Raw genomic sequence first — 144,179 nt, 5'->3', positions numbered from 1 at the left:
ACTCCCAGTGGTGTTGGAAGAGATGTTGTGTTCTACTAACAAGTGGTCCTAAGATCCTGGGTATGCTAGAAAGCCTGGGAGTGGAGACTCCTCTGGGGGCCTTGGGACTCTCTGCCACCTTTGCACCCAAGATCAAGCATTGAATTTTCATCACAGGTTGCCAGTCCTATCTTCTCCAAACATATTTTATAAACACTACATCACAAATCTTCAGGCAAATTAACATCCCTGGCTCCTTTACACATGCTTGCTCCTAGAATGTTTACTAATGCACATTTATTGTTACATTGGTCTTTTGCACAGCCTAGGCTTCTATAGTACAACATTTTAATGTTTTTGACAGTTCTCAGGCTTTGTTCTTTGCAGTCCTTCCTGACAGAAATTTTAGTCTTGTTTTGACCAAAACATAAAAATAAATAAATAAATAAATAAATAAATAAATAAATAAATAAATAAATGTAACTTCTGTTTTTTAACCTGTGGTTTAAAGAGAAAAGTTCTTTCTAATTGTTGTCTTTAAAAATGTATGGCTTCTGGTTGCAAAGAGCCTATGTCTTTCCTCTTACTGACCTGTGTTGTGTTTGCTCATATTAACCATTCTTGATCTTCACAGCTTGACATGGTCAAAGGCTCTGTCCCTTTGTCACTTGCATGGCTGAAACTTTCTTGTTTGCTACCTCCCAGTGGTAATCTTGAATTTCATTAACAGTAATCTTCCCAGAAGGTCCTACTTCCTCTCCTTGCTCCATCGTACCCTAGGGGAGTCAGCAGACACTTCTTCACTGGTCCATTATTGTTTTCTATTTGCTCTTTCTACTAGTAATCTAACATTTTTTGGTATCTTCTCCTTCACATGCAGTACACTTTCTCCAGCTACCTCATATTCCAGTAACCCTCAAGTCTATGTCTCTTGTCCCATCTGATCTTCTAAACTCAGTTCCATATAGGTACCACCTGAATATTTCCAAAATGGATATCCTCCAGATTCCATACACATAGTGTGTCTAAACGGGAAAACTGAAAATTGTATCCCCTGCTGTGTAACCACTGCTTACTTTCTCTGTTTTTTAGTTACTAGGTCAAGCTGGACTTGATTAGGCATTTCAATCATCTCCTGCTATTCACTGTTATACTGGAATCTCATAATTTCCAACTGTTATTGTCATGTTTACCAAATATCTTCCAATTAACTTCTTCTCCAAAATCTCTCACTAGTATTTGCTTCTCTATGTTTAGTTACTATCTTTAACTTGAAGTATTGTTTTTCTGTTAATTTTACTACCTATGCTAGCAATGCCAGATAACTATTTATAAAGCATGCCTAGAAGGTAAGTTTTCTCATTTTATAGTATCTATAAGAAAAGTAAAGAGCCAGTGGGTACTTGTCACCAAGCCTGATGACCCAAGTCCAATCCCTTAGGCCCACATAATAGAAGGAGAGAATCAACTCCACAAGTTCTTCTCTGACCTCACATATATTCCATGGTCCACACAGATGAACAGGCATACATAGAATAAATAAGTAAGTAAGTAAGTAAGTAAATAAATAAATAAATAAATAAATGTAAAAATGATTTTAGTAATCAGGATCAAAATAAAATTTAGAATTTTATAACAATGTATACTAAGTTGAAGAATTTAGAAAACACTGAGACATAATCCTCACAAGTTTGAATGGACCTGACCAAGAGAACAAAGAGAACATGGGAATATGTGTATATTTAGTACCTACCAATCTCTCAATGGATTCAGTAAATAGATTACATATGAGCCAAGTTTCTTACAATTGAATCTGAATATGTAATCCTATATCGTGGGTTGTAGCTGAAGTTTGAAGGAGCAGATATTACTTATCATGTCTACCTTATGTGCTATTAGGACCTCCCTATTAGAAACTAAGTAGAAAAGCATTTAATTGGAGGCTTGCTTACAGTTTAAGTGGTTTAAGTCCTTTATCATCATGGCAGGGAGCATGGTGGCAGGCAGGCAGGCATGGTGCCAGAGCAATAGGTGGGAATCTTGATCCACAGACATAAGAAAGCAGATAAGGAGATACACTGGGCCTAGCTAGCATGGGCTTTTGAAACCTTAAAGCATACCCCAGAGACAACTCTTTTTAAAAGGCCACACTTAATCCTTTTAACACTTCCAAACAGTTCCACATCCTGATAATTAGGCATTCAACTATCTGACCCTATGGGGACTATTCTTATTCAAACCACTACAATGACGTATAGCAAGCAATTAGCTATCAGGTAAGCACATTTCAGAACTATAATACCAGGTAGTTGTACATGTGAAACCTGGGTTATGCACCAACTATAGATTATAGCTGTGTTTTAGAGGCACACTTAAACATAACTAAAGGAAACAGACTTCAAAGTCAAACAGGACTACATATACCTAGTGCATTGGCAAGCACCAGAAGTATGTATGTACAAACACACACACACACACACACATTGCTGGATTAAAATTCCTTTACAATTCATAACAACATTTAAATTACCCGAAATACTAAAGAAATTATTCTACTTTATTGTTTTCTAGCATGGTAAAGAAATAAAAGGCAGTTGTTAAAGGACAGAAATCACTTTTTTTGTGGCATGAATAGAGGGAAAATGGAGAAAGAATACATTTACAATCAATATCCTTTGGGAGTTTCTCTCTCTCTCTCTCTCTCTCTCTCTCTCTCTCTCTCTCTGTGTGTGTGTGTGTGTGTGTGTGTGTGTGTGTGTGTGTGTATGTGTGTGTGTGTGTGTCTGTCTGTCTGTCTATCTCTCAATATCTCATTTATCCTAGCACAGTATTGAACAGAAAGACAACATAAGCAAGAAAGATCTACCAGCAACAGCTCTATAAGAGATTTAAAATAACTTATTGCAATGAAGACAAGCTACTGTGATTCCTGATTGGCTGCCACTATATGGCCAAAGACCTCATATTCCTACCAATGTGTGTCTCATGTTTTCCTCTCCATGACCGTGAAATCATCTGAAAACATGAGCTGAAACAAAGCTGCCTTCCTTTAGGTTATTTCTGGAAAGGGTTTTGTCACAGGAGTAGATGCTGTAAAATCTTATCCTGGTGATTCTTGGACTTTTATAACTGGTTTACGGGAGGAGCGCTGAAGAGGTTACAGCTGTACTCTAAAGAAGCTCTTAAAGTCTGCAAGTAGAACTTAATGGACCATTCTAGTGGAAGTTTGAAAAACCAAGCTGTTGATAAGAACACAGATAGTTAAGGCTCATCTCATGAGGTTTCAGAGAAAATCAACTCCCAGTCATGAATTTGTGTTAACAATTTAACAGACAGTCTAGAGAGATCCTTCCAATGGTGTGAAGATTAGAGAGACTGGGTTCTAAGTTGGTTCACTTCACAAGGGAAACTTGAAGGCAGCACAGAACCAGCCAAAGGCATGGGTGCTGCTTAATGATATGACGAATTATAGTGCGAGGGAGAACAAGGCATATAGAAAGGGGGAAACACGTTGTCCATGAGCACAAGTACATTTCCGACTTCTGAAAAGTTCAGTGTAGGAATTGTATTATTGTAGGGAATTGTTAGGTAAATTAATGTTTTGAAAAAGAAATGAAACACTGCCCAGGTATTATAGGAACAATGACTTGAGTCACCGCCCTACCTATAGAAGTGTGAGTTACTTTCATTTAAAAAGGAAATGCTCCCTGCAGTTCCTGCTGGTAACCTAGGAAGGGCTTTCTCAGATTTAGCCCTGCAGCACACAGAAATGCTGCTGCCATGCTCAGAGTAGGACAGGCCCATTTAAGCAGCAGCAGCAGATTGTGGCATGACCATAGAATGCTCACTTATAGTATAGCAGATCCAAGAGTGACCAGACCATTAAAGTTTGCATCAAGATTTCAGAAAAAAAGCTTATTAGGTACAGTAATATGTTGCAGGGTTAGGTGCCTGGTTTATAGCTCCTGACATGAGTGCTATCTGAAGCTGTGCAGATGAAGGCTAAACTGCAGTGGAGATCTCAGAGTGATAAAAATTCTAAGAAGTACAACTGGCTTAAGAGAAAAGTTATGTGCTTCATGAAACAGGGTCACACAGTAGCAGAGCCATCACAACACAGGTGATGCCATCTCATGTCCCATATGCAGACATCTATATCCAGGAAATGTTTCCTGGTTGATAGTTTTGCTTTGGCCTTCTCTTTAAATGCTATACTTCTGATTCTCATTTATTGAATAGGAACATTTACTCTATACTATTTTGTATTGGAGGAATCAAATTTGTTTGTTGCTCGCTTGGTTGTTTGTTGTTGTTGTTGTTTTAATAGGGGCTAACAGTTAAAGGACTGCCATGAGACTCAGCAGAGACTATGAACTTTGGACTTCATAGTGATGATGCAAATGTAAAGCTGTGAGGAGTCTTAAAGTGAAACAAATGTTTTCTACTTTATGAGCCTCTCGAGAGCAGTTACCGGGATGCCATAGTTTGAATGTGAATTGTTCGACACAACATAATGTGTAAAAAATTGATCTCAAAATAGTTACTCCATTTTTGACAGTATCTGGACATCTTTGAGACACATACCCTAGCTAACAGCAGAAAATCATTTGGGAGTAAGCCTAGAAGATAATATAATATAATATAATACCCATTTTTGTGTCTGACACGAACTCTTTCCTGTAGGCTACTGCAATGGTCAACATTAGATAAACACATGCTTATATCCCTCAAAAATTTTACAGTTAAACTGAAAATGCTTACTTACTTTTTTTTCTTACTTATATCTAGTATCGATAAGAACTGTCCCAAAGGACACTTCAAAACAAGTAACAAATATCATACATGGGTAAAAAAAACATTAAAGCAATTTTACATGGTTCTAAGTAAGTTCTATGAACCTTATGACACAACTTTTTCCTGCGTAATGTTTAAGAACTGATCCTAAATGTTGGCAATGGCTATGTTGTGTTCAATTCTAAATTCTGAAAATAATTTTATGACATTATTGTTCGAATTTGAGGTTCCTGTTTACTTGCATTATTAATTATCCTTTTAGAAGCTCCTCGACGGGATTTTTACATCAGTTGGTTAACTCACAGAAATTGAAGGAAACACGAAAAGAAGAAAATGAACAATGAAATGAAGGAATGCTGAACAAGAGATGAGAAAGGTTTTAGATTTTTATCAAATTGATCTTAGAACTTAAAACATTGCACTAGATCACAGTCGAAAGGCCTTGAAGCAGCTCACTTAGGACATCTTCAGTAGCAAAAGGAATCAGATTACGATTCAGGTCATCTTTGAAGCCAAGAGGAAAGACAGATGCAAACCACAGGGAAAGACCACAAAAGAGCAAACTTCACTAAGAGCTTTTAGTTTGGTCATGTCACCTTTAGTTTCTCCATCGTTTATAGCCATAACTCATGCTGTAAAAGACGTCCCAGAGATGGTACAGAAACTTAGACTGTAAAGTCACAGAGGATACCAGTTATCCTAACCCTGACATTTTTTCCATAGTGACTGTATGTTGTGAAATTCCAAATATGTTTTGTTTTCTGTCACATCAATAATGTAATTTTGTAGGAAAACATCTTTATTCTACAACAAAGACTGAGAAATTAACAGAGTCAACTAGCACTCACAAAACGTCTATGAAATGCTCTTACTACACAATACTCAGCTCAACAGATTGCCAGAGAGGAGACACAGTGATCAAGAGAGGTGATGAGGAGGAATTTACAAATAACCTTGAATGTTGTTGTGCACATCTAAGGGGTGGAAAAAAATGACAACCCATGCTGTCAGGGTTCCAACCAAAAAGCCCTCCTGGTGAGTGACTTTGTCCCTCTCTGTCTCATACCTGTGCTTAATATAAAATCAATATTTTTGATTCTTAACATTCTCTGACTGACAACTCTAAATTTTCTGGCAAGTCTTGGATGGCAGTGATTCTCCCTGTAGATACTGATTCTGCAGCATGGGAGAGAAACAAAAGTTAGAGTAATTTAAAACATATATCTAGGTTTCTGCTAGATGGAAAAGTAGGAAGGCTGTTCCCAAAGGGAGAACCAACGGAGTAAAGTGGGGAGGGGAACTCCTGGGCATTGATTGGTTTTCATCAGCTTAATGCAAATCTAGACGCATCTAGAGAGAAGGGATCTGAAATGAGGAACCATCATTGGTAAAATTATTCCAGAAATAAGTCTGTGAGGAATTTTCTTGATTGATGGGAAAGGCCCATCCTACTTTGTGTGATGCCATCCCTGGACAGGTGTGTAAAAAGGAAAACTAACCGGCCAAGAGGAGCTAACCTGGAGCATTTATCACTCCTCTATGGCCTATACTTCAGGTCCTGCTTCCAGGATTCTGTCTTGAGTTTCTGTCCTCGAGTCCTGCAACAGTAGATTGTGAACTAGGAACTATAAGATGAAATAAACCATTTCCTCCCCTAGTTGTTTTTGTTCCTGTTCTTTATCACATCAATAGAAGCCCCAACTAGGACAACTTTCTTCTTCTCACAGTGAAACCTCCTGTGCCCATGACATGGCACTATGAAGGAAATGAAGATACAAAAGATTTCCCATACAAAGGGTCAACTGTTCAATTTGGCATTTATTGTTAGGGATTCAGCTATGGTAATGAAGTGAAAGGTTCCTACAACATGAGAAATGAAATGGATTCCACTTAAATAAACATACAAGAACAAAAAAGCTAAAATAAAGGATTGGTTTGTTGAGTTTGGAAAAAAGTCTAAATAACATTTTAAAACTATTTTTATTTATTCTTTGATAATATCATAGATTAATACAAGGTATCATGATAATATCTAACCCAAATATCGCTTGTCACTCTGGCCAGATCCCACCAATACTTCTCCTTTCCATTTTTATGTCTTCCTGATCCTCCTATTCTCCTTTTCTGCTTTTATTCTTGTTTTATAGCCCACTGATTGCAGTTAGTGCTGCCTGTGTGTGCCTGGGTGTGGGGTCATCCATTCTCAACATGGATAGTGATGGCTTCTTAAGAAGGGAGTTCATTTTTTCTTTCTGGGCAATGGTTTCTGAACTTCCTTCCTAAGAAGCCATCACTATCCATAGCTAAATCTACATCATTTGAACTGCTGTGAGAAGCATCATTTCAAGGTATTCTCCTTCATCTTTCAGCTCTTAAGATTTCCTTTTTCTCTGAGCCTAGTAAAGAAGTTGTTATTAAAAATATCACATTTAGGGAAAAGCATACAACACTCACTTCTTAGTACCTTGACCACATAACTGGAGCCCTCAAAAGACAAGCTCCAAATACTACTACTTCCTCTGCTTAAAATCCTGTCTGTCAATAAATGGAGAGGGCAATGAGAGTCTGTTAAGACTAATCGTGCAAATACTGTATAAATCCCTTTATAACAGAAGAAGCAAGAATAGAAATAAAAGAATAAAAGCATCAGCAAGAAAATAGCACATTGGAAAAGCCCACAACCATGGATAAGACCCTGCAGAAGAAATCTAATCAAGCACATTGCCCTAGGTGTTGAGTCTCTTACCCCACCATTAGCTCTTGTTGAGAACCTGTGCCCTTTGTTCTATGGAAGTAAGATCGAACTGATTAAGAAAAGTGCTGGCTACTCCATCTCTCCAAGGGCTATAAGAGACTGACTGAGTGAGCATGATCTGTAGGCCTTTGAAAGCATTCACTGAAAATAAATTTTGGTCTACAACAGCTGATGATCAACAGGAAATGTTGAAACTACATGAGCTCTTAAAAAATAAACTTGGGCCAGGCGGTGGTGACACACACCTTAAATCCCAGCACTTGGGAGGCAGAGGCAGGCAGATTTCTGAGTTTGAGGCCAGTCTGGTCTACAAAGTGAGTTCCAGGACAGCCAGGGCTACACAGAGAAACCCTGTCTCAAATAAATAAATAAACAAACAAACAAACAAACAAACAAACAAACAAACTTGGGAAAATACCAAATAACGTTTTCTCTCTCAATTTTCAAAGAGAAAATTTCCAAAAATGATGTCCTCATAGGCATTTCACTGAAGCTTGAGGAGCTATAGTCATGAACTGGTGTGTGTGTGTATGTGTGTGTGAACTGATTTTATAAAACTCCATTCATTATTAAAAACATTTTTGAAAAGTCAGTGTTCTTATGCCAAAGCATTACATTTTCAGTTTCTCCATAAATCTCTGTTCAATGTCATGAATAGTTCATGTTATACAGCATGAATGGTGTAAAGTTCAGATCACTTTATTCCTATACTTATGAACCTTAAGCGTTTTGTTGAGGTGAAAGACATCTAAAAAAATAGCTGTGATATAGGCAGGATGTGATAATGGCAAGAGGAAAATAAAAGCAAACTACAGATGAAACTTAAGGAAACAGAAATTGTTCCTGTAGCATAGAGGTGAGGGGTGGCAGACAAGATAAATATTTGTAGAATGATATCTCTGAGTTGGGCCTTGAGAGATACACATGATTTCTACATCTGTGCATAGAAGCTGATCGCATACCAAGTGAAAAAAATCATGCAATAAAAAGAACAAATGGAGAACATCTGGGACAGGGCCCTACTGGCCTACATCTGCAGCCAGGACATGGAGCTGGTCCTCAGTCCTCTGTGCACCTTCCCTGCCAGAGGAGAGCTTGTCTCCAGGAAGCACTCTGACCCTCGGGACTCAGGGGAGATCTCTATTTTCTCTCAAGTGATTCTCTAAGGCCTGTCTACTCAGGACGACACAGGACTCAGAAGCAGCAGAGCTTCTGGGACAGCGTCCTACATCTGCACCAAGGAGGTGAGGCTGAACCTCAACCCTCTGTGCACTTTCCCTGCCAGAGGATAGCTTGCCTCTGACAACGGGACTCAGGTGAGATCTCCATTTCTTTCCAATGACTCTCTAAGGCAGGTTCACCCAGGAGTTCAAAAGCTGCAGAAGCAGCAGAGCAGTGGGGAAAGTGTCCTACAGGCCTACATCTGCACTCAGGAGGCAAGGCTGTTCCGCAGCCCTCTGTGCACTGGTCTTGCCAGGAGAAAGCTGGTCTCCTAGGAGTGCTGAAAGAGGCTTACAGACTCACAGGAGAAACAAGCTCCAGTCAGTGACAGCAAGAGTATCTAACACCAGAGATTGCAAGATGGCGAAAGGCAAACACAAGAATCTTACCAACATAAACCAAGACTACTTGGCATCAGCAGAACCCAGTACTCCCACCACAGCGAGTCCTGAATACCCCCAACACACTGGAAATAAAAGATTTGGATTTAAAATCATATCTCATAATGCTGGTAGAGGACATTAATAACTTCCTTAAAGAAATACAGTTAAACAGGTAGAAGCCCTTAAAGGGGAATCCTATAAAGAATTACAGGAGAACACAGGTAAACAGCTAGAAGCCCTTAAAGAAGAAACACAAAAATCCTGTTAAGAATTACAGGAAATCACAACCAAACAGGAGAAGGAATTGAAGAAAACCATCCAGGATCTAAAAATGGAGGTAGAAACAATAAAGAAATCACAGACAGAGACAACTCTGGAGATAGAAAACCTAGGAAAGAAATCAGGAGCCATAGATGTAAGCATCAGCAACAGAATAAAAGAGATGGAAGAGAGAATCTCAGGTGCAGAAGATTTGATAGAAAACATTGACACAACAATCAAAGAAAATGCAAAATGCAAAGAGATCCTAACTTGAAAGATCCAGGAAATCCAGGACACTATGAGAAGACCAAACTTGACCATAATAGGTCTAGATGAGAATGAAGATTTTTTAAGTTAAAGAGCCAGTGAATATCTTCAAGAGAATTATAGAGGAAAACTTCCCTAACCTAAAGAAAGAGATGCCCATGAACATACAAAAGCCTACAGAACTCCAAATAGACTGGACCAGAAAAGAAATTCCTCCTGTCACATAATAATCAAAACACCAAATGCACTAAACAAAGAAAGAATATTAAAAGCAGTAAGGGAAAAAGGTCAAGTAACATATAAAGGCAGACCTATCAGAATTACACCAGACTTCTCACCAGAGACTATGAAACCAGAAGATCCTGGACAGATGTCATAGAGACCCTAAGAGAACACAAATGCTTGTCCAGGCTACTACAGCCAGCAAAACTCTCAATTACCATAGTAATTTGGGAAACCAAAGTAATCCACAACAAAACCAAATTTACACAGTATCTTTCCCCAATCCAGCCCTTCAAAGGATAATAAAGAGAAAACTCCGACACAAGGTAGGAAACTATGCCCTAGAAAAAGCAAGAATGTAATCTTTCAGCACACTTAAAAGAAGATAGCCCCATGAACAGACCCAACTCTAACAAGAAAAATAACAGGAAGCAATATTTTCCTTAATATCTCTTGATATCAATAGGCTCAATTCCCCAATAAAAAGATATAGACTAACACCTGGTTACATCAACAGGACCCTACATTTTGCTGCATACAGGAAACCAACATCAGGTACCAAGACAGATACTACCTCAGAGTAAAAGTCTGGAAAACAATTTTCTAAGCAAATGGTCCCAGGAAACTAGCTGCAGTAGCCATTCTAGTATCAAATAAAATCAACTTTCAACAAGTTATAAAAAAAGACAAGGAGAGACAGTTCATACTCATCAAAGGTAAAATATTCCAAGAGGAACTCTCAATTCTGAACATCTATGCTCCAAATGCAAGGGCATCAACATTCATTAAAGAAACTTTAGTAAAAATCAAAGCACACATTGCACCTTATACAATAATAGTGGGAGACTTCAACATCCACATCTCAGTAATGGACAGATCATGGAAACAGAAACTAAAGAGAGACAAGGTGAAACTAACAGAAGTTATGAAACAAATGGATTTAACAGATATCTATAGAAAATTTTATCCTAAAAGAAAAGGATATATGGTATTCTCAGCACCTCGGGGTACCTTCTCCAAAACTGACCATATAATCGGTCACAAAACAGACCTCAACAAATACAAAATTCTTGAAATAAGCCCACACATCCTATCAGATCACCACTGATTAAGGCTGATCTTCAATAACAACATAATTAATAGAAAGCCCACATACACATGGAAGCAGAACAACACTCTACTCAATGATAAATTGGCCAAGGAAGAAATAAAGAAAGAAATTAAAGACGTTTTAGAGTTTAATGAAAATGAAGCCACAACTTACCCAAACTTTCCAACACAATGAAAGCAGTGCCTTAGCACTCTAAAGGAAAACTCATAGCACTGAGTGACTTCAAAAAGAAACTGGAGAGAGAATACACTAGCAGCTTGACAGCACACATAAAAGCTCTAGAACAAAAAGAAGTAAATTCATCCAAGAGGAGTAGACCACAAGAAATAATCAAACTCAGCATTGAAAACAGCCAAGTGGAAACAAAAAGAACTATACAAAGAATCAACCAAACCAGGAGCTGGTTCTTAGAGAAAATCAATGAGATAGATAAACACTTAGCCAGACTAACTAGAGGGCACAGGGACAGCATCCTAATTAGCAAAATCAGAAATGAAGGGGGAGACATAAGAACAGAAACTGAGGAAATCCAAAAAAATCATCAGATCCTACTAAAATCATATACACAACAAAACTGGAAAACTGGGATAAAATGGACAATTTTCTAAACAGATACTGAGTACCAAAGTTAAATTAGGATCATATTAACATTCTAAACAGTTCCATATGCCCTAAAGTAATAGAAACAGTCATTAATAGTCTCCCAACCAAAAAAAAAGCCCAAGACCATGTGGGTTTAGTTCAGAGTTCTATCAGACCTTCAAAGAACACCCAAATCCAATACTCCTCAAACTATTCCTCAAAATAGATAGAACCCAATTTGTTCTACAAAGCCACAATTACTCTGATACCTAAACCACACAAAGACTGAACAAAGAAAGAGAACTTCAGAGCAATTTCCCTTATGAATATCAATGCAAAAATACTCAGTAAAATTCTCACAAACTGAATCCAAGAACGCATCAAAATGATCATCCACCATGATCAAGTAGACTCCATCCCAGGAATTTAGGGATAGTTCAATATATGTAAATTCTACAATGTAATACACTATATAAACAAACTACAAGAAAAAAAACATATTTCTCATGTGGCTGAGAAATCATTTGACATACTACACCACCTATTCATGATAAATGTCTTGGAAGGATCAGGAAATTTAAATCAGAATTTAAAGCCTATACCTAAACATAATAACAAGCAATACACAGCAAATGAGCACCCAACATCACATTAAATGAGAAACTTGAAGCAATGCCATTAAAATCAGGGACTAGACAAGACTGCCCACTTTCTCCCTACCTATTCAATATAGTACTTGAAATCTTAGCCAGAGCAATTACACAACAAAAGTAGAACAAAGGGATACAAATTGAAAAGTAAGAAGTCAAAATATCACTATTTGCAAATGATATGATAGTATACTTAAGTGACCCCCTGAAATGCCACCAGAAAACTCCTAAACCTGATAAACAACTTCAGTGCAGTAGCTGGATATAAAATTAAATCAAACTAATCAGTGGCCTTTCTCTACAAAAAGAATAAACAGTCTGAGAAAGAAATTGGGGAAACAAAACCCTTCACAATAGTCACAAATAAAATAAAATACCTTGGTGTGACTCTAACTAAGGAAGTGAAAGGTCTGTATGATAAGAACTTCAAGTCTCTGAAGAAAGAAGTCAAGGATCTGAGAAGATGGAAAGATCTCCCATGTTCATGGATTGGCATGATTAATATAGTAAAAATGCCCATTTTGCTGAAAGCAATGCACAGATTCAATGTAATCCCATTCAAAACTCCAACTCAATTCTTCACAGAGTTAGAAAGAGCAATTTTCAAATTCATCTGGAATAACAAAAAACCTAAGACAGCAAAAACTATTGTCTCAACAATAAAAGACACTCTGTTAGAATCACCATCCTGGAACTCAAGCTGTACTACGGAGCAATTGTGATAAAAACTATATGATACTGGTACAGTGACATACAGGTAGATCAATGGAATAGAACTGAAGACCAAGAAATGAACCCACATACCTATGGTCACTTGATCTTTCACAAAGGAGCTAAAACCATCCAGTGGTAAAAAGACAGCACTTTCAACAAATGGTGCTGTCAGCTGGAAGTTAGCATGTAGAAAAATTCGAATTGATCCATTCGTATCTCCTTGTACAAAGCTCAAGTCCAAATGGATCAAGGACTTACACATAAAACCAGATACACTGAAACTTATAGAGGAGAAAGTGGGGAAGAGCCTCGAAGATATGGGCACAGGGAAAAAAAATTCCTGAACAGAATAGCAATGGCTTGTGCTGTAAGATCAAGAAACAAGAAATGGAACTTCATAAAATTTAAAAGATTTTGTTAGGCACAAGACACTGTCAATAGGACGAACAGGCAACCAACAGATTGGGAAAAGATCTCTACTAATCCTACAACTGATAAAGGGCTAATATCCAATATATACAAAGAACTCAAGAAGTTAGACTCCAGAGAAACAAATAACCCTATTTTAAAAATGGGGTACAGAGCTAAACAGAGAATTCTTAACTGAGGAATATCAAATGGCTGAGAAGCACCTAAAGAATTGTTCAACATCCTTGGCCATCAGGGAAATGCTAATCAAAACAACCCTGAGATTCCACTTCACGCCAGTCAGAATGGCTAAGATCAAAAACTCAGGTGTCAGCAAATGCTGGAGAGTTTGTGGAGAAAGAGGAACACTCTTCCATTGTTGGCAAGATTGCAAGCTGGTACAAAGAGTCTGGAAATCAGTTTGGCAATTCTTCAGAAAATTTGACATAGTACTACCTGAGGACCCAGCAATACCACTCCTGGGCATATACCCAGAAGATGCTCCAACATGTAATAAGGACATATGCTCCAGTATGTTCATAGCAGCCTTATTTATAATAGCCAGAAGCTGAAAAGAAACCAGATGTCCCTCAACAGAGGAATGGATACAGAAAATGTGGTACATTTACACAATGGAGTACTACTTAGCTATTAAAAATAATGAATTTATGAAATTCTTAGGCAAATGGATGGATCTGGAGAATATCATCCTAAGTGAGTGAAAAGTTCAGCATAGGAACTTTGGGAAGGTCATGAAACACTCACCCCTCTGGAAGGGAGAGGCTAATTAGCATTTCTCAGACCACAGGGTTGGAATGGACCTTAGGGTAGGGACACATTCTGCAGGGCTGACCTGTCTAACAGTTGTTCACCTTCCGACAAGGGAAGTCAAAGGGTGCACTGTTCTGCCAATCATACTGTGCCTAGTTGCTGATGCTCTGTTCAGCCCCTGGAAACCATATAAAAACTTGCTGAACAGGTGCTGGGGGGTGCTGTCTATCTTTTGGGTCTGGGACAACCCCAGTACACTAGAACAATAAATTCCTCTTGCTTTTTGCATCGATCCTGCCTCCGCGTGGTTCACTCAGGGGGTCCCTAGTAAGCTAAGGCTCCCCGGATTCTAACATGAGGTAACCCAATCACAAAAGAATGCAGATGATATGCACTCTGTGTTAAGTGGATATTAGCCCAGAACCTTGGAATACCCAAGATACAATTTACAAAACACATGAAACTCAAGAAGAAGAAAGATCAAAGTTCGGATACTTCGATCCTTCTTAGAAAGGGGAATAAAATACCCATGGAAGGAGTGACAGAGACAAAGTTCAGAGCAGAGACTGAAGAAATGACCATCCAGAGACTGCCCCACCTGGGGATCCATTCCATAAAATTCCACCAAACCCAGACACTATTGCGGATGCCAACAAGAGCCTGATAAAGCTGTCTCCTGAGAGGCTCTGCCAGTGCCTGACAATTACAGAAGCAGATGCTTACAGCCATCCATTGGACAGAGCACAGGGTCCCCAATGAAGGAGCTAGAGAAAGTACTCAAGGACCTGAAGGGGGTTGCAGCCCCATAGGAGGAACAACATGAGTGAACCAGTACCTGCAGAACTCCCTGGGAGTAAACCATCAATCAAAGGAAACACAGGGTGGGACTCATGGCTCTAGCTGCATATATAGCAGAGGATGGCCTAGTTGATCATCAATGGGAGGAGAAACCCTTGGTCCTGTGAAGGTTCTATGCCCCAGTATAGGGGAATGCCAGGGCCAGGAAGTGGTAGTTGAGGGATTGCTGAGCAGGGGCACGGAGAGAGGAGGTAGGGGGTTTTCTGGAGGGGAAAGGAAAGGGAATTTGAAAATGTAAATAAAGAAAATATCTAATAAAAAAAGAAAGAAAAAAGAACTAATGTTGAAATCTTCTTCTCCAGAAATCATAAAGCTTAGCCTAGAGACCTAACTTGGCCTTCCATTTAGCCGAATTGAAGACTTGAATTTCAACAAGGTTAATAGTTTTTCCAAATTTACAGTTTCACTTGTGAAGGACTGAAGTTTTTTTCCTCTCCCATAATAGCTCTCTTCATTTGCAATCTCTCCCCACCCCCTCCATTCATGTCAAAGTGTATATTGGTCCACAACCTGATCCAAGCAGTTTGAGTTTGAGACAGGGACAGGGTATGTTCTCTGTGAGATGATAATTGATTCACACAGGAATTTGCCTCTCCCTTGGCCTCATGAGTTCCAGATTCTTAGCAAGTCCTGGCCTCAGTCTTTATTAACTGAGAGAGTCAAAGCAGATTGTCATCAAGGAAAGGAATTCATGAAAATAGCCAACAGTACTCGAAATCCCTCAAACACAACTTCCTTAGACTTGACTCCCTCTAGAGCATGTTGTAGGAAAAGACTTCATCATTAATTTTTTTTTTCTCAATGCACAGGTCAAAATGGGAAGTTTGTGTGTTAAAACCAACCCTCCTCCAAACACAGCTGAGTAGAAACAAAGCAACTGGGGTCTTTCTTAAAGACTAAACTCAAGTGATTTAAATCTCTGTCTCATTCGAACATTGGTGCCAGCACTAGAGATCTCTGTTGTAAAGTCATTAATGACTGTCTGTGTGATTTAAAGTCTTAAAATTCCAAATTCACAATAATAGCTTTAGCATGAGACTGTTAGTTTCTGTTATCAGCTCATATTTAATAAATTCTCTCAAATCAGATAAACCTATCATCATGAAGGATTTATTTCTCCAATTTGAAATACACTAACCCAGTTCTCTGAGATACAGCTTCTATGAGCACACATATTCATTTGTAAGTGTATAAATATCAAGTGTCGTCTTTTTTACGGCCAGCATGCTTTTATTAGTTCCATATTGTGAAGGAATACAACAGGAACTTGATTAATTCTCACAAACATTAACACTAGAATGTATTTTAAAGTGTTCTTTCATTTGCTTAGCATGTTAAATCTTAGTACATTTGTTAAACATGAAAAAAATGTCAGTGACCCTGAAGCAGATGTACCACACATCATTCAAAACAGAAATATATCTAAGAATCACAGGACTCCATGGCTAAGTAGTCAAGTTCATCAAATTATTTTGGACTTCCAGTCATATAGGGAGCCTGTAGATAGATAAATAAATATGTATATATGTATATGTTATAAATAATATTTTATAGAGATATATACATTTATATATAGCAATCATTTTGAAGAAACCTATTAACTTACCACAGTAGACCTGATTGTAATTACAGAAAAGTACAGACAACCACAGAATTCCATTACATAAAGAAATTTGTAATTAATAAGAAAGAAGAAACCATAACAACTAGTGTAACTAGTAACAGTCATCTGAATTTATTCAAGAATTCCTTTTCTCTTAAACAAAATGAAAACACCACACACTTTATTTTTGGCAAAAAAATGACACCTTATGTCATTCTTTCTCAATAATGCTCTTCTGGCAAAGGAAGCTCGTGTTACTCTTTACGTCCTCAGCTATAGTTGATATATTAAGTACTTTGACTTGTCTACTTATATTAATAATTAACTTGATTGATTAATATACATTAAAGGAATAAAGCAAAGTCATGCTGGTGGGAAACTGTAACCGATTGGTTATTTATTTGAACACCAGGGCTGATTAGGAGTTCATTTTGACTCCCCTGAATACTGAAGGCAGATAATTACACACCTTCTAAAGAACTGAGGGAGGAGGGGGAAAATTCCAGTTTTTCACAACTTGCAAAATGTAGTGACTAATCTTTCTAATATTGTATGACATAGTCTTGTGATGTCCCCCGATAGTAGTTCACCATCTCCCATTCCACAGACTGGACTCGCTTGACTCTCTGTTTATTTAACTGACACTTGTTTGAAAGGCTGGGTGCTTCATATCCCTTTGAGTCACACACTGAGTCTGGGAGCCTCTGCTCTGGCACTTTTAGCACCTCATTAATTACTAACTGTAGCAAAGTCCTGCTGTTTTGCAATCCCACTGCCTTTGTTGGGAAATCACAAGCCCTTGCTAAAATGAGAAGGCAGAACAAGAGTTATCAGCCAAATGTTCAGTTTGGCTGCTTCTTACAAAGGCTAATTATCTTGAGGTCTTGTACTTTCTGTAGATATTCAAGCTAGATAAGCTTATTCATTGGCATTTGGGAGTTCCTTTAAGTTAAGCACCAGGGCTATCTATGAAGTACTGTTTTTTTGTTTTGTTTTGTTTTGCTTTGTTTCCAGTAAGACCCAAGAGTTAAATAACCATCAAAGTTATACCTGAGAATTGAAGAGGAAATAGAAAAGTGCCACGGGTTCCCACAGGCCAGGCTGAGAAGGACTCAGAGCTTGACCACAGGCAATTAGAGAACTCATGGTGTCCTTAGCACTTCCTGCCCAAGTCTCTCATTTGGCACTTGGATCTGTGCTCTCGGTTGGGTTGCTGTTTACTTGTTGCACATACAAGCCTTGACCCCTCCCCACAGAAAATAAATCAACCTATAAACCCTTCAAAAGCTGTACTCTTTAGTGTTGCATACTATCTGTAGCACCTTACCACGTGGCCCACATACTTTTGTAGGGAGATACTTGAGATACATGGCATGTTTCCCACAATAAAATAGTCATAAAAATAACACTATTAATCAATGACTGATATTGAACAAATTCTTGAGAGAAAACAAAGTTTTTTCAAGAATTACCTATCAAACTAACTAGATATTCAGTGGCAAGGGACAGATAGATTGAACTAACACAGTAAGTAATTTTTCTATTACTCTTAGAAATGCATTGCCCTTGTGTGTCATGTGTTCTTGGAGTAAATATTCCTTCCTCTGACAATCACATAAAGATGAATCAGACCTAAAAGTTAGCAGTCCATGACCTGAAGAACAGCTCCTCTTTCTCTTTGAATCATAAGACTTTGCTAATCATTCTGATTAAAACAATTCTACCCAGTGGTTTGCTATCATGTTTTAAAGGGCCCATTCCAGCAGCTGTTTTCCAAACAAGGAGAGCCTCTAGGATTCTTTGTTCATCTAGGTGTATCAGGAATTCTTGGTCATGAGCTAGTGATTTGGCTGACTGGAGCCCCACCTCCTCACTCGTCCCCACCTATCAGGTAGTTTGGAATCTTTATCTTATCCTCCATTCTCTCAATTTCATGTTTCCCTCTTCATCTTTTGTCACCTGATGAAGATTGCAAGGACATAGACCATGATGCGCACCTTAAAGGTCACTAGAATGAAACAACCTGAGATACAGGTAAATACACAGAAAACAGCGTTCTCTACAAAGTCAGACTTAGGATGCACTGGTTCTAGCAAAATAGACTCTGATCCCCCACCCCATCTTCCTCACTTAACAAGTCACTTAAGTTGCCTTTAGGTCCATTTGAGCATGAGTAGAGCAGTGAGTTCCAACCCTGGGTCACACTCAGTTCTCCTGGGAAGCGTTTAAATCACATAGACACCTATTCACCATTCACCAACTCTGACTTAATTATGCTGTAATGGAGCTCAATCTTGGTGTCTGTCCATGTTCTTGGGTGGGGGTATGTGTCAGGACACAGCTACTTTAACTTTAAGTTCTGTATAAACCCTGAAGGAAAAGGGTTTTAAATTGTCTGAATATATAATGATTTAGCAGGGCTATGGTAGAGCTTGTGACTATGAGACTCTTAGCTAGTTTCCAGTTGTTACTGGTCCTGAAGAACCTGGGACCACCTATAAAGTATATTGAACAGAGTGCTTGGAATTGGAGCCTGAACTGAAAATACTACCTCCTTCAACCTCCATTCTTTTCTCAAGTGTGCAAACACACACACACACACACACACACGTATATGGGATTTATAAGTCATACATTTCTATAAGTACTAAAAACATTATTGCATTTGTGCAACCTATCAGTGCATTAACCCTGAATACCCAGTTACTTTGATGGGTAATTCCTTATTTATTTATTTATTTATTTATTTATTTATTTTTGTAATAAGATGTTTCCTTTATTTACATCTCAAATGTTATCCCCTTTCCTGGTTTCCCCTCTGAAAACCCCCTATCCCCTCCTCCCTCCCGCTGCTCACCAACCTAATCACTCCCACTTCCTGGCCCTGGCATTCCCCTATACTGGGGCATAGAACCTTCACAGGACCAAGAAGCTCTCCTCCCATTGATGACCAACTAGGCCATTCTCTGCTACATATGCAGCTAGAGCCATGAGCCCCACCATGTGTTTTCTTTGATTTGTGGTTTAGTCCTAGGGAGTTCTGCAGGTACTGGTTCACTCATGTTGTTCCTCCTATGGGGCTACAAACCCCTTCAGGTCCTTGAGTATTTTCTCTAGCTCCTTCATTGGAGACCCTGTGGTCTGTCCAATGGATGACTGCAAGCATCTGCTTCTGTATTTGTCAGGCACTGGCAGAGCCTCTCAGGAGACAGCTTTATCAGACTCCTGTCAGCAAGCTCTTGTTGGCATCTACAATAGTGTCTGCGTTTGGTGGATGTTTATGGGATGGATCCCCAGGTGGGGCAGTCTCTGGATGGTCATTTCTTCAGTCTCTGCTCTGAACTTTGTCACTCCTTCCATGGGTATTTTATTCCCCCTTCTAAGAAGATTAAAGTATCCACACTTTGGTATTCCTTCTTCTTGAGTTTCATGTGTTTTGCAAATTGTATCTTGGGCTAATATCCACTCATCAGAGAGTGCATATCATCTGTGTTCTTTCATGATTGGGTTACCTCACTTAGGATGATATCCTCCAGATCCGTCTGTTTGCCTAAGAATTTCATAAATTCATCACTTTTAATAGGTGAGTAGTACTCCATTGTGTAAATGTACCACATTTTCTGTATCCATTCCTCTGTTGAGGGATATCTGGGTTCTTTCCAGCTTCTGGCTATTATAAATAAGGCTGCTATGAACATAGTGGAGCATGTATTCTTATTACATGTTGGAGCATCTTCTGGGTATATGCCCAGGAGTAGTATTGCTGGGTCCTCAGGTTGTACTATGTCAAATTTTCTGAGGAACCGCCAAACTGATTTCCAGACTGGTTGTACCAACTTGCAATCCCACCAACAATGGAGGAGTGTTCCTCTTTCTCCACAAACTCTCCAGCATCTGCTGACACCTAAGTTTTTGATCTTAGCCATTCTGACTGATATGAGGTGGAATCTCAGGATTGTTTTGATTTGCATTTCCCTGATGATTAAGGATGTTGAACATTTCTTTAGGTGCTTCTCAGCCATTCGATATTCCTCAGTTGAGAATTCTCTGTTTAGCTCTGTACAGCATTTTGTAATAGGGTTATTTGACTCTCTGGAGTCTAATTTCTTGAGTTCTTTGTATATATTGGATATTAGCCCTCTATCAAATGTAGGATTGGTAAAGATCTTTTCCCAATCTGTTGGTTGCCTTTTGTCTTAATGACAGTGTCCTTTCCCTTACAGAAGCTTTGCAATTTTATGAACTCCCATTTGTCGTTCCTTGATCTTACAGCACAAGCCATTGCTGTTCTGTTCAGAAATTTTTTCCCTGTGCCCATATCTTCGAGGCTCTTCCCCACTTTCTCCTCTATAAATTTCAGTGTATCTGGTTTTATGTGGAGGTCCTTGATCCACTTGGACTTGAGCTTTGTCCAAGAAGATAAGAATGGATCAACTCGAATTCTTCTACATCCTAACCGCCAGTTGTGCCAGCACCATTTGTTGAAAATGCTGTCTTTTTTTCCACTGGATGGTTTTAACTCCTTTGTCAAAGATCAAGTGACCATAGGTGTGATTGTCCATCTGATGAATGGTTAGATGCTCAGCATAAGCAAGAAGCAGACAATAACCTGTAAACCTACAAAGTAGATAAATGAATGTAATGCCTGTGACATAGCCCAGATCCTCAATCATGGTTTAGTATACGTATTCTCAGAAAATGAGAATATTCTAACCAGCTCTATATAGAGATCGGCTCTTCAGTTGTTTTGGAGGAGACAATAAGAATTGCTCTATACATTTGCCCTTGGAAAGTAATAAGTTCAACATCTGAACTGGCCTTTTCAAAACTGCCATCAGATTTAGACTTAATGGTTCATAATCTAATTTAAGATTCAAGGCTTCGGAAATGACACCTTGATTGCATTGACTTAGTTCTGCTCGTTTTCTTTCATGGTTGAAGAGCACCTTCTTTTTTAGTCACAAAAATTTGATACAGAAAAATGTATTTATTGTAAATAAGTTCTAAAGCTTTCATCATAAATAATGTTAAAGCTGCCGAACCCCATGCTCTTTATTTCCTTGGTTTCATTCTCACTATTAATATTTATAAGCTTATTATTCACTTAGTCAAGACCCAGCTTGATCTCTGGTGGGCAGTGTAGAAATAGAATCCAAGTGAGTTTTAGTCATCATAGTTTTTTTTTAATAAATAAGTAAATTTAGCAATACAAAAATAAATAATATATAAGCACAATGCCTTATTTTTCAAGTATGTTATTTTTTCATTAAGTTCAGCTTAAAAATAAAAACAGAATCAGTTCCAGAATTTTCATATAGATTTTGTTTGTCACAACAACAAATACAGCCTTTAGTTACTAAGCTGCATGCAAAAATACTGCCTCCTCTCAATTATATTCACAAGTCACCTGACCATAGACTTTACAAAGGCAAAGGGTATGAAAGCCAGTAATCAATTAATAGAGAGAACTAGAATTAAAGTGTTGTCCCCAAGAAACCTTGAAAGGATAATGGAAATGAGGGGCAGGGTCAAAACAGCCCTGTAGTATACAAAGGCTAGAACAATGAGAGTGGACAGGTGGGTTGCTTAAGGAGTGACCCTCTCTCAGGCACCAGAACTGCAGTAGAAGATTGCAAACTTTTAAAGTAGAAGATTGATGACACACCATGTATGTCATCACACACACAGATATGTAAGGGAACAGTTGACCCAGGTGTGGTCAGCAGTGTTCTAGCGGCAAAGAGAGGTCTTACCAAGAAGTGTCAAGAGAATCACTCGATCTTTTAGGTAGTAGTGACCATATTCAAAATGACATGATAAATGTTAAATGGCTAAATGGTCTCCTCTAAAACTTTCAGTTCTATTCAGGGTATCCATATACAATCCTAATTGATCTCGAACTTGTTATGTAGACAAGTCTGGCCTCAAATTCATAGATACACACCCGAGTTGCTAAGCCACCATACCTGGCTTCCTATGAAATTTCAGGTCATTAGAGAAGCCTTATGTTGGCATGATTTGCCTCTCATGAGAAATTAACTTTATTATTATTATTTTGGAAACATTCTAAAGAGGAATCAGCATTCTCTTACCACAGACTCATTAAGAGCATGATGTACTTTGGCTTCTCAAGTGTTCCCTATCTCCTACCCCCAGTTCAGGTTGCAAGCCTGTTTTCTACTGTCTTCCAGCTCCTACGAATTAGCAGAGACTGCACACAGCACCCATATAAAGGATTAGGAAGCTCCCTGCAGACTTGGTATGATAGAATCCTGAGATTATATTAGTAACAGCATCCAAAGGAAGGAGATGTAGGCCAGACTGAAGTATTTGCCAAGTAGGAAAGATTAATTTTTCTTTACAGGTCTCATGTTTTCTGAAACACATGCAACTCAACTAACTTTGGCATGTGCTTTCTTCCCTGTGGATTACATAGACTTTAAGAGGTGATAGGTGCTGGAAGATCCTTAGATCACTAGGAGCTATCCTTGACAGTGATTGTGGTAGTCATCCTTGGGGCCTCTAAGTCCTGTGACAGGAAGTTGTTAGAAGACCAAGCCTCACTCTGATACCAACATAATCAACTTATCTCCCTCTCCCTCTCCCTCTCCCTCTCCCTCTCCCTCTCCCTCTCCCTCTCCCTCTCCCTCTCCCTCTCCCTCTCCTCTCCCTCTCTCTCTCCTTTTTGCATGCTCTTGTCATGAACCAAGCTGATGCTGTGAACAGTCTTATAAAGCTCTAGTCTTCATAAAGTTGGCCTGTTTCCAGTATTCCATTATAGTGATGAACATTGTAAGACTACAGAAAATCATTATTTAATGATAGGATAGCTGTGGTTGCACAAATGTATAATCTCAGAGTTTAAATAAAAATAAAGCAGGAAAACCAGGAATTCATTGTTAACCTTGGCTAGAGGAAAGGAGAAACTGTCTCAAAACATAACAAGAATAGCAACAAACAAAAACAATAGCAAACAAAACACACTTCACATAAAATAGATCATTGAACTTTTAGAGCTGGTCATTTAGTAGCAGTGGACCTATTTTTTTTTCCAAAGAAGTCAACTCTTCTATCTTTCAGACATTCTTGCCCACTTGTCAATGAGACCTTTTGAATATATTCTTTCTTTATGTTTCCTTATCAGTTCCTTATTTTTAAAGTTTTATTTGCTCACATGCTGCATATCTGTTGGTTTATATATGCTGGAGCCTATTCAGAATGAGGGATTCCAAACCTGACAAGAGAAATATTAGCAGCACAAGGGCCACACAGCTGTGATTCTCACCCATGCTCTGTCCAGTCAGGGACCTCATCCAAGGCATCCTATGTGTTGCCATGACAATAGTAGCACTCAAATGAGAATGTCATGGATTCAATCCCGACTCTTGAAGTATGTTTCTTAAAGTAACTAATGCCAGGTTTGTTCTCCTTTCTTTCCAATTTATACCTCATGCGTAAAGAAGTGGTGGGAAATGTGAATTCTACCTGTGTCCAGAAAGCCAAGAGCCAGAGGCAGAATTGTGCAATTCAGTGAAGTGTTACAGGGAGGCTCTTTCTGTCTCTTTTACTTACACATTAGTGGTAAACAAGATGCGTCTTGCTTCCAGAAACACTCTGTTTGAAAAAAAAAAAAAACCCAAAAAAACAAAAACAAAAACAAAACAAACTATCAATGCCAAGCAGCACAGTAATAAATGTCAGTGCATCTTCGGAAGTCCGATTCCAAGTCTGTCATGTACATGGTAATTCTTGACTCCGCAGAGAAAATATGCATGAAGGATTAAATGTCAAGAAACTTGGATCTGCCTTCTTTGGTCTGCATTCTGTTCTCTCCCTCCATATGCAAAAAGGTTTCCTACTCTCCTCTGACAATGATATGTTTGAATCATTCAGTGAATTGTTCACTGTGCTGTGCCTTTTAATGAAGTTACATAGACAACTTAGCACATATATATATATATATATAAAACATGACTATAGAAATCACAAAAACATCCCTGATGAGACTTATCATGAGAAGTCCAAGAAAAGTACCTTTGAAACTCAAACCAAAACAACAACTCTATAGTCTGTTGGATAATGACACTATTGTCCTTCAAAGAATAAACAGCTGTGATTCTGCAGAAGAGTAATTACAGGACAATATAATTTGGGGGAAACAAAAGTACTTCTATTTCAAGAGTATACGGTAAAATCTTTTTCAATAACTGGACCATCCTTAATTTAGAATATAATATAGTTATTAGTATCCAATCAGGCGTATCTGTGTGTTCACACTGAGGGTTGCCAATAGGAACCATTTAGATATTGGTCACAGAAGACAAAAAAAATAATTTTATATAATCATTAATAACATACAAATCACAGGAGAAATTTTTATGAGTTTAGAAGAAAATAGTCAGGATGCAAAACTTGTGTAGTGTAGGTCTTCTATCATGTTCAGGAGTGTGTACTGCTTTTGGTTCTCATGTGCTTCACAAGTCCTTTCCAAACACACCAACTATCAGATGGATCAGATTAGACATATCTCTCAAGTACATCTGATAAAGCTCTGCTAAGATAGACCTCATCCGTCTCCTGCCAAATGTCAAAGATCTGTTTGGAAGAAAATGATGTATTTAAATAATGTACTTGCCCTTAAGTTTCTTAGGTCTATTTGTTTTTAACATAAATTTTGTTTGTGATGATTTCAAGTGACATGTGTGATAACTATAAGTAATTTTAACATGAAAACACAGAGGGAAATACAAATATACATTCACTCACATGGAAGAAGAGAGAAGAAAAGTAAGCTATTTTTAAAATTATTTGAGAAAAAAATCCTGAAAGGATTATTATTAGAAACTAGCCTGGACTTGTATATAAGTATATGATGTGTCTGTTATTTCTGCTATAAGCAAATATTTCAGGACGGATAATCTATTTTTTAGTATTCTTTTTCCCTTTGAGAATTTCATGCAGTGCTTAAAAAAAATCCTATTCTTTTCACTTTTCTCCCATTATTCCTCCCAGATTCACACTCTATCCAACCACCTCCTCTCAATGTTGGTCATTTATTTTTTTAATACTCTACAGAGCCGATTTGTGCTGCCTACATACTCATGAGTGTTGGGCCAGCCACTAGAGCAGTGGTTCTCAACCTGTAGGTGGAATCCTTTTAGGTGCTGAATGACATTTTTTACTAGAGCACCAAAGACCATTAGAAAACTCTGATGTTTATATTATGATTCACAATGGAGGCAAAATCACACTTAGGATTGTCAATGAAAACAATTTTATGGTTGAGGATCACTACAATATGAGGAAATGGTCACAGCATTAGGAAGGTTGAGAACCTCTGCTCTAGAGCATGCTTGAATCTCTAGGGGCCACATCCTTTGAGAAAAGTGACACTGTGTCTCACCCAGAAGTTGTCAGGTGCTCAATAGCCCCTTAGCTAGGTGTGAGGTCTCTGGGGCTTTTCCCTTCTTTGTGCTAGGTTGTTGACTGGCTTTGTTTTGTGTAAGTCTTATGCAGGCAACCACAGATGCTATGGTTTGTGAGCATAGTGGGTCTGTCATCTCTAGAGGACAGCGCTGTGCTCCTTCCTATCCTCTGGCTTGAAGGGTTTTTCTACCCCCTTTTCCACAGTGGTCCCCAAGTCTTGGTGGAGAAGGATATCAGGTGTCCCATTTCTACTGAGTGTTCACTGACTCTTGTTCTTTACATTTCACCAGCTGTGACTTTCACAGTTAACCACCAAAGATTGGTAATTTATAGACAACAGGAAGTTGTTGCACACAGGATGGTAGAATGTGCAAATTCAAGGAGTCAGTATGATGATTGTCCATCTACTTTCAAAATGAAATGAAAGTACTTTTTGGCTAAGTTGTCACATAGATAAAAGGACAAAAATATTATCTAAACTTTCCTTTATAAGTCACTAGTTTGAGTTAGGAGGTAAGGTATATAGGGTTGGTCTGATGTTGCTTGTATTCAAATGCTAAATTCTGTACCCCAAGATTTGGTTGCTCTAAGACAAGGAGATCTTCAAGTACACCAGCTTTTGTTGTGTAAACCTTGCCCTCTGTTATCCCTGATTGGTTAATAAAAATGCCTACATCCTGGCCTGGGTAGATGAGAAGGGACAGAGTGAGATTCCCAGGTTTGGGGTCTCAAGCAGAGATCACAAGGAGTAGAGGGAAGAGAAGGAAGGAAGACACCATGGGGTAATGTGAATCATGAGCACATGGACATGAAGGCTGACCTGTTGGAGTTAGAGTTGTCCAAGAGGAAAATGGCAAGTGATAACTCAGGGTTATTGGCAGGGAAGAAGACAAAATAGCAAAGAGGGTTTATATCTCCCCAACTCTAGTGTCTTAAGGGTTATAATAAATATAAAGATTTTTATGTCTTCTATTTGGGAACTAAATTATCTAAGGTGGGGTAGAAACCCCCAAATAATCTTTACCACAACGGGAGGTACTCACATGATTTAATTATCTCCCCCAAACCCACCTTTATTAACATTACTTGATGATTGAGTTTCAACATACTAATAGAATGGAGCATACTCAGACCACATAAAACAATATAATAAAAGCTGGAAGAAACCATATTATACAATGTTGGAACATGATCCAAAAATGGAGTTGTGTGGGGGGAATTTTGAGTGTTTGTGAGAAAATGCCAAGAAAACTGGACAATAGTTTTGTGACCTTAGCTTCTTCAAAGGTTTTCTTACGCCTCAGGATGTAAATTGTCTGATGCTCTGAATAAAGTTGGCTATTGCATGTGACTTTAGTACTACTCATTTTAGGCTCCACTACCTTTAGCGTGGTAAACACTTCAATTATTGAATATAAATACCACAGTAATGAACTCTCAATTAAGTCAGAATATCAAGTAGTACTGAGGGAGTAAAGTCACAGCTTCCCTTGTTTCCTTTCCTAAACCCTTAAGGCAAATCTATTATTAAATAAAAGTAACCCTTCCTAAATTTCAAGGTTACAGAACATAATATGTTCAGGTCTGACATTGACTTTTAGTGGGTAAAAGGAAGTCTGCCTGGCAGGAAAACATTCATATTGAGGCTCCTATCCACAGGGAGCTTTCTCTCAAGAAAAGGAGAGAGGAAAGAAATCACAGGCTAAAATTCTATAGGGAGAGCCTTACAATGCCCCCCAAGATAAGGTGGCATTGAAGGTTTTTTTCCACTTGAGTTCCAAACTATAATTTCCTTTGCTTGGGAACCTACAACACAAAACCACAAAGTTATATTATTTTATTCTAAGGCCTTAAATCTAGAACTGAAACTCAATCCAGAACAAGAACTAATCTAGACCATGAAAGAACTCTGTTGGCAATCAGATAAAGTGAGAAATAAATAACAAAGAGTGACAGATGGACTAGCATCCGTAACAAAACATCATCCTTGTTCATTCTCCATAATGGACACATCTCACAGACCCATGGGAAAACAGAATATGCTCAGGATAGAATGGATTATGTGGATAGAAAGAAGGAAAGATCAGAAGGGTTAACCAACCCTTATCACTAACAGGAACAAAGAAGGAGTGGCAAAGTCTGGAACGTCTGGCATGTAGATAACTGGAAACTAAATGGTATAAACTACAATTTACTCAATGTCAAATTTTCTGATGGTTCAAAAAAAAAATGAAAAGCATGACCACATGCAAAGGTTACTATGTACATTAGCTCTGTAGTATATTAAAGACAGCTGACAATTCTTTCTATCTCATCCTATCAAAGATTGGTATCTACTGAGTAAACCTTGATGGGATCTACTGGGTAAACCTTGAAATTTAGCCTGGTGCTATAACTTGCTTAGGCCAAAAATCAAAAAATAGAATAAAAGTGACATTAAAGGCACCCCTTGAAGTTTTTCTGCTTCTAGTTCTAGATCCTAGACAGCCTTGTACTCTAAAGATAAATAAATATCTGTTAAAAGAGATCTGCCGTCTCCCATTCTCCACCTGATGCCACACCTGAGGAGCCTGTGGGAAGTCAGGGTAGCTAGTTCTCACATCAGGTTGTGAGAAACCATAAAGATCTGGCATTTAAGCCACTCTGCTTGGGTGTTGTTTGTTGTACAGCAATGTGATACTGACTCAGGCTCCCTAGGAAGAGAAGTCTTTGCTCCCTCTCTCTTCTTGCCAAATACTATTATTTTTTGCTGAGCCCCACCTGCCAAGTACGGAAGAGTGACAGATGGACTAGCGTCCCTAACAAAACATCATCCTTGTTCATTCTCCATAATGGACACATCTCACAGACCCATGGGAAAACAGAATATGCTCAGGATAGAATGGATTATGTGGATAGAAAGAAGGAAAGATCAGAAGGGTTAACCAACCCTTATCACTAACAGGAACAAAGATAGAGTGGCAAAGCCTGGAACGTCTGGCATGTAGATAGCTGGAAACTAAATGGATAAGACTCAGCAGGGCAGACTTTGATAATGGATGTGCAATGTCCTGTCTGGAAGCACCATGCCATAGGTAACAAGCAAAGTTACACAGAGGAATAGAAAGCATGAATAGGGGAGATTAGCTCTCTAAGAAGATCAATTTCCATTTCTTTGTCAGTGGCTCTAAATTCCTTCAAACACTTCTAGGAAAGAGGAGGGATGGATGAGAGGTCTTTTTTCCCCCACATGATAGAACTCTGCTCCAGCTACAGTAAATGGGTCAAATCATTAACCTATAGAGACCCCAGCACTGTGTATCACCTTTAACAGTCCTCCCACACAGTTAACAGAACACGGTCAATTGCCAGAGGATGGGGATATGTCACCAGTGGAGTATGGCTGCCTTCCTGGCAAACAGGAAGCCAACCACAGCCTTTTCATCCATAAAATAAGGAAAAAGAAGTGCTTTTTCTCCAGCACTGAATCAAAGTTCATGTAAAGCAGAGAAAGGGACCCTTCACTATCTATAGTAGAATTCATCATCTATATGCTAAACCCTGTCTGATCCGCAGACACTGTCCCTCTTTCCACAGCTTTCTTCCCATAGCATACATAGGCATAGCTCTTATCACTTATCACATGGAAGCTTTAATGATTGATCTGTCTGCCTCCTTCACTGAGGGCAACTTCATGAAGACAGCATCCTATTCTTTTCAGTTATTTGTCTCTAGGACCTAGGTGGCATTTGCTACACTGTTTAGTCAATGTTGAAAGAAGAATAGCCAGTTGGTCAAAAGTTCCTATGCGAATGCATAGCAGTAACAAATGAATAAGTGAAGGATATATATAGGTGGAGAGGCTGTTGTTCTGTCATTAAAGGTACCTGCTACTCTAAAGACATGCTTCCTAAAACATGCAGAAAACAGCCTCACGTTCTCTGTAAACTGTTGAAGTTTCATCTAAACCCTAACATTGCTTTCAGTTAGAGACACAGAAACCTCATAATATCAGCCCTTTTAATAGATTAAAAGATGATACACAGAGACTCTACTTTGTTGTCTGTCTTAGTCAGGGTTTGTATACCTACACAAAACATTCTGACCAAGAGGCCAGTTGGGGAGGAAAGGGTTTATTCAGCTTATACTTCCGAATTGCTGTTCATCACCAAAGAAGTCAGGACATGATCTCACATTGGGTAGGAACTGATGCAGGGGTCCTGGAGGGGAGCTGGATTTCTTCCTCTGGCTTGTTCAGTTTGCTTTCTTATAGAACCTGGGACTACCAGCTTAGGGATAGTACAAGCCACAATGGGTCAGGCCTTCCCCTTTTGACACTAATTGAGAAAATGCCTTACAGCTGGATCTCACGGAGGCAGGAGGCATTTCCTCAAGAGGGGCTCCTTTCTCTGTGATAACTCCAGCTGTGTCAAGTTGACAAAACCAGCCAGTACAGTCTCTAAAGTAGAATTACTCGTAGAAAGCACCCACTAACTCTGTGTAAGATGAGTAGCTGGCTGACTTACAGCTTCCTGCCCTTTGTCATAAGGTACTTTTACTCACTGGTGGAGGAGATATTATTAGCCTATAGGTGAGAGGGGTAAGGGGGAGTGAGAAAGTCTTCGTGAAAACATGCCTCAAAACCAATGCCAGCTTTCACTTTTGCTGCGGCTGTTTCCTGGCTGCTTTGCTCTTTCCCTTCCTGTTTGTCCCCTCTCATCCTATTGCCTAGGTTTAATTTTGGACATGAACTCTGCTTTGCTATTGCCATTGTGATTCTGGTAACTGACACTGATTGAACCCATGACATCATTGATCTGATTTGTGTTGCCTGCTCATTTTGTTACCTGTAGGATTTCCCTCCCACCCTGGAACTCTCTACATAACCCAGGTAGACTTCAAATTCATGGAGATCCTCCAGCTTCTGCTTCCACTGTGTTGAAGTTAATGGATGCGCCACCATGCTCAGCTAAGTCCTCATAAGCAGATGTTCCTCAGGAAAAGTGGAACGAGATGGGAGGGATGCCAGTGTTTTCAACCAGACCGCCTAGCTTTGACAATTTCCTGTCACTTAGGGACTTAAGAGAGATCTCCAGAAAATGTTACTGTCAAATAAAAGCATAACTACTATAGGCAAGGCAAAAGGATTCAATGAGAAATGTTGATGCACCCAGAGATTAGTAGAAGTTAGAAGGTATTTCTACTGTTAGGTTCAAAATGTAGGTAGATCCTATACCTCTCTGCTATTAAAACCTAATTGAGAATGACCTGGAGCCATGGAAAAGATGCTGCTCCTCAAAGCCGTGCCCATTCCCAGCAGAGCGCACCAATTTCCAGAACTATGCCAAAGCAGGAAGAGAGAAGAAACAACCTTTGCTCCTATGCACTGATTTAACTGGAAATCAGTAGAAAAGAGTTTTGGTAATGTAATTTAAAATAGTCAACTTCCTGGGGGCCAATATGGTACCAAAATCAGACCTAGAGATAATGTTAATATTAATGGTACTTTCTACATGAGCCTGGCCATATGTGGCAATGATTTTCTGGTCCCAGATGTCTCCTCCTGGAAACCGTGTGCTCTGAGATCTGTTCTAGGGTGGTATGTGCCAGTATAACATTTTCTCATTAACAACCCCTCTTCTATAGTCCTCCATATACCATAATACTTCCAGGTCTTTGATAGCAATTCCTCAACCTAAAGGTGCTAGCACAGTCACTCAGGCTACACTGTGAACCTTCTGAAGAGTCTCCAGGGGCAATGGAAACATGGATATACAACCCTATAAAAAGAGAGACACAAAGGGGAAAAATTAAAGCTTTTTTTCTTCTGTCTTTTCTCTGAAAAACTAAAGTGACATGAAATTAAAAAACAAAACAAAACAAAAAACCCTACTCCTTAGAGTCCGTCCTTACCACCCCCCTCCCATGGTAAGATCCACAAATCAAACTGAACCAGATGGGTGTCTCCATGAGATATAGCAGTTCATATCTCAGCTTTTTATAGGAGTATGCCCAGAATTGGGAGGTTAAAATGTACACTTGCTTGGGATCTCAAAGTCTGCAGATACAGAGGCAGATAAACTAGTCCTGGGTTTATCTTTGCTAGACCAGAGTCCTTTAGGATTCCTGTAAGAAGCTAGACATTTCCAGCAGAGTGACGCATTCAAAAGCAGATTTCTAAATCTGGACCTATTCAGTTAAACACAAGTCTGTAAGTGCGAAGTGTGATGTCATACAGCTAGAAATAGCTTCAACATTTGGAATTACAAGCCTGTCTCTCTCCCTTTCTTGAAGGTATTGTTATTATAGTCAGTACATTCAGAGTCTTTGGAAATTACTTGGTTGAATTTCATTCTTCAAATAAAGAAATCTGGGAAGCAATAAAGATGCAGAGGCAGGACTTGCCATGGTGCCCAGATTTCTAAGCCTGTACCTTAAAAGTAAAAACCCTATAATCCAGCAAAATATCCTAAGGTGTTACAATGAATACTGCTGGGTATTTAGTTAAATGATGCCATGAGAGAAATTAGTTTTGAAATAAAAACACACCAGACAATGTTCAACACGGTTTTATAAATGTCCCATAACTTCATAGAGAAGGAAAAACATTCTTAACTGTTGACAGACAGTCCTCTGTCTATCTATTCAAGATTTCCATTTTCTTATTTTGTTAATGCGAATCACTTCTTACATTGGTCTAGTAATCCTATCTTTGTGTAAAAGGGTGGTTAGACTCCATCTACTAATTTCAATGGCTTTTAAATAATCTATCTGCTCCATGCTCCTGAGATGGTTTCTGACTACATTAGTAACACAGACTTTGCCAGCAGTACCCTGTTTGATTTACTCACTCACATGCATCCAGATCCGGGCAACTGGCGAACAGAGCATTTTCTGAATCTGCATATTAGCTCTATGGCATAGTGACTGATGTCAGTTCCAACTTTGCCAAACATCTCTCATCACTACAAGCTGTACCCCATTCCAAAGTCTTAAGTCTGCTCTCTCTTTTTCTGGAGCAAGCTCCCTTCCACATATTTGCTATATGGATTCAACAATGTGACAATCATGTTTGTTCCTTAAAGTGCTCCTGCTGCAGTGGATAAAAATAACTTCTTACTGTTGCCTTTGCCTGGTTGAGGGAGGCAGTGTGGAAAGATGAGAAATTGCAGCCACATTTTGGATATGTTTATCTCTCCATGTTTATCCAAACCCACACTATTCTTTTACCCTGAGTCTCCAACTCTTAATCCTAGCATGATGTGACAAATGTAAAATCATAAGAAAATTTCCAACTTTGCGCTACACCCGTGGCTTCTAAGTTGTTTTAGTATGGCGGTTCAGTGAGGCACTGTCAGCTTCTATGAACATTATTTTAATCTTTGCTGAATTGGAAAACTAGGTGCTTTATTGCACAAAATAGTCTATGGCATGCCTTCTGTAAGCTTCTGGAACAGTTGAGGGAATGTAAGACACAGACAGGCAAGTAAACACACATTTAATACTAAGGTAACATGGACCAAAACGGGGGAAAAAAAAAGGAGTTATTCTAAAGAAGGGTGTCAAGAAAGAAAGAATGTTCTCCCAATTTATTTAATGTTTTCCTTATGTTTCCTCTGAATGGTGCTTGTTCCTTGACAAGCTTTTCCTGCCCACTGCATCTAACACTTCTTTTCTGGGATGGATCAAGAACCTTAGCTGCTCAGTGGGTTTGTTTATTTACTTACCCTGCCATTCCTGTTCTCATCCTAAAGAACATATGTCTGCAGAGCACACGGGGAGAAGAGAAGTGGGTGTCCGTCATTGTGCTCATTTCCCTGAACTGTTCCACCAAATTGCTTTTTTATATGCCTTTTGCAATCTCATCCTATCCAGCTCAAGTAGCCTGGATTAGAAAGGCTGTCTCTGGAGTCCTTTTCAAAGGGAACCTCCCATAGCTTTTAAGCCCCCCACAGTTGATGATGCCGATATTCTGTATCTGAGGTATTAAACAAGAAGGAACAAAAAGCTGATGGGGACAGGCACAAAGAAATACAGTGGTTTTTTCACCAGATAGTCATTGTTGGAATTGGGTGGGCATCTGCAACTTCCCTAGTTCAGAGTGATAAATTGTCATTTATCAGTAGACTGTGTGTTCTCTCCTCCATCTCTCTCTCTCTCTCTCTCTCTTCTCTCTCTCTCTCTCTCTCTCTCTCTCTCTCTCTTTTCCTGTGTGTGTGTGTGTCTGTCTGTCTGTCTCTCTCTCTCTGGGTATGTGTGTGTGTTTGTGTGGGTATGCACCCTTGTGCATCTCATGCAGCTCCTGCTACTGTCCAGAAGTTTTATTCCAGAAAAAGAATCTGTGTGTAAATGGGAATTCTTAAAACCAAGTAAGACAAATCATACTCTGAAAGGGTCACTGCTTTCTTCATACTTAGAGAATAGTATGCCTGTTTTCAAACTTCCAGTAAAAGTAGGCAAAACATTTAATAATGACTTAGCAACAAAAGGCCAGCATCTCAGATTCTGTGTTTTAAAGCTTTGCAAAGAAAAACTATTCGAGGTCTCCTGACTTTTGTATCCAGGCCATTCCATCTCAGCCCCAATCTTGGGCTACATAACAGGCTCCAGAGACCTGGAACCTGGGGTGCTTTTCAATGAGACAGGCAGGAGCTGTGGCATTTGCTTCTCCTCTAACTTATCAACGCATACATTGAAGGCACTCCTGCAAATCTCAGTTGGTTTCAAAGTGGCCTGCCTGTAATCCAATGCTGCATAAAGCTTTAGCATTACAAAAGAATCCTTCAGAATACTCATCAGCACCCTTAGGACAGGTTTACATTAAAAATGCTTTGAGGCTTGTGACCTCCAACAAAACAATTCAGTAACTATAAGTGTCTGTGCTACAGAAGAAGAGGTAGGATGCCCAACAGCGGAAGTCATCCCAGGGCCTGGTCTTTTCCCTGGTAGTGGTTTAACCTGAGAACCTGATTCTCTCTCTCTCTCTCTCTCTCTCTCTCTCTCTCTCTCTCTCTCTACTGCCAAGAGCCCTCTACTCCCACTCCCCTTGCTCTGGAAACAGAAGCAAGAAATGGAAATGGACCTTTACTCATTATCACCAAATGGAGACAATCTTTCCACATAGTATTCTCAGTCCCCCAGATGAGAAACCAGAATGTACAACAGATCCTCTCAACAGCATAAGAAGATGAGAGAGAGAGAGAGAGAGAGAGAGAGAGAGAGAGAGAGAGAGAGAGATTAACACTCTTTAACAGTGACTACTTAGGGAAGTGCCTGAGGGAGGGGGGATCTTGCAGAGCAAAGGCTGGGCTTGGAAGAAAGCCACAGTACAATTGCTTTTCCATCCAGGTTACCCAGAGAGCTCACACCTCTGGGTCCTCCCCTTAGGATCAGGTAAAGCACCTTCAAGTTGAAGGGTAAACTCCCACCTAAGCCCCTTGAGACCACACAACACAACCACAGCTACTTTCCCTGGAAAAAGGGGGGGGAGGGAGTTGGGGGGGAGGGGAGGGTTAAAGCAACAGAGAGACACTGAGAAAGGCTAAGAGTTGAGAGGGCATCTGTATCCAGAAATCCCAAGAAATTAGGAACAAGAGAGTCGAGTGGTGAACTTCCCAAGAGCAGTTGCTGGAGTGAGGCAGGGTCTCTGAAGAACTGAAGGACATGGCCACTACTATGTGGTTAGATCTGCCAGAGGCCAAGGACAACAGAAGCATTGGGTCTGGGGTATTTGGTACAGCTGGGACAGAAACCACCAAACCCCAGTGCGCCCACCTTGCCGGGTTCAAATTGTCCCTCCCCCAACCCTGCTCCCGTTCTCCCGCCGTCTTTGCTGAGTCCAGAGATGCTCCGCCACAGACCCGGGACCCCTTAGGCGCCTCTTCCCGTCCATCTGCCAAATCGCAACGCCTGTACTTTTCCAGCTCCCTCTTTCCCTCTTGAAATTGAAAGTTATTGAGGTCGCTCCGGGTTGTTGCTCCTCCCCGTCCCCGAGCTCCCCCCGCCCCCCGCAGCCATCCCGTCTCCCCCTCCCTCCTCCTCCTTCCCTATGGGGTGCTCCTAGCCCGGCCCAACACTGGAGCGGCTCCTGCTCAGAACGCCAGAAGCAGCTCGGGTCTCTCCAGCGCCCCTTGACCATGGCTGCGGTACCCACGGCGTCCGCTTCCCTGCGCTCCCGGGGTCCCTGCCACAGCCGCAGCCGCTGCAGCCTCTGAGCCCCAGGGGCCACTGCTCGCCTGGATTCCGCCCGCAGCCGCCGCTGCTGTGCAACCGAGGCTAACCTGCGGCCAGCCAGGAGGCTCCTGCAACCTTCGCTCGCGGCGATGACAGCCACCCCAGAGCAGCCGGCTGTGTTCGGACAATTTGAGAATGCAATTGTTGGTTTCCCGGTCCACCCGTCCCGCTTCGCTTGCCATCACAGCACGCCTGTTGGATCTCAGTGGAGAAGTCCCGCTGCTCTGGTTTTTCTACTCTTCGTATAGACTCGCCTAACACCTACATACATATTTTTCTTTAAAAAAAAACATTAAATATAACTAACAGTGAAAAGAAAAAGGAGAGAAAAAAGGGAAACATTACAGGGTTACTATGCACTTGCGACTGATTTCTTGTTTTTTTATCATTTTGAACTTTATGGAATACATTGGCAGCCAAAACGCCTCCCGAGGAAGGCGCCAGCGAAGAAGTAAGTTTGGGGTTTTCTTTTTTTTTGGGGGGGGGAGTGGGAGAGGAGGGGGTATTGTTGTTGTTTGTTTTTGTTGTTGTTGTTTTGGTTTTGCTTTGCGTTATGTCTTTGCTCCCTTCCACCACATTCACCTGTCAGCTGGTTTTGCCTGCCCAGACCCAGCTGCTGGAGGAAACAGTCTTTTCAACCTACACCCTATGCCTCCCACAGGAGATAGCAACTCGGGGCACTGGCTCTTCTACTCCAGTACACAAACCAGTACTGGAGTCGGTGCACCCGGTGCTAGTCTGCCCCCCCCCCCCCCCCCCCCCCCCTGTAAATCAGGATCTGGAAATCTTTCTTTCTTTCCTAGATTCGCTGTAGGGATTTGTGCTTTCCTTTGAGGCTCCGACGGAGGCCTAGAGCCCCAGGCAGTTGGGTCTCCCTGCCTTTGGGTTGTTTGATAATGGCAGGCAAGGAGACTGGGATCATCCCAAATTCCCGCCTGGCTCCGGGAACCTTGGCTGCCCCTCCCCCTAGGTTGTTTTATGGTAGTCTAGTCAATCAACCTGGGGCGGGCCCAAGGGACAGTGAGCAAGCTCCCGCGCTGCAGCTTCCCACGAAGCGCACGAGTGGAGTGGCGCTGAGGCGCCAGGGCTTCCACGACTGTCTGCTGAGTTGCCCCATGTCCCATCCTCTGGGGTTGGAAGTCAGAGGAACTCCAGAGGTTCCGAACTTCAGTCACTTTCACGCCTTGCCTGTCCCCACGTGAATGCTCTGGCCACCTCAGACTCTTTAAAGGGGGTCCCCTGAGACAGGCGCATACTGAGAGTCGGGTTCCCCCAGCACATCTCCTCTCTGCTCTTCAGTCTATTACACAGGAGAGTATTATGTCCTGGCTGTGTGAAACTGTGCCTTTGCTGGAATTAAATGGATGCCTCAGGGCAGCCTCCACCTAAATTGGTGCAAGGCATGCCCGCATCTTTCAGAGATTCGGGAACAGATGTAAGGGTGGTTTCTCTTTTTGTTCCCGGGTGGCCCAGCACGCTGTTGTCAGTGCCCGCAAAGGTTGTCCTTTCGAAGAGCTAAGGACAACCCTGACTCTACCGAGGGCTCTTGGCCCCCCTGGGGTAGTTACTAAGGAAAACTAACAGAAAAAAACCAGTAAAGCAATTGCTTTGGTAGCTTGGATCTGGGGGGTTGTTCAGCCCATGACCTTGTCTGGTTCCCAGATGAGATCTCTTTCCCAAGTGTCCAGCCCACAAAACCCTTGAGGCAGGGATGTTGGTAGCTCTTAGGACACAGGACCACTTGTGTGGGGTGGAAATTTAGCAATCTCCTCTCTCCACTGTTTGTCTCTGTCCTGGCCCAGGACGTGAGGGTCCCCTGAAAGCTCCCTTTGTACCTCTAGCCCAAGCCAGACAAAGTTTGATTCACCTGAAAATTGCCTTTAAAAATCGTGGCTGGGCGGGAATACCAGAAGCTTGGAGTCCGAGTTGGCCCTATTGCCTCTAGGATCGCTTCTCAGCGCAGGAGAGCCTAAACTAAACATGTCAGGGCATCCGATTTATTATTCTTGGCCTCTGAGTGGTTTGTATTCTTTGGAACCCTCCCACCCACTCTATCGCTCAGGCCCTGCTGCTGCGGTATACTGAAGCGGCAGCCTGGGGGGCCACATCGCCACTCCTGGCCAGCTTGGTCCGCTGGGCACTGAGTTTCGGGGCCAGTGAGGAAAGCGAAGCTAGGAAGAACACGGCTGTTTGCCCCGCATAGCTCATGCCAATAGGCTTATCCCAGTCTACTCCATTCTGTAGTGTCCCGGACCCCGGAGCTACACACTTGCCGGGGTGGGGCAGGGTCCTGTGTCTCAGCATCACTGGTACCTGAGTTTTTGGTTGGGTGCGGGGGCTTCTGTTTCTGAAAGAAATAAAAGAAAGCAAAGAAAGTTTGTTATGCGTTCGTTCCCATCTCTACACCCCAAAGGACCAGAGTGGGGAAACTCAGAATGCGCACATCTGGGCTGGAACTAGGGCGATGATTTGTGAAGTCTAAAAGAGACTGCTTTTCTCTCTTCCTGTATCATCTCAAAGCCAAGTCAAAGGCGCCCTCTCGTTGTGTTGCGGGGTTAAGAAACAAAATAAATGGAATTGAGCTGGAATTTCAGTGATTCTATGGTAATGGGTCTGGAAAAGAGGTCTCTCCTGCTGCACTCTTGGTGCGGCTGCTCTTGAGTCGGCTTTTGCGGCTCGGTTGCTCCTGCAATCTTGGGAGAGGGGCGACCCCTTGCGTCCTCCGAGAAGACAGAAGAAAGATTTGGCAGGCGCAGCATAGCTTTTTGCAGTAAGGATCCTTGTTAAATGTCCAGAAACTTGAAATTAATGCAGCAGGTTTATAAAATCACCTGGACCGTGTTTTTAAAAACTACCTGAATAAAAATCTCCTTAATAGTAACTGGGACTATTTTTATAATGAATAATAAGGCAGTAGTCAAATTATTTTAAAACTGGCCAGACATTTCTCTTTTTCCACCATAAGGAAACTTAAGAGAGCAATTGGGAGTATCACGTTTGCTTTGTAGTAATAGCGTCATTTTCTTAAAGGTTTAGAAACATCACTAATGAGAGAGGTAGAAAATTAAGGTTAAAAATAAAAGACTCCTAAAGTCTTTTTTTCTTTTTAATGTGGTCTCTTAAATATCTTAGTACCAAAGGTCCTTACTAGCAAAGATTGTCATTTACGGTGTTAAACATGTTCAGATATAAAGCGTCATGTGAATATTCTTGTGTTTCTCTACAATAATCAATATTCTATTGATCTTCACAAACCAATGATCCTAATTATTACAGTCTACGATTTTCTCTATAAAATATGCAATGCTTTAAAACAGAAGTCTTATACTTTTTAAAATGTCTCTGTAGTTATGGTGCATAAACACATGATTGTACTGATTTTGATTGATATACAGTACCTAGAGATGACAAAATAAATTTCTTCAAGATAAAAACGTAAAGAAAGCATTTACTCACTCCAGAAAGTCATCATTCAGCAAGATTTTTAGCAGCAAGCTCTAGCTTTGGACACTGGACATTAATTTACAAAGCCTAAACTCTTTCTTTGATCTCATTTCCAGCTCAGCCTTTGAAGTTTTGTAAAGGCAACCTTTGAATTTTGTGTTGCATGTTAGTAGCATTTAAACATCATTTTTATCATAGCAATCATAATTCTTTCCTAATGCATCACATTTTTACCTGGATTATTTATGTGGGGTCAGAAACCTTCACTTGAAGTGTAGAAACTGGTACTACAGCATCTCCCTTCTGGAGAGAAGGGGGGTCTAAGAAACAGGACCTTACTAGCCAGCTAGATAGCCAGTCAATGAAATTTGTCTTCTCATATAAACGTTCCTGCCTTTTATGTATTTATACTATGCGCTGAACCTGCCATAGAGAGGATATCAGGCTAATGAAATAATTTACTTGATGATCTCCAGAATTCCATTTTCCCAATATGTTTAGAGACTAGGCTATTGTGCATAACTGGTCATCTTTATAAGTGTTGTTGCGATGATGCTGACAAATGACGAATCTGACTAGAGTGTTTTCTCATCATACTTCATTATTTGATTATCCAGAAGCCTCCCTAGGATGATTCTGCCCCCGAGGGCATTTCCTCTCTGCAAGAGGGTATTAGGTACAATGTTCTTTAATTGTGGGCATCTATTAACTTCATCTTAGTTTTTCAGATTTTTAGATCATTCGTGTTTTAGAAATTCATTATATGCCTACCAATTAAAATACAGCTACTACAATCTGCAGAGAGGGGTGAAAAGAATCAAAAGTACAACAAAAATAATCACACTAATAATATATTTATCGGAACTGATTACTTCCTATGATGGTGTAGGGATGTTGACATATGTAAGCTTTTCTGATCTCTTGGTGATTTTATTGCTGATCCTGGTAATCATGTTAACAGATAAAATAAAAAAAAACACTGTTAAATTGAAATATTAATGTAATGTTTTATTTGGAGATTTGGAACAATGCCCTGTTTCGTTTCTTGCCTACATTTGCCACCTGCATGCCTTAGTCTTAAGAACAACAGTTCAAGAGAGATCTGACCAAGAACTGTTGGAGAAAGTGCCTTCTATGGCGTATCACATGGTATGAATGCAAATCAAAGATAAATTCAATTTCCTAGGAAATGGTGGCACATGAAAATACAAACAAAGTGCATTTCCCTTTCTGAGCTCTAACTAAAGCATCTTTGAGCTAGGAAGTTTTTTTTTCCCAAAATATTTTGTTGTTACTCTATTTTAAATCTTTATTTTCTGCTCCAGCAGAAAGATTTTACTAAATGCCTTAAAAAAATGGTGCCTTAGCCCAACTCCTTCTAAGCATTGATAAAAGAACAAGTGAAAAGAATTTACCACAGTAATTTCAACTTTCCTTTGAACATGCAGTATTGAATATGAACAGTATTTTAAATTTTACATAGATGGACTATTTCTCCAATGAAAGAGTTCCCCGGGTTTTAATGTTCAACAAATTAGGTTTCCAGAAAGCAAAATTACAACATGCAGTAAAATTTGATTTTTAAGTTGTTATAGAAAAACCTTTGCTACATTACTACAAAATGACTTTAATAGACATTTGATTCTTTTAGATTATTTGAACCTGTGTAGGTATCTCCAGATTGTTACTAAATGTCTAAAAATATTTTCTAGTTAAATGCCAAATCATTTAAATATGTGTAGTGCTTTTCATTCTTCATAACAAAGCATTTCAGAACCTTATCTAAATATATAATACTAAAACATTACTCTGAAATTACATAAACTTTCAAAAATACAACAATTACAGATGCTCTAATTCCCTATTTTTCTCTTATCTCTCTTTAAACACTCAAGTTGGGATTTTCCTGACCTCTTCCTCTTCCTCACTATTGAGTCATTCACCTATTCCCACTCACCACAAAGGCTATCCCAGGCTTTCAGTGAATTCCTGAAATGCCAGCACAGTGCATATTGTGTTTCATGAAATGTAAGAATCAACTTCAGTTACCGTTAGAAAAATATCATTACGTTTTGAAAATATAGCAGGAGTCAGTCATTACAGTGTGTGGCAATTGTATTTGACTTGATGAGGGCACTTTCCTCTTCTTATAAGACATTGTTTAGAGGTGCTATTTACAAAGCAATAATTTGAAATATATTGACTCATAAGTTAGGTAGATTTTTTTTCTTGTCTTTTATTTTGTTGGAAAATACAGACAGCTTTCTTTGATATATTTTTTAAAAGCTTACAATAAGTAGATCATATTTAAAATTACCATCTATTGAGTCTTCTAGTAGATTTGAAAAGCTTTGCAATTACACATCAATAAAATACATGAATATAAAATATAAATATGAATATGAGGAACATACTGGAGATGGTTTGTTTTTCTATTACACCCACTCATATCTTTTCATTCAGAAGGCTGACTAGCATTCTGATTAAACTGTTCATAAAGCAATACTAAAAGACAATGGAATTGTAACCCATTATTCAAAGGTTAGAGTTGGTCAAGGACACTATAGTTGGTGAGGAATAGCTGGGTGCCACTGATGATAAAAACTCCCATTTTTCCACCTGAAAATCTTCAACCACGTGACACTTAGATAAAATATCTGAAATCATCTCCTATGTGAAGAGTGCTCATTGACAAACCATGCGGTTACAGTGCCTCTGCTTTGGTAAAATCATCTCTTCCTTAACTATAAGGGCAGCATGAGATGCAGTTACCATTTGTTAACACTAAACGTTGGGCATTCTTTAAAAGAAACTTAGTGGTACCAAACAACCTTCTCACTCAGTTATATAGATGGATAATTATAACTGTTACAGTATGTAACGGGTTGCAATTTCTTTACAATTCAGGCAGGTTCATCTTGTCCCCAGCTTTGGAATCCTTGGAGTTGATTCAGAGTGGCAAGCAGAGAAAGGCTTCGGTTTCCCTGTCCTGACAAGTGCTTAGAGATGGCCTTTGAAGATAAGGAAAAATTAGCTTTGTTAATTTACTTTTAAGGACAAAAAGCCTACATTATAACACTGGATGATAGAGCCAAATAATATTGTAGACTACTCCTTTTGATGAAATAGATAGTTCTGGGCACTTCATTTAGTAGGAAGAAGAAGAAGACCATATTTGGCATCAATTTAGGAGCATAAGGATTCAGATGTTGGTCAATGGAAAAATGATGCAAAGGCAGACAAAAATGAGACAAGTAGGTTTGGTAAGGAATTTATTTTGCTTTTGAACTATCTTTAGTGAGGAGCTAGGTAGACACTTAGGACTTGAGCCCCAGCTTCAGAATGTACCAATGGCTGAAGTCAAGGACGGCAGTATCATTCATTAAAGAGGATGGCTGGACACAGGAGAATAAAATTGCGGGATGCTTTCTTTTATTTATCAAAAGTGTTTGCATTGCTAGCCTCAAGACTGCTTCATGTAGTGTCAGTGAGATTACATTAAATTGCTTTCCTCATTCTAAATGCTCTAATGTAGTATTTCCAACTGTGGTTTCTCTTTTATTATAGTACTTTCTGTTATGTAAGAGAATGGTGGCTGTTGTCGTGAATGCTAGTTCCAAACTGCCAAATCCTGTGATGAAGATAAGGCTTGGAACCTTTTCTACCTATATTACTTTGCCACAGGTCATAAGAAGACTTGAAAGATTTTATAGTAATGGAAGATATATTTGTATAAGGTATTGAATGTTTTTGAACCACAGTATTGGACCTTGCATCCCATAGTGGCATTGCTACTTTCAAGTAGATTTCTCAATGAACATGTGCTAATTTCAGGATGGGATAAAATCTGAAGGCATCTAGTTAGCTCATCTACTTTGAGCAACATCCCTAATGCATATTTGATCAGCTATCATAACAGTCAGGTTCGTGGTTTCTCACTGGCTCCTTCTATTAATTCTGAGGCTTCGTAGCAAAGGGAGTATATTTTCCCGGTATTTTAAGAACTTGGCAGAAGTATGAGTTTAATTTAGCTTACCTTTGAACTCCTTTCTAAAATTAATGTGTATATTCACTCCCCAAAATTGTTTCTAGAAATATGCTCCTGAGCATAGTTGTAACTGTATCTCAATAGAAAGTGCACTCCCGAAAGTGACTGGTATCACAGCCCTCGTTTTATCACTATATAATAAAAACGACTACCGCAGAATGTAGAGTACCAGAATCCATGAGCTTGTTTTACATCACCAGCTCCCTGTAAGAAAAAAGATTACCACTTCTCACAGCTACAAAGAAACCTTACAACTAAAGAGTATAATCACCTTGACAAAAGCTGTCATATACACACAGAGCATGTGTCATTCCAATAGAGAGGTGGTAAACTAATATGTCCTAAGTATGTTAAATACCTCCTGACAAAGGACAGCTTTATAACTGTCAAGGCCACTGCTGCATTGTATATATTTTCTTTAATACACAATTGCATTTCTCTATTAAAGTGAATATTATGGTAACAATAAATAAATTCCTTACATAATAACTTCTCACCTCTCAGTAGAAACCTGTTCCTTGAATATGTCCACAAAATAGCCTCATTTAACTGTCACATCCTTTCTAGATGGAATATAAACTTTCATTTTACCCATATCTTATCATTTATTATTTACTCTGTTATCAGAGAGATGATACTCAGTTCCTAGTTTGCAGGTCAGGTTTAACTTCAAAGCCGGCACTTTGGAGAGTCTCCCTCTTCCCACTCCAGCACATTGGGCACACAAGACGTTGTGTTTTCAATCCCACTTTAGACTTTCGTAATCCCATAGCTTCCCTTTGTCCTCTTCCTTCTAACCTTCCCAACAGACAGTTTCTAAACAAAGTTGTAGATCTTTATTTTTTTATCACAAGCACTAAAATCACACAATTTATTTGATATGTTCTAAAATCCTTCTCCCCAAGTATGTCTTTACGTATTCAAGACAAGATTTATTTAGGCATGAAAGTTTGGGCAAAACTATAATTCTGGAGTTAAATGTCAAAAGCCTTGTAGATAATTTACAATCACAATTGGCATTGCCCTGAATTTTTTTTTTTTTTACCCAGAAAGCTATCTTTATGATGTTTCATACAATCTATTATTTATATTACTTTCACCATGAACATTAATAATAACCTCCACTCTGAATTTTTGCTTTATGGGACGAGATACAGGGGTTGCTGATGCTGAGTTCATACCTGGAGATCTTTAAAAATAAAAACAAGACAAAATGACGTAATCTCTGGAAATAGGCCTCAGAGAGTCTTATTTTTAAACCTAGTCTGATGACTCTAAAACACAGCTGAAAATGATATACTGTCAGACCCTTAATTCAAGAATAGCCTTTACAGCTGAGTAACTGTTGAAGACGATACTAGTTTTATGAGTGTGTGACAGAGAAAATAAACCTGTGTGAAGCATGATAAGGGATGAGGCATGTACCATCGGAACAGCAGAAAACCATCTCTGTGCACACACGGTGTTGTTTTCCATAGGAAACTGATAAACTCAAAACACTGACTGTTGGTTGCAAGCAGGACTATCTGAGAGAGAATCAATCACTTCATTCTAAAAAAAGGGGGGAGCCAAGTGCCTGCAGGAAGGCCTGATAGTGACCTTACCAGATGCTGGATCCCTGCAACATTGTCTTTGGGAGAAGGTGATTGCACCGCTGTAGTAGGAGAGACAGTCAACAGAGCAATTGTAGAAGCAAAATGAGGTATAAGTCACACTCAAACTGTGTTCCAAAGCTACTTAATAATGAACAACTGCTGGTTTGGGATTTTTGTTTTGTTTTGTTTTGTTTTGTTTTGTTTTGTTTTGTTTTTAGTTCTTACCCCTCCTTGATGTCAGGAAAATCTTAATGGGGAGGCAACTGCCTAACAAGATGTAAACATTCCTTTCTTTTATGGTCTCTGACTAGCTTGGATTGACTATGGTGATCACTATCACAGCTATAAATAGCACGGGCTACACTTTATCCAATGGATGGAGTTTTGTGGAAGATCATGAATTTGCAGACGCCCTTATTTCACTCATCCTCTGCTATTCTCTAAGCTGTTGTCTTCATTAACTCTTATTTATTATTCTTTTCTAGTCCATGCAGAAATTTCAAACCTTGCCATAAATTAAGGAAAGCTCCATGTACAAACGAGGTGGAAGTCTGGGCTTCCTGTCAGATTTCACTGTGCTTGTTAAGGGGGCTCTTTGGGAAAATTTGGGTTGCAATGAGTCACTAGGCCAAACCCAATAACCACAATTGCCAGAAGTAATTAGCCTGAAGAAAGCCAGGCTTCTTGGGAGGAGGGTCATCATAGCATGCTTGAGACATTGCTGCGTGGTCAGACCTAGTTACTTGTCCCTAAGGATTGGGAGCAATCATAAGCTACAGAAAGCAGGAAATCCACAGAAAACAATGCTTTTCCACCAACTTTCTTCTCAATAGGTTATTCACCCTAAGCATGCACAGATGAAAATATATCATAAGCACTGCCGGAGGCACTGTGCACGTTACAGTCCCCATAAGCGACCTGTCTGTCTTCAAGAGTCAAAACCACACCTGTCACTACCTCAGGTCTGCTCCTCCTTTCCTGCACAGATTAAAAGAGCCCCAGCAATTCAGTCTTTGTGAAAGAATTATCTGGGGGAGGGGGGGAGAACGGAAAGAGAAAGAAAGAAATCCTCGTAAATATTCTTAGGTCAATTTAGACATAATATTAGTGAAAGGACAATTATCTATAAGAAAATGGTAACCCATTATTGCAAGACGGGAATGCTAAGATATGCACCTAGAAAAGGGCTAAGGGCAAATCTAGAATTCCTTGTACTAAAATTAAACTCTTTTCGAAACCTAATATCAAAGCCAGTAGCTACACATGATCAAGAAAGAAGTGTGGCTGTCCTTTGAAAGTTTCAGTATAAGAAACAAAAAGATCGTTAAGTGTTTCCATTCAAGAAGCACAGATGGATCTATACTCAATAATCCAGAGACAACTTGGCTTTGAACCCTCTGTCTTTGCCTGGAATACTCAGTGGCTACCACCTCATACAATAGAACTTTAACTGAACAAAACCTCAAAGCTTCCAAGACTCGTTGTCCTCAAATTTTCAAATTTTTTCCTAATTTGCAATGACTTTCATTCTATCCCTTTACTACTTTGGCCTCAGGTTACTACTAGATCTTTGTTTAAACATATGGAATCAAAAGTCAAAAGTCAAATATTTTAAATATACAAATTCATTTGCTTGTCAGATTTATTTTTTATTTTTATTTTTTGCAACTGGCAATCTCCAGGTCTCTTGGCAGATGCATTCTGTCCTTATATATAATATGTATGCGTCCTTGTAATGAGGTGCGGTGAACTGCTTGTTATTTTGACCAATATAGGAAAACCATACATTCCATTGCATTTGGTTTGCATTTGACAGTAATCTGGAAATAGAAACATCCAGTCTTTCTTTCCCAGTTGGGTTACAAAGGTGCTTTTAATGATTCCCACGACTCCAGCCATCTTCAGCATTCAGAGACACACTGAGAACCATGTGTCAATGACTTTGATATACTGTTAGTGATCTAAAGGAAATGTGACTAATTCTGAAGATCCTCATGAAACAGTTCTGAGCCAAAGACCTTAATTTAAAGCTTACTGGGGGGAGAAGTGATACAGCGCAGTACAAACCTGTTGCATTTAGGTTGGTATTTATCTCAGTGGATGGGAGTCTGCTCCCAGCATATAAAGCTTGCATACTGATTCCAGGTAGCAACTGACTTTAGAAGCATTGCTCAGAATAAGTTTGAAAGTTTAATGTTTCAACATACTTACTTCTACACGTGTCTTTCTTTGTGGACAATTTATTGAGTCTCCAAAAACGATGTGTTTTCTCTTCTCTAAACCTGGAACCAATGGTCATTTTTACAAGAGCAATAAACTAAAGTGGTTCTTCAAATATCTTACTTGACTTGCTTTTCATAACTGAAGTATCCTCTGTTAATATAAATGCTTCAATTCTAGCAGGAAGCTCCCTAAAATTCAGAGCTGCTTAAAATTATATGACCAGAAATCCCCTTTCTCCCCCTCTACCCGTCCTCTCCTTCTGGGAATATACCAGCGGTTTCTCACCATTCATTCTGACAACTGTTCTGGTGTAAATATTTAAAGAAATCCTTTCCATTAGAGATTAAACAAAGGATAAGTAATTGCTCTGCAATGATAGATCTTTATTAATGTTTGCAATAGCAGATCTTATGTCATCCGATCCATAGACGCTGACACCCTCAGGAAGGAGCAAAGGAAAAGGAGCCAAGACAGGAATTACAATATACTGTATGCAATCCCAACTGCAAAATACTGATTTTCATTTATCCTTCCAAGGCTTATGTTTAAATAATGCACATAGTGTAGAGAAAAATGAATTTGTTAAAGTTGGAAATACCAAAAATGAGTGACCAGTGATTAAACTGACTGAAAAGGTAGAGGCAAATTACAAATCTGTGTATCACTTAAACAGCCCCTTGCCATTTCCTAATGTGCTCATCAGACTTAAGCAACATGTGTGAGATCTGCACTGACATAAGCTCTGGTTCCTCTATTATTGCTCAAGAATTAGCATTAAAAAGGGTAAAGGCTGACCTCTCCTGCTTATATCCAATATCAGTTGTTAAAAGAGTGTCACTCTCAGTTTGGAGAAGCAAGCTTCCAGTATTGTCTTTCTGCATTTCTTGTCCACACAGATTTTCATGTAATAGTACACACCGGCTTCCATCAGCATCAGGGGGATTGGTTACAGAGTCCAGACCTCAGGTGCTCAGCTCTCTTATGGAATCAGAGGGTGGTATATATGGCTCATACATATCCCCCGGCATATTTAAATTATCTCTTAATGACCCATATTACTTAATACTTATAACTAGTTCTTACGATGCATCGTTTAGAGGAGAATAATAAAGAAAAAGGCTAGGCAAGTTTCGCACCGACACAAGTTTTTGAAAAATTTATTTGAAGTTCTCAGTAGACCATATATTTTCATGGATGCAGAGGCATAAGTAGATTAGTAGGTTAGGCATAACATAGCTAAGCAATTTAAACTATAAAGAACGTCACGGGTTGAATGTCAGATTATCAATGATCTTATAATGTGGGCTGGAAAATAAGCACATGCCTTGGAAAACATGTTTGTCCTTCCTTTGATGACACTAAAATATAAGAGTTTGTATATTTGAATTCAGCTTAATCATTGTCAATTCACAACCTAAGAGTTATTGTTGCTCTATGATTTTTTTCTTTATAAAGTAGGATTTTGAAGAAATTTACATTAATATTATTTCTTATAAAAATTATAGAACTCAGATGTGCAGGTGCACATTTGTAATTGCAAAACTCAGGAAACTACAGCAGATAATTTTCTGTGAGTTCAAGGTTAACCTAACAACTGTCTCAGCATCTATACTGAGTTTGTTTCTTCCTTGTCTTTGATGTGAAGTGTACAGTATTTACTAGACTAGTTCACGTTTGAATCCTGGTTCTATAGCATTATTTGGTAACGAAAATAATAAACAGGATCTGTGTGATACAAATGGAAACCTCATAAACTTCATTGTAAGAGACTCGTGCCTTTTGACTGCCCTTCTCAAAACCTGTGTTTTCTTGAGTTTTGACTACAGTAAGAGAAGACTCAGAGGAAGGAGGCAAAGAAGTTTGATTTCTAATTGATAGACATAGTTTCACAAATCATTTAGTCTGTGATTACGTTGTAGCCACTGTAAAGCAGGTCTAGTACTTCTTCATTTGCTTGAGAGTAGGCTACTGACCTTAAGTCCCTTCAAGAGTGACATCAAAGAGTTTGTTTGTTTGTTTTTTGTTTTTGCTTTCTCAGCACTTGCTCTAATCACAAAGTTATCTTTCAAAGTTTCATAGATATGGAGTTAGGGCTTCAATTTACAAATATGTATTTCTTTGTATTTTTAGACTACATTTTAAGAAGATAAGCAGAAACAAATCTATTGGGGAATAGTACAGGGAAAAATAAAACTCAACTTAGTCCTCATTAAAATACCATGCATTTCACAGAATAGCTCCTTATTTAAAATTTATCATGTTCCGCAGTAAATAAAGTGACTAAAACATACCAGAAAATTACTCTTGTTGTATTTTGACGATGTTAAAATATTGAGTTAAGAAGCCTGGTGTGTGTGTGTGTGTGTGTGTGTGTGTGTGTGTGTGTATAAAAGTAGAATGGTTAGGTACCATTTCTAAGCCATGACATGCACATTTTTTAGATATGTTTGAATAGAAATGGGAATGATATTTGCAATGAGTAAGTCTAAGTCTTATCCAGATATTTATCTGGAGAGCAGCATTGTGGAGATGAAGCACAAAGATGGGAGGAAGCGCAGACTAAAACAGTGGAATTTATGAGGCCTTTCAGCATTTTCTTGTCTTACAATTTATGGCCAATGAATAGGAGTCATCACTTAGTGTGACCTTTGTGACAATCACAGGAAGTATGTTATGCGTACTGTAAACGTAGTTGGCATTGTTAGGTAAAGCTTGTAATGGAGTGGCATAGTTTGGCTGAGCAAATTTCCATTTTGGGTGCACTGATTAATTTCTAGAGCTGAACTTTCACACTCCTTCATTAACTGGAATTGCTTTTACCAAACAAACACTAAAATATTTTATGTTTAAAAATTGTGCATTTTTGTTCATCAATCCAAGGCATTTCTCAAACCTTTTATGGTAACCCACCCCTTGATCACTACATGAAACATAAAACCAGATTTACTTAAAGCCCTAGCTTGGCAAATGCACATCAACATGCTATTTGGATGTCTACTGTAAGTTTGTTGATGAGCTTTCTAACACCAGATTATAGCTTTAAAGAGGTTCTTTCCTAAAATATAAAGGCATGAAATCAATTTGTCTGAGATCTTTTCTATTGTAATTTACAATTAACTCATGAAGGATTTTAAGTAAAGAAACTTTTTGCATGTGTTATTTTGTGTTACCCCATGCAACAAATATATGATACATAGATAACCATCTGATAAGTAAAAAGTTGAAGGAGATCAAAAGAATACAGACATTAAAGAGGCAAAATTTAACCTAACAGCCTTCACTGTGACACTCTGCTTGTCATTAGGCCTACCAAAGAGGATAGTCCAGAGGCAGGGGAGGCTAAAGGAGGACATCCCTCATCTGTGGAGATGGGAATACTATTTTTGCTTCATTAGACAAAAGTCAGTCTGAGACAAGGAATAAACCTGGATAATTGGCAGGGTTGTTGCTGGGAAGTAAAAGGACATTACACTGTCTTATAGCAGAAGATCAATGAGATCAGAGCTGGCGTTTCTAAATGGTTATTCTGGTTGCTAATTGGCATCAGTGGTATTGGTGAGAAAGGAAAGTTATAAGCTCTGTTCCTTACAGACAACAATGTGTAGAAAAGGCAGATTGGAGGCAGGGTTCAATAGGGTTCCTGGATTTCTGATTTTAGGAACTAAATGGTGATAATTGTTGCTACAAACTTAATATCTTTGTTTAATTTGTAGCCCTTTTGAAGAGAACTACCTGTTCTTCCACTGTAGAAGTACTGCACATGCAGCAAATCATTTCCTTGCTGAATGGCAGCCCCTCTCAAGGTCACAATAGGCTACTTCCCTGATCTATCATTTATGATGAAGCACCATTTTTGAAAGCAGACGATTCTTACCAAATTATCAAACTTGTCATCAATTAGCAGCTTACCATTGAGAATGTTCTTATTTCTATCCTTGGGATGAAGGGCCTTCTAACTCTTTCTAGGCTGGTAAAGTACCACAGTGACATTGTCATCAGCAGCCTATTTCACTGTAGTTTGCATGATATATGGAGACTGTCACATCATTACCTGAGTTGCTCAATATACTTTTAAAATGGACAGAGCAGATTTAGCTACGTAATCTAACTAAATCCAGAGATATCATTTCTACAGTATTTTATTACAAGCCCAGTAAGCAGCAAAAAAACATATCATGAAAGAAGGGCGTTTACTTTTTCCCCAGTGCAAGTATGTGAGTTTTTCTACACTGCATAGATCCCCAAATATTTCCACTGAAATATTTCATAAATTCTTTGGGTTTGGCTTCAACATCATTTAGGCTAAGGGAAATATTTGTTGTATGTGAGATTTTTACTGGATGAGAAGAAATTTACTGGCAGATCATTAAGGTCCTGTTCAATCACATTCCCATCAGGGGAAGAAAGAACTATCTAGGCCATAGCACCATGTTAAAGGAAAAGAAGAAGAATATGGGGCTCTATATAGGAAGACAGTTTTAAATAAATATTTCTATACTTCCATAATAATGATTATGTATATAATCCATAGGTATAATTAATAAATACATGAATATTTATCAAATTAGGCATGTATGCTTTTATAACTTAGGAGTTAACAAGCTATGCAGATCTTAGTGTTCTCATTTGAAAATTTATGGAGAAGATTTATAAGACCCTATTAAATTCCATACTAGCAGCATCCTCATGAATCTTCTTATTGCATATGTACCTAGTAATTCTATTTACTTTCTCTCTCCCCATCTTTCCATTTATCTGAGTACTTTTCCTCCTAACTGATGACTAGAGCATGTAAATACCACAACAATCAGTAATTTGTCATGTCCTTATTTCTGTTGCAAAAAGCTTCTAACTTATATAGATGTAGTATTTTCTAGATAGAAAAACAGAAATAATTTCTTAAGCCATCATATGCTTCTTGAGCCAAAGACCAAGATTTATCACAATGCTATCTGCAGTTCTGGGAGACTACTATCAGCAATAGCTGAAACTCTTCATTTGGCAAAGATGTGATTCTCAAACCATGTGGTTAATCCACCCTTTGTGTCAGAGTCACCTGTAATGCTTCTTCAAAATAAAGATAATAAAGTCTACCTTTTCCATTCCCAAATCAAAATTTTTAGAAGTAGAACCTAATCATTTGAATTTTAGACACACCCTTGGGCCATAGAGACACAAATACAGACTATATGTTCTTATATGTGCACTGGAATGTTGGTAAGCTTGAAGACCTGAAAAGGATTTCAGATCCTTTTGGAACAGGAATTATAGGCAGTTTTATGGGGCTCAATATGAATTCTGGGAACTGAACTCAGGTACCCTGAAAGAACTTTATCTGCTTTTAACTACTGAGTCATCTCTTCAGCCTCACTGTTAATATTTTTATTATTCATCTCATCTGTCTCAGTCTGGTAAGGTCCATGTCTTTGGTGAGTTGTTAGCCCCACAGTCATTCCTTCCTGGATGTGTTAATGGGTCATCAGTAATACTCACAGTCTTTTTTTTTTTTTTTTTTTTTGTGGTCCTTACAAAGCAGCTTCTTTCTCTGGCTCTTAGTAAATTTCTGCCTCCCATGCAACCAAAGAAGTATTAGCATACACCCTCTTTCCATTCTTTAGTATTGGCTAAATCAACCAGCTATCTCAAATTCACACAGAAAGAGACAGACTGTGTGGTACAACAAATTATCTTCTACTTGTGGGTTCCTTTCTTTGCAACAGGGTCTCACTGTATATCCTGGCAGGCCTAGATTTGGTATATAGACCAGGCTGAGCTTAAACTCACAGAGGCCTACCAGCCTCTCCCTTGAAAGTGTAAAGATTAAGAAAGTGTAAGGATTAAGGAAGTGTAAGGATTAAACATGTTGACTGCCACACCCAACTAGACTTAGGATTTAATATTTTTTTTCTTTTACTAGTTCCTTGAGAATTTCACAAAGCATACCTTATTCATAGTCATCCCTCCTCACACTTCCTAAATCCATCACTCTCTCCCTACTCAACAAACTTGTTTGAGGACCTGCACTGTTAGGGAAGTTGATTTCCTGATCCAAGCAGCTGTCAATTGCCAACAGCTCCTTGGCTAGGGATAAGACTTCATGCCCACCTCCCATTTCCATGCTGGGATTTGGTCTGCCATGAGCCGCCTTGGGTATGCTGCTGCAATTACTGTGAGTTAATATGTGCAGGTGCCTTTCTGCATCTTGAGGACACGTTGTCTTGTATTCACCCACCACTTCTGCTTCTTTTATTCTTTCTGCCCCTCTTCCACAATGATCCCTAAGCCTTGGTAGAAGAGGATGTGATAGAGATGTACCATTTTAGTAACTTGGATACTTGTAGTTTTCCATGTTAATCACTGTATACTGCAAGTAGAAGGTTCTCTAATGAGAACTGAGAGATGCACTAATCTATATGTATAACAATAAGTCAAAAGAAGGTGGGTTAAAACTATGTCTATTTAGCAGAATAATAATAGTAAGTTCTTCCCTAGGCCTATGATTTATCTAGTCACAGGTTCTTGGTCCAACACTATTGTTATGTATGGAGTTTTTTTTTGTTTGTTTGTTTTTTGTTTTTTTTTTATTGTACAGCATAACTTAAATCACTCAGAAAGTTAGTTACTCCCATGGTGTTCCTGTCTCTACTACATCAGTGGATGCTTCTTTCCAAACCATTCATTTTTATAGCTCAGAAGAGTCATACTTTGGTAAGATGGATGATTATTTTGTATCTTCTAGTAACATGTAAAGCACCTTCTAGAACTATAAAGATTATCCTGTAAGGATGAAGCTTCCAAGTGAGTACCATCTTGATTTTTTCATGTTCTATCACTCAAGTACATTATCTCTTCAGCAATAGGGTCTTACTTTAAAGTTCTGGGGGGTAATTAATGTAGCATTGGTATTACAATATAGCAATAACATTATTCTATAATCTTTGATTGGAGTCTATGTGTTCTCAATTGTTAGCAACTCCAAAAAAGGGTATAGCTATTCCTGGCACGGTTTTTTGTTGTTGTTTTGTTTTTGTTGTTGTCGTCTCCTTTTGTTAGTTTCTGGTATCTCATAGGGGGCACTGTCATCCTGTCAAAAAGGGGCTCCATCATAACTTTGCATGTGTAATCTTTTATAGTGGTAGATAGCTTCCCATGTGACCTTTCCGAAGATCTTTAGTGTTATTCATGCCTCCCTCTCCCTTCTTCTAAACTGTTAAGTCACCTCAACCCCAATTTTACCTTTTTTGTTCCATTTATCCCTCCAAACCTTTATATTATTTTTCCTTTCCTTGAATAACCACAAATGCTGGCTTGGATGAGGGGGGTGGGAAACACTTATTCACTACTAATGGAGTACAAATTGGTGCAGCCACTCTGAAAATCAGTGTAGAAGGTCCCTAAAAGTCTGAAAATAGATCTATCACCTGTTTCACCATTGCTTTACTGTAATAACCAGTAAACGGAAATAGCCTAGATGTCCATCCATTAATGAATAAATAATGAAAATGTGACATATTTACACAATGGATTACTATTTAGCTGCTAAGAAAAGGAAAATTATGAAATTCACAGGTAAGTGAATGAAGGTGGATGCTGAGACCAATTCCTGAAAGACAAACATCACATCTATCACTTGTGGATCTTTGAAGTTTCAGATACTTGCATTGGATTTGTAATAAATACCCATGGAGGTCAAATTATTGCTAAGGAACAGTGGTGATAGTGTGGGGCTTCCAGGAATGGAAGATAGAAGGTAGTGGTGCTTAATGAATTTTTTAATGAGTGTCTATACAAACATTAGGTACTTTGCACAATGTCAACCTTCTCTCAGAATTTATCAAGTAGATGTTCCTGTACCACAAATAGACAACCTTAGCTTCAAAATGAGCAAGCAACATATGCCAAAATAAATAATCAGATTTTAACTATCTTGACACAGGTAATTTGTTTTACCCATCTTTTTGTGTTTGCTGGCTAGCAAGGATAAGGTGTTGAATAACCTGATTTTTAAATAAACACTTGGATTAAGAGATAAATGTCAGTAATTTAGCTAGAAAAAAAAAAGAAGAGAGACCTGGAATTCCAAACCAGACTGTGATCTGAGAGGCTGTACCCACCACTCTGTTGGCCTCCTCTGGGAAGTGTGCAGGGCTCCTTTCCAAATGAGGCTCCAATGCAGGGAGTGCATATCAAGGGTTGCAAAGCATCTTGCTCAGAAAGGTGCATCTACTCTTCTGTTTCACCAGTGGTTTCACGAATCTAGGAGAAATAGCCACTGATTTTTCTCTCTCAGAACTTTAGGTGTGACACATAAAGCCATGTATTTTTGTTTAATGGTATGCTTTCTATTTGCACATCTTCTTGTGCCTATTAAAACACCGCAAATCTCTGCCTGCTGTTTGCTTATGCTAAGGCTTCGGCCATCAGATATGCTACTTCAGCATGCTATGTGGCATGAAGATCCAAGTTTATTCACAATATAACAAAGTAGAGTTTGTTTTTTCGTACAGACTGAAGTTTGTTTCGTTCAAGAATGTGAGTTGGTAGTTATGGCTTCACACCCATGCAGGGTCAGTACCATTAAATGATCACATTTTCTGTTTATGTTGACTTCTAATTATTTCTCCCATTAAAAAAAAAATGGAAAGGTTCTGTTAGCCAAGCCAGAGCACATAATGATTCCCACTGTTGGATGAACACTGTTGGACCTGTCTCCTGAAAAAAAAAAAAAACGCTGTTATTTACCACCCACAAACTCATCAACAGTCCTGGCTCTCTGCAGGATCTGGATTCTCAGCCCTCTCCAACCCCTCTTGTCCTCTGTTCACCTCCATTGGGAACATGGCCACTTGGAGAAAGGGAACCTTCCCCTCCCTTAGAAACAGCTGGGAATGCTGACTCAGTACCATACATTTTAACCCAGAGCAGAGCGTGCTCACTTTGTAGTAGAGTTTCTATTTGTGGTTAAGGAAAAGTCCCTTCACTTTTGATCCTTCAGATGCCTTTGATACAGTTTCAGCATCATACTAAACCAGCAGATCAGACTGGCTGGGCACAAGGCAATTAATATGATTATTCCTACTAATCACATAGACTTTGAAATCCACCCATGGATTATTAATCTTTTAATGAATAAAATAACATATGGTGGAGATTCTTATGTAAGTCTTATTAGAATTGAAAGCCACAGTGTTAGTGGCCTGAATTACTAGTCATTTCAATTTGCATTACTAATGGGACGATTTAGAAAATGCAAGAAAGGACTATATGTAAGACTTTTATTAAGTTTTTATTCTTTAATGACCTCTTGTATGTTTCACAACTTTCCTTTTCTCTTTCTCTATCACAAGCCCCAGATATACTCCACTAAAAGAGGAATGAATATTTAAAAGCCCCAAGCAAATTAAAATTACTGCTGGTGGGAGATAGAAGGGAACAGAGGGGAAATGGAATGTTCTTATATTTAAAAAAAAAAAAAAAAGGAGACATATACACAGGCTCTTAAAGGGTTGGAATTTAAATGCAAATCCCCAAGTTTGTGCCTAGTTACATTTCCTCTAATATAAAAATTAATAAAAGAACATATTTTCTTGTCCAGATCCATAAGATTAAGAAAATGAAAGAGATGGCACTATCAGACCAAATGTTTACAAATGTTTACGAAGTACAGTCTACATGCATTTGATCTGTGACATCAGTCATTTAAGGCAGGTCTTTGGGGTCTGAGCCCACCCTCTTCTGACACACCACCTGTCAGTCACAGTGCTGGAGCCTCCTAGGTTCCTTTCACGCTGTTCCTTGTAGCCAGTTCCTACTCACTGCTGTCATCTCTGCACTTGGTAGACACTTCCTCGGTTGTTCAAGGATGGTTTCCAGGGTTTCTCCTTACCATCCAGGCTTCAAACAAAGAATAACTTCAAAATGTCTGATCTCATCACCATGTTTACAGTAGCACCTCTAAGTGATTCTATGTGTATTCACCTGAGACCAGGACAATGTGTATTTATCTAACTCTCTATTATATAACTACCAGCAGGTTAACATAGTGACACAAAGAGCTAAAGAACCTTTACCCATGTATCCTCTGTATCATACAACACAAGGAGTTCTTACTTTTCTTTAACTAAAACATTAATTTATAGCCTTTTTGCTGCATCGATGTATAATGTTTCCATTCATCTCCAAGCTTACTTCTAACTAGCAAGTATTTCTATCTTGATCCTGCTATCATGGTGTAGGGGTGTAAAACAGTGTTGAGGCTGGAAAGATAAATTGGTAGTTAAGAGAGGCCATTCAAACATGACAACCAGACTTCAGATTCCAGAGTCAATGAAGATGCTGAGTGGATGTTGTATCTGCCTGCAATTAGAAGACCAGTTCTCAACAAGTAGGTGGTGACCGTCTGAGGGCACTGAAGGACTCTTTCATAGGGGTCACCTAAGACCATCAGAAAACACAAATATTTACATTAGGATTCATTAACAGTAGCAAAATCACAGTTATGAAGTAACAAGGAAAATAATTTTATGCTTGAGCAGTGGGGGTGGACCACAACATGAGGAACTGTATTAAAGACTAGCAGCATTGGGAAGGTTAAGAACCACTACCCCGGTGCCCTTGACTGCAGAGACAGAAGATCCCTAATGACAGCTGGCCAGTGAAACCAAATCTGGGAACTCCAAATTTGATTGAGGGATCCTATCTCATTGAATAAGGTGAAAGCAACTAACATGAGATTCCCCATACCAACTGCAGGTCTCCATATGTACACCCCCCCCCCCAACACACACACACAAACTCACACCACATACATAAAGAGGAAAAATAGCATTGTTATATTTCATTAAATTACTGTACATATTAAAATAAGCTTTTGTGCCTACTTTGACACCTATGCTTAATTCCTCCAAATTGTTTAAAAGGCTGTAAAGTTTCAACCATGGTCAGATTTAAGCTTTGACTAATGAATGAGAATTTAAAAATTCTCAATATTTTCTTTTGTGTTCACCAAAAAATGTGTAAGAGACTATCCAGTAATTCTATTTTTTAACACTTGATCTTCAAGGAACTGTGAATCAATCATCCCTAAATTTTCAGTTACCATAATGTCACTGTATAATAACACAAGGAGACCTGCTGCCACAGTCTTTTGGGGACTTGATTGTGTAGAAATACATTTCCTTACTTAGTCAAGATTAAACAAAAAACTTCTAGATAAAGAGACTACTAAAAGACATCTAGAAAAACCTTTTTTGTTTAGCTTTCTGTTAAATATCAGTTTAACACTTGCATTAAAAAACACAATTACACAGCCTTTTTATATTATGGGTGTCATTCATTCTTCAATCATACTGATTATTAAAAATCAATGCAATAAATGGTCACTCTGTATAGATGCCAGAAATTATCAAAGAGACTACCAAGAAATTATCAGACCAAATAAACTCCTTAAATTGAGGAACATTAAGTGTGAACAAGTGCAAAAAGGGAGAGAAATCTGAAGTGAATATGAAGTCTTTTCTCCTTCTCCTTTCTCTAAGGCCCCTGCCAGGGTTAGGGCTATGTTTTTGTTTGCTTGTTTCTTTATTTTTTTGGCTAAAGTGATATTTACCAAATTTGTGAATTCATTACATATTAATTATATAAATTGTAAAATTACAAAATTGCTCATATATAATGAGCACTTACATTGAATCCAATCAAGTCTGTTTTATGAACTCACAAGTAAATGAGGAGAGTAGATAATTGACAAAACACAATAGGTTACTTTCACATAGTTTAAGTAGATGAGAGTTAGACTTCCAGTTGAACATTAGAAATGGAATAAAGGCAGATCCCTGAAGCTTGCTGTGAATTTTCACACAAGAGTTCTTCATACTCAGTTGATTTGATGCATAATAAACACCGCGAGTCACAGGCTGAACTTTCTCAGCTAGATAGTCAGAAAACTTGGTCAGATATCACTCAAGAACACTTGGCATCAGACACTGGAGACAGTTTTTAAATGATGCATTAATCTACTATTTCCACACAGTTTTCATAAGATTACCATCTTATAGGATAATAGGAGGGCTTACAGAGGAAAGGGAAGGGAGAAATTTTATAATTATATTATAATCTCAAAAAATTTTAAGTTCAAAACAAAACAAAATAAAATAAAAAACGTTTTAAAATAGTTATTACAATGTATCTCTTTCTTATTTATAACTTAAGTAGTACTAATTTTGCATGAATGTCAAAAGATCCCAATTTGAATTCCTGTAAATTGTTTCCATTTTCTCACTCTCATCTAGCCCCCTTTATATTAGCATTTACCTCCAGAGAGAGTTAGCAGGAACAAAGATATATATTTCAATCCCTGATCTCAGCTATTCTTTGCTCCCTAATTTTCAGTTTTCTTCACACCTAGCTTAGAAATTAAAAAATGAATGATCATGATAACATGTACTTGTAGAGGAATTTTCCACTAATTAATTGGTTGGCTAATAAAGACAACAAGAAGCCAATCGCTGGGTGAATAGGAGAGGTGGGCCTTCTGGGTCAGAGAGAGGAAGAAATGGCCATTTTTTACAGTGAGGTAGGAATGAGACCAGGAACTGTTTGACCTGGTGGCGACCTCTGCCACCGGAAGATTTCCAACATAGAATAGTTGAGTTTAGGATAATAGATTCCGTGCCCAGTGGTTGTGTCATCTGTTGATTTTAAATTAAGATTGTTTGGTGTTTTCCATTCACGGGTGACTCGGGTGGGCCAGAGGGAAAGAGCATAGCAGGGGCATAATTCCGCCAGGCTTTGGAACAGGAAGATTCGGCTAAGGACTGAAAACGAGCGGAGAGGTAACCAAAGCAGAGTGCAGGCTGGTGACAGCGTTCCCACAGCTGACCACAGGGTTTTGGCCTGGCAAGAGAGCCATCTCAGAGCTCTGGAGAGGCAGAGCCAGCATTTGTGGGGGAGGAATTGGTTAGGAGAAACATACAGTCTTGGTCTCAGGCTACGCACTGGGCTAGGAACAGACAGAGAAACAATATTTCCACCAATGTTGGAAAGCCAGATTTAGCGTGGAGTCATTTTGTAAAACTACATGCTATATATACTTCCATAGGTTGCTGAACAGTTGCCATGGTGAATTCTATTATTTTATGAGAAAATGTGAAGTGTCTCAGAATGCTTCTCCCTTTCTACACCTTAACTAGCTACCACCAGAGAATCAATCCCATGTACACCAACAAACACTCCAAAGTAAACTCTGTTTCTGGTTATGTCATACTGTACCACATTTTGATAAGCAGACTCCCTTTTCCTCTCAACCTTGTTCTAATCCTTCACCTTCAAGCTCTCTCCCCCTAAGTAGTAACTTCTTATTCTCTCTTCCCACTATCAAGAACTCAAACTCCCAGCCGGGCAGTGGTGGTACACGCCTTTAATCCCAGCACTTGGGAGGCAGAGGCAGGTGAATTTCTGAGTTCAAGGCCAGCCTGGTCTACAGAGTGAGTCCCAGGACAGCCAGGGCTACACAGAGAAACCCTGTCTCAAAAAAAAAACAAAAAACAAAACAAACAACAAACAAAAACAAAACAAAAAACAAACAAACAAAAGAACTCAAAATCCCAACTTCCCAAATCCCTTTCTTGTCCAAGTTATTCTGCTGGTTACCATATTCATTTGATTACAGCACCTTGGTACTGTGGGAACATGCATCCAACCCTTACCATACCATTCTTAGCTTAATTTGAAGTTACTATGAGCACCTTACCTAGAATATCCCATCAACTATCTCATGATCTTCAGGTCTGCTAAGGTGTTAGGGAAAAACCATTTCAATAGACTGCAATACCCGGGGATCCATCCCATAATCAGCCTCCAAATGCTGACACCATTGCATGCACCAGCAAGATTTTGCTGAAAGGACCCTGATATAGCTGTCTCTTGTGAAGCTATGTCAGGGCCTGGCAAACACAGAAGTGGATGCTCACAGTCAGCTATTGGATGGAACACAGGGCCCCCAATGGAGGAGCTAGAGAAAGTACCTAAGGAACTAAAGGGGTCTACAACCCTATAGGTGGAACAACAATATGAACTAACCAGTACCCCCAGAGCTCGTGTCTCTAGCTGCATATGTAGCAGAAGATGGCCTAGTTAGTTGGCCATCATTGGGAAGAGAGGCCCCTTGGTCTTTCAAACTTTATATGCCTCAGTACAGGGGAACGCCAGGGCCAAGAAGTGGGAGTGGGTGGGTAGAGGAGTGGGGGGAGGGTCTGGGGGACTTTTGGGATAGCACTGGAAATGTAAATGAAGAAAATATACCTAAAAAAAGAAAAGAAAAGAAATCACAACATGTCATTTACCATATAGAAACCTGTCTTGTCTACAGAAATCTTGGCGTGTCATGGTCCACAAAAGGTTTCATACTGTAAATGCACCTTATGCCTCCAGTCTTCTTGATAGTCTGATTTGTTCCTGAAACATACACAACCTTGTATCAAGCTCATTCCAGTCTACTTGTTAACTGGAGCAATTGTGGTGTTACCTCTTCCTCCTCTAGCCTGACATCGTCATGTATGTGCTGATAAAGTCCAACTACTTCTAAAACAAAGTGGAAAGTCTTCTACGACACATCCCTTTCCTCTTTAGTGTCACAGTCTACAATGTCCATATACAATGGCAGTAGAAAGATATTATTTGACAAATATAATATATAAGGGAAAATAAACTTAATAGAATGGGGCAAAAGGGCAGGAGCATGACAAACTAAAATTCTATTTTTTTTTCCTTGTCTTAGACTCACAGGGTTTCATGGCTGGAAGAGTTCTTACAGGCAATCTAGACCAAAGTTTTCTGTGGTTTCCATATAAAAAGTAAAAGGCCTTAAGATGAAGTTTGGGAAATTTGTATCTAGTTGTGTAATACTGACTATAATTTCAGTGATCCTTATACAGCATTCATGAAACCATTCACTACAGTATTGACCCTTAAAAACAGGATGCCAGAATCTGCACTTCAGAATTGTAATGTCTGGCATTTCCCATGGCTATGGCCATTGAATCTTTCCCAAAGAAACATATTTGTGCTCAAACATTGCTGCCCATATCGTAAATTCTCTGATTACAAACCAGTAAATCTCCACCAAAAAGCTGGGACAACTGAACCTTCCTTGCTCCTCCGAAAACTTCGTGCATAATGAAAATATGCAGGAAGACTTGTTATTATCACAACTTGACTTGCATCAGTTCACTGGGGAAAGGCTTAGAGTCTCGGGGATTTGAGCAAGGTCTTAGCATATCCTACCATGTCACAGGAAGTTGTTGCCAATCATTAGACAAACTCAGACCTGACTCAGAAGTTTCTGAACATCCAAATCCAATGCTTTAAATGAAACATCTTAAGGAATTTGAGGCTCTAAATGTGTAAAACACATTAATATTAATAACTAATCTATTTAAAGTAGCTTCATAATTCATAAAGGCTTGAGGTATATAAACTTTCAAAATCACATTTTCCTTAAAACACTTAAGTGGTAAGGACATATCAGTTTGGACCCTTTTCATTGAACCTGGAATCACTGCTTGACTGACTTGGAAGCCATTAGTTTCTCAAGTATGATCTATTTTTCCATAGATGGGTTTTGTGAAAATCTTTCACAGGTTTCACTTGGACTTCGAGATTCTGACTTCAATTCTGATGGATTCTGAACACTTGCGGTTCTCCTATACCTTTTCTTTTGAGGGTATTTCCCTGCTTAAAATAGGTTCTCATTTTTCCCAAGCACTCCCCCACCCCTAGTCCCCTGTCATAAAAAATGACCTTCCTTGGAAAGGAGTTTCTGGTACAAATCCCTCAGGTCCCATAATGGCAAACCCTCCTCACCCACTTTATAGGACTGCCCCACCCTACAGAAGAACATGCACAGGAAAAGCAGCCCTCCCTTCCCCCACACATTTCCTCAGTTTATTTATGAAACATCTTGGAATGAGAGCGAGCTGCTTGTGGTTCCTGTGGCTTATTCAGGGATGGTTTCCTGCAGGCCAGGGAAGCGGGTCAACTGAATGACCTCTATGGAGCTAACTCCTATACCCCAACAGGAAGGATCTTTGTTATGGGTATCATTTCAGACTGTGCCTGGAGGGCTTTGTTGTTCCAATGAAGAGCTTAATAACCAATTATCACTGTGATTACAGACTAATATTATACTTGAAATATGAAATAATTCTTCCCGGCTCATGTTTTGAATACTTGATCCCTAGCTAGTAGGTGATAATATCTGGGGGAGAGATGGAGCCCTTAGGTGTGGCCTTGCTGGAGGAGAAAAATTATTAATATGGGACTTTTGAAGTTTATTTCCCAGACCATGGTTCTCCTCCTGTTCTCTGCTTCTTGGTGTGGCATCGTAAGACTGCAGGGCTTTGTTTCTGCAATAAAGAGCTTAATTATCAGACATCATTGCAAATACAGATTAATAGTGTCCATGTCTACTGATGTTTATACCTTTCTCTGTCAATAAAAGATGTCAGAAATATGCCAAGATACCTTTAGATACCTGTGTGTCAATGTTGGCTTCTCAACGGAAGATGGTTGACTTCCTAGAAAGTCCTATACAGGATTAGCTTATATTTTAATACAGAATCCATTGGGAAAGACGATACCTTTAAACACAGGCTACATGCAGCATGCTCCTTACTTGGTTCAGTCAGGTAACACATAATCAATTCCCATAACCAAGTTAACTGAGAGGAGTTCCAGTAAATGATGCCTCTAGTCTTTGTTTGCGTGTGTTCAGACTTGTCCCGGAGCACTCTTACATCATGCATTTATGACTTCGGAAGCCAGGAGTGTGAGGACAGTGACTCTTCCCCATTTACTTGAATGAGTTAAATTAATGGGGCTGGGGGCACAAAAACTCTAGGGCTTCTCTCCCAAAAAGCCAAAGTAGTAAACACAAATTCATATAAACTTACTGGTAAGACTTAGATGCAAAGTTTTACACTGTATCAAATTTAATGGTGAGAAGAAATATTTCAGAAAAGCACTGGGCAGTGGCAGTATGCTAATGTAGTTTCCGAATTAGTTTGATTTGGATTAAAGAGTAAAGTATTCTCTTAGGTCAAAGTTGAAATAGATGTTCCAGACCCAAGGTCTTTGTTCAACATCTTCACTCAAGTGCATGTTATTACACTTGCTGCTGAAGTCACAGACATGCTTATCGTCTGTGACACACACAAAATCAAGCCAATTTTACCAGTTTCATTGCAATAAAAAAATTAAAATTAAAAAAATAAAAAATAATAAAATAAAACAGGGGTTGAGAGATGGCTCAGAGGTTAAGAACACTGTCTGCTCTTCCAGAGTTCCTGCGTTCAATTCACAGCAACTATGTAGTGTGTTAATCCATCTATACTGCGATCTAATGCCCTCTTCTGCATTCAGGTGGCTGCTAGAGCATTAATATACATAAAATAAATAAACATACCTTAAAAAACCCCACAAAATTTTCAAACCCTATTTTCCTGCATGCTGATTCAGTAATTCTATTTTACTGAGATTTTTAAATGAATCATTTGAATGAAATATATTTTGAATGTTCAAAGGTGCAAAGATATGAGATTTCAAATTAAATATTACATATGGTTAAGGAAAATTCTGGACTTAAAAAAAAAGTAGGAAAAATAATCTTATCTCATTTGCCCACTATCATCAAGTCGAAAGGTAATTAAAGTAAAATACACACAGAGAGGGAAATGTCATTGAATCTTATGTCCACAGTCTAACCTCTCTTTTTGTCTCTCTGCTTTGCCTCTGCAGTGCATCCTAATGTCAGTCAAGGCTGCCAAGGAGGCTGTGCAACGTGTTCAGATTACAATGGCTGTTTGTCATGTAAGCCCAGACTGTTTTTTGTTCTGGAAAGGATTGGCATGAAGCAGATAGGAGTGTGTCTCTCTTCGTGTCCAAGTGGATATTACGGAACTCGATATCCAGATATAAATAAATGTACAAGTAAGTAGCCACACCCCTCTATAGTTCTCATTTTCACCTCATCCCGAGAGATGTCTCCTGATGAAAAAAGCTCCTAAGAAACCTAAAATACTCAAAAAAAAAGTACTAGTTACATAATATTAGGAAAAGACACACATAGACTTAGCCCTCAGGACAGGAACATTTTCACTACTAACTTAGAAACATCACTCAAGTTTTGTTTTTGTTTGTTTGTTTGTGTTGGGTTAAACAACCTAAATCCAGGAACAGGATTATTCCTAACTGGCCCTACAGAAAATGACTACAGGTATCAGAACCAATCGAGTTCCCATTACATATAAATATCCAAGCATTCAGTAACCGGAAGAATTATTTCAGCTATTTTGGCCTCTATAAGTTTCCAGTATAGCAATGAAAATATTTGCAGGTTGGAAATCAAGTTTATGAGGACTGTCATCCTGGCCTCAAAATTCCAGCCTCAGCAATGGAAACCAAGTGGCATTTGAAAGATTCAAATGAGGAAATATCCCTTCTCTCCAAATATCATGTGTCCTTCCACCAGTGGCTCCTTCCCTGCTTCCCTGCTGCCTACCTCAGAGTGTCCCAGGTCAGAATCTGTCTGGACAATTTTGTTCCTCACTGGCTCTTCTGGAACTTCTGAAGCTGCTTGCTCTCCCATTCAAGATTCTAAAGGCATCCCTTTCTCAGTGAGGTAGTGTAAGGTCCACTCCTCCAAAAGAACTGGCCTCGGCCATTTGTCAGTCATCTGTCCGTTCTGTTTTTCCTACATTTATCTGTGCTATTGTGATTCTTGTTTCCCAGAACACTTACAAGTCCAAAGCCAACTGTCCTTTAGCTTTCCTGTGTGACTGATTGATTCACTGCTAGATTTGAGCCTCAGTTACAGCACTTGTGAATAAGAGTCATTATAGTGACCACTGCATTGGTTTAAGCTAACATTTTGGTAACAATGTTGCAAAATACCCATAACAATCATGGTTCATGGTAATTACTACATAGGAGTCAGTTGCTGAAATTGTTTACTCTGTCTCCTACTAGAAGGTGAGCTTTGTGAACACTGGGCATCAACCCCATGAATGGGGTCAACTACAGTTTTTGACATCTAGTAGACAGTTAAATATTGAGTGAACAAATAATCCTTGAGAAGAGTATAAATGAATTATTTCAGTGTATGTTATTCAAATAACACAGCATTACTATCACTTAATGCAAAATGCTACTTGGACAAATGGACAGGTTGAGAGCTTCTTATATGAAACACCAGGAAACAGGGGTGATTCAGGGGGTTTTGGATTTGAGAATGGTTGTGTAGACATTACTGGCTAAATATCCCTAACCTGAACACCCAAAATCTATAACATTTTTTTTAACATGATGTCAGTCACCAAAGTGTCTCAGATTTTAGAAACTCTGTATTTAAATGCTGGCAATCAAGGGGCCCCAGCATATGTTACAAAGGTATTTGCGTGCTACAATACTATAATTTTTAAAGGATGCATATCAATGAGATGGCTTTGGGGGAGCCCTCAATTCAGTCTAGCAAAATAACACTGAACACTGAAGTTGATGCCAAAGTTGCATGTACAGTAGGAAGATGATCCAGCAGTAGTTTGGAGAACATGACAGAGTGACAATTATTTTTCTGTATTTTTCCTTTCAGAATGCAAAGTTGACTGTGATACCTGTTTCAACAAAAATTTCTGCACAAAGTGTAAAAGTGGATTTTACTTACACCTTGGAAAGTGCCTTGACAGTTGCCCAGAAGGGTTAGAAGCCAACAATCATACTATGGAATGTGTCAGTATTGGTAAGGAAGGACTCTAAGATTTATAATGGGTGAGAAACACATCAGATGACAATGGCAATCTTCCACAAGATCCTGAGAGGCTATATCTAATAGGCCCTATCCATCTTTGTTTATAAGATACTATTCCAAACCTATGTTCACATAGCTATATCCTGCATGTATTGTGGGTAGTTTAAGAGTGTTCTGCTACTTGTTAAGGATGGCTCATAATTGTTTCGAACTACTCTGATCATCAAATATTTCAGAGAAACAAAGGAAAAGAGGAGGGAGAGAAGGAAGGAAATGTGTGAGTGGGACAAACTTAGCTGATTTCTACTTTAAAACAAGACTTAAAAAAAAAAAAACCCTAAATTTGATAACAACCCATAATGAAATTATTTTCCATATGGTGGTATTTTTTTTAATATTGCCCACCAATGTTGCTGTGTCTAAGTATTAAACACAGAGAAGAGAGAAAATTTTGGACTCCTTCAAACTGACAGAATGAGACAGTCCAAACTTTGATTAATTATAGGCCTGTTTTCTGGAGAGGAGGTTCCTCAGACAAGTTGTCTGTCTAAACGACAAATCATGGTTGGGCTATGTTTTCCCTCTTTTAAGTGTTACACAGCTACTAGAGCTATGGGTTTGATGCAGTTGTGGAACAGAGGCTAACCCAAATGGGAAAACAGAAAAAGAGAACTCCAAGTCCCTTGGGCAGTGGCTGCAGAAACCTTTGATGCTGTCCTATGCTGGTGTGTGTACACAGAGCCTCCTGATTCAATACAAGATAGTTTCCAGGAGTGCCCCAGGCTCCCACAGTGTGCTTCTGTTATAATTTAAGGTGTTGGACAAATAATTTAAGTTGGTGGCTCCACCATTTCAGGATAAATGCAACTTTTATGTCTATACATTCTTTTTTGGCAGAAGGAAAACCATAGGTGATATTTAAAAGTTAGCCGCAGAAATGCTGGGAACCAGTAATCTCAAATTTATCTTGACTCTTTTTGTTTCAAACTTCCCTAATCATGAAAAACACAGAAAAACAACTTAGGAAAGGGGTAAAGTTGTCCATGAAAGTTCTTCTGGTCTAATCATCCAAAGGGCTGATGATTCGAGATAATAAGTTCCAAACAGTGGACAAAATGGGAAACACTCCACTGAAATATTAAAGTGCAGATACCAGAAACTTGTAGGATTTCTTTACTGAGGAGAAAGGACAGATATTTAAGTTTTGTTAGTTGTTAAAGGTGTAACATTCGGTCTTTAAAAGCTAAATGCTCTTTAATAGTTTCTTATCACAGAGTGTTTAACATTTGGCACTGTGGGATAAGTCTTCAAAGAAAATTGGGTTTTATATCCCCAAAGTTACCAATTCTATTTCTTACCATAAATTTTAAATGATGATTAAACAATTAAAATATCACTAGCTGCCCAATGGCCATTTATTGAACAAATGACCTAGGACACAGTTGTATTGTAGATGGGCAATTTCATCAGGACTGGCTCCTTTAGCCTGTTCCCTAAGGGAAGTACCTATCTTGGTAGTCAGTCCTTATGCATAGCATGTGCTGGCTTGCCCCAGACTATCAGGGAAAATAATGGCACGCTTCACTACACAAAGGACAATCAAAGTATGGAGGTTCAGGACCCAGAAAGCTGAGATGTGGAGCGCAAAACACACGATAAATTCCAGTGCTTAGCTTAGGACCTTATTTAGAGCTCTTCACTGCTTACCAGTAGTGTATCTTTCCCCTGCCCAGGGCTGTTAGTTAAGTTTTGTTTCTACTTAGAAGATAAACTGAGTAAATAGATTTCAAACAAAAAACTATTGCCCATGTATAGAGGTGGCATGAAAGATCATTGTAACAATGTATCCAGTCCTCATGGTTTGCAAATCAATTTAGCCTACATTTCTACCTTTATAAGACGGCATATTGTTTCCACTCTGGATTTGAGATATTTGCTTCCCCCTGCAGTGTAGTTCTGTGTTCCTCATTGTTCCTCTTGGAAGTCACAGAGGGGGTCAATATATCACTGTAAACACAGAGACTGGGAGCTCATAACCTAGCTATATCTCCTATTGGACATGCCTCCAGTGGCTGAACCCAAGTTCACCCATTCCCACCTCTCACCCCCCCACACACACACACCCACACTTTTACTGTGAATTTCACTACATCTCAGATGACAATGAATCACAGACTGACTCTTTCTAGGGTCTAGGGCTCATTAATTTTTCTCAAATACTTAGTTCATTGGGCAGAAGAAGGAAGGAAGGAAGGAAGGAAGGAAGGAAGGAAGGAAGGAAGGAAGGAAGGAAGGAAGGAAGGAAGGAAGACAGCATCTGAGGTTAAGATCCTTCTTAAGCATTTTTAACAAAGTTATATCCCAGTTTTAAATTGTTCATGTAATTGAAACTTAAATTGAACTTAAACCACTCTTTTAGTTATATCTATCATTTTTCTAACCTTTCCATTTTATGAAAGTATTATATTTGCTACATTATCAGCCTTTTAAGGTATTTCTGAAGGAAAAAATATCTTCCTTTAATATGGGTTTTAACTATCTAATCTCATTAGTTATATTTTTTTCCTTCAATAGAATTATCTAAGATTAAATCAGAATTTCATCTTAATAACCAATCATTTTCTGATTTTTAGATCAGTAACTACCTATGTTTCAATTTTTCAATTCTGGTTTCATAAAGTGAAAGTATGTATTTGATTTTATCACCTTTGTTGTGAAAGACCAACAATATTTTGGCTTCCAAATTAAATAATGCTTTCTTTTCTAATTTGTCCTCTTAATTGTAGTGATAAATACAGACACAAAGTTAACATACAGACTAATATTTCTCTTTCTATTTGCCTTCTTGGAGGCTTTTTCATCTATATTACTATTTGATGATTAACTTGGAGAAAGGGTGTTAGGAGGTAAGGTTCATAAAAGGCAAAATGTTATACTATTAAATAGTGTACTTGCTTTATTTGCTGACCGAATCACAATGGTATAGCTAAAGGTGGAGTTTATTTTGAAGATGATTCAATAGAGCTCATTTAAGTTTACTGAAACAAATTCATTTTTATATGACTCTGTGCTGCACTTGGGTGCCTGCAAGTGATAAAAATGCCTATAAAAATGAAGGACATTTTAATCCTCTAGATTTAAAATAAAAATATTAATTAAAAATTACTTTCTTATATCTAGAGGTTTAATTTTAAGTCTCTAGATCACTTAGGTTATTGTTCTTAAGGTTGTCATCAGAGGTAGCCTTCTTGTACAATAACACCCCACTAAGTTAGAAGACACTGCAAGAGGTTACCAGAAACATGTTTCTGTGGAGACAAGCTGTACTATCTGAAAGGTTTACAATTGGAAGCCATTTCTATTGTTGTAAGTTATGGTGTTTCATGGTCATAAAAACAGGAACAGCATTTTAAAAACCAGCCAGGAGAGCACAGCCCTGTACTACTAGAAATCAGGAGACATAGACATGAGGATCATGAGTTTGACTCTAGGCTGGACTGCATAAAGACACATTGTTGGAAGGAGGGAAGGAAGGAAGGAAGGAAAGAAGGAAGGAAGGGAGGGAGGGAGGGAGGGAGGGAGGGAGGGAGGGAGGGAGGGAGGGTAGAAAGAAGGAAAAATAGCACTTTTGGAATGTCATTAAAAGTACAAACATCTGCTACAAAAACCCAGGAAAAGTATTAATGAAAAGCAGAGAAACTAAACTCACACAGAGGAAACAAATCTTCACAACAGCTTCAGAAGGGCACACCCTGCCCTTTAAGCACCACGCAAGGACATCCAGACCAAACGCAAGTTATTAGCTGTCACTGACCAGAAGTTCACTAAAGTTAGAGATGCTGCTGTGAATTAACTGAGTAATAAATAACGTTTAGGTATTCCGCAGCATGGGAAACAGAAAGGGCACTGACTCTAGGACAAGGACCTGGATAGTCCTTTCTGCCTGCCATCCTCTAGCACAGATGCTCTCAAACCAAATGATGTTACCAAGTCTGCACATAACATCTCTGCATTAAGGCGGCACATCTGCTCCAAGCTAGAAATGTCATCAGAAGGCTAGGGTGGGGTCCAGAATCCTGTGCTTTATCAGGCCCTTCAATTAATTCTGAGATCTGCAAACATTTAATTATCTAGTCAACAATCCCTCGAGCTCTAGTAAGAATCACTCACTTCTTACAGCAGTGTTAGGAAATTTCCAAAACGTTCATTAGGTGTGCCTGAGTTAACCAGGTTCACCGCAGAATTCCAATCCAGTGAGAAGAAACTGTCCCAACAGCATATGCACTAAAAAGCGTTCTATGTCTGCCCCTTATTTATGTTATCTTGCCCAACTATGATAAGCAGAAGCTATTCTAGAAACATAGATGTGTTGAAGGGATATGTTGTGGTTGTTTGTTTGTTTGCTTGTTTCACTGATAATCCTGCCTGTGCTTTGGTTGCAGTACACTGTGAGGCCAGTGAATGGAGTCCATGGAGTCCATGTATGAAGAAAGGAAAAACATGTGGCTTCAAAAGGGGGACTGAAACACGGGTCCGAGATATACTACAGCATCCTTCAGCCAAGGGTAACCTGTGCCCCCCAACCAGCGAGACAAGAACTTGTATAGTACAAAGAAAGAAGTGTTCAAAGGGAGAGCGAGGTACAGACTCACTAACACAACATGCTTCTTTGAATCCTCCCAATCTGATCCATATTTCACTTTATATCTTATGGAATAGTTGGCCATATTTCTAATGCCAGAAGCTCTAAAATGGGTAGGAAAAGAACACTATGGACCTAAGTTACAGTTTATAGATCTGATATGGGTTTTTTCTTTTTAGTAAGGAACCTGACCTCAGCTCTTTAGTGTGATAGTGTGATAAATGAAGCCCAAATCAAGAGACTACTATAAGTTTTTAGGCTTGATTTTATTTTATTTTTTTTTGTCTGTGATCTGCCTTGTTAATGCCCAGGAACTTTTGGGAAGTTTCATAAACACAAGGTGAACATCATCTGTTGTGAGACCATAACAAAGGGACATACCCCTACCACAGGAGACATTCTCTACACAATTGCTTACAAATTAAAATGGTGCAAATGTTTCTAAGTTTCACGGTTTGAAGTAAAGGGTCAAGACCACTGGGGACATTATGTCTCCATGTTGCTGTTCTAGGCTTTTGTAACAGGTTGCATAAACTATTAGAGCAATATTATTTATTTCAACATTTGTTAAAATCCTGTAAGCACCAAGGAGAAACTTACCACTGAAGATAGTGCATGAGGTGAAATAAATTTCATGTAGAACTACAGTTGCTGATTTTTAAATGATCATCCCCATATTTCTTAATCATGTCCTCAGTACCACTGCCTACAAATATGTTGTATATCTTTAACTAATTATAGATAATTTTCTAGTGAGCCTATGAATGGCCGTCTCCACAAGCTAATTGTCATTTGACAGGAGTTGAATACATCTGCAGATGAACTTCCTTCGCTTATGTCAGTTAGTCTTTCACTAATTCATTCATTCAACCTACTTTTATTAAACTCTTACTTCTGTGGCCACATATCATGTGAATTCCTAAAGATTCATAGCTAAGTAGAATCCTCTCTGAGAGTACTATGAAGTTAAACCCAGAGTCCAAAGGGAAGCTGAGATGTTTGAACAGATGTTCATAAACAATACCACGTAGTAAAGTAGTTTCTTAGAATCACAGAAGAGGACACGCTAAACATGAACATTGTTTATAGAAAAAGTAATTTTGATCACCTGAGTTTTTACAAAATATTTTTTATCATATCAATAGAATTAATTGCCCACCATGAGACTGTATGGAATCTTCCATTACCACTGAAACTCAGAACTAGGGTACTAAAATTTTTGGAAATATGAGTTATATTAAAGAGAATATCTAACTTTTGTAAATCTGTAAGAAGTTTTGGTTAAAACTTCGTTTCAGAAATGCAAGTTGGCTAGTGAAAACGGTCTTTTTAGCATTTGTTATCAATTAATTTAAAAGTCTTAGATTTTGAAAGTTGGCATTGGAAGTCAACTGCTTGAGTACTCTATTGGTATGCTCCCATAGCCACAGAGTTATTTCTGTTTACTAAAGATCTTGAAATTTAATGAGCTACATCTGGCCTTCACCATGTTTGTTTCTATAAAATCTACAGCATTAACTTGTATTAAGTATATTTTCCTTCAAGAATATAAATGAAATGAAGCTTATTCCATAAACTAAATTATATTATATTTTCTCTTTTATTTGAGAATATGCCCTTATAATATACTTCTCACTGCACTTGCCATAAAATTGATGTCATAAATGCCACTTCTTAGGACTAGCAGCTAGAAGAGAAGTTATGCCATAAAGTTGTTTGAGTATCAACCTGTATCTGAAGTGTGAACTGAAATTTTTGTTTCTGATCTTTGTTCCTCCCTTCCAAGGATACCACATCATTTTACATTCACAAAATTAGATTTGTGGAAATATAACAGTATAAATGTTTTATAATTTCTCAAATTTGATAATACATGTACTAGCAGGAATTGTTGATTTCCTGGAATAACATTCCTTGCCCCACTCCACTTTTCCTTACTCTTCATTTTTCTGTCAATGAGCCTGTTTCATTTTTTAAGGTAGGTTGGAAATATAAGGAAGAAATAGAATCATGCTCCTAATTCATCACTCCTTAAGACTTTTCATAAATTCTTTTAATGTCTACTTATTGAATATATTACCTTAACAGGGGTTGGGGGAGGGACTGTGTGAGAGAGGGACCAGGATAGGGGACAGCAATTGGAATATAAAGTGGATAAATAAGTTAAGTTAAACAGTAAGAAGTCAAAGAAACATATAGCTATGACCTGTGTCTGTGCTTTCCATAAACTATACAGGGCATGGGAACATTACCCAACTTTTCACTTAGCCTTAGATACACAGCTATAAAATACGTGTGGTATACCATAAAGTACTTTGAAATGTAAATGCTAAGAAGAATCAACACACTTAGAAAGGCTACCAACAGGCTAAGTTGACTAGAAGACATAGGAGTTAGTATATCTAGATTAGCTAGTCATTTTTTATCTCAGAATCATAAACATAAGAAACCTTCAGGCAGTTTAAGAGATAAGAACTATAAAATGATAAGCACAAGATCTATCCACCAGCATATCTATTTACTGCCTAATTGCTCTGATGTCAGGGCTTAGAGATGTGTAAAACAGGAAGAGTCCCTTAATTGTATACCTTCACCACTGAAAGATGGGTGAAGCAAATGGCCTAGTGATTTTTAAATGCATCTTCAAATCTTGATTTGAAACTACGTCTGTGATTTTCCTGGGAGGATCACAGTGGACAGAAGTAGGACACTCGTGTTTGGAACAGGTGCAGGACTTGCTTTCAGGATTTTTTTCCTGCTGAGTTCTAACTGCCAAAGGCGGAAGCTCCAGGGAAGAACGATAGTCCCTGACGTTCCCCTACATCGAGCCTTGGGCTGATTGGTTAGAACGTCTTGGCAGTGAGCTTCTGGAAACTGCTTGTCTCTCCCACTCAAACCAGGATACTAAAACTCATGCTGTTGTTCCATACTATTACAGGGGTGCTAGAGATATGAATCCGGGATTGGTAGTTATGTGGCAGACTTCATCAGCTGGTACATCTCTTTACTGCCTTCTTAAATGTGTTTAAAATAGCACCCACTGCTATGTTATGTGAGGGAGTGCTAACTGTACTACAAATATTCCTCAGCCCCTAATCAATGATCTTGCCCTTGTTTAGATACTATGAGAGATGTTTCTATAAATTTACACTGCATAACAAGTAACTTCAAAACCGAGGGTAAAACAACAGCCATCCGTTTAAGGATCTGTGACTGGGTAGTTTATACAGAGATCCATTCAGCAAGTCTGATCTTAGCTGGGCTCCTTCATGTGTCTCACCCATGTTCCTTCAGGATGGCTGAGAACTGAGGCTAATGGGCTGTGTTCAAAGTCAAGAAGGTACATCAAGTCCAAGAGAGAAAGGCAAAGTAGGTTTACCTGAGGAGATACTTAGAACTGGCAAGCTTATCCACACCCTTCTTTTATCTTGTACTAGTCACAAGGTCATTTCTGACTCTGAAGGTGAGAAATAAGTTGTACCCATTGCCTCAGGCAACCATGTTACTTTCTATGGTGCCACCCAAGCACAGTCAGAAGGGGAGGAAGGTGAGTGTTATTGCCATGCAGAGATCTTTTTATTGTTTGCCGTTTGATGAATATGGTCACTTAGTCTTTACCAATCTCTCCTTGTGGTGCTGTCTCTTCCTCTATAAAGCACAGTACAGTGTGGCAAGTAGTTTTGTCTACTTTGCTTTGTGCTCCCGGTGAGTTGCAGACACATACCTGCCCAAGAGCTAGCTCAGCCACAGATCACACACACACATACATTCACTCATTTTTAAACTGCCTTATTGGCTCTGTGGCTGGGCTTTCCTAAGCCTTCTGCGGCTAGCATGCCCTTACCTTTTTCCTAGCTCAACATCTTTAACTCTGCTCTCAACTTAACGGCCCAGTTATCTTCTATGAAGTCCATTGGCCTTGCTGCCCAAGACACCATGCCCTTCCATGGGTCTTTTTCCATTTCCACCTACATTTTGGAAGATCTACCCTACAGTTCTGAGTCTGTTCCTACTCTCTCTCTCTCTCAAGTATCTCATCTCCTCTTCCTGCCCATTCCTGCTGGAACCTGGAAGTCCTGCCTCTTGCTTTCCACCATTGGCCACTGGCGTCTTTATTGATAGATCAAAAACCATTTGGGGGCAAGGACCTTCAGTGTCAGTAAACACTGATTCCCAATTAAATGGAAGCATCAGAACCACTCCTCTTTAGTAGAGATATGGAGTATGTAACTTCTATTGCACCTTCCATGTATAAAATGAAGTGTATTATGTTCCCATTGCTTCCAAAACTGGCAAAACTACTTAAAGAACTTTTGCTGACAGTTTGATATCAAAACTCTGGCAGAGAGAGAGAAAGGCAAAGTAGGTTTACAGAGAGAGAGAGAGAGAGAGAGAGAGAGAGAGAGAGTTGAATACTCATCTCTCTCTCTCCTTTTTATTTAGTCTAAGACCGTACCCCATAGAATGGTCTTGCTCTCACTTAGCCTGCCTCTTCTTACATCAACTAATCTAATATAGAAACTTTCTCATAGATATGCCTAGAGGTTTGTGTCAATGGTGTGATTCTAAATTACACCAAGTTGAAAGTAAGAGTTATTCATCACAAGGAGACTACAACAAAAGATTAAAAGCCAAGCCAAGGAGCTTGGGAGATAGCTCAGCCATTAAAAGCACTTACTGCTTTTGCATATGACACAGTTTTGATCCCTAGCACCCACAGGCTGACTTACAACCATCCATAACTGCAGCCCTCATTGATTTGACACCCTCTTCTGACCTCTACAGGCACCACACACACATGTGGTACACATACATACATGGATGCAAACAACCCATTAGTGTACAATCATGAAGTAAGTAATATTTGTTTGTAAAAAGCTAGACCAAGATAAACTCATGTATTACAACTGGATGGAACACAGGGCCCCAAAGGAGGAGCTAGAGAAAGTACCGAAGGAGCTGAAGGCATCTGCTACCCTATAGGAAGGACAACAATATGAACTAACAAGTAGCCCCAGAGCTCCTGTCTCTAGTTGCATATGTAGCAGAAGATGGCCTAATCAGCCATCATTGGGAAGAGAAGCCCCTTGGTCTTGCAAACTTTATATGCCCTAGTACAGGGGAACGCCAGGGCCAAGAAGTGGGAGTGAGTGGGTAGGAGAGCAGGGAGGGGGGAAGGTATAGGGAACTTTCGGGATAGCATTTGAAATGTAAATGAAGGAAACACCTAATAAAGAATTGGAAAAAATATTTACTTAAATATCTCTTTGTAATAGGTGTTCTAATGTTTGAGAAATTAAAAAAAAAGATGCCCCCTTTACCAGTTTTTTCATATTCTTGGCATTAATGTCATACTTAATGTTCCTGAAAATTGTGATCACCCTCTTCAGCTTTCTTGTAGCAAAAACCTATGTTGAGGGTTTTCATTTTCATAATAAGAACACTAGTAGCTGCAGTTTTCATTAAAGTTTACTAACTTACTTACAAAAGCATCTACTTTTTCTGGCAAAATATAAAATAGAACTGCCTATATTTTGTTCTAGCTTCAAGGCAAATATATGGTATTTTTCCTGTGACCACCATATCAATACACTGATACATATTCTTCAAATGGCTGAGTAGGGTTAAAGGTACAGCTTGTGGCTGTGGAACAGAGTTTGAATTAATAGAGCCTTTGGAGAAATGACCTCAAGACCTTTGGCTTCACTCATAGCCTGCTCTGGCCAACTACGATTCCTGCCAACTAGTAGGGTTCCCTAGAGAGAGACTCCAAGAGCATCAGCATAAATCTAAATTCTGAACCCCCAAATATAGTTTCCAAAAAGGTCTTTCTTGTTCTTTGCTAATTACAAAATAAACAATTCTCAGCAAAAAGACACTTCCTTCTTTCATGGTACTGTCTAGCTCCCTGCACCCCTACCACTCTTTAAAACTGCTGCTGTTGCTGAGGCCCTTTGGCACAGGAGACAAACCCATGTTTGCAGACACAAAAAGGATTTTTAAGTCTCCCTCTTTACCCCAGCAACTTCATAGAAGCCTTACAGAGAAACTCTGTGTATGCCTGTGTCTGACAGAATGGATGACACACCTTCTTAAGCCTCCCAAGAGGTGGGAGGGGGCAGATCTAACTAGAAACAGTTGATCTCTGTAGCATCATTAAAGAAAAATACTCTCAATCTTGGTTATATCATGCATCTGTATGAGCCGGTTACCAGATTGAAAAATTTTACACCAGTATTCATTGGGACATAGGCGCTAAAAATAACAGATCTAGGGGCTAAAGAGATGGTTCAGTGGTTAAGGGCATTGTCTGCTCTTCAAGACAGAATTAGACCCTTCCTGAGTTTATTTCCAAGCCACTATATGGTGTCTCACAACCATCTATACCGGGATCTCATGTGCTCTTCTGGCATGCAGGTATACATGCAGATAGAGTACTCTTACATAAAATAAATGAATCTTTTTATTTTATACAAAAAAAAAAAATGACAGTTCTAAAATTATCTTAAGGGGAAAAAAAAGCTTTCAGCATAGGATTTTTTAAATTGCATTCTTTCTTCATTGTTTCAATTCATCTTCTGTCTCTTTTCCTATTTACTGGTTTGTTTTCCATTGCTGTGAATCTTTCTAAAATTTAGAAGAAATTTGGCTCTAAACAGATTCAGTCCAGGGTCCATATGTAAATGTCCCAATTTACCCTAATTTCCCTGTCCACGTGGCTTATTTCATGGAGGAATTTAGTTGATCGGTTTGAATCACATGTCCATTCCTTGAAGTAATCACTCCAGCAGGTATTTACAATATTTTGATTTTTCTACCTTTCATTGGTCACATTCCTACAATTAAAACTGAATGCCATTGTGAATTGTTTGACTTACAAATAAGGATGTACGTGTAATTGATCCAGCTCAATACATGCATACACAAATATCAAGTGCTCAAAAATTATTCAATGTAAAAACATATTCTTTCACCAGATACTTTCCAGCCAATATGTATAAAAGCAATTTAAATAATGAAGCCTAAGAGCCTAAGCAAGTTTTTTTTTTTTTTGTAATTTTGACCCGATGTGCATGTCTAGCATAATGCTAATAATATCTTCATTTAACCAATTTTTCCAGTTTCTGGGTTTTTAGGAACATTTTTATGGGATTAAACTGACTTTAACTGAATCCACTACTCCTTGAATGGTTTCTGGGACAGATTTGCATATACCATGCAAGGACAGTCATTCCCATTTCTAGCTGCTTAAGGTTCTGTGTGGAACACACCAGTGTGGGTGATGACATTCTGCTTAATTACTCACCATGCCACTGGAACTTTAAGATGAACTCAAACTTAATTACTGAACTCCTGTGTTTATGCTATACATATACCACTGAGCCATAACTTTAGCCTCTATGAGGCCAGGCTGCTAAATCTGGAAAATATGTCTTATGGGGAGTTGTTTTGTTTGTTTGTTGTTTCTGTTAGAGGAGTCTCTTTTCCCCCCTGCATTTAGAAAGAATTGGATAATCAGAAGAGTTGCTCAACAAAGAGTAATTATAGTCCATGAGTAAGGACAGATATGTACATGAACACATGAGGGGTGGTTTTACTTTTGCAACAAGAGCAATTGGATATTTGCAAGCACATTTATTTCTTACTGTGGCATAATATCTGAATTCAGGAGAGACGATAATACACTAAATTCATACTTGAGCCATATGTGTGTGTGTGTGTGTGTGTGTGTGTGTGTGAGAGAGAGAGAGAGAGAGAGAGAGATAGAGAGAGAGAGAGAGAGAGCATGCACACATGTGTGCACATACAATTGTTCATTTCAAAAGTAAAGCAGGATATAGGAAGTGTGCCTTTAGTGACATGGTTAGTGGGTAAAGGGTCTTGCCAGGAAGGCTAATGATATGAGCTGGATCCTGGGGACCCACACAGTAGAGGGACAGAACCAAGCTATATAGACTGTCCTTAGACCTCTGCATACACACACACATTCACACACACACACATACACACACTAAATAAAATGTAATGATTAAAGATATCACACACAATTAAAACACAAAAGCATTACCCTAATTAACATAAACAATCACCTAGTTTTCCATAATATAATCATTATAATTAATAGATAACTATTTTTATGAAATGCCCACATATACAGAGAAATATCCCTCAGGGTAATGAATATACTTTGTAAGTGTCAGATACATTGTCTAGTTGTTCTCTGATTTATATCACATACTGAGGACTTATGCTTCAATTTCTTTCCCTCGAAATTACAACTTAGTTTACTAAAGTAGTTCAATAGCAGAGCCCTAGTAGATGAAACATTTGTCCAGCTTCTCAAGTCCTATTCTGAAATGTGTAAGAAAAGGAAGTTTATATCTATCTAAAATATTTTAGTGTGCGTGTGTGTGTGTGAGGGGGTTGTGGTGTGATGTGTGTATGTGACTATCGGTGTGACTCTCAGAGGTCCACGTTCAGCAGTCAGTTCTCCATTTCCTCTAAGTTCCAGGGATTGACTGAGGTTGACAGGCTCACCAGGCAAGCACTTGAACCTAAGTCTTCTCACCAGCTAAAGAGTCTTCCTTCTACTTACCTGTTCTACCCTTTTCCAGCTAAAGAGTCTTCATTCTACTTACCTGTTCTACCCTTTTCCAGCTACTTCCAACCCTGGGGTAACCTTTTTATGTTGCTCCTCTTGTCTTATTTTCCTACCCATGCGTATTTACCTAGTTAACTAATAGACACATATATGAACCTAATTAATTAATTATCTAATTAATTAATTAATATATACATATATCCTGAGACAGGACCTTCCCACATTCATGTGTAAATGACAAAGGTCAATGCCAGCATGACCCTGAATTCACAGTCTGTTTTTTCTCTTCTTCCAAAGGCTGGGTTACAAATATGCATCACTACATCCAGCTGTTGCAATTTTTTCCTTTTATTAAACATGGCTTTTTTTCATACATAATATATCCTAATTAGTTTCCCCTCCCTCTACTCTTCACAATTCACCACCCACCCTCCTTCCCATGCAGATCTACTCACTTTCTGTCTCTCATTAACAAACAAGTAGGCTTCTAAATAATTTAATAAATACAATACTATAATATATAACAATATTAAAGTAACACATTGGAATAGGGCAAGATAAACAAACAGAAAGAAAAGAGCACAATACAAGGTACAGAAAACAGATACAGAAGTGAAGACCAACTCATTTGCAAACTCAGGGATCCCATAAAAACACTACACTGTAAGTCACAATGTATACACAGGGAGTCTGTAGAGTAAAAATAGAGAAAAACATAAATATGTTAAAATATAAGATAATAAAAAAAACTCTGGCATATAAGGAATCTTTTTTTTTAATATTTTATTTATTTATTAATTTATTAATTTATTTGTTTATTTATTAAATGTAAATACACTGTGGCTGTCTTCAGAAACTCCAGAAGAGAGCATCAGATTTTGTCACGGATGGTTGTGTGCAGGGGGCTGGTGAGATGGCTCAGCGGTTAAGAGCGCCGACTGCTCTTCCAAAGGTACTGAGTTCAAGTCCCAGTCAACCACATGGTGGCATATAAGGAATCTTAAAGGACTCCACTGAGTTTGTTTTCTGTGGTCATTTTCTGGTAGGCATGTTACCTACTTCTAAAAGTAGTTTGTTTCTTCCTTGGAGAAGACTAAATTTTCATTTACTAGTGGTTATCAATGGGAGATTGCTTCTTGGTTAGGCGTGGGGTCATGTGTCCGCTTCTCCTTTCAGCTCTAGCACTTCACAGTTACTTGAGCCCTAGGGGAGGGATTTAATGGAGGTATCCTACTTAGGGCTCAGTATTCCATATTGTCTGGCTGTGGGTCTTTGTATTTGTTCCTAACTGTTGCAGGAGGAAACTTCTCTGATAATGGCTGAGGAAAGCACTGACCTATGAGTGTAGTAAAGTGTAATTAGGATTCATTTTACTGCTATGTGCTTTAGTAGCATAGTCATATTTGGTTTTACCCTCGTTCCCTGGGCTATCTATTCATAAGTTCTTGGTCATCTAAGCAGTACCTTGTATTAGTTCCATATCATGGAGTATGCTTAAAATCAGATATTGGTTGGATACTCCCATAAGGACTGTGCCACCATTGCAGCAGCAAATCTTGCAGACAGGATACCACTGTAGATCAAAGGGTTTATAGGTGGGTTGGTGTTTACCTTTCTCCTCAGTAGTGTGCAGAGTTTCTTCTATACATTAACATATAGTAGTAAAATCTCTATATAGACACCAGCTTGACTTCATCATGTTCAATGTGTTGTGTAGGTGTTGTCTTCAAAAATGGGCCTTTGCTGTCAGTTTGTGGAGAGCAATCTGTAGGTTTGATAACAGGCAAAGGTGTTTGGGTTCCCATGGGATCCCTTTGACCTATAATTCAGTTAGATGTGATCCATTCCCAGTGCTGAAAGCTTCTTTTTGTGACAAAAAAAAAATGTCCACTTGGGGTTGTGTCTCCCATATTATTTGGCTATTTCATTTAGACCACAATTCTATATTATATATTTTAGAAAGCTTCTACTACTATCTCTGAAAGGCCCTTAATTTAGCTATCTTACCCAATATTCCTACCTCCTTCCCTCTCCTCTGCCTGACCCGATTTGATCCTCCCCCATTCATTCCAATTATAGATTCTATTTCCCTTTCCTGGGGAGATCTATCTGTCTCTCCTCCCTAACCCCTTACTCTATAGCTAAGTCTGTGATTCTAGGAATTATAGCTTGACTTAATATTGACTGAAGAGCTAATATCCACATAAAAATCTTCTCTTTTAAATGGACTGTTTATTCACATGTTCAGAACCTCAAGATAACATCTCGTATTCCATTCATTTCAGTAAAAGTACAGAACTATTTATGGTCATAACTGTGTCAGTTCAACCACAAGTCTGCCATGAGTGTTATTTGCTTCACTTTTCAATTTTTGCTAAAGCATTTCATTGCCAAAAATTATATATCTGCTGTTGTAAAAGCTCAAAAAAATTGAATGTATAAAATATTAGCAATATCCTTTCACTCAGGGTATTTCCATCCTCTGAGAAAAGTTTTGTTAAATTGTTTGATCTTTGTTCCAGAGTATTCTTTTGACTATAGTAATATATTCATTTCTAGCAGAGGTAAAAGAGATGATACATCTGTTTTTAAACGTCAAATGGACTTTTAACTAGCTCTATGGCATTTAAAAAAGTTAAGTCAACTTTTTATGTCTGATTTTCATCATTTAGATTATAACACCAGAACATCAAAATAAAGATTTACCAGAGTGTTTAAAATTATACTTCTACCTGAGATGTAATAATCATTTCGTAAGAACCAAGCACTGGATGAATAAAGCAAAAAAAAAAAAAAAAAGCATATATTTGTATATGGGAAGCCCAGTACATAATGTGGGTTAATGGTGAAATGAGTTATTAGCAAGATTGGAACTTGTATGCACTGCCCATAGGGATGCAAGATAATCGAACCTGCCTGGCAGTTCCACAGAAATCCAAACTGAAATTATAATGTGACCCAGCAATCCCAATTCTGAGCGTATGTACTAAAATTAGATTCTCCTTGGGTACTTTCTCTAGCTCCTTCTTTGGGGACCTTGTGCCCTGTCCAATGGATGATTGTGAGTACCCACTTCTGTATTTGCCAGGCACTGGCAGAGCCTCACAGGAAACAGCTATATCAGGCTCCTGTCAATAAGCTCTTGTTGGCATCTGCCATAGTGTCTGGGTTTGGTGGTTGTTTATGGGATGGATCCTCAATTTTGAAGCCCCATAGGAGGAACATCAATATGAATAACCAGTACCCTCAGAGCTCCTTAAACCACACACACACACACACACAAAAACAAACAAACAAACAAACAAACCAGGGGGACTCATGTCTCTAGCTGCATAAGTAGCAGAGGATGGCCTAGTTGGTCATCAGTGAGAGGAGAGGCCCTTGATCCTGTGAAGGTTCTATGCCCCAGTATAGGGGAATGCCAGGACCAGGAATGAGAGTGGGTGGGTTGGGGAGCAGGGGGAAGGGGAATGGGATAGGAGATTTTCAGAGGGGAAACTACGGAAGGGGATAACATTTGAAATGTCAATAAAGAAAATATCTAATAAAAAATTTAAAAAGTAGATTCTCAAGGAGACATTCATATGTCCATGTTAATAAAACTATTATTTTCAATAGCCAAAAGCTGTATGCAGTTCTTATGACCATTAATGAAAAACTCAATTAATAGAATGGCACTCAGTCGCACATCATTGCTTGAAAAAGGAAAAACATTCTCATACATGCTAAAACATGGATAAAACTGAAGATACTATGCTAACTAAAATCAGTCAGTCACAATATTACAAATATCCAATTGTTGTGTTGATATGAGCTACAAATTTGCAAAAATCACAGAGAGAGACATTAGACAGTGAGATGCAAGGGTCCGGGGTGGGGATGGGGGGAGAAAATGAAGTTGTTGAGACATAGTTTCAATTATGCACAATGAAGAGTTCTCCAAACTGACATTTGTGATGACTTCACAATGCGAATATTCTTAGTGACACTAAACTCTATGGTTAAGGTGTCTAGGATCTTTATGTATAATTTATCTCAACTTAAAGAATAAATGCTAAGGGTTGGAAGATGACTCAGTAGGTAAAGGATTGCAATCATGGTAATGTGAGTTCTATGCCTGGAACCCACAAAAGGTGGAAGGATTGAACTGAGTCCACCAACTTCTAATCTCCACAAATGTGCAATGGTACACGCAACCCCCATGCACACATGAATGCATCATGTACATACATGTGCACCATTATAGTGAAGAAATATTTACTGTTAAAATAGTGTTTCTATAAGGAATGAGTTCTAGCTAGCCAACAGCTATGGGCCAGACTGCTATATTTTAGAACCATTGAACATGTTTTCTGAGCATCTTTGATGTTCTCACTTACCTTCATGGTAAAATCCGAATTTGACATTTCTCTTGGTTCTTTGCTATAGAAAGGAGTAATGTTTTCCCCCTTAGGGAAAATGCTTGAATCTTAAAAGAGTAAATAATGTCAGTGGGTTTCCCATGGACAATGCAATGTATTCCAGATGAGATCCTAGACTCTACTGTGCTATAGCTACGAGGAGTTATCAGTAATGCAACAGTCAAAGCTGTCCTGACAGGTAGCTTCCTTGTGGTATGCTGTTCTGGGCCTTGCATTTATTTGTTTCTTGGGTTTTCTCTCTTGTTTGTATTCCCTTGCACAAACTTAAGGTCATGGTCCTCCCATTTATTCTGCAATGCAGGAAAACTAGAGAAAATTGAGGTAAAATTTGCAATAGGGCCACCCAGATCTGTTGGAAACATGAGCATACCTTGAGGTAGTGTTTAACATACAGCCTCATTTTGTTCTGCACATCTCCTGCTGTTAATCTCCTGGCCTCATGCTTTCTTCTGAGTTTTTGTCATTTGTTCCATCTTCCCTGATTGCTAAATACATAATGTAAAACATTAGGTTGCAAACTGGCCTTAAATTGGCTGAGACCTCAGGAGAACTATTCCGAACACTTTTTATATAAACTCTAAGGAGGTCAAACTTAGACAACTCTCAGCTGCTGAGCTTGGATTCCACAAGCCACTGTCCAGTTATAATTAATATTAATAAATGGCAGATGACAGATGTTTATTGCCTAACTGAGCTATGTGTATCCAATACTAAGTCTTCAAAAAGCCAGTGTCAAAGGATCTAAACATATGTGTTAAAGTACCAAAGAGAATAAAACTACAGACATGTGAGCCAAACTCTTCTAACTGCAAGTTCCTAAATCTCCATAGGAAACATATCAGACACTTCTCTATTACATATTACAAAATGGATTGACATGAGACTGTACTTCATTAGATTAAAAGTCAGTTTTATAAGCCTACATTTCTAGGGAAAAAAAGACTTATAAACCATAGACAAGCATTTATTTAAAAAAAACAATATACATAACTGTTGACTTTAAAGTCTGAAGCCAACATGTATAATGTACATGGTTTTTGTGATGAGAAAGAAAATCAGTATTCCAATGCTAAGTGGGTTTAAATTTGTACAGCTCTGTCAAATTCTGCTAAATAATAGACTACATAATAAAACCATTGACTGGGGTTTATTCGCTTCTGAATACTAAAGAGTTATGACTCAGTAATTCAGTTACCTGGTTGTGTAATCCTGAGAGCATAGTAAGATACTTATAATAGAAATGAATCCTCCAATTACTAAAGGCAAAGTAAAAGAATTTTCCAAGGGAATGACATGAAGACTCAAAAACATCTTATAAAAAAACAGAGAGGAAAATAACTTGATTACTTTATTTCTGTATTCATTGGAATCCATACAGTATGACCATATGCATTAACACAGATTCTTCCCAATGGAGCTGGGATTGAATAACACGATTGACTGGATTTTTGACAGTTTTACATGATTGTCTTATGTAGTTCTTAAGTACCCTAGGCTTGTATGCATTTTATTTAAAACTCTAACTTAAAGGTGAGCAAATTGAGACATTGGGTGAGAAGTTGGCTGAACAATATTAAGTAATTTGCTTATACAGTAGTAATGTTCTGCCCCCAGAAGGACTTCAAGTATCAGAGACAGAAAAGTGTATGTATAAACTACTATGACCAGCAGCTAATGGTTGGGGCAGAATTGTGCCCAGAGTCTGGGTCTTTTTGAGAATAAGCTTTGTCCTAGCTGCTATAACACTTTTGCTCCATGTTCAGAATGAAGATGTATTTCTTTTGTTTCTGCACCTCCATTCATACCCCTAATCAAAGGGTTAGCAACAATGATTATTTTCTTGATATCCTTGATATGTTGCTGATACAATCTAAAACATCCTGTTTCTCCCACGAAATTTGAAAACTGTGAACATCATATTGAGGTGGTATAAGCATCTATGTTCACATATCACGCTGTCTAAACAAAAGCATTGTCAACAGAGTCAGGCACCACGTTCCTTGTGCACTTTTTACAGGGCTGTGTTTAACTATGGGTCTTAATAAGAACCTTCATGAAGTTTTCCAAAGGATAAAAATGCTAATGCCACATCTAATTACTATTATATAACACTAAAGACACAAACTAAAACTGATTGTATTCAAGAAGTTGGATTTTCTGCTCAAGTTGTAAAGTATATATGGGCTCCACATGTAGTCTATGAATGAGAGGTTATGCTGGACACACAGAGCACAGTACCTGCCCCAGGGGGTTTCTCAGTGTGAAGCAAGCTGCAAGAGAGTAGGGCTCTAAGAAAGAACAACTTGTGCAATGTGCAACTGAGCAGATGCAGCGTGGCTTTCAGGGTTGTTCTCTGAAACTTGGGATGATGTGGAAAAAAATTCTATGCTGCTCTTGTTGCTGTAGACATCTGCTGAAGGCATGTGGGGATGGTGTAAATTTTCTCATAGGATATTGTATCTCAAAACTAGAAAGAAGGAAAAGTGGTAAGGAACTGAGCAAGAATCTCATTCTAACAGGATTACATTACAGGATGCTTACTCCAGGTTGCAAGTGGTAGGTATTCCATGAACTGTGTTAAAAAAAAAAAAAAAAAAAAACAAAGCAAAATACAACAGAAAACCCACGTTGTTTTCTCTACAAGTACTATATGATAGCTATTTATAGCCTTTACCCCACGTAATCAAAGACTAGCCCCTTTCAAATGGCATGCCGGATTATTGTTCCTTTCATTAACGAAGGCACAATATATTAAAGAAGCATTGAAATACATTTTTAGACATGAAATTAAGTTCATAAAATAGGCTTAATTTCAAATTAGTCAAAACACATGGATACAACTTTATTTTTATCTGTTGTGGTTTTCTGAAATATTCTCCATCTGATGCAAAGAGAAGTTCCTTGATGTTCCCTACAGAAACGCATATCAATTGCTTATTCAATAGCAACTGGTCATCCCTGGAAACATATACACACAAGTAAAATTGTATAGACTAAGCAGGTTGTGTTTATGTACACACACACACACAAACACACACACACACAAACAACAACAACAACTCAAAGGGACCATGAATTGGAAAACTAGACGGGGAAGGAATACATTTGGAGGTTTATGAGAGAATGGGCATGAGAAGTAGAGGTACTGTGGCTATGGTGAAACATCATGACCAAAGCAACTCAGGGACGAAAGGGCTTATTGGGCTAATGTTGCCATATCACCATTCATCATCAAAAATGTTAAAACAGGGAACTGATACAGGACAGAAACCTGGAGGCTAGAGCTTATGTAGAAGCCATCAAGTGATGTTCCTTACTGGCTTGCTCCCCATAGCTTACTCAGCCTGCTTCCTTATGGAACCCAGAACCACCAGCCCAAGGATAACACCACCCACAAAGGGCTGGGCCCTCCCCTGTCAATCACTAATTAAGAAAATTCCCTATAGATTTGCCTGCAGTCGGGTCTTATGGAGGCATTTTCTCAACTGAGGTTTCCTCCTCTCAGATGACTCTAGCTTGGACAAACTGACATAAAACTGACATAGCCAGCACTGACATAATTATACTATAATCTTAAATTCTTAAAACTAAAAATGGATCTATTTCCTATAATCATATACAGATCGTTAAGAATTAAGATGTCATTGAACACCTACCAGTTGTCTATAAAGCCATATAAACTATTTGAAATACAATTAGACCGTTTGCAAATCCAAGGTTGTCCTCATGGGATCACATCTGTGTAGTGTTATGAGCATATCAGTTTCATCTATGAATAGCAGTGGTTAGTGTATGCTTTCATGAGACAGTTGAAGGTGCAAAGATAGCAAAAGAAACATGGGTTATTTTTAGAATATCAGAGTCATAAACACATGCAAAAAGTGCCTCTACACTATATTTGATATTGCTGGCATTTTCCTATTGGAAAAAGACAACATTTCCCATTGACCTCACTAGAAAGTAATATCTATAGATGACAAACACTTTTAGCAAAGTATCAGGATACAAAATTACAAACAAAAATCAGTAATCTACCTATATACAAATGACAAATGAGTTGAGAAAGAAATTGGGGAAATAATAATACATTTCATAATAATTTCAGAAAATATCTTGGAATGATTCTAACCAAGCAAGTGAAAGACTTAAATAATAAAAACTTTAAGACATTGAAGAAAATAATTTAAGAGGATATCATAAGGTGGAAAAATCTCATACCTATTGGTCAGTAGGATTAATATACTGAAAATGGTCATTGTTCTAAGAGTACTCTACATTTCAAAGCAATCCCCATCAAAATTCCAACACAACTCTTCACAGAAATTGAAAGGACAATTATCATCTTCAAATAGAAGCACAGCATTGATCAATGGAATCAAAATGAAGTCACAGAAGTAAATCCATATACCTATGGATGCCTGCTTTTTACAAACAAGTCAGAAACACACACTGGAAATAGATAATGTCTTCAACAAATGGTGCTGGCCAAACTGGGTGGCTGCATATAGAACAATTCAAATATATCCATATTTATCACTCAACCCCAAATTCAACTCCAAATATATCAAGGACTTCAACATAAGGCCAGATACTTTGAATCTGATGGAAGAGAAAATTGGGAATAGAACTCTTTGGCCCAGGAAAAGATTTTCTGAGTGGGACACTGATAGCACAGACACTAAGGTCAATAATCAGCAAATGGGATCACATGAAATTAAAAAGCTTCCAAAATCATTCAAACAAGCTGCAGGCTACAGAATAGGAAATGTGGTTTTCCCTGTTTCTCAGTATAAATTTGTGAGTACTGTACAGCTACTTAAGGTAATTAAAAGTAGTCTGCATGAAGCCACAGAATCAGCAGCGTGCTCATCAGCACACCAAACTGCTCAATGCTTACCTCACTGCTCCCAACATTCGAGCATGTGTGTGTTCATTTCAGAATTTTCCCTAGGTCTGCCATTTTGTCTGTGTTATCTCTGTTTTGCCCATTTGTATTGTTTAGTTCAATTTTTCTGAACTTGAAAATAGTGATTGTTTACAGAAGATCAAGGTCCAAGCTCATTATATTTTGGGGGAGTTTAAGGATTAATTAGTTTTCAGTTTGGGTGTGTTCGTTACTTTTCTTGTGGTTACAACAAAGTACTCAGAAAAAGTCACTTAAGGAAGGAAAGCTTAGGCTCAGACCTTGAAGACATCATCATTCATAGTGGGGAATACACTAATAATTGTAGCTCTGGTAAATTCTTTAAGATTCTTTTAACAAATTTCTACTATGTTTAAATAGAAACACATCAAATTGAATAAGAAAATTGTTCATCAAAATCCCTGTAAGATTATTCTTATTTTCTTATAAAACATACTTTGTCATTTAGAAATGATGGTTGTTTTAGAGGATTCACAAAGTCCCTGTCTGAAAGAGTGTGCTGTGGATACTATGTTATGTTAAACAGATCCAGGCATAGAGACAAAACCAATATTCCACAAATGTTTTTGCAATTCTGAAGCTACCAATATAGAGGTTTGTGAACCCACTCTCACCTTAACATTGTCTTCAGCATTTCATATCTAATTGTAGTATAGTATTCACTAATATAATAAATATAGATTTATGAGATATTTTAATGTTCTTAAAGCAAGTGAAAACCACCCAAGAGGAGCCTCACCAATCCAACCTGAGGTTGTCCAGATTGCACTGGCTGAAATTAAGTAGAAGATCATTCATCTCCCAGGGTTATGTAAGCAATCTTAGAGTGGGAGTTCAGGCGATGATTAAGCAGAAAAGAAAGCCAGCATGCAAGCCCATAACAAGAGGGGCCTGGCCTCCAACATCAAGGAGCTATTTCCTTTTTTTTTTCCTCCTCCTGAATAAACCTAAAATACTCCTTATTGTTGCTTTTTGGTATTCTAAAATCTCACATGTTTAGTGAAGCTATTTTTTAATTACTAAAATTACTATAAATGTGGTCAAACAAATACAAAATAAATGCAGGTAAAAGAGCTCAGTGGTTTTTTTTTAGCATCTAGGAAGAAAACATGCCTCCTTGTCTAGGTGTCATGAGAAAAAAGCTTAGGGTGAATTTAGGATAATAGTGAATAAAGTTAAAGCTCAAAAGATGTTTTGAGAAGAAATAGCACACTTCTGTATTTATATAATATTAACTAGAGGCTAAATTGGTTTTACATTTCTCTCTGGTAGTCCATGCTCCAGATATCGAGAAAAATGTTCAGATGCCAGGCTCAAATGCTGCAAGTTGTCTCTCTGTGGTCCTAGAGAGTCTCTGTGGCAACAAGGTTTTATTCTAAAACTCTCTGCCTATTTTTTCTACCAAGCATATTGAGTGAGAGACCTTAACCGTCTAAGCCAAGAACTCTCTCAAAGTTGGTTCTTCCTTAGTGGTAGCACATCTTCAGACTAAGAAATCTGGTCCAAGAGGGGACTGCCTCTGGGGGTTTCTTGGGAAGTGTCAAGACTGAAGTCTCATGAAAGTGACTGCTGTGCCTGTTGCTGACATCAGTGTTCCCACTGGGTATGTTGCTCATTCCTTGGGAATTTAAAAGAATAACAAGTAACCAACAAATCATCAAAAAATTATAACATGTTACCCAATTCTTGAAAGCAAGCCAGTAACACTAAAATCTGCTTCAGTGTCATCAATATGAATTCCTAGTGTTTTAAGTGAGGTGCTTGAACTTGCAGCAGCAGGATAGGTAGAGAACACAGCCTACCTATGGGTAGATTGTAATCTGGGTTAGATTCCCATGACATATGAAATGGATTTGAGGTTGACTGATCTCAAGAGCTTATTCTATATTGTATCAATTAGTAATAATATATAAGTACAGTATGTCACTAATCATAGGTGTGAATAGTCTTAGTAAAAAATAAAATAGTGGAAGAAGACATGACCTTTTAACAATATTACTCTGTTTTGAATGAAATAGCTTTAGGTGCCTCTTTAATGATTTTCCTTAAGTAATTGCAATTTTGACTAAGAGTAACCTCTGGGAAACATATAAGTATTTCTGGTTCCAAGTCAGGACATACTGTAGTACATAAGTTTTCAAAGAAATATATGTAGGGCTTAGAGGTAACATAATATCAATTTATTGCCTTATAGTGAATGATGATAAATATAATACAAAGATATTTGAAATACACATTCTTCTAAAGATTAACTAGTGTTTCTTTTGTTATGAATTAAAGGTATGAAGATGTTGAACCAGGGTCTGTGTCTTTTCACATGTGACGTTTCCTGATGGTTTCTAGGGAAGTAGACTAAACATGCAGTTCTGACGTAATGCAGCCTGCTGTGTTGGCTTCTGGTTAGCTCAGACTCTTCAACTGCCAAGAAAAAAGTCTCTGAAAAGGGCAAAAATTTTCAACCTCAGGAGACTCCGATAGGAAGACCAGGAGTAGGTAGGGGATGGGCAAGAGTAACTTCATTCTTAAGGAGACACACTTTATCATTCTTATATTTGTCTTAATCCTCCAATTGATATAGGCCAGATGAATTTCTGCTTAATAGGAGGTTTTTTCAGGAATTGATACAAAAATATATACACTGGGTACAGAAACTTCCAGCACAGAACCACGAAGTGTGTTAAGCCTTGTTCATGATGTAATAAATATTTAATAGGATCACTTTCGGGAAAGCAAGTTTTTGCTACTCCTAAGAATTGCATTCAGAATAAAAGTATGAACTTGAAATGGAGTTGGGAAAAGGTTTCTTTCTGGTACTCAGACCCCATTCTTTTATCATTTTGCATGGACATTGATAAATTCATTTTCTCTACATTGGTAGGGACAAAGTTTTCAAAAAATGAAATCTAGATTCTCCTGTCCCAAAAGACTGTATGTGTTGCTCATAAGCACTAAGTATTGAGTATATGCCCCTCGCTGAATAATGTGGTATACATGTCCTCACTGAATAACGGGGTAGTCGGGTTGTTTGTTTGTTTGTTTGTTTTTTAGTCATCTTTTAACCTGTTACTTACATATATAAACTGAAATACTAGGAAATCATTTCAGGGCTTGTCTCGTATTTACTTTACTTTGAAACCAGGAATTATCAAGGATGAATAACTTAAGCAACAAAAGTCTATTGTGCTACAGTTATATAGGTCAGAAGCTTTTCACTAGGCTAAAATCAAGCTGCCAGCAAGATGGTCCTCCTTTCTGGAGACTCTGAGAAGACTTTATCCATTGTCTCTTTCAGATTCTAGAGAAATCTTACATTTTTTGCCTTGTCACCTTTTCTTAATCTCCATCTTCACATGCACAAATTATAGGTTGAGTCTATTCTGTATTGTATCCCATGGTCCCATCTTTTGCCTACTCTTCTCTTTCAAGGACTGTGTGATTAAGTCGATCAATCAGAGTAACCCTAGGTATGCTTCTCATATCAAGTTCAGCCAGTTAGCAACTTAAATTCCATGTTCAATATTAGTTGCCTTTTGACATTTAAAGTACCATGTTCACAGGATGCCAGGGTTAGAACATGCCTATGTCCTCACAGGATGCCAGGTTAGAACATGCCCACGTACTCACAGGAAGCCAAGATTAGAACATGCCCATGTCCCCCTCTTTGCAGAGCCATTTACCTGCTTACTATAAGATTATTTTACAAAATTGGTTTATGCCTCTCTCAAATGTGAAAGAATCTAATTTGAAGAATGTTTTCTTAGTGGTGCTGGGATGAATGGTCTGCTAACTAAGAACAGATACTAACTGACATTACTCATTCTAGAGGAAGTAGGCATCTATATCGGTGATTTCCACCATAATCACAGCTGACAAATTCAGCTAATTCTCTCCAGGTTTTCATTACTATGTCTTTTACCCATCTATTTTCAGTGATTCCACAAAGCTAATCCTTCCCACAAGCAAAGTTTTTTAAATGTAACTAAAATCTTCTATCCCTTAGTAACATGAACTAATTAGAAATTAAACTAGAAGGTGGATGTGATGAAACTCCAAATAAGCCCAACTGGAGTGATCAGTAGTTCCATGCCTTAAATTTATCCAGTGGGTAATATGATTATCAATTTCCATGACTCCTCTATCATTAGTGGTGCAAAGAGAATGACAAAGGAAAGTATGAAGGAAAAAGAGAGACCATGAAATATCCTAAATCATAAGAAAAATTGTGTAGGAATAGAATTGCTATTAGATTGTGTTATTTAAGAACAATTTTTACTTCACCTTGTGACATCACCATCTATTTTACTGCTCAGAATTCTAATATTGAATATTTTGTCTGCTAATTTTCTTGTTTGGTTTTCATGTATATATGTTATATGTGTATATAACATGTTTATATGTTAGATATATGTTAGCTACTCATTCCCTATAGCTGTGTTAGAGAGTAGTGATAAAATTCCAGTAAGGAGGTTAAAAAATATGTACTAGATTTACTTAGAAGTCTACAATTTTCTGATAGATTTGTTTATAAAGGAACAAAAGCAGACTGTGTTCTCTGAGATTGAGGGAATAAACTGTTAAGGCTCCTGATGGCTAAAGTGAGTTTTCTGTCCATGAAAAGGCAAAAGAACTTTTGACTGAGTAGCATTTACCAAAGTGCAAATGCCAGATAACCAATGAGTAGGGAGGTATAGAATTTGGTTAGAGCAATATGACAACTTAGAGAAAAGGGCAATATTCCACAAAAACAAATTGAAAAGAAAAAAAAAAAAACAGCAACAGTTGGCTATGTGGGGTCTCTATACCTTGTGAAACTAAGGTGAGCAACACTGGAGACATAAAACGAAAGTATCAACCAAAGAAGAGGCTAGATGTCTGTGCTGAATGAAGGCAACATTACAGCAAAGTAGAAGGTACAAAGTGCAGAGAAGCACTTACAAACACACACACATTCCTGTATGCATATACACACATATAGATACATATGCACACATATACACATACACACATAGACACATGCACACACATGCATGCACACATACATATGCACACATGTACACACGTAACCTAAAACAATTTTTACAGAAAAGATACTCTAGCAGGTAGGTGAGGAGGCTCAATACTTGATGTACAAACCTGAGTTGGATTCTAGAAACCTATGGTGGAAAGAGAGAACTGAATCAGGAAAGCTGTCCTCTGACTTCCACACAAACAGCAAGGCAAGTGCGCTCATGTGTAAATACACACGTAATAATAATAAACCGATTAGCAGATGACAAATGAGTGGTACAATTAAAAGACAGGAAGGTGGAAGAACATTTCACAGTTTTACTAAGGCCTTCGGACTTGAAAAGGTTAAGAGCTAGTCCTCAGAACTTAAATGAATTAAGTGCTCCTGAGATTTTACTAGAGCCAGGTCAAGACTAATCAATTCTTTAAAATTACTTAGTCTACACAGCTACTTTGTGGTTTCATAGAATCATAATTAAGCATTACTTTAGAGATTTGTAAAGTAGTACTTTTCCACGTTCTAGCATTTACAGATTACTTGCTCGTCATACCTACTTCAAATAGCATTTAATCACCTGCACTTTACAGATACAACAAAGAAAACACAGAATGTGCTTCACTTACAGTCACACTGTTGATGAATAATATAGCCAAGTGCAAAGTGCACATCTCTTCATATGTAGCTCACATTATTTTACATTTAAGGTTGTACTATTTTTTCTAAAGAAACATGTATTTGCACAGATGAAGTCATAAGAGTTTAAGTATCATGACCCAAAATAGATACTGAGTAAATGAATCGGCAGACTCTGATCATTGTGACGTGAATGTCCAAGGTATAGCAACTCTCTTATTGTATACCTTCTCAAGTGAGAGACAATGACCCCTTGGGGTTTCATGAAGAACAATCTTTGGAGAAGGATAACTTTAAAAAACTTAAGTGTGCTTTAAAAAATGTAGTAATAATATATATTATTATATTACTATATTAATAACATGCTATTAATATAGTAATATAATAATATATAGTATATAGGATAGTATAGTATATGTAATATACTATATAATATGATATAATATTATGTTACTATATTAATAATATAATATTCCATGTATAAATAAGAATGTTACCAGATATTAGAGTCAGGGACACAACTTGGCTGAGACCACTCATTGATGTTAGAAATGTTTGCTGTTTTCAGAAGTCACATTATAAATTTTCACTTAGTATGACAAATTCCCAGAGCCATGCCCAACCTGCTGAGATATAGTAAATCCTGCCCAGAAATCATTACATGTTTAGCTCACAATAGCTTAAAACCTCCAAGTGTTCAGAATTCTACACTATGTTTGATGAGGGTCATTAGGATCTAATGGAGACAAAATGATTCTCCCTACTTTTACCCCAAATCTCAGCACAACAGTGCAAGAAGCCTACATATCTATTTCTGCTTTCTTTATTAATTTTACTCTCTATTAATCTTAATCATTTCTGGATCACGGCATTGTCCCCCTAAAAATTCTCAAGTAATAAGCAAGGTTTTTATACAACCATTGACTTCACAATCCCTTTTCTACATTAAGATGGTCTTCAGATACACAAGGAAGTGGTTCGTTTCGCTCAGAGAATAAAACTCTAATCATGAATTATTTAACGGTATTCTTACTTTTCAAACCTTTATTACTGGTGCTGGAGAGATGGTTCAGTGGGAAGAACTGTCCTTTCTCTGAACATTAGGACATATGTTTAGATCTCAACACACATGTAAAGAGCTAAAAAAAGTGGCTATGTGCATGCTTGCAACTCCAGGGCTATGGAAGATAAAGATACAATTTCTAGGGCTTGGTACCTGTCACTTTCCTAATTCTGTGAGAGACTTTGACACAAAGGTATAAGTCAACTTCTGACCTTCAAAAGTTTACACATCCATCAACACCACACACAAACATGCATACAAACTCACACAATCATTTCCATTTCATCAGATCTTGTTTCCTAGGTCACCTTAGACAATTTCTAAATACCTCACTTAAATAACAAATATGTTCCTCAAGGTTAAGCAAGACAGCGTGATTCATTCCTTCAGAGCCTGCCACATTTTCATTCGTTTTCAGGTCATGTACTTAAGTGTTTCCCAAGACATTGTCTTTCCCCATTAAAATCAACGCGTGCCACAGACCCGGCCTAATCGCTTCCCCCCCCCCCCCTCGCCACCCTCAATCCATGGGAATCAGGGGTTCCACGGCAGATGGGCATAGAGTCGGCGGGGAGTGACAAACAGACTCGACACAAGGAAGTGTGGATCTGAATGTAATTTGTCAAATCGAGCATCAAACTTTTTATACAGGAGAAAATAGGGAAGTGAGGTGACACGCTGGCAAGGTACTATGAGGTTACCGGATGCTTACATAAAACAGAGAAATGCAAACATGGAAGGACTGGCAGGAACAAACTGGGGTAAAATTCGATGTTAACAACTTGGATCAAAAACAGCTCCACCTAAGATCCACTTAATCTTAGGAGCCAGGGGCAAGGGCTTCGTGCCCTTGCCATAGTTCCTACTCTAGTCTATTGTATAGTCTACCTTCCCCCTAGGCCATTGTAAATACTTGAATATGGGTGTAACTCAGCTATCTATAGTTCTAAGTATCTACTCTTGTTCCTCCTTAGGTCGCAAACTTCCTTCTTCCTAGATAATGGTAAATTTCTGTGTAGGGCAGTGACTTAGCTATCCATGCCCAGGGTCGGATCAAGGACTGCCTTGAATCTAACTTCGCTATATGTCAAAGTATCAATCCTTAGGAGCACTTGTAATAAAGCAATATTAAGGGAAAGCACAGAGATCCATTTACCAACTAAAGCAAGGACATTGGAGCATTCTTTATACAGGATGCCACGATTCCAGGAGACTAAGTTTCCATGAACTTTTCGCCTTGGGACAGCGCCTAGGTTTTTGGGATGTAGCAACCGCGCATGCTGTCTGCTGCCCTCACTATACCCTTTAAAATGGAAGTTTCATCATACTATGCAATAGTCCTTCATTTGGGTGGCATCACAGGGAAAGCAAAATTCAATGGATTACAACAAAAGCCTCAGTCATTCAAAACCTAAGGGTGACTCAGGTTTCTTAAACTATGTAGTACCACTTCAAAAGAGGACAAAAGCCCTGAAATTGATGCAAGATGATCCAGGATCATATTTCATGACTTTAAAATAAGCTCACATTCCCAAATCCACCAAGGCATCATGTATGGCTGCTGTGGAAGATACTTTAAGCAAGTAAAGGTGATTTTAGAAACTTTCAAATTTTCACAATCAAAATGCTCTTCCATTCCTCCTGTTTCTCTTTCTGGTTGCTTTGAAAAACTCTTGTTAGGTCTTTGCCCAGCTTGGATCTAAGAATGGACTGTAGCCTACATGCCCAACCTTGTGAAAACATGGAAGCTCTTAACTCTACAAGAATCCTCCAAAATTCCAAATTTTAGAATAAATATAATCACCTCTCATGTCTCTGGAAATGTGGCTTCCTAGAGTCTCTTCTTGCCACAGTCTAGTGATTCAATCATTGGCTTCATCCCAAAAAGAACATACTATCGTGTGACAAGCTGGAATGATTTTTCCAAGAACCATGATGATTCTGAGTGGGCTGTAGCTACTCAGTATTTGAGGGGAAGTGGCTAATGGGATAAGAACGCCATAGCAATTAATAAGGCTTATTAAGACAATTTGTCTGGAACACAGAGTTCTAAACACAGGAGAATGTACAGGCATCTATCTCAATGTGTGCCCATCCATACTTTTCTTCATTACGTGATGGCCATTAAATTAAGAAAAAGTACTATATTTTCATTGTACTTATTCAATATATATTGAGTGAATAGCTATTGCATGACTCTTGACAGCAAAAAAAAAAAAAAATGGAATTATCACCTAGTTTCAGAGCAATGAGTAGATGCTCACCAAGGAAACAGGGATATATATCTCACATGCTTCTTCTTATACATAAAAGCATGCAAATGGGTTAGAAACCCACCCCTAGAAACCTCACAACACTATCTTCCTCTTCCGCTCAGCCTGCCACTACAAAATCTGCTCTAGCCATTGTATGCCATGTTAGAAAACTAATGAGTCAAAATTAAGATAGAATTTCTATAGGATAAGTGATCATAGTCTTTCCACACTAGTTATTCTACTTGACATAAAAAATAGAAATAAAAATTCAATGTCACTTAGATAATCTGTAAAAGAAATACATATGTGTTTGTTTTATATTATAATAGCAATTCAAAGTAATAGAAGGAACCATACTATCTAGAAACAAAGAAATATCACAGAAATTATGTTATAATTGACAGTGTCAATATTGAAAAATACAACAGAGAATTTTGAGGTTCCCCCAAAATGAAAGCAATTCTTTGATTTATTTTGCCTTGATTATATATTTATTACAAAACCATATTCCATTTTTCTCCAATAGTATTTTATGAAGAAAATACAAGGCAGGCTACATACTAATTCAATATGTGAAACTATAGTTGTTAAGAAAAAGTTCACCACTCAACCTATGTATAACAGCAAACACCTGAGGGTGGAAGCAGGAGTCTCAGAAGTTCGTGGTTATATTAGTTATGTAGGGACTTAGAGGTCTGAGTGGGCTAGAGACACTATTTTGGAAAAGGATAAAAAAGGCAAAGATTATAAAAGAGAAACCTCTTGAAGATTCAAACTTCTGAAATGGTCTTTCAAAGGAAACATTTCCATTTAAAATTATCAAAGATTACATTGAAAGCCAGGGAGTCTTAGAATTTATATTTTTAAATCTACCAAAAAAGTAGAACTTTTCCATCTGCGGGTAGGAAGGAACTATAAATACATGCATGTATACACACACAATGAAGCACATTTGATACATGTTTGTTTACTGTTCCAACCCTCACCCACTCTGACACACATCAACAGTGATACACAAAGAATGGTGGACTGTTAGGAATAAGACACAGTAAAACCTTACTAATACTTACAAATCAGTGAGCATCCAACTACCAAAATATTTTGAGGAAGTTAATTCATCATGTAACCACTATAGAAGCAATTACAAAGAGCTGTCTTGCTGATTGAGACAATGCGTGTGGTGGAAAGCATGTTCAGTGTGTATTGTCATACAAAAATGGAGAAGCAATCATTTCAACAGCTCACACTTTTTCCTGCAGGTGAACTTTGCCCTTAGGCTCTTTCTTATATTATGAGTGAAATCAACTAATCACAAAGATTAATATAGTAAACATTAAGTATGATAATTGTCTTTTATTGTTTGACAAAGCCTAGAATGGGATGGAGACTCAATAAAGGATTGTCTACATTTGGGCTAGCCTGTGTCATATCTGTGGCTAATTCTCTTAACATTTAAGTGGTGTGGTAAGATGCAGCCCAGTGTTTTCAACACCAGTCTCTCAGCTCTGTGGAATGGGACATAGGGCAGGTGGCAAATAGAAGATCTGAACTATCGGAGAGTCCAAACAACAACCTAAACACAAGAGAACAAGGAAGCAAGCAGAATGCATGCTGGTATTTCTCTCTGCTCTTGGCTGTGGATATGATCTGACCTAGCCACCTCAAGCAACTTTTTCTGTGACTTCCCTGTGGTGATGGCTATACTCTGGAATTGTGAACTAAATAGGACTTACTCATCTAAGTTGCTTTTATGGCAGGGTTTGTTTATCAGAGCAACAAGAATGAAATTACAATACTACGTAAAGTTTCTATTAGCACTTTAATTCAAATGCTTGCCTGATATTAGGAACAGAATGCAGGGCTTTGTGTATATTGAACATTCTCTCTACTGCCGTAGTACAACCTCAGTTCCTGAGTGTTCTTCAAACCAGTTATGACAAGAGTTGGAAATGTTGTACAACAAAGATTAAGGCCAAAGAAAATAGTGAATCAAAGCCAAGAGAGAAAGAGAGAGAGAGAGAGAGAGAGAGAGAGAGAAGAGAAGAATATGCAAGCATTTTACAATTAGCTTTATGTAAATCAATAGGTAGCTAGAAATATTAATTAGCAGTCATAAAGGCTGTAATGTGTTTAGTGGAAATGTCACAAAGTACACACACTTCTGGGTTGTTGACTTTATATTCCAGGTATTTGCTCCACCCCACAGGGTAGAAAACACTTCAAAGTAAAGACAAAGTTGCTGTCATAGAACTAGAAATAGACAGCAGAGTGAATTAGTGCATAAGAGGATGAGAGAGGGGAGATTAACGCCACACTTTCTTGTATCATCAGTCTTGCAAGCCTGTCAGCAAAGGCGAGGCATTCAGTCCTGTCAATCACCGAAGCAGACAGCTCGGGTAAGGGAGGAAGTGGAGTAGAATCAAACATGGCTATCAACACTTCCCTTTCTGTCTCGGAAGAACAAAATTCTGAGTCAAATTCTTGGAGCAAGTAGAAATTTATCCTAATGAAAATCAAATGATACATGACCAGAAAAGTGTCTATCTTTGGAATTTGTTCAGTTCTTCAATTTAGCCAGCTGGAGTAAATTTCCCAAGCCTCATTTTGGTCGGCTTTTGGAAACAAAGGGCTCTCCCGCTAATTAGAAAGCTATATTTCATCAAAGACGAAGACAATGCCCTTGGCTTAGAGATTCCCTTTTTAAAACGATACCAACAAAAGCTTCTGCTGCATAGTTACCGTGAGGAGATTTGAGACCATGTCTTCCACACATGGAAGAATAGCCTATGAGCATTACATGTGAAGCTGAAGAAAAATGGGTAAAGCCAAATAAATTTTTATTTAGAAATCTACAAAAATTGCCATGATTATACTACCTTATATCCAAAAGAAAATATCAAACCATAATTATTATGAGTGGAATATTGACAGAGGCCTGGGGAGATGGCTCACTGGGTAAAGCACCTGAAAGGCAGGGAATATCTAAGACACAGTAGTCAGGAGCAAATTTTATCAGAAGCAAAGAAGTGTGCACAGAGAGAAAGGAACAGAGAGAAAAGAAGGCTCTTAAAAAATGGAGAGAGAAATTGTTTTCTGAAATCACTTTCCACTGGTAGTCAATGTCCAGGGCCTGTCTAGCCAGGTCAGCCAGAAAGGGGCTCACCAGAAGGGACAGAAGCTTACCAAATCTTTTATCCTGGGTATAAAAGAAAACAGAACTAGGTCTTCTTTATGGCTTCTCTGGCCCCCCATGTGAACCTGTTTGAGTGTCAGGTATCTGGCTAGAATCTGGTCCCTGAGCTGGAGCTGTGAAAATATGAGCCAGCTCAGAAAGATTTAGACCAAGAAAATGAAGATATACAAAGAAACTTTCTTTTGAAAATGTAAGCTTTCTGAGCAATCTGGCCTATAGACAGGACTTGCAGCCTTCTTGTTGTTTGGTGTCATGGCCATTTTAAATTGACACAGAATTTCTGAGAAAGAATGTAAAAACTTCTTTAAAGGAACTAATTATAGTCAGGAAATAAAAAGAAATTTCTCCAAATCTCCTGGAGTTGCGGGATAGATAGTCTGACCAATAATTGTAAATACTTTTATGGACACTTACAGACAATATAATTTATGTACTTTACATTCAGAATCTGCCTACAGAGATTTCTAAGAGTCTTTTCACTGCTTTTAATATTTAAATTACCAAGAGAACTTGCTGAAGTAATTTGAAAAAATAACTACTCTCCAAATCAAATTTTGACAATTCAAAAGACGTGTGACCTGAACATGCACAGACCTTTATTCTTGTCATTATTCTTTAACAAGTAAGCATAATAAATTATTTACAAGTTGTAGAAAATATATTAGGTATGCTAATAGTGTCAATATGATTTAAAGTACATAAGAAGATGGGTTATATATAAATTCTACTTCATTTTATATAAGACACTGGAGTTTCCTTGCATATAAGTCCATTTGGAGATACTCACTAATATTTTGAAAAGATTAGGTCCAAATTGAAATTTCTTCAATTGCAAGTATATTTTTCTGATGTTGTTTTTTATTTTATGAAAATGTTAGAGCTTAGCTGCTGCTTACTGGTACAATATTGGTAAGAATGTTATGAGAGTAATTAGTAACTTTTTCACTGAATTTAAGACATGCTTTATAAGTTGGAACTCATGCCCGATGCCACTGATAAGGCCAACAACCCATGTATCCAAGGGGAGTGCTTATTACTGTTATTATGCTAAATGGAAAGAACATTAAATCAACTCCTCTATGGCTTAATCTATACCCATAGATTAGTGCATCTCTCAACCTTCATTTGGGAAGCTTCATTTTTTCAGTAAATGGCAGTTGACATAGAGACCAACAACTGGTCAAAGGTGCAAAGAATAGGAGACTCCAGCTGCAGCCCCAAAAGGGATATCTGTATCACACTTGCTCCTTCCAAGACACAGGGATCACCACTTAAGGGAGTGAGAGAAAGGTTCTAAGAGTCAGAGACAATAGACAACTACAGAGACACAGCATTTCCTGGGCAGAGCAGGGCTGATGCAAATATGACTCACAGTAGTTTTGACAGCCTATATAGGGCATGCATAGGACATGCACAAGATCAAGCCAAAGTCCCATCACGGGGGAGGGAAGAAGTAGCAAAATCCTACCCTTAAACTGAAGAACTATTAGCAACGATGGTTTCTGAAACAGGGAAAATCAATGGATTTTATTTGCTGGGGGTTTTGTTTTGTTTTGTTTTGTTTTGTTTTTTGTTTTTGTTTTTCAGGAATTCAGCTCTTGAGAGGCTACCAATGCTCCATAAAATGACCTTAGACCAATGTACATCCTAGCAGGACTAAGTGGTCTCAATGGGTTTGAAACTGAAATAGTTAAAATTGGAAGGTAGTAATCCAGTGTGGGCATTGACAGGGAAAGAGTATAATTGATTAAAATACATTCTTAAGCAATAAAAACTTCCACAAATTCCTGAATTATCAGTATTCCTATTTCAGTTTATAAATAATGTATAAAAGTTTATAGCTGTCATATAAAACAACCAAAATATTTTATGCAGAATAACTTGTTAGTGGGCTGTAATATAAACAAAGAAGTCATGAGTTTTATGAGTAAAAAAATGAATCAAAAAAGATTTAATGAATTACATTGTAATGAATTTAAAGATACCATTGACATGATGTGATTAATAAAAATAATATATACACTTACCCAGTAGTTAGGAATGTTTAAAACTCAGCATGTTATTCAAAATGTGCTATTCAAGTATGTACCCATCAAGACATTTCAACATATAAATTAATGTGTTTGATTCAGTGCTCAAGAGTTTTGTAATCAGACCTAATGTGGTAGAAGGCATTTCAAAAATAAGAATTCCTTACATTGAAAATACTAAAATCGCTAGCTTCAACTGAATATTTAGACAAATAACAAGGCAGTTTAAGAGAAATAAGCCCACAAAAATATTAAATATAAAATATCTAATATAAAGTGTCATGCCCTACTCTGTTTAAAAAAATATTATATAGCAAGTTTCATTTTACATTTAAAATTAGCACATTTTTAAAACATTGCATATACTCTGAATTTTTTAAAAATTGGGTAGTTTCTCCAGTTTTCACTTTTAATTCATTTAATACTGATTATAACAAAAAGATGTAATACTAGGAAATATACAGTGTCATAAAGTTTCCTGAGGGCATATGCAAGTAAGGAGTACAGACTTGGGATCAGGGCAATAGAGTTCATGGATATGGATTGACTTATCACCTGGCATAAAAAATTTGTCAGCACATGAACTAAAATTCAAATTTCAGATTCTGACTGCTAAGTGAATAATGAATGTAAACAAAAGATAACTGGAAGAAGTTTCTTAAAAGATTTTCTTAAAGGCATTGAAGAGATTGGTGAGTGGTTAAGAACTCTTATTCTTGCAGAGGACTTGAGCTCTATTCCCACATGTAAGCCACACAGAGGTGGTTCCATGTAACCCCAGCTCCAGGGAATCTGATGACCTCCTCTGACCTCTGCAGTCAATACACACATATATGTATGCAAGCAAGCATTCAAGCACAGAAAATAAAAAATAAATAAACCATTACAAAAATCTTCTTAAAAACTATTAAAATGGAGGTCCTAAAAATTGTAATAACTGATGTTTATGTTTGTTTATGAAGATAGAATTATTCAAAAAGGACTGTGAAGTCTTAAAGACTCAGTAGGATTTCAGGAGCTTTTACCTGGAAGCAGGCACAGAGCATAGTTCTACCTGCACCCAACACCAGGCCTGCTCATCACCACCTCGTTGAACCTGGACGATCCAGAGCCAGGGCAGGGGTTCCCAGGGACTCTGCTCGCTGTGCTTATGCTGGTTCCATCCATGGGAATAAACTTGCATTGAGATAATTCTGGTTTTGTCGGCACCCAGAGCTAATCCTGCGCCACAGTGCTCCATACCCAAATACTGCCAGAAGAGAGCTGGCCTCCTGGGAGTGCAGAAAAATCTATGAGCACAGGTAAGACCACCACTTCTGCTCAGAGGGACCAGCCCAGAGCCCTCAGGACACAGGATCCAAGGAGCAGCCTGGGACAGGATCCTTCTGGTTTCCATCTGCATCCAGAGCTGATCCCGTGCTACAGTTCTCCATACACAAATACCACCAGGGAAGAGCTGGTTGTTCAGGAGTGCAGACATAGTTGTGAGCACAGGTAAGAACACCACTTGTGCTCAAATTCCTGGCTCAACAGGGATCCTCCCAAAGCCCTCAGGACACAGGAACCAAGAACAAGAACATGAGACAGGATCCTTCTGGTTTCCGTATGCACCCCCAAGTTCAACCTGTGCCACAGTTCCCATACCCAAATTCCTAACAGAGAGAATTGGTCTCCCAGGAGTACTGACACACAGGCTTGCAGGAGGGACAAACCACAGTCAGCTAAGACAGCAAGACTGGCTAACACCAGAGATAACCAGATGGAAAGAAGCAAGGGCAAGAACATGAGCAACAGAAGACAAGGCTACTTGGCATCATCAGAAACCACTTCTCCCAACACAGCAAGTCCTGGATACTCCAACACACCAGAAAAGCAAAACTCTGATTTAAAATCACATCTCATGATGATGATAGAGGACTTTAAAAAGGACATAAATAAGTCCCTTAAAGAAATACAGGAGAACACAGATAAACAGATAGAAGCCCTTAAAGAAGAAACATAAAAATCCCTTAAAGAATTATAGGAAAACACAACCAAACAGGGTAAGGAATTGAACAAAACCTTCCAGGATCTAAAAACAGAAATAGAAACAATAAAGAAATCACAAAGGTAGACAATCGTGGATAGAAAATTTAGGAAAGAGATCAGGAGTCATACATGCAAGCATCACAAACAGAATACAAGAGACAGAAGAGAAAATCTCAGGTGCAGAAGATACCATAGAACATTGCAAGATAATGCAAAAAGCTCCTAACCCAAAACATCAAGGAAATTCAGGACACAATGAGAAGACCAAACCTAAGGAAAACAGGTATAGAAGAGAGTGAAGATTCCCAGCTTAAAGGGCCAGTAAATGTCTTCAATAAAATTATAGAAGAAAACTTACCCAACCTAAAGAAAGAGGTGCCCATGAGCATAAAAGAAACTTACAGAACCTCAAATATATTGGACCAGAAAAGGAACTCCTCCCATAACATAATAGTCAAAACAACAATTGCACAAAACAAAGAAAGAATATTAAAAGCAGTAAGGGAGAAAGGTCAAGTAACATTTAAGGCCAGACCTATCAGAAATACATGAGACTTCTCAGCAGATATTATGAAATCTAGAAGATCTTGGGCAGATGTTAAACAGACTCTAAGATAGCACAAATATCCAGCAAAACTCTCAATTACCATAGATGGAAAAACCAAGATATTCCATAACAAAAACAAATTTACACACTATCTTTCCACAAATCCAGCCCTACAAAGGATAATAGATGGAAAACACCAACACAAGTAGGGAAACTACACCCTACAAAAAGCAAGAAAGTAAACTTCTTTCAACAAGCCCAAAAGAAGATAGCCACACAAACAAACAAACAAAAAAATAACATCAATAATAATGGAAAGCAACAATCACTATTCCTTACTATCTCTTAAAATCTTTGGACTCAGTTACCCAATAAAAAGACACAGAATAACAGACTAGATATGTAAATAGGACCCAGCATTTTGCTGCATACAGGAAACCCACTTCAGTGTCAGAAACAGACACTACCTCAGAGTAAACAGCTGGAAAACAATTTTCCAAGCAAGTGGTCCCAAGAAACAAGCTGGAGTAGCCATTCTAATATGGAATAAAATCAATTTTCAACCAAAATATATCAAAAAGGATAAGGAAGGGCACTTCATACTCATCAAAGGAAAAGTATACCAAAAAGAACTCTCAATTCTGAAGATCTATGCTCCAAATGCAAGGCCACCCACATTCATGAAAGAAACTTTACTAAAGCTCAAAGCACACATTGCACCTCACACAATAATAGTGGGAGAATTCAACATCCCAATGGACATATCATGAAAACACAAACCAAACAGAGACACATTGAAACTATTAGAAGTTATGGATGAAATGGATTTAACAGATATCCCTAGAACATTACATCCTAAAACAAAAGAATATACCTTCTTCTCAATACCTCATGATACCTTCTGCAAAATTGACCATATAATCAGTCACAAAATAGGCCTTAATAGATGCAAGAAGATTGAAATAATCCCATGTATCTTATCAGAGCACCATGGACTAAGGCTGGTCTTTAATAGCAACAAATACAAAAAGCCCACATACACATGGAAGCTGAAAAACCTAGTCAGTGATTACTTGGTCAAGGAATAAATAAAAAATAATTTAAAGACTTTAGACTTTGCCCCATCTTAGAATTGGGAACAAAACACCCATGGAAGGAGTTACAGAGACAAAGTTTGGAGCTGAGACAAAAGAATGGACCATCCAGAGACTGCCACACCGGGGGATCCATCCCATAATCAGCCACCAAACTCAGACCTGTTGCATAAGCCAGCAAGATTTTGCTGACAGGGCCCTGATATAGCTGTCTCTTGTGAGACTATGCCAGTGCCTGGCAAACACAGAAGTGGATGCTCACTGTCAGCTATTGGGTGGAACATAGGGCCCCCAATAGAGGAGCTAGAGAAAGTACCCAAGGAGCTGAAGCGGTCTGCAACCCTATAGGTGGAACAACAACATGTACTAACCAGTACCCCCAGAGCTCGTGTCTCTAGTTGCATATGTTGCAGAAGATGGCTTAGTTGGCCGTCATTGGGAAGAGAGGCCCCTTGGTCTTGCAAACTTTATATGTCCCAGTACAGGGGAACACCAGGGCCAAGAAGTGGGAGTGGGTAGGTAAGGGAGCAGGGTTGGGGGAGGGTATAGGGGACTTTCGGGATAGCATTTGAAATGTAAATGAAGAAAGTACATAATAAAAATTTGGAAAAAACAAAAAAGGAAATGAATGCACTCCGTACTGAAACTTATGGGGCACAATGACACAGTGCTAAGAGGAAAACTCATAGCTCTGAGTGGCTCCCAAAAGAAACTGGAGAGAGCATACACTAGCAGCTTGATAGCACACCTGAAAGCTCTAGAACAGAAAGAAGCAAATACACCCAAGAGGAGTAGATGGTACGAAATAATCAAACTCAGGGCTGAAACCAACCCAGTAGAAACAAAAGGAACTATACAAAGAATCAACAAAACCAGGAGTTGTTTTTTTTTTTTTTTTTGAGAAAATCAACAATATTAAACCCTTAGCCAGACTAACCAGAGTGCAGAGAGACAGTATCCCAATTAACAAAATCAGAAACAAAAGGGATATAACAACAGACAGTAAGGAAATTCAAGAAACCATCTGATCCTACTACAAAAGCTTATATTCAACAAAACTGGAGAATCTGGGCGAAACGGACAAGTTCATAGACAGATACCAAATACCTAATTAAATCATGATCAGGTAAACCAATTAATCAGTCCCATAACCCCTAAAGAAATAGAAGTAGTCATTAAATGTCTTCCAAAAAAGAAAAGAAGAGAAAAGAAAAGAAAAGAAAAGAAAAGAAAAGAAAAAGGATGGGTTTAGTGCAGAATTCCATCAGAACTTCAAAGAAGACCTAATACCAATACTCTTCAAACCATTTCTCAAAACAGAAGGAACACTACCCACAGTTACACTGCGTATTTTCCATTTGAGATGGAACAGCTATCTCTGGAATCAGTAACTTGTCACAATTTCTTCTCACAGAGGACTTCCTAAGAGATTTTTTTCTACTTCTATCATGTTTAATATCCTAAATAGATTTTAAAAACTGGTTAAGTTCATATTACTTTTAGCTTCAGAAAATATCATGGGTATTTAAGAGGTATGTAACTACTATAAATTATTTTGATGATTTACAAAAATGTCAATACTGAGTTGTGTATTTTAAAATAAATTTTATTAGTTTAATAAATAAAGAAACTTGCATTTAAAAAGCACTTTTATCTGTTAATAAGAAATATAAAACTTCCTGATAATTTTGAAAAGTGTTAAAACATTTTTGTGGTGGTAGTTTAATAGCAAAATAATGTTTCTCCATTGAATATAATAAATACAATACACAGTAGACTCTGTGTGTGTGTGTGTGTGTGTGTGTGTGTGTGTGTGTGTGTGTTGAATATGTACATGTGTTTGAGTGAGTACCCTAGTTTCCTCATGTGGAGTCCAGAGGAGGTTATCACATGATAAAATTTCTTTCTCTATATCATTCTATTTTATGTATGTGTGTTTGTATGTATGTGTATAGTGTGTGTGTGTGTGTGTGTGTGTGTGTGTGTGTGTGTAGATAGTGTCTTTCACTTGCTTGATGTTTCAACTAGGCTAGCCTTTATCTGTCTCTGGCCACCAACTATATAGGTACAAGTGTTCCCAGTTTTATGTGGAGGCTACAGTTTGAACTTAGGTTGTCTTGCTTGCATAGCAAGTGCTCCTGTTCATGGATCCCTCCACCCAGTCTATCCATCTCCTCTTACCCAAGGTTGAACTTTCTGTTGTTCACCTCTCATATTCAACTGTAGTTCTGAGACATTAGTGACATATTCTAGAAATCAAGAAATGATGTGCCACCCACTCAGACCAGCAGTCATCTTTGTGTCTAGAACACCTTTGTGCCTTGTGTATCATGTATACTCATTTAAATAGTCATCTCAGCTACATGACTCTCATTGTATCACACTGTTGATGTTTCAGTAACCTGAGTATAGTAGCTCATCACCTTATCCCAGTCCTTAGACCTCACCTTGTCACAAGAACAGGGATGGATACAGAAAATAAGAAATTAAGAAAGACAGAATAAGACACATCAACATAACTTTTATTGCAATATGTTATTATAGTTGTTTTTACTTATATTTATCTGTTATTGTAAATCTCCTAACATGCCTAGTATATAAACTAAACTTTATCATGGAAAAATATGTGGAGTTAAGCTCATATACGGAGTAGAGGCAGTGGCAACTGTGTTTTGTGGCTCCTTGAATTTTGGTGATCATTACTGTTTTAAATATGTTACCTGAAATTTGAAAAAAAATATTAATTGTGTTAGGGATGCATATGACAGATGAGTACTCTGCGCCTGAGCTCCCAGCTCCCTTTTTATGTTTTAGTTTGTAGCAAGGTCTCACTAAGTTGCCCAGGCTTACCTTGAACTTGACTGAGATCCTTCTTCAGCCTCCTGAGTAAGTGGCACTTCAGGCTTGCACCTCCAGAATTGCACCCAGTCTCTGCAATCATCACTGAAAACCAAGGGCACCTACATAAGAAACTTAAGTAAAGTAGCCAAGCTTGGGGAAAGGCTAGAATGCAAGGACTGTGCCCTAACGAGGTCACGAGGCCAGATAACTTAACATGAGTCTAAGGTAAGGCAAAGGATTCTAGAAATTGTGATGCCGGTTAACAAGTATATGGGATGAGAAGACATTATTGGGATGCGGGATACAGAGATTAGCAGGAAGAGGAGTGTGAGGCCAGCCAAGTGGGTGAGGAAGCAAGCAGGGACAAGTCACAAAGGACAAGAACCCCGAGGGCTGCCTTAGGAATCTTGAGTTTCTCTGCTTCCACCTCCAACCATGTACAGCTAATGTCTTACCTTAAACTTTTTTATTCTTCTGAATTCTGAAAAGAGTATAATGTGAATAGGCAGCGCCTCTTAAAATCCGCTTTTCCATTTGAGGGTAAAACACAATATAAGTCTTACCAGACCCCATCGATCAGACAGCTGCAAACATGACTTCAGGAGACTATCCCTAATTAACAGTATGTAGTAAGATGCATACTAATATGTCAAATTAACTTTGGCTAATTAATCTAAAACCCCTACAAGTCCAGTGGGAAAGGAACAAAACTGATTTGTCTACAATCTGACAGAGTATATAACTTGAATAGCTTTAAATTTCAAGTTGAAGACATTAAGTGTCTGCCTAATTTGTCTATAAAAGATATCTAGTCTCTTACGGGTTTTTTTAAAATTGTATTTCTTAAAATTGCAGTAGAGGCAATAAGCAGATCTATTTTAGTAAAAACAAACAAGCAAAAGAGGACAAAAGGCTTGAATGTGTTCCTCAAATCAGCTCTACTGGGTAATAATATAGCTGAGGACATTTGGTCTTGATGGATTTCAGCTGTGTTCTTCAATGCTGGGTCAGGCCGTCCTGTGTTTATACAGCCTAGAGGTCAAAGGCCTTTTAAGTATGTATCTACACAACATATCATAATTGCTGCATAAAAATACTTGTACAGTAGCAGACGCCATCCCTTGCAACCTTCCTCTAGTGACATAGTAACTAAAACTAATGAAAGTTGTAATTTGCATCTTTTGTGCATAAAAACATGGCCAAACTTAGATTTACAAATCAGATTAACTCCCTTTTAACATATAAAGCCATGGGCTACTGGGCTACTATGGGTTGAATTCCACGAAAGGTCTAGTGGGTAAATTTTATCTTTTTGAAGGGCTATTTCACTACTTGGTTGGAGTCACAGAATTGGTGTTTCTATCTCAGTCTACAATGGGAAAGTCTATTTCACTTAGATTTTACTAAAATGTTTAGCCTAGCTTTTCTTGAAACAAAGGAACTACTTAAAGCTCCTTAGCTCCTCCTAATGGAATTTTGGAGAACTTCACAAATAAACCCCTTAACTATTTCTAAGTGGTAAACAAAACAAAAAACCCCTGGTATTTATAATCTAAGTAATTGTTGGCACTCATAATTCCAGGAAAGTTACTTCTCATTCATATTCTCATTATGCCTAAACGAGTATTGAATGTATTCTAAGGCTTATGTTTTCACATAGAACTTTAATGTATAATACACAATGTGTAACATAGAATGTAGGAAGAAAAAACAATCCAAGATATATTCTGCTCTAAGTTCTAAAAGTTTATTCATTCTTTGGTCATAGTTGGATTTGGACATGTTTTAAAGACATGATTTGCAACTAATTTTCATCTCAGTTCCTGCTCTATATATACCTAATTTAAAAACTTTCCTTACAAATTACAAGGATAAAAAAGCCATTGTAAATTTTACATCCGTTATGAAAAATGTGTTATTAGTAACCATGTGATCTCAACTAAATTTTAATTGCATATATTTAAGAAAATTGGATTCTCTTATTTCTCTACAAATACAGTTTTCAGGTGTGGCAGATATCAAAATAAACTCAAAAGGTTGCATATGTGTGTTTGCATATATATGATATACATCATAAATAATTTATAACATAATTGTATATACATTTATATGCATAATTTTTGTTCAATAACTACATATGTATAAGATTATGTATTTAAGACACAGATACATATATATGTGTGTGTGGGTGTGGGTGTGTGTGTAACATATGTAACAGCAACAAAGAAAATGATCCTGTCAATGTGAGAGTGGCAAAGGACATAAAAATAGAAAGTGATTTGAGGCAGGGTAGCTGGGAGGGGCTGGAGGGAGCAAAGGGAGGGAAGAAGAGATGTAATTCTATTTCAAATAAAAAGATTGGGAATAAAAGAAAATACTTAAAGAAGAACGAAGGAGGGGGAAAGGAAAAAAGGAAGGGAGGGAGGAAGGAAGGACACAAGGGAGGGAGGAGGAGAAAATAAAGTCCAACTGTACTTGCTAACTCCACTCTTTATAAAATCCCAGTCTTAGTCTCCAGACACTGTGTGTAAGAACTTGCATTTTAAAATGTCATCTATATTTAGAACCAGGTCTGTAAAGAGTCTAGATAGTGTTTATGCAAAAGGCTATATATTGTTTTTTCATTAGTAGAAAATAATTTCACAATCTCAACATTATCTATCATGTATTCACATTTGTGATGCTAATTTTTATAGTCCTTAATTCATGTGTGGCATCATTATCTGCATAGAGATTCCAGTTACCCTTTGGAAAGTTAGTCTCGTAAGGGAGGGCATAAGGAGATGAACATGTTTGTGTGGTTTGTGTGCGGGTGGGAAACTGACAAAAATTAAAAGCATAAAACTTTAAGACTTAATTGTAAATACCAGCTGAACATCCTTTGTGGATTTGTTACAGATAACACGATTCTGGAAACTGAAATGTCACATATTAAAATATGTGGTTGCTGGTTTCTTTCTTCCTTCCCCCCACCCCACCATCAAAACTTAGCACACAAATCTCTAAACTCTGCCATATTCTGGGATTTTGATACTTGTCCTTCCAGAGTTTTCAGTAACACTGGCACTTCAGGGCAAATTCCCAATGTGGCAGTTGAATCCAGCACCCCTCAGTAACTTCCTATATATAGACTCTGATGAAACTACGGAAGTGTACGTTTAATGTCCCAGGTCACCATGTCCTTGCATGCCATCACATGTTGCCATCACCCATTGCCTACCCTGACATCTTCTTTCATCAGTCTGGCAAACTGTCCTTCTTTTAGGTTTAACTTAAAAGTGATCTGCGGAATTATTTTAAGTCTCTCTTAGAGGAGGCCTATGCTTCCTGTATGTTCCCTGTGCGAGCTTGTGATTGCCTCCACCTCAGCTAGGCTTGTGACCACAGTTGTCATGCTCCTCCCCATGTCTCACATGTTGGCTCAGGTTAGAACATTAGGTGAAAACCAACAAGGTATTGATGCTGTAGAATCACAATATTAGCTTTTGTTTACCACATGACTGCCATGTCAGGCACCATGCTAAGTGTTCTACAAACATCTTACTCAACCTTTAATAAGTTTAGCAAACAGAAAGAACAGTTTGTATTTGAAGTATCAGCTAATCCCGAGGCTTATCAGAACCTTGCAAAAGGTTACGCAACTCCTTGTATTAGAGAAAAAATCTGAGCAGTGCTCTCTGACACTAAGGATGGTATCTGAAACTGAACAGCAAGTGGCTCTCTACAAGACTGTTGGTCTATTTTCTGCTTTTCTAAAAGACTCTCACAGACTATGTTATAAACAATAGAAGCTTACTTATCACATGGATCTGGAGACCAGAAATCTAAGAATGCTGTACTGCTATTTCATGATGATTCCCCAACTCAACTACATGGTTAATGTTAGAAAAGTGTGTGTGTGTGTATGTGTGAGGCAGAGAGAAGAAATGGGGGCAAACTTGTTCTTGTTATCGGGAATCCATCCCTACAATAACCCATTGCCATGATAACAATATTAATCTATTTGCAAGGGTAGAATTCTTCAATGCAGTCACACTTTCCAAACCCCTTCAAAACTGTGGTTACCATGACAATTAAATTTTAACATGAGTTCTAAAGAGGACACTCAAACCTTAGCGGGTTCAGATTGCACTCAATTACTAATAGGAATTTCTCTTTGATTATTTCGTCTCAAACTTACTTCATATAGCTAGAACACAGGGGGAAACGAATGTTCTTTTAATCATTAGAATCTGTCTCAATCCAGTCAGGTCCACCTACACATAGTCATGAGTACCATACACAAGTATATGCAGTGAAGGGTAACACACACACACACACAACAGAGGGGGGGGGGAGAGAGAGAGCAGATTATTTTAATTGAAATACTCAGTTTGCAAAATTGCAAAAGAGTCACAAAATAAATATTAACCACATCAATGAAAACTCACCAAGTTACTACAATAAAAACAGAAGTCCCTTTAATGAAAACCTTACAAAATTATCCCAAAATGCACGTGATTTTTTTAATGGACTGCAGCCACTCTGGGCATGACTATTTCATTTCTTGGACAAGAGTAAAAATGTGTTATTTGTGCAGAAAAATCGTGAACATTTCCAACTACTAACACATGGCCTGTGAGGAAAAGAATAATCCCATATTTTTTTCCTCTTGCGCGGTAACCCTCCAGTGGACAGCAACCATGCACAGTGTGCTAGTTTCCTGTTGCTTTAGCTGAGCGTCCCTTTTCACTCAGTGTCCAGAGTATATAGCTATTTATTGACTAATAAAGCCATAATACTAAACTTCAAGATACTCCCTAAAATGATTCTGCCTGTCTTAAGAAATATTCATATCAGTTTGTTAATAAGCAGAAATAGCTTGGAAGATGAGTTGGTTGTGACAAGTGGCCAAAAGAACATTTACATCAAACCATAACTGAGAAAGAAACAATACATTTCTTATGTTTCTAAAAAACTATGGCTGGGATCACAGCTATAATATGTTGGGTCATCATCAAGAGAACAATGTCAAACACTGAACTTCTGGGCAATTTTCTTTAAAATAATATTTTTTAGGTCAGTAATTCCTGTAAAACTTTGGAATGATTTTTGTTGACTATTTTTAGAATTGAACTCAAACACCCTCAAGGTGGCCCTAAAACTAGAGATACTATGTCATCCATTGCTTGCAAGTACCACCTGAGAAGGAAGAACAGTGTGTGGGGAAACTAGCATTGGCTAGGACTATGAAGTGTTATGCAGCTAAAATTATGCTGCATGATCAGAAAGGTAAATTTGCTCGTCGGGGTTGCTTGCGTGTTTGTTTGTTTGTTTGCCTGTTTAGTTTCTTTACTCAAGGCAGCTCTACCAATATCTCATTAAAACCAACAAGAAGTCCCGGGATCTGTCTTTAGAAATCTTAGCAACACAATAACTCCTTAATGGAAATAGAAAAATGAACTCAGCAAATCAGTGGATAAGTAGTTGAGCTTAGAAATCATAGCCGGCTGCTTTTGTCCAACTCCATGTGCCTCGAATAACTAAGCAATCTGATACCTGTTTCAGCCTCCTCGAGACTCTCATTTTTTACTAACTGTCCTAGTAGTGCTCAACATGTACAGTGTTAAACTCAACCAGTAAAATTTTCTGAAGCAATTGGAAGGTTTTATAAATACAATCTCATGACAAAGCTGTTCATGGCATCAAGCCATTAATCTGAGGAGACTGAGGTGTCTCTAGTCTACATATCAAGTATTAATAACACTGTGATTCCCTAGGATTCTGTAACCAGAGCACCAGAAGAGAAGCCAAACTACCAAATTCAATATTTGCAGCCTGTTTCAGGACATAGAAATATTTTGGTTCTATAGCACAAATAATTTTTCTGAAGTACTTTCATCCATAATGCCTCAGTGTAGGCAGACAGATTTCAAAGTTTGCATGGCTCAGAGCGTGGGGTATAAATGTTTAATTAAGAATTGTCACATCAAAGACTAGTTGGTTCCAAGTTTTAATTTATAATGAATTGATTTGGGTATAATTTCTTATTGTTATATATGTTAATGAATCTTACTAAAACCATAGCCTTAAAAATGATAAATTTTATGAAAAAAGTTCTCCTGACAAAATTAATTTTTTATTCTTAAGAAAATAGGAAAAAATCTATTCGTTTTGGCATATTGGCAAAATACTCACCATAGTTTTCCTAGTTATTCTATAAAATTTACCATTCATTCTTGCTCCATATGTGATACAGTGTACCTACTCACATGAATACCTTTATAGACATATTGATTTCAATGGAAAAAATAATCATCTCATAGTATGAGTCTGAGTTAAGTCTGTGTTAGAAACCCACTTTAAGGTCAAGAACCTCTGTGGAACAGAGCATACATCTGAGAAATATCTGCTTGATCAATTGAAAACATAATGTGTCTCTCCTTGTAAGTTATACTATTGATATATTGATAAATTATATCAACACACCCCACACACAGAGAAATTGCAATGCAAATTAATTTCATTTTGTGCTAAAGTAAAGCGTAATTACGTTGGTATGCATTATGAACTATTATTTCTGTATTTGTTGTGCAAATCAATTCTCTTCTCTGAGGTAACATGCTAATATCACCACAGCTTGCAAATGTGTAACTGCTTTTTCTAAATTTGAGTATAAAATAATGCCTTAAATATGAACCAGATAATTTACATATCAATAGTATTTTCATATGGTAAAAATATACGTAAAGTTTCTCATTTGGTATGCATAAGTGACTATCATGTAAAGTAAATCCCTTAATTCTATTAGTCACACAAATTCTATTGGTTTAACAAAAGCAGCTGAGTGAAAGGCTTAAAGAGCATGTTTGTTATCTATGAGTATGATATGTAGCTCTTTTTAGCATGTTAAAATAACCAAGGAGGATATAATTGAATGGGAGTTTTTTTTTTTTTTTAAATGAATGTCCTTTTATTTTAGGAAAAAAGGGAAGAGAGAGAAAACGAAAAAAACTGAATAAAGAAGAAAGAAAGGAAACAAGCTCCTCCTCTGACAGCAAAGGTTTGGAGTCCAGCATTGAGACCCCAGACCAGCAGGAAAACAAAGAGAGGCAGCAGCAGCAGAAGAGAAGAGCCCGAGACAAGCAACAGAAATCGGTATCAGTCAGCACTGTACACTAGAGGGTCCTGCGAGGTTACTGTAGACTCATGATGCTGCTATCTCAACCAGATGTCCAGGACAGGTGTTCTAGCCATTAGAACCACAAATGGACAACACATCAGTTACCACTCTGTCTAAACAACATTCCTAATAGTTGCTATATTCTTCATACAAACATAGTAAACAGCAAAGAGCCAAATGTTCAAAGAAGGGATACTTTCAGATGGTTATCTTATGTGCTTCTGTGTATTTTTAAAAGATGAGAAAATTTGTACATAATTATCAATAAGCTATAAGATATCCTCAATGTAATGACGACAGCTGGAGAAGAATCATCTTTTCTTTATAAAAAAATTATTCTTCGAATAATTGTCTTTAAGAAGCAAAAGGTAATTCTGCAACTTCAAAAATGCAGTGTCCCTCAAAACCAAGATTTGTCAGGGGAGAGAATCATGGCTCCATGTACAGGGTGGATTTGTCCCGGAGAACTAGTGAATGCTCAGAATTAGGGCCTGGCATTTTGAATCCTAGAGTTAATCATCACAGAAGCAAGTGGTTTAGGATTGCTTCGGTTGCCCTCCTCTGCAAGAAACTGAACATGCATAATAGAGTTAAATATATTGTGTGGAGTTGGAATAAGGCAAGCTGTGGAAGAAATCATAGAGCTGGAGACCATCTTGTGCTTTCCAGAACCGTGAGGGGTTTTGGTCACCTGGAACAGGGCTCCAATCTATATTAGCACTGTGTGGTTGATCTTCCACTACTCCTTGGTTTATATAAGTCTGTAAACATGTACCTGTACCTTTCTTCCAAAAGTAAAACCATACTTACTAGAAGAAAATTCTAACTTTATGGAAAACAAAAGTGTAAGAAGAATGTGACATGTTTGCAAAGTTGAGTGTTTTCTTTCTGAAATGAGGGGAAAACTATTTTATTACCTGCCTATGGGTCCACCTGGAACTAAAGGGATACTACTTTCTAACAAGGTGTATCTAGTAGGAGAGAAAGCCACCACAATAAATATATTTGTTAATAGTTTTTAAAGCTTGGTTCACTTTGTTTTCTTGGGTAAGATTTAGAGACTCACAAACTAGGAAAAAGAAATCTGCTCGATGGAAGAACCTGCGTCCTACAAATTTAGAAGATAGGATTCTCAGTGTTTCTTCCATAAATCCATCATTAGCTGAGCCAATAGAAGCTTACTTCCAGGGTGCTAGGAGATATTTATTGTTTTTCTTACTTTAATTTTAAAAACATATTATGGGCACATGAGCCTACCTTAAAGGATCTCACTGACCTTTCCCCTTCGTTTCTTAGAGATGAGCACTTTGTTCCTCCTGCATCTTCAACATTTAGCCATTTCTTCTCCATATTTCCTCAGTCTATCGCTCTCTATTGGGAACTGGAGTCACCCTAGCAGGAAGGCTCAGCTATCTTTCCCAGAGGACCCAGGCAGGCCTGTGCAGAAGGAGAGAATCTCTGAGTGTGTGCTACAAACTCTCATGACCCACTTAGCCTTCTGCAACGACAGGAGATGTGCAGCCACTCTGGGTACCATGGTTCCAGCCCTCTCAAGTTCACCGCCTCCTGAAGAAACTGGACTGAGTCTGCCTTCTACCTGTCTGTTTCTGGACATCTTTTCTTCACCAACTGTACTGCTCACATGGGCCACTTGGCTTAAATGGTTTTCCACTTCTCTTTTAAGACATAAAAGTTTGAAATAGTGTATACCTATTTCTTATTCTGGTGTTTCTTTTCTCATCTGTGAGCCATAAGCTTTCCAGTCAACTGGAACCTTCTATTTAGAAGAGTTCTTATTCAAGCTTCATGTAAAACTTATATTACCCAAGGGAATCAAACCTTACTCTACAGAATTATGTTAAGTGGAACTATGTCTCCATTTAAGAACTATTGGGTATATCAAACAGCATATTCTTCTGTTTTGGTGTTATTTTGTTGAGTGTGGGTCACCAACATATTTTTACATATATTTCTCTTCATCAATATCTTCATTCTTCCACCAACGTTTCCTGGTAAGGTCTAAAAAGAATCTACAATCCACCAAGAGAGAGCAAACAAAGAAGAATTATTGTCAGGTTTTCCTATTTGGCCCTCTACACTACAAGACATTTACATCTTTGATTCAAAATTTAAATATATTAAGTACAACAGAAAACAAATTACAACTAACATTAATCATATTCTGTAGAATATACATGATAACAACTTCTATTAAAATTTCAATCTACCTGGGTAGATCCTTAAGAATAACATATCATATAATACTCAAATAAGCAACCCTCCTTGATCAAGGTCTCACCAGTGACTTACAGAAAACTTCTTGAACTCACCCTAAAAGGCATTCCTGATAGTAATAAACGTTCAGAAAATTCTTGATACAGAAATATAATTCAAAGAGTAGAACATCACATATCTGTCAGTATCTACTTCATACCCCTACCCTACTTTCCTAATTCTACCTATTAAACTCCAAAGTTTAGCTTTATAGCTGTTCTATAGCCTGAGCAGTTGTCCTTGTAGATCTGTACTCAATTTCACACTCACACACAAAAATGGTATCTATGAGTCAGACAGGCAAATCAACTTTATTTCTTGATTAACATACAGAATCTCACCAAGTAGACTGTATAATGATTTCAAGAAATAAATATAAATTTAAGAATTGTGAAAGCAGACCAGTAGCCACTCAAGGATGAATACGAATTTGCTATTTGTCTTTGATCTTTAAAGCAAGAAATGATTTTCCTAGAGAATATGTACAATTAGTAGTCAGATAGATATTTGATATCTTTTGGAGATGTGTTTCAATAGCAAAATGACTGAATAAATTTTTTCTTAGTAATGCAACTGTTTTTAGGCATATTATGGGGGAAAGAATTCTTTCTCAGGAAAATTCATTATGAGGGGGTAACATCTCCCATGCTAAAGGAGTATGTGTGAAATTCATCTTCCACTAAAAAGTTAATTAAAACTGTTGGTCAGATCAATTGAGAAATCCCATTTTAATTCTTTTCTAGCATATATTAGCTGTGCACCATAAACAGTTTTCTTAAATGCCCATACATTTTCACATGTGTACATAAGGTATCTTGATCATATTCACATTCCATTACCTGTTCTTGTCCACATCCTATTCTTGATGATCTCCCGCTCCTCCTCCTCCTCCTCCTCCTCCTCCTCCTCCTTCTCTTTTTCTTCTTCCTTGGAACTGGGTCCCGTTTTACTCTTATGTCCTTCTGTTTTGTTCTGGTTTGGTTCTTTTATTTGTTTTGTGACTCACTGAATTTTGTTATGGTTACTCACAGCAGCTTGGGTGAGGGCTGGTTTAAAGCTACATGGACATCTTGGCCACTAGCTGCACCATTACAGAAATCTTACCTTCTTGCCCCCATTAACAGTTACAAATCTGATCTCCCCTTCCGCAGTGACATGTTGTTGGTGAAACTAATCTCATGCAGATCTCATGCAGACAATCACAACTGCTATGAATTCCCCAGTACCTAGAATTTAGTTCTCCATAACCCTGACCCTTCATTCAGCTCCTGGACTCTACCTACACTTCTTTCATGATATGCTATGAACTCCAAAGAGAGTGACAAAATAAATGTCCCATCTATCATTGAGCCTTCAATTGTAACTCAGAAAAAAAAATCCCATACACAATGACACTAGGGTTCTGTCTGCACCAGTAACTGATCCTATGCCTAGGAAACAGCTGGTCTCCCCAGAAGTGTGGGCACTCCTGTGAGCACAGGTAAGACCACCACTTCTGCTCTGAGGGACCAGCCGCAGAGACCTCACAACATAGGAACTAAGGAGCAGCCTGGGACAGGATTCTTCCAGTTTACATCTGCACCTTAAGCTAATCCTGTGACACAGTGCCCAGAGCTGATCCTGTGCCACACTGCTTCATACATAAATAACATTGGGAGAGAGCTGAATTCCCAGGAGTACCGGCACACCTGAAAGCACAGGTAAGACTACCACTTCTGCTCAAATACCTGGCCCAAGAGGGACTCACCCAGAGCCATCAGGACACAAGAACCAAAGACAAGAACCTGAGACAGGATCGTACTGGTTTCTGTCTGCATTCCCAAGCTCAACCTTTGCCAAAGCTCCCATAACCAAATTCCTAACAGAGAATTGGTCTCCCAAGAGTACTGACACAGGCTTGCAGGAGGGACAAGCCACAGTCAGCTAAGACAGCAAGACCAGATAACACCGGAGATAACCAGGTGGAAAGAGGTAAGGGCAAGAACATGAGCAATAGAAACCTAGGCTACTTAGCATCATCAGAAACCACTTCTCCCAACACAGCATGTCCTGGATACCCCAACATACCAGAAAAGCAAAACTCTGATTTAAAATCACATTTCATGATGATGATAGAGGATTTTAAGAAGAACGTATTTAACTCCCTTAAAGAAATATAGGAGAACACAGGTAAAATCCCTTAAAGAATTACAGGAAAACACAACCAAACACGGTAAGGAATTGAACAAAACCTTCCAGGATCTAAAAATGGAAATAGAAACTATAAAGAAATCACAAAGGTACACAATCGTGAATAGAAAATCTAGGGAAGAGATCAGAAGTCATATATGTAAGCATCACCAACAGAATACAAGGGAGAGAAGAGAGAATCTCAGGTGCAGAAGATACCATAGAACATTGCAAGATAATGCAAAAAGCTCCTAACCCAAAACATCCAGGAAATTCAGGACACAATGAGAAGACCAGACCTAAGGATAATAGGTATAGAAGAGAGAGTGAAGATTCCCAACTTAAAGGGCCAGTAAATATCGTCAACAAAATTATAAAAGAAAACTTCCTCAACCTAAAGAAAGACGTGCCCATGAGCATACAAGAAGCTTACAGAACCTCAAATATATTGGACCAGAAAAGGAACTCCTCCCATCACATAATAGTCAAAACAACAATTGCACAAAACAAAGAAAGAATATTAAAAGCAGTAAGGGAGAAAGGTCAAGTAACATTTAAAGCCAGTTCTATCAGAATTATATGAGACTTCTCACCAGATACTATAAGATCTAGAAGATCCTGGGCAGATATTAAGCAGACTCTAAGATAACACAAATATCCAGCAAAACTCTCAATTACCATAGATGGAGAAACCAAGATATTCCATGACAAAAACAAATTTACACAATATCTTTCCACCAATCCAGCCCTACAAAGGATAATAGGTGGAAAGCGCCAACACAAGGAAGGAAACTACACCCTAGAAAAAGCAAGAAAGTAATCTTCTTTTAACAAACTCAAAATGAAATAGCCTCACAAACAAAAAAATAAAATAACATCAAAAATAACAGGAAGCAACAATCACTATTCCTTACTATTACTTAGCATCAATAGACTAAATCCCCCAATAAAAAGAAATAGTATAACAAACTAGATATATAAATAGGACCCAGCATTTTGCTGCATACAGGAAACCCACCTCAGTGTCAAAGACAGATACTACCTCAGAGTAAACAGCTGGAAAACAATTTTCCAAACAAATGGTCCCAAGAAACAAGCTGAAATCAGCCATTCTAATACGGAATAAAATCAACTTTCAATCAAAAGGTATCAAAAGGGTTAAGGAAGGTCACTTCATACTCATCAAAGGAAAAGTTTACCAAGAAGAACTCTCAATTCTGAAGATCTATGCTCCAAATGCAAGGCCACCCACATTCATGAAAGAAACTTTACTAAAGCTCAAAGCACACATTGCACCTCACACAATAATAGTGGGAGAATTCAACATCCCACTCTCATCAGTGGACATATCATGGAAACACAAACCAAACAGAGACACATTGAAACTATTAGAAGTTATGGACAGATATCTCTAGAACATTTCATCCTAAAACAAAAGAATATAACTTCTCAGTACCTCATGATACCTTCTCCAAAATTGACCATGTATTCAGTCACAAAACAGGTCTCAGCAGATGCAAGAAGATTGAAATAATCCCATGCATCCTATCAGAGCACCATGAACTTAGGCTTGTCTTTAATAGCAACAAAAATAACAGAAAGCCCACATACACATGGACTCTGAAAAACACCCTAGTCAGTGATTACTTTGTCAAGGAAGAAATAAAAAAGAAATTAAGGACTTTAGAACTTATTGAAAACGAATGCACACTATCCCCAAATTTATGGGACACAATGACAACAGTGCTAAGAGGAAAACTCATAGCTCTGAGTGGCTCCCAAAAGAAACTGGAGACAGCGTACACTAGCAGCTTGACAGCACACCTGAAAGCTCTAGAACAGAAAGAAGCAAATACACTCAAGAGGAGTAGATGGCAGCAAATAATCAAACTCAGGGCTGAAATCAACCGAGTAGAAGCAAAAGAAACTGTGCAAAGAATCAACAAAACCAGGAGGGTTTTTTTTTTTTTTTTTTTTTGGTTTGGTTTTGGTTTTTTGTTTGTTTTTTGAGAAAATCAACAGGATAGATAAACCTTTAGCCAGACTAACCAGAGTGCACAGAGACAGTATCCAAATTAACAAAATCAGAAATGAAAAGGGAGATCTAACAATAGACACTAAGGAAATTCAAAACATCATCAGATCCTACTAAAAAAGCCTATATTCAACAAGACTGGAAAATCTGGATGAAATGGACAGTTTTCTAGACAGATACCAAATACCTAAGTTAAATCAGGATCAGGTAAACCATTTAAACAATCCCATAGTCCCTAAAGAAATCAAAGCAATCATTAAAAGCCCCCCCCCCAAACAAAACAAAACAAAACAAAACACCAGGACCAGATGGGTTTAGTGCAGAATTCTATCAGACCTTTAAAGAAGACCTAATACCAATATTCTTCAAAGTATTCCACAAAATAGAAACAGAAGGAACACGACCCAATTCATGAAGCTACAGTTATCCCATATATTCTCCCTTGGAGATAGAATGGTTTCTGTCTAATTAGGAATCTCTCACAATTTCCTTTCATAGAGGACTTCATAAGAGTTTTTTTCAATTTCTATCATGTTTAATGTTCCAAATAGATTTTAAAAACTGGTTAAGTGCATATTACTTTTAGCTTCAGAATATATCATGTATATTTAAGAGGCATTTAACTATTGTAAATTATTTTGATGACTTAAAAATGTCAATACTGAGCTGTATATTTTAAAATAAATTTGTTAGTTTAATAAAAAAGTGCAAAAAATAAATAATGATACCTATTCTCACTAATTTAACAGATTATTGTTTGTTTCAATTTTTAGAAAAAGAGACAAATATCTGGGTCTCTTTTATGTTCAGTAGTGTTCTCAGTAAGATCATACAATTCTGTCAAAATCTCTCTAAAGAAGTTAGTGCTATCCGTGTTTCACAGATGAGAGACTTGAGACACAGAAAAGTATCCAACAATCGCTAGACCATATGCAGTAAGCCTAGAAGTCTACCTATCTGTGGCCTCCATTTGTCATTATCTTTTAACATCATTTAATTTTAGTTGCAATGTTGACTATAACATGTCATGATCTAAGACTCTACCTCATGAAGATGATCAAGAAGTTCTATGAGAGGATTGTCCCAGGGTAAGACTTACCCATAAACCAGAACCTAGCACATGGGGCTCCCACTGTGATGGTATAGTAAATGAATGAACTAAGCAGCAAGAGGACTAAAAAGGAGAATGAGCACCATGTGCCATGGAGAAAACCAAACATCAGTTCAAAAGACATCAGCAGGTCTGAATCCTGGAAACGACCTGGGATTTTGCAGACCTTGATGCCCCTGGAATAGATCTCAGTTAAGTTTCTCTCTATTTGCTCACACAGTGATGGCCAACAAATCATCTTTCCCTTAGCCCTCATGCAGAGATGTGGAAATGCAGAAATGCATCTTCAATGTTGGAACAGGCAAATCCACCTCAAATGATGCCTTGCTGTCTTCAGCCACATTCTGACATTGACTCCACATGTTCTAATGGTCATGTAGCTTTTCTTGTTCATCTAGTTCATGTAACAAAGAAAGAAATGATGGTGGGGAGAAAGGTTAGGGTGGGAGAAAGGAAAGAGGGACATTTGGGAGGAAAAGGGGAGGAAGCAGGAGTAGGTGGGTTGGTGAGCAGGAGGAGGAGGAGGGGATAGGGGGGTTTCAGAGAGGAAACCAAGAAAGGGGATAACATTTGAAATGTAAATAAAAAATATTTAATAGAAAGAAAGAAAGAAAGAAAGAAAGAAAGAAAGGAAGAAAGAAAGAAAGAAAGAAAGAAAGAAAGAAAGAAAGAAAGAAAGGAAGAAAAAGAAAGAAAGAGGAGCTCCAAGATAGCAATGACTTTTATTCCTAGTCACTATGATACAGGGATGAGAGATACCTGACTAGTACAAATATTCCATTTTCTAGTATACCAACAGCATAAACATTTCACCAGACAAAATCACATGAGCATAAAATAATCTGGCACATAAACTACTTCACTATCTGGAGTTGTGGGTAATGAAATATTGCCCAAAATTGGAGATGTTAACATTGACTTGGCAGACAGCGGTGCTTACCACTGAGCCTAATAATGCAAGTTTGACCCTGTGAACCCACACAGTGGAAGGTGAGGACAGACTCATGAAAGTTGTTTGCTGACTTCTGCATGTGCTCTGTGTCATTCAACACACACTCACACACACACACACACACACTCATACACGTATGCACACAAACACACTCACATACACACACACTCACACACATTAACATATACAAAATCAATCAGTTAATCAAGAGAGACTACAAGAGATTAAACTTTTCTTCATAAAGGTGGAGAGTTGGTAAATATCAGGGAGGTTTAGCTTTCGATATTGAACAAACTGCTTTTCCTTCCCCATTTCTCACAACACCACTTCCTCACTGGGGATTTTATTCTTAGAGAACAGTGTTCAGAACCATTCCCAAAATGAGTGAGTGAAAGTGCTAATGCCTGAGATGAGCACCCCAATACCTCTGGTTCTCTGTAGCCACCAGCATTGGAGTTGCATCTCAAGCATCACGAGAAGAACTGTAAATATTATGATACCCAAAGACAATAAAATAAACTGTACTAATTATTGATGGTTGAACTGGAGTCCTTTGTGAATCACTGATTGAGTGTTACCAGATGTGACCATCCCAGACCTGCTTGGCCCCAAGCTGCCAACCATCTGACCTCAGTACCTTAAAGTCTCTAAGGAAGAAGTAAGATTTCAAATGCCTGAGAAAGATATATTTCAGTCTTATCCAAAGCAGAAATGGGTGTAATTTATGACCCTAAAGGACATGGACAAGCAGGGTCAGTTTGTGAAGGTGAGTCAGCATCATGTAAGGAACTTCTTGTGTTCTTGATTGCCAGACTCCCTTTTTTTTTTTTTTTTTTTTTTTTTTGATACAGGGTTTCTCTGTATAGCCCTGGCTGTCCTGGAACTCACTTCGTAGACCAGGCTGGCCTCGAACTCAGAAATCCGCCTGCCTCTGCCTCCCGAGTGCTGGGATTAAAGGCGTGTGCCACCACGCCCGGCTCAGACTCCCTTTTAATGCTGGAGTTTTTACAGTGAGGTGAGAGAGGAGGAATTTATTGCACATAGTCAACATATTCCCTTGTTGACTGTGGAATGCTGAAAGAACACTCACAGCTTGTTATGTACACATGAAACGGTTAAGAAAATATGTGAGTTGTATATAAAGAACATCATATAGAACTTTAGAAAACTACAAATTTTATGTTAACTTGACACAGGCTGGAGTTATCACAGAAAAAGGAGCTTCAGTTGGGGAAATGCCTCCATGAGATCCAGCTGTAAGGCATTTTCTCAATTAGTGATCAATGGGGAGGGCCCCTTGTGGGTGGGACCAACCCTGGGCTGTTAGCCCTGGGTTCTATATGAAAGCAAGCTGAACAAGCCAGTGGAGGCAAGCCAGTTAAAAAACACCCCTCCATGGCCTCTGCATCAGCTCCTGCTTCCTGACCTGCTTGAGTTCCAGTCCTGACTTTCTTTGGTGATGAACAGCAGTGTGGAAATGTAAGCTGAATAAACTCTTTCCTCCCCAACTTGCTTCTTGGTCATGATGTTTTGTGCAGGAATAGAAACCCTGACTAAGACAGAATCCAAAAGGAAAGAAAGAATTTTAAACATTTTAAATAAAGGAGGAAATCACTTTAGAATACGTTTGTCTAGGGTCTCTAGATTTTATAGATACCTCCACATATACATAATCAGACCTATGATGGTTAGAACAAATGGTTAGAACAGTTAAGGCCTTAGCAATTTTCTTCCATGCCTACACCTTTCCAACACCCCTTTCCAAGAAATCAGTCAAGTAGATAACAGGTAAAGACCAAATTAATAAAATATAATTAGCAATTAATAAGTTATAAAGTAAAGTTGCTTTAATCAGGAGCATATAGTCCACGTTTCGGGTGCTCACTTTGAAACACAAAAATAAAACAGTCAATAGACACACTTTCCATCCATCAGAAAGGTGTCATGTAAATAAACCAAGCTGATGGCAGCATAGATTCTTTCATCCTTAAAGTATGGCAAATTACTGAGAGTGTTGTGATACCCCCAGTAAAGCTATCAGAGTAGATTTGAATATTCTAAAAAGAGATATCAGTCTCTCAGTGGAGGTTCAAGGCTTGTGTTATTTTGAAATAACTTATATATCACACCTGGCATTCAGAATAAATATTAATGCTTTCCACTTAATGCTAATTAAATGAAAACATACTATTGCTTTTCAAGCTGGTTATTTGTTTCATTTGTTTAAAGTAAAGTTTTGGAACCTAACCACCACCTACAAAAAATGAATATATACATATATATATGCATACACACATATGTGTATATATATGTATATATTCATTTAAATTCATATAAAACAAGGCTTATTTAATGATCAATTTCAAAGAGAGTGTCTCTGTAATAATCAGGAATGAGACCCCAGACTAGACAAAAAGAAAAAAGAAAAGAAAAGAAAAAAATCAATGCCACCATACAGCAGTGTTTCAAATGACCAAAAACTAAAGTAAAGTCCATCTTGAACATCCAACAGAGTTGACAGTTATGATGGCTAGCCATAGGTGACTTGTTTGTCAAGTGGACTCTTCTTGGGAGTGAGATCATTACAGTTCCTTAGAGAAAAAAATGTCAGCACTGCCTTTCCTCTGTCCATTGGAAACACAAGAAACAAGCATTATGAGTTGAAAACACTTCAGAAAACATATCTCCCCAGACTGCCCTTCAAAGGGAAGAAGGAGAGGGCTGATAATTGAGGTAATCAGGGTTCCTCAAAGGGCCAGGCTTCTGCTTAGGGCTTCACTTCCAAGTCAATGGTGAAAGACTCCAAGAGGAGCCCCTCGCTCAGGCCTCAGGACAATAGCGGACACCCAAGAACTCACGACAGACTGAGCTTGTTGCAAACCACATGAGGCTTTATTCGGGGAAAGCCAGAGCTCTGGGGACGACTCATATCCCACGCAGGGGTAGAAGAGTCTTCCTCGAGGGGAAAGAGTTCCCAGTTTTTATAGGCCCTCAGGGGGGAAAGGAGAAGGGGGAGATTAGGGGATTTCCAGATCTAAACAATGTCTATTCTCAAGAAATGGGTATGGGAGGGGTACAAGGAAAGAGTCTAATGAAGGTGCAGCAATGGGCACACACCTGGTCAGAACATTGGCAGACACACAGGTTCAAGGAGTGGCCAGAGCATTGTGCACCTCTATTTTTCTAAATCAGTGAAGCTAGTTCTGCTAACACTGACGTCTATCTTGCCAATTTCAGGGCTTCTGTGTCCTTTTACATTCTGCCAGGATCTTTCAATGGAATCCTAGGGGCAAGTGTCACTTCCCAAGCTGTCCCTGGATCTCCGATTCCTAATGGCCCTAGCCTCTTACCAACACACTGGATTTCTTATGAGGAAAACTAAGCACACGCTGAGGAACACAGCATAGTAAATTAAGGAAAACAGCCTTCTGAGGCCAGAGACAATGTTCCTTTTGTTATAAAATGGTTGTTTAAATAAATGCTGATCAACATCAATTACCAAAGTGAGCCTCAGGTAGTTAGGGGAAGGAAATGAACACTTGGCTGAGATTCCTCTTTCTGCCTTTACAGTTTAACACTGTTCTAGTCTGCAGTTCATAAAAAGGGTAAGAGAATCTTTCATCCACAAGTATCTCCATCCAACTTGGTTCACAAGCAGAGATGGACATCTGTGGCCTCCATGTTCTCATGGCCTAAATTTCCTTTGAGAAGCATCAGTGTTCCTGTCAACATACAGCCAAATGCTCTCCATCCTGGTTGCTGTGAAAAAGTTCATCTACTCCTGTCTTACCTCTGATGGCAGCCAGACTCATAAGCAAATGTGTCTAGTCTGTTATCCACCCAGCCATGGTTTTCTCCCACTTCCTGTGCAAGGTAACATGAATTGTACAAAACTTCCAGTACTAAAAACACAAACAGAACGAAAAGAATGAAGCAGAGTCCTTATAATGAAAGTAAATGAGGGGTAATAGGGACACACTGGAGGAAGCCAGACACGCCCAGTTTTTCTGGTGCTTATGTAGCTTAGCCAATATCCAAAGTAAACTTTCTTCGCCTCAAGAAGCTGTCTGACTATAAATAAACTCCCTGATGTATCTCTAAGACATGAACATCTTGGACTGTCATAATAAACATTGCAAAATAAATATGAAATAACATCTGGATGGAAGGCTTTGCACGCGGTGGGGTGAGAGGGAGAGCTGACTTTTCTTAGTACTGCTAACAGAGAATGGATGTCTCTTTTGAGAAATGCTTTCCACTATTGACCAAAGCAAACCAAAGAGTAAATTGATTTTACTTTAGAGTTTAAATTTAATACTGTCTGCAAAATCTCTTCTCTCATGTTGGGTTGCTCTTGGTAAAACATGTTAATTCTCTTGTTTTCTATTATTTGAAACCAGTATAGTAAGCATCCCTTTACTAAGCCAGCCAATTTAGATATGAAAATTGTTCAGCCCTTCCGCTCAATTCGAGCCCCGGACCACCTTGCCAGCAGAGTCTTGCCCAACACCCGCAAGGGCCCACAAGGGACTCCCCACGGGATCCTAAGACCTCTGGTGAGTGGAACATAGCGCCTGCCCCAATCCAATCGCGCGGAACCTGAGACTGCGGTACATAGGGAAGCAGGCTACCCGGGCCTGATCTGGGGCACAAGTCCCTTCCGCTCGACTCGAACCCCGGGCTACCTTGCCAGCAGAGTCTTGCCCAACACCCGCAAGGGCCCACACGGGACCCCCCACGGGATCCTAAGACCTCTGGTGAGTGGAACACAGGGCCTGCCCCAATCCAATCGCGCGGAACCTGAGACTGCGGTACATAGGGAAGCAGGCTACCCGGCTTGATCTGTGGCATAAACCCATTCCGCTCCACTCGAGCCCCGGGCTACCTTGCCAGCGGAGTCGCCTGACACCCGCAAGGGCCCACACAGGATTCCACACGTGATCCTAAGACCTCTAGTGAGTGGAACACAACTTCTGCCAGGAGTCTGGTTCGAACACCAGATATCTGGGTACCTGCCCTGCAAGAAGAGAGCTTGCCTGCAGAGAATACTCTGCCCACTGAAACTAAGGAGAGTGCTACCCTCCAGGTCTGCTTATAGAGGCTAACAGAGTCACCTGAAGAACAAGCTCTTAACAGTGACAACTAAAACAGCTAGCTTCAGAGATTACCAGATGGCGAAAGGCAAACGTAAGAATCCTACTAACAGAAATCAAGACCACTCACCATCATCAGAACGCAGCACTCCCACCCCACCTAGTCCTGGGCACCCCAACACAACCGAAAATCTAGACCCAGATTTAAAAACATTTCTCATGATGATGATAGAGGACATCAAGAAGGACTTTCATAAGTCACTTAAAGAATTACAGGAGAGCACTGCTAAAGAGTTACAGGCCCTTAAAGAAAAGCAGGAAAACACAGCCAAACAGGTAGAAATCATTAAAGAAAAACAGGAAAACACAGCCAAACAGGTGATGGAAATGAACAAAACCATACTAGAACTAAAAGGGGAAGTAGACACAATAAAGAAAACCCAAAGCGAGGCAACGCTGGAGATAGAAACCCTAGGAAAGAGATCTGGAACCATAGATGCGAGCATCAGCAACAGAATACAAGAAATGGAAGAGAGAATCTCAGGTGCAGAAGATTCCATAGAGAACATCGACACAACAGTCAAAGAAAATACAAAATGCAAAAGGATCCTAACTCAAAACATCCAGGTAATCCAGGACACAATGAGAAGACCAAACCTACGGAAAATAGGAATTGATGAGAATGAAGATTTTCAACTTAAAGGGCCAGCTAATATCTTCAACAAAATAATAGAAGAAAACTTCCCAAACATAAAAAAAGAGATGCCCATGATCATACAAGAAGCCTACAGAACTCCAAATAGACTGGACCAGAAAAGAAATTCCTCCCGACACATAATAATCAGAACAACAAATGCACTAAATAAAGATAGAATATTAAAAGCAGTAAGGGAGAAAGGTCAAGTAACATATAAAGGAAGGCCTATCAGAATTATACCAGACTTTTCACCAGAGACTATGAAAGCCAGAAGAGCCTGGACAGATATTATACAGACACTAAGAGAACACAAATGCCAGCCCAGGCTACTATACCCGGCCAAACTCACAATTACCATAGATGGAGAAACCAAAGTATTCCACGACAAAAACAAATTCACACAATATCTTTCCACGAATCCAGCCCTTCAAAGGATAATAACAGAAAAGAAGCAATACAAGGACGGAAATCACGCCCTAGAACAAACAAGAAAGTAATCATTCAACAAACCAAAAAGAAGACAGCCACAAGAACAGAATGCCAACTCTAACAACAAAAATAAAAGGAAGCAACAATTACTTTTCCTTAATACCTCTTAATATCAATGGACTCAATTCCCCAATAAAAAGACATAGACTAACAGACTGGCTACACAAACAGGACCCAACATTCTGCTGCTTACAGGAAACCCATCTCAGGGAAAAAGACAGACACTACCTCAGAGTGAAAGGCTGGAAAACAATTTTCCAAGCAAATGGACTGAAGAAACAAGCTGGAGTAGCCATTTTAATATCGGATAAAATCGACTTCCAACCCAAAGTTATCAAAAACGACAAGGAGGGACACTTCATACTCATCAAAGGTAAAATCCTCCAAGAGGAACTCTCAATTCTGAATATCTACGCACCAAATGCAAGGGCAGCCACATTCATTAGAGACACTTTAGTAAAGCTCAAAGCATACATTGCACCTCACACAATAATAGTGGGAGACTTCAACACACCACTTTCTTCAAAGGACAGATCGTGGAAACAGAAACTAAACAGGGACACAGTGAAACTAACAGAAGTGATGAAACAAATGGATCTGACAGATATCTACAGAACATTTTATCCTAAAACAAAAGGATATACCTTCTTCTCAGCACCTCACGGGACCTTCTCCAAAATTGACCATATAATTGGTCACAAAACAGGCCTCAATAGATACAAAAATATTGAAATTGTCCCATGTATCCTATCAGACCACCATGGCCTAAGACTAATCTTCAATAACAACATAAATAATGGAAAGCCAACATTCACGTGGAAACTGAATAACACTCTTCTCAATGATACCTTGGTCAAGGAAGGAATAAAGAAAGAAATTAAAGACTTTTTAGAGTTTAATGAAAATGAAGCCACAACGTACCCAAACCTATGGGACACAATGAAAGCATTTCTAAGAGGGAAACTCATAGCTCTGAGTGCCTCCAAGAAGAAACGGGAGACAGCACATACTAGCAGCTTGACAACACATCTAAAAGCCCTAGAAAAAAAGGAAGCAAATTCACCCAAGAGGAGTAGATGGCAAGAAATAATCAAACTCAGGGGTGAAATCAACCAAGTGGAAACAAGAAGAACTATTCAAAGAATTAACCAAACAAGGAGTTGGTTCTTTGAGAAAATCAACAAGATAGATAAACCCTTAGCTAGACTCACTAAAGGGCACAGGGACAAAATCCTAATTAACAAAATCAGAAATGAAAAGGGAGACATAACAACAGATCCTGAAGAAATCCAAAACACCATCAGATCCTTCTACAAAAGGCTATACTCAACAAAACTGGAAAACCTGGACGAAATGGACAAATTTCTGGACAGATACCAGGTACCAAAGTTGAATCAGGATCAAGTTGATCATCTAAACAGTCCCATATCACCTAAAGAAATAGAAGCAGTTATTAATAGTCTCCCAACCAAAAAAAGCCCAGGACCAGATGGGTTTAGTGCAGAGTTCTATCAGACCTTCAAAGAAGATCTAATTCCAGTTCTGCACAAACTACTTCACAAAATAGAAGTAGAAGGTACTCTACCCAACTCATTTTATGAAGCCACTATTACTCTGATACCTAAACCACAGAAAGACCCAACAAAGATAGAGAACTTCAGACCAATTTCTCTTATGAATATCGATGCAAAAATCCTCAATAAAATTCTCGCTAACCGAATCCAAGAACACATTAAAGCAATCATCCATCCTGACCAAGTAGGTTTTATTCCAGGGATGCAGGGATGGTTTAATATACGAAAATCCATCAATGTAATCCATTATATAAACAAACTCAAAGACAAAAACCACATGATCATCTCGTTAGATGCAGAAAAAGCATTCGACAAGATCCAACACCCATTCATGATAAAAGTTTTGGAAAGATCAGGAATTCAAGGCCCATACCTAAACATGATAAAAGCAATCTACAGCAAACCAGTAGCCAACATCAAAGTAAATGGAGAGAAGCTGGAAGCAATCCCACTAAAATCAGGGACTAGACAAGGCTGCCCACTTTCTCCCTACCTTTTCAACATAGTACTTGAAGTATTAGCCAGAGCAATTCGACAACAAAAGGAGATCAAGGGGATACAAATTGGAAAAGAGGAAGTCAAAATATCACTTTTTGCAGATGATATGATAGTATATATAAGTGACCCTAAAAATTCTACCAGAGAACTCCTAAACCTAATAAACAGCTTCGGTGAAGTAGCTGGATATAAAATAAACTCAAACAAGTCAATGGCCTTTCTCTATACAAAGAATAAACAGGCTGAGAAAGAAATTAGGGAAACAACACCCTTCTCAATAGTCACAAATAATATAAAATATCTTGGCGTGACTCTAACTAAGGAAGTGAAAGATCTGTATGATAAAAACTTCAAATCTCTGAAGAAAGAAATTAAGGAAGATCTCAGAAGATGGAAAGATCTCCCATGCTCATGGATTGGCAGGATCAACATTGTAAAAATGGCTATCTTGCCAAAAGCAATCTACAGATTCAATGCAATCTCCATCAAAATTCCAACTCAATTCTTCAACGAATTAAAGGAGCAATTTGCAAATTTGTCTGGAATAACAAAAAACCTAGGATAGCAAAAAGTCTTCTCAAGGATAAAAGAACTTCTGGCGGAATCACCATGCCAGACCTAAAGCTTTACTACAGAGCAATTGTGATAAAAACTGCATGGTACTGGTATAGAGACAGACAAGTAGACCAATGGAATAGAATTGAAGACCCAGAAATGAACCCACACACCTATGGTCACTTGATCTTCGACAAGGGAGCTAAAACCATCCAGTGGAAGAAAGACAGCATTTTCAACAATTGGTGCTGGCACAACTGGTTGTTATCGTGTAGAAGAATGCGAATCGATCCATACTTATCTCCTTGTACTAAGGTCAAATCTAAGTGGATCAAGGAACTTCACATAAAACCAGAGACACTGAAACTTATAGAGGAGAAAGTGGAGAAAAGCCTTGAAGATATGGGTACAGGGGAAAAATTCCTGAACAGATCAGCAATGGCTTGTGCTGTAAGATCGAGAATTGACAAATGGGACCTAAGGAAACTCCAAAGTTTCTGCAAGGCAAAAGACACCGTCAATAAGACAAAAAGACCACCAACAGATTGGGAAAGGATCTTTACCTATCCTAAATCAGATAGGGGACTAATATCCAACATATATAAAGAACTCAAGAAGGTGGACTTCAGAAAATCAAATAACCCCATTAAAAAATGGGGCTCAGAACTGAACAAAGAATTCTCACCTGAGGAATACCGAATGGCAGAGAAGCACCTGAAAAAATGTTCAACATCCTTAATCATCAGGGAAATGCAAATCAAAACAACCCTGAGATTCCACCTCACACCAGTCAGAATGGCTAAGATCAAAAATTCAGGTGACAGCAGATGCTGGCGTGGATGTGGAGAAAGAGGAACACTCCTCCATTGTTGGTGGGATTGCAGGCTTGTACAACCACTCTGGAAATCAGTCTGGCGGTTCCTCAGAAAATTGGACATAGTACTACCGGAGGATCCAGCAATACCTCTCCTGGGCATATATCCAGAAGATGCCCCAACTGGTAAGAAGGACACATGCTCCACTATGTTCATAGCAGCCTTATTTATAATAGCCAGAAGCTGGAAAGAACCTAGATGTCCCTCAACAGAGGAATGGATACAGAAAATGTGGTACATCTACACAATGGAGTACTACTCAGCTATTAAAAAGAATGAATTTATGAAATTCCTAGCCAAATGGATGGACCTGGAGGGCATCATCCTGAGTGAGGTAACACATTCACAAAGAAACTCACACAATATGTACTCACTGATAAGTGGATATTAGCCCCAAACCTAGGATACCCAAGATATAAGATATAATTTGCTAAACACATGAAACTCAAGAAGAATGAAGACTGAAGTGTGGACACTATGCCCCTCCTTAGATTTGGGGACAAAACACCCATGGAAGGAGTTACAGAGACAAAGTTTGGAGCTGAGATGAAAGGATGGACCATGTAGAGACTGCCATATCCAGGGATCCACCCCATAATCAGCATCCAAACGCTGACACCATTGCATACACTAGCAAGATTTTATTGAAAGGACCCAGATGTAGCTGTCTCTTGTGAGACTATGCCAGGGCCTAGCAAACACAGAAGTGGATGCTCACAGTCAGCTAATGGATGGATCATAGGGCTCCCAATGGAGGAGCTAGAGAAAGTAGCCAAGGAGCTAAAGGGATCTGCAACCCTATAGGTGGAACAACATTGTGAACTAACCAGTACCCCGGAGCTCTTGACTCTAGCTGCATATATATCAAAAGATGGCCTAGTCGGCCATCACTGGAAAGAGAGGCCCATTGGACTTGCAAACTTTATATGCCCCAGTACAGGGGAACACCAGGGCCAAAAAGGGGGAGTGGGTGGGCAGGGGAGTGGGGGTGGGTGGATATGGGGGACTTTTGGTATAGCATTGGAAATGTAAATGAGCTAAATACCTAATAAAAAATGGAAAAAAAAAAAGAAAATTGTTCATAGTTAGCTTCAGTTATTCCTGTAGTTGGCATAAAGAAAAACTATGCTTTCTCTTCTGAGTTAAAAAAAAAATCACAAAGTCTCAACTATAATGTGATAGCAAGGTACAGCAGTACTATTGTGGTCATGATAGCCAACACTTCTCACTATAGTAAGCAAAAGGAGTAAGCTTCACGGACTGCCTGCATTCATTCAAATGTGTGTCTGTTGTCCCCCTCGTTCAATTAATGTTTGTAAAGAGACTACACGATGACCAAGCTTCCTTCTTATGCAGTAGAATACTCCAATCACTCCAGAGAGTCTTACAATTATGTAGATCCTTGTCCCCTAAGTCCTTTCACTTACTCTATATAATGCTCTAAATAAGATCTTTGTAGATAATTATCAAGCATTATATCTCTGATACCAATGAAAGGAAAGCACTAGAAATGTACATAATGTGTGTGTAAATTATAGTAATCCCTCAAAAATCATTAGGTATTATTAATAAGATCCAATAAAAGTTAAAACAACCATCTGGCTAGATTGCTAGTTAAGAGTACTTTTCGTTTATGCAAGGCCCTGTGTTCAATTCCAAGTAGTACATGCAATGTGCTAATGCCCATGAAGGGATCTGGCACTCCTCTCACTTCCATGGGCACCAGGCATGCACATGGTACACAGACATGCATGCAAGTCAAATATTCATACACAAAACTTTAATAAATTAAAAAGAAAATAAATAAAATAAATCTCTAATTTATATACCCTTATTTATTTCTTTTTCCAATCACAAATCTCAATGCTTTAAAAAAATAAATAAATAAACTTGCTACCAGAGAAAAAGTAAATATTTCTGAAGTATTTCGATAAACACATAGCAATATTTCACTTTGTAGAAATATGTTTAAAGTGCACGGGTCTCTCTTCCCCAGAGTACCATTTGGCAGAGAAGGAACATTTAGCTGAGCCTGAGCTATAGTTTCATCTACTCACAGTCTATTCCTAGTGACATACAGTTATACATCCCTCAGATGTTCCAAAACAGCATAACGAGTTTCACTTTAACATTTTTTTTTACAGAAATAACCATTATACACCAATTGAATTGACCTAATTGCTTCTTGTAGGTGGGCTGCATACAGGCTGCCCTGCATTCCAGACACTCTACATAAGCATACCTAAGTAATGAGTTGCAACAAATTCAAGAGGCTCTTCCTGATTTTTCATAAATAATCATTTAAATAAAAGCAAAGATGGATTCATACTGAGAATTTTGAGAAGACTGTTTCCATTTTGTAACTACTTCTTAGTGTGACACAGCACAACATAACCAGTCAAAAATAAGCATGTCATAATTCAAGGCAAAGAATAGAAAAGGACAGAGAGGCAGAGAAAAAAGAGAAAAGAGAAGTAGCAGATGCAGATACCACCAGTCTGTTGTGCCTGCCTTATCACACAGTACTCTATTCAGAGTCTTCATAGAACTTGCTCATCTGTCCCTTTTTTTCTCCCAGTTGTCCCATCCCACATGATGGTCTTCAGGGACAGCCAGATGCACCTCCTAGAGAAGCTGCCAGAATTAGCCAGATGGACTCTTTAGAGAATACTGGAATATCGGGTAGGGTGCTTGCAGGGCTGTTGGGTATGTTAGTGGGAAAAGCATGGGCTCTGGGAACAGGAGGACACACACTTTAAATCTCTCTACTGTTGATCCTGCAACATTGGAAAAAATGATTTAAGCTCTGATTCTCAGTATCTTTACATACAAAATGAGCAATTTATTACTGTGTAAAGTCACTGTATGGGATAATGAAACAAAATACAGAGCATTTGAATCACAAGATGGGTCCTCCATGAACTACTGCTTGTTAGGTTTGCTACTGTTTAAAAGAGAATTTTAAGTCAGTCTAAAACAGAAGCACTTACACAAAGGTATAGGGACACATACATGCATACATTACATACACAAGACTGTATTCCCCTCATATCTGTTTGACAGGCAGTGATCTGCCTCACGTCCATAAGACAATCTGTCATCTTTGAATCTTTCTAGAGGAAGAAACACGCATATGTATCCACATGCTGTTAATATGTTCTTAGTGATGTGCATAGCAATGGGGTAGTTGAGGGGAATTAGCTCATCACTCAGCAGTACATGGAAAAGACTTCAAGAATGACTGTCTATGAGCTTGACTCTGCTCCTCAATTTGCCTTTTTTTCTTTGCTTGTGAAACAAAGTAGAGGATTGATGATGCATGAGGTGTTCCTGGCCATGAGAAGAGATATAAAGGAGAATTTGTACTCGGAGGAATTATAGACTCCAGTAAGAAATGTAGTATGTATGTAGGCAAGACACCAATGACAATTAGTGTATGTGTATGAGAATATATGCATATGTGTGTGTGTGTGTGTGTGTGTGTGTGTGTGTGTGTGTGTGTATGTGTGTGTGTCCTTCTGCCAGCCTTGAGCGGGCTAAATCAGACCTTGTTTTGCCACAGTCGCCTAGCCCACTTAGGTTGGAGTCTTCCAATCTAGGTGAAGTCTATTTTTCTGCCACATCTGCAGCTTCCTGCAAGAAGCCACTACCTGCTCAGCAGCTGAGCTTGTTTTCCTGATGAGATCCTGGCAAAGTGATGAGATCCTGGCAAGATGGGGGATGGGTCCCCCCCCTTCTTTAAATTCAGACTTAAGAATTAAACATGGGTCCTTGATCAGAAACTTTGTCTTGGTCTCATTCCTCTCTCATCCATCCTTCCCATCTGTCCCCAGCTTTCCTTCCAGGTACCCAGTTCTCCATGGCCGCTGGCCACTACAGGTGGTGCCTGAACATGGGGATTGGGCTGAGAGAGATCATCTGAGGTACACTGTCTTGGTGGAACTTCACAGAAAACGGAAGAAGATGGTATCCTGCACAGTAAGCAACATACAGCATTGATGCTAGCGCTAGCTTTAAATTTCATGTTTTTGAAATTGTTGTAGGTGCAAAGGGATACAGGCTAAATTGAGGCAGTGTTGACCCAACACTGATCCCACCTAGAAGTTGACAGTGGAAAATTGGACTGGAAAATTCTAAACAGGCATTTGTCCACAGCCTTCAAGGGCTGCTTCAGGAGAGAGGGGTAGGGTTTGAAGAACAATTGTTAGAAAACTTTTCAGATCAGATAGATACTTGCAGCCCATGGTTTAAAGAATAAAGAACTTTAGATAAGAGAACCTGGGGAAAATTGGAGAAGCTCTGGGCACCACTCAGGCAGATAATAACACCCTCTACCTCTGGGAGCTAATAAAAGATGATATTGATGAAGAGACCTTGTAGGCATAAGATAGTGTTCAGGGAGATCTTGAAGAATTTCAGGAAGAACACCTGCCAGAGAGGGCTTTCTCAGAAAAGGGCCCTCTGAACCCTAAATTAGAAAGGTATAGAGATACTAATGATGAGCTTACATCAGAGGAAGAAGTTCATTCAAAAAAAGGAGCTGACAAATATTATGATTATGCCACCTTGCACACCTTCTGCTCTACCTATGGCCTCTACTGTAGGAGTTGCTCTCCAGATGGACATGCAATTAAATAAATGAGAATTTGAAATTAAGCTGCAGAAATTGACTAATGAACTACAGGAGCTAAAAATGGTGTCAAGTACAGGGAAGAGCAGAGATTCTGAGATACACCAATTGCTGCTGGAAAAAGCTGAGTCAGGCTCTTGGGAAAGGGCAGGATACATCTGATGTGCTAGCTTTCCCTACAGTTGAGATAATTGACCAGTAGAACAATAGAGTCAGACAATATCATCCTTTGGTGTTCAAGTTGATAAAACAGTTTAAAAACAGCTGTGGCACAGTATAGCCCTACAGCTCCTTTTATAAAAGCTTTTTTGAAAACTGTGATGGAGTCAAATTTAACCCCCCAAGATTGGAAGACTCAATGTAAGGCTACTTTATCAGGAGGAGACTTCTTGCTTTGGCGTTCTGAATGGCAGGAAGTTAGCTAGTAAGAGAACTGTTGTGACGAATGCTCAGACAGGTAACCCAGATTGAGATGCTGACATACTTTTAGGAAAGGGTCACTATGAAGGCAATGCTAATCAGAGTGGGTTTCCTGTTGGAGTGGATGCACGGGTTGCAATGGCTGCCCAGCATGCTTGGAATCAATTACCAACTAAAGGGGATATCAGTGGAAATTTAGCTAGTATTAGACAGGCTCCTGATGAACTTTTTCTGGATTTTGTGGACAGGCTACTAAAAGCAGTTAGTAGAATTTTTGGAGATTCTCAAGCTTGGAAATACTTTTGTTACACAATTGGCTTATGAGAATGCTAATGCAACATGTCCCTCTGCTATTTGACCATACAAAGCACAGACAGACTTAGCTGGGTATATTTGTCTTTGTGCAGAGATTGAGCCTTCATACAATCTTGGCCTTGGCTGCTGCTTTGCAATGCTTGTACAGAAATGAGGGAATAAAGTATATTTAAATGTGGAGGTTTGGATCATTTTAAAAGTGATTGTCCTAGGAACAGAGGTGCTGCAAGCAGGTAATCAGGCTATGCCCAAGGAGTTGGTCCTTGATGCAGGAAGGGTAACCACTGGCCCAGGGAATGTAAATCTATGACAAATATTCAGGGCCATCCCATGTCAGGAAATGAGCAGAGGGGCCAGCCTCAGGACCCCAGATGCCCACAGCAAGCAGCTTATGGGGCCATGAAGCTGCTGCCATACCAGGGAAATCTCTTTTTGAACTTATCAGGGCAACCCCAGGAAGTGCAGGATTGGACCTCTGTTCTACCACCAACATAGTATTATCCCCAGAAATGGGAGTTCAAACCCTGCCAACAGGAGTTTTTGGACCTTTACCTGCAGAAACTTGGAGATTTCTTCTAGGACAAAGAAGTACTTTTGTTAAAGGTCTGAAAATTTACCCAGGTGTTATAGATAATGATTATGAGGGAGAAATTAAAATTATGGTTGCTTCCCCTCATGGAGAACTGTATGTGCTAACCAAAGAATTGCTCAACTTATTGTAGTTCCCTTTCATCTGCTACCTTCCAGATTTGTTAAGAGTGAGAGAGAACAGAGTGGCTTTGGTTCCTCTGATGCTTACTGGGTTCAATCTACTACTAATAAGAAAAGCTTTGAAGGATTAAAAGATACTGGGGCTGGTGTAACAATTATTAGAGGACAAGACTGGCCTTCAACTTGACCTTTATCTGATATACTCAGTCACCTCCAAGGGATTGGTTATGTCAATAACCCAAAACAAAGCTCTAAACTTCTAGCCTGGAGAGATGAGGAGAGCAATTCAGAACAAATTCAGTCTTGTGTTATGTCAAATTTGCCTACTACCCTCTGGGGAAGAGATCTCTTGGCAAAAATGGGTCTTATAATGTGTAGTCCTAATGAGGCAGTGACTAAGCAGATGCTAGGACAAGGATATTTGCCTGGTCAGGAGCTAGGAAAGGAAGGACAAGGCATTAATACATTTGAAGTGCCTAAGCCCCACTCTAACACTAGAGGCTTGGGGTATTTTCCATAATGGCCACTATCTTGCATGCATCCCATGCTGATAAAATTCAATGGCTTAATAATATTCCAGTGTGGGTTTATCAGTGGTCTTTATCTAAAGAAAAAATAGAAGACCCCTCTGCTCTAGTTCAGGAGCAACTAGAGGCAGGGCATCTAAGACAATCTCAGTCACCATGGAATACTCCAATATTTGTTATCAAGAAAAAATATGGTAAATGGAGATTGTTACAAGATCTAAGAAAGGTTAATGAAACCATGGTACAAACCTGGGCTTCCATCTCTAGTGGCTATTCCTAAAAGAAATTATAAAATAGTGGTAGATTTGAAAGATTGTTTCTTTACTATTCTTTTGCACCCTGAGGAATATGAAAGATTTGCTTTCAGTGTTCCTTCTACTAGTTTTAAGGAACCTATGAAAAGATATTAATGGACAGTTCTTCCTCAGGGCATAGCTAATAGTCCTACCTTATGTCAAAAGTTTGTGGCACAAGCCATTTAGCCTATAAGACAGCAATGGCCAATGACAATACATCATTCTGCTAAGAATGAGTAAGAAAAACTGATGAGCAACAGCTTGGGACAGTGAAGTATAAAACTATAGTCAAATCCACAATGAATGGAGCCTGAGTCTATATAGAAAAATACCGAAGTTGGGAACAGATGTTTGGAAGCATTGAAAGGTAGTGGCCATGATACATGGCATCAAGAAAGAGAATGCAGGCAAGCACAAGAAATCCTGATTTGAAAGGAAGAAATGGGCCAAGTAAGATGGTCAATTCTTAAACATTAGTAAATGAAAATAAATTATAAAAGAATCTGAGACTGGGGAAACAAACAGTATATAGGTCAAGACCCAAGACAATAATGGCACTGAAACATTGAGGAGAGAAGCAAATCAATATCACAACAAATCAATCTATTTAATTTTTATGTCCCCCTGTAACTGCCAATATGAGAACATTTCATGAGCTGTTTCAATAAAATCACAAGAATAGAATGTTTTGTTGAAAAGGGAGTTAAACATAAGGAATTTACAGGTGTAGAATGAAAGCAATGCCAAAGAGGAGCTCTGCCACTAGTGGGAAAGAGGGCACTCAAGGCAAGACTGATTGATGGTATCATTTACGTAGGTCTGCTGTGGTCTGCTGTTGGTGATGATTTGGGGGAGGTGCTACAAGTATATTTGTTCAGCAACAATGATACATTTTAGAATTACAACACACAGTGGGAGAAAAACTTAATGTTTTTAAAGGGGTCTTCTTTATAAAGAAAGTAGACCAGAGTATGTTCACCTATTAGGCAAAAGGAGGAAAGGAATGATTTTATTTCTTTATTTCCTTTTTCTGATGTCTTAATTGAAGTAGAATTGCCCCACTCTCTCCCTTTCCACCCTCCATACCCTTCCAGGTACCCTGTCCTGAACCTTTCCAGTCCCCTTCCTTCTCAAGGTGGCAGGTTCTTTTTCTTTTAGTATATTTCACATATTAAACAGGTGTTATG

General features: G+C 38.5%; 1 protein-coding gene across 1 annotated transcript; it reads left to right on the top strand.

The window, feature by feature from the left end:
* The first annotated feature begins 36,032 nt into the window (after window positions 1-36,032).
* On the top strand, window positions 36,033-118,794 carry Rspo3 (R-spondin 3). The gene is made up of 5 exons (NM_028351.3): window positions 36,033-36,668; window positions 65,321-65,512; window positions 67,173-67,319; window positions 71,771-71,968; window positions 117,571-118,794. The coding sequence occupies exons 1-5, from the start codon at window positions 36,572-36,574 to the stop codon at window positions 117,768-117,770; spliced, it is 834 nt and encodes a 277-aa protein (NP_082627.3). The 5' UTR covers window positions 36,033-36,571; the 3' UTR covers window positions 117,771-118,794.
* The last annotated feature ends 25,385 nt before the right edge of the window (window positions 118,795-144,179 follow it).

The sequence above is a fragment of the Mus musculus genome, chromosome 10 (assembly GCF_000001635.26).
Source record: "Mus musculus strain C57BL/6J chromosome 10, GRCm38.p6 C57BL/6J".
NCBI classification, from domain to species: domain Eukaryota; kingdom Metazoa; phylum Chordata; class Mammalia; order Rodentia; family Muridae; genus Mus; species Mus musculus.
The sequence above is the reverse complement of the archived record's forward strand: the minus strand, read 5'-3'. Positions and strand labels throughout refer to the sequence as shown.

Bases quoted from the DNA above. Each gene is read 5' to 3' on its own strand.
- Rspo3 (NM_028351.3), top strand. From the start codon at position 36,572: ATGCACTTGCGACTGATTTCTTGTTTTTTTATCATTTTGAACTTTATG. The intron at 65,513-67,172 runs GTAAGTAGCCAC...TTTTCCTTTCAG, and splicing joins AGATATAAATAAATGTACAA to AATGCAAAGTTGACTGTGAT. The intron at 71,969-117,570 runs GTACAGACTCAC...CTTTTATTTTAG, and splicing joins GTGTTCAAAGGGAGAGCGAG to GAAAAAAGGGAAGAGAGAGA.